General features: G+C 34.3%; 1 protein-coding gene and 1 long non-coding RNA gene across 2 annotated transcripts; one reads left to right on the top strand and one right to left on the bottom strand.

Moving 5' to 3' along the window:
- Positions 1-26,867: 26,867 nt before the first annotated feature.
- Positions 26,868-119,660, bottom strand: FSIP2 (fibrous sheath interacting protein 2). The gene is made up of 23 exons (XM_038001871.2): positions 119,490-119,660; positions 119,012-119,137; positions 115,191-115,352; positions 114,056-114,145; positions 112,903-113,042; positions 111,662-111,803; positions 111,052-111,162; positions 104,533-104,653; positions 102,120-102,200; positions 97,337-97,446; positions 96,429-96,474; positions 95,162-95,268; positions 93,826-93,889; positions 77,373-77,430; positions 73,843-73,879; positions 62,582-71,531; positions 50,674-60,110; positions 45,947-46,444; positions 44,517-44,617; positions 35,437-35,483; positions 31,725-31,768; positions 28,211-28,280; positions 26,868-27,004 (listed from the first exon to the last, which is right to left on the bottom strand). The coding sequence occupies exons 1-23, from the start codon at positions 119,586-119,588 to the stop codon at positions 26,868-26,870; spliced, it is 20,778 nt and encodes a 6,925-aa protein (XP_037857799.2). The 5' UTR covers positions 119,589-119,660.
- A 104-nt stretch (positions 119,661-119,764) lies between these two features.
- LOC119625327 (uncharacterized) lies at positions 119,765-138,707 on the top strand. The gene is made up of 4 exons (XR_005241503.2): positions 119,765-119,914; positions 122,345-122,415; positions 129,114-129,222; positions 137,862-138,707. It is a non-coding gene; the product is annotated as an uncharacterized lncRNA (long non-coding RNA).
- Positions 138,708-144,179: the final 5,472 nt, after the last annotated feature.

Below are 144,179 nucleotides of genomic sequence, written 5' to 3'. Positions count from 1 at the left end.
TTTTGTTGTTGGGAGGTCGTTAATTAATAATTAAAATTCAATTGTTATTGTCTGTTTTGGCTTTCTAGTTCATCTTAATTCAGTTTTGGTTGGTTGTATGCTTCTGGGAATTTATTCATTTTTTATAGGTTATCTAATTTGTTTGTATATGAGTGTTCCTAATAGTTCCTTATGATTATTTTTGTTTCTTTGGCATCTGTTGTAATGTTGCCTGTTTTGTCTCTGATTTTGTTTATTTGAATCCTCTCTCTGTTTTCTTAGTATAGGTAAGAATTTGTTGATTGTGTTCATTTTTTAAAAAACTCTTAGTTTTATAATGTTCTTCTAAAGTTTTTCTATTCTCTATTTGGTTTATTTCTACTCTGATCTTAATTATTTTATTCCTCCTGCTAACATTGGATTTATTTTTATTTTTTCTAATTTCTTGAGGTATAAGAAATTACAAGACCTTTCCTGGAGGGAAGAGGCTAAGGAAAAAAAAATACCTTTCTTCATTTTTAATGTAGGCATTTATGTCTATACACTTCCCTCCAAGTAATTAAGAGATACTTTTCCTACATTTCATTATTTCTGGGATATTGTGTTTGTTTTCATCTGTCTCAAGGTAATTTGAAATTCCCTTTTGACTTCTTCTTTGGACCTATTGATTGTTTTGCTTAGTTTCTATGTGTTTATGAATTTACCCAATTTCTTACTGTTGTTATCATTTTAGTTTTACTTCATTGTCATCAGCAAAGATGCTTGGAAATTACAGGCCAATATCGCTAATGAACATAGATGTAAAAATCCTCAATAAAATACTAGCAAACCAAATTCGGTAGGACATTGCTACATACTACAAACAAGTATTACATGCTACGAACAAGGGCAATTTATCCCTGATGTGTTAGGCTATTCTCGCACTGCTATGAAGAAATACCAGAGACTGGGTAATTTATAAAGAAAAGGGGTTTAATTGACTGATGATTCTGTAGGTGCCTACATTACTTGGCTTCTGGGGAGGTGTCAGGGATCTTTGACTCATGGTAGAAAGTGAAGTGGGAGCCTGTACGTCACGGTGAAATAAGGAGCAAGAGAGAGAAAGAGACAATGTTGGGGAGTTGGGGAAGTGCCACACACTTTTAAACAACTAGATATCATTGGAACATGGAGAAAGAGTTCACTTTCCAATATCTAGGATCTCCTTTTAAATTTGTGACTAGTCCAGATCTGTGCACCAATTATGACTGCAAACTAATCCTAGCAGAGTTGTAGGTTCTCACCTTTATCTCCTACTAAGTTTGCTATTATTGATTTAAAAAAAAAAAATAACTGTGGGTTTCTGCATTTTGCCCCAAATAAAGTGTGCCCTTTTTGACAGCAAAGCTTCTGGTTGTGGTGGTTAGCCATAACCTGGGAAAACTGTCCTTCCGCCTGACAAAGATCAAGAGAGAGAAGGAAGAAAGCAGCTTCACACAAAACAGATGTTATTCTTACCTGATGCTCTGGCAGTTATCATGAATAATCCCTTCTCACTTCCTTGTTTTCTCTTTGTCTATTTCTAGATCCTTGATAGGATTTGTTCTGATAATTTTGTTCAGTTTTATACTTGTTTGGGGGAAGAAGATTCATTAAACTCCTGCAAGCTCTAGTAAAGAATCTATCCACAGTCTTTGTAAATTTACTTAGACAGTACTCTGGCACTCACAGAGAAAACATTGGTCTCCTTGTCTTTCTTTACGTGTTCTAATATTTCCCTTGACCTCTCATGGGCTCTCACTCTGCTCATGGGAAAATAAATTTCTTAATTCACCACGTTTTAGGTTCTTCTTGTTTAAATAGTCTCTTTAGTTATATATTCACACAATTAAAAAACTCATCAGAACGCAAATCGTCTTTTGGAGACATTCCTATTGATTTAAATAAATATAAAGTCAATTGGGTGTCTTCCAAGATTATAGCTCCTAGATTGGTCTAGTTCTCACAATGGTGACCGCTGGGTTGTGTCTGGTAAATTTTAATAATTTTAGACACCCTAATGGTAACCACCAATGAAATCCTTCACCCAAATCTTTGGGTTTGGTCACAAAGCTTAAAGTTGTCTTATAGTCGTAATAGTGTTTATGTGTATATATTAATATTTGTGTAGGTGCATTTAAAAGAGTGCAGGTTTATCAAAATCCCTAGCATTACTAATTTGTAATTATTATGGGGTTTTTTTTGCTTTTTTTGAAACTTTATGCTATATGATTTTTAAAATTTAAGAGTCTCATATATTAGATTTAAGAATTTAGTAAATGTTAGGAAGCATATGCTGACTAGATTGAGACATAGATGTATTGAATTCTTGAGAAAAACAGACTAATTTTTTCATGTAGTCTGAAACATTTTAGGGAATTAATAACATTTTTAAACCATGGTAAATGTTTAAGGCAGTTTTCCATTGTCCAAATGATAAGGTAATTGAGCATTAAACAAAGAATACAAGTAAAGTAAGCACTTGTAACACAAATTAGTATATTTACAAGTGACCATACCAGATTGTAAATTATGTTTACAAGTTTGAGTGAACTAAGATATATAAAATGAATAAGTTGAATACTAAAGACAAAATATAAGCTATAAATCAGGGAATTTGGGGGCCAGTAGTGCAAGCACAGTAGTATTGTTGACTCAACCAACACTTGTCTCCCAATTAAAGAATCCAACACATTCACAGAAATTTGATGCATAGAGAAACAGGTATCAAGAAAATAAGTACAAATCAGGTAAACAGCAATGGGGAGGAGATGAAAAGGTGAGGTATAAGTAGTGACCATAGTAGGGAGTCAGGGAATGGAGAAATGGGAAAGTAGTCAGCAGAGATTGAGGTACTGAACACTGGTTTCCTAAAGGTGTAATCAAGACCTCTGTCTTGTCATATGTATAAGTTACATCTTAGATTTATATTTTTAAATTACTTTAACTGAATGTAACTAGCAGATCAAATCAGATCCTCATGGATAAATGAAGGTGAATTCACAATTCTGTGTATAAAGCAACGTGTTGGTTCAGTAATACGTCGTCGTCTTTTGGAAATAAATACAAGTCCAGTATTAGACAAAGTAGAATCTGGTATTATCTAGGGAAACAGCGTAGAATTTACTTGTATTTCTATATAACAGCATTTATGGCCATGTTGTAGGAAGAAACTGCACTTTGGAATTGGTCATGGAATCTGTGCTTTTCAAAAATTGAGTATGAGATAAACTTGTGCAAGAAATTGGCATTTGGATAGCTGAGTTTGGGGCAAGGTAATAGGGGAAAGAAATAGGGTACATAATGGGGATGTGAAAATGTAGGGCTTATATAATAAAAGCAAAATAAGATAGAGTGAAAGAAGTCTAAAGTTTAAAGTCTAATTAATGTTAAAATATGAACAATATTACTGTGGAACATTAACTTTGAGGATTTAAAACTACAGTAAATATTCATTTGTCTGATTTCTGATTACTGGCACCTTTGCACTCCTAGTGTGCTATAATAATAAATTTCATGACAAAGAGCTATAGAAACTAAGAGATCATATTTCTTCTAAACAGCCAATGAGGATTAAAATGTCAAACAGTCAGTTTTACTGTATTCCCATTACCAGAACCCAGTGTAAGGAAGGCAGTCGATAATGTCTCACTACATACTCATTTATTCTCATCACTACTTTTCTCATTTACCTCTAAGAATTTTACATCCAATTATCTAGATTACTCAATGAGATAGGTCTTTTGTTTTCTTTTCTTCTTAATTCATTCTAGGAGACCAGCATTACCCAGCCTAATAAGTAACTCTTTCCACTTATTGATGATCTTCTCAATTCAATTGTGTTATGTCCTGCTCTTAATAAATACAACTGTCTTCAGTTTCCCAAGAAGTTGAGGATTTAAAAAAAAAAATTTATTGTGGTAATACTTGCCATTTTAACCATTTTTAATTGTAAAATTGAGTAGCATTATGTTCATAGTGTTGTGCAGAATCAACACTTCCAAAACTTTTTCATCATTCCAAACAGAAACTCCATCTATCAAGCAGTAACTTTCTGTTCTTACCCTCAAACCTAGCCCCTGGTAACCTCTCATCAACTTTCTGTCTACAAGTTTGCTATTTTAGATATCTCATTTAAATGAAATTATATATTTATCATTTATATCTGGCTTTTACTTAGCATAATGTTCTGAAGATTCATCTATGTTGTAGTATGTATTAGGGCTTCATTGCTTTTGATGGCTAAATAATATTCCCTTGTATGTATATATGACCTTTTTTTGTCCATTCACTTGATGATAGATTTTTGGGTTGTTTTCACCTTTTGGCTATTGCAAATAGTACTCCAATGAGAATTAATGTATAAATACTTGATTGAGTTTATATTTTCACTTCTTTTTGGTATATGCCTAGAAGTGGAATTGCTAGGTCATGTAATAATTCTACATTTAGCAATGTATGTGTTCCAATCTCTCCACATGCTTGACAAAACTTACTTTCTGTTTTTATTTTTATTTTATTTATTTATTTATTCCTAGTAGTCATTCTAGTCTGTATGAAGTGGTAACTCATTGTGATTTTGATTTGAATTTCCCAATAGTGTTGAACATCATAGCATGTGCTTTTTCTCATTTGTATGTTTCCTCTGGAAAAATATCTATTCATCTCCTTTGCCCAGTTGTTTTTTTTCCTTTTTGTTGTTGAGTTGTAGGAGTTTTTACAATATATTTTAGATTTTATACTTTTATTAGATGTATCATTTGAAAATATTTTCACCCATTCTGTAAATTGTCTTTTCACTCTTTTGATATTGTTCTTTGATATACCATTACTATACAGTTTTGATTACTGTAGCTTTGTAAAAAGGTTTGAGATTGGGAAGTGTGATTCCTTTGACAATGCCCTTCTTTTTCAAGGTCTGGGCGTTTGGGACCCTGTATAGTTGCCTATGAATGTTAGCATTAGGTTTTTTATTTCTGCATTAAAAAGCTGTTGGAATTTTGCTAGGAATTATGTTGAACCTGTAGATCACTTTGAGTAATATTGACATCTTAGCAATATTGAATCTTCCTACCCATGAACTAAGGAGGTCTTTCCATTTATTTAGCTCTTCTTTAATTTCTTTCAGCAATGCTGTATTCTTTGTAGTGCTTTTCATCTCTTTAAATTTATTCCCATGTATTTTATTTTGTTAGATGCTATTTTAAATGGAATTACTTTCTAGTATAGTTTGGATGTTTGTCTCCTCCAAACCTCATATTGACATTTGATTTCCCATGTTGGATATAGTAGGGCCTGGTGGGAGGTGTTTGGGTTATGGAGGTGAATTCCTCACGAAGGCATGATGCCTTCCCCACAGTAATGAGTTTATGTGAGAATTTGTTGTTTATACGAGGCTGGCATGTCTCATTCCCTTTTATGCTGTGGGCACGCCTGCTCTCCCTTTGCCTTCTACTATGAGTAAAAACTTCCTGAGAACTCACCAGAAGCTGAGTAGATGCTGGTGCCATGCCTGTACAGCCTGCAGAACCTTGAGTCAAATAAACCTCTCTTCTTTATAAATTACCCAGTATCTTTTATAACAATGCAAAATGGACTATATGCTTTCTTACATTAAAATATATTTATTTCAGGTCCATAGAAACATAATTTGCATCTGTGTGTGTGTGTGTGTGTGTGTATCTTGCATAATGGACATTTGTTGAATTCATTTGTTAGCTCTTTTAGCCTTTTTGTGGATTCTTTTGGATTTGCTGTATACACAGAATTTTTCTTCTCATCTGTAAATAGACAGAGTTTGACTTCTTCCTCTCCAATTTTGATTCATTTCATTTTTGTATATGTCTAATTGTTCTGGTTGATATTTGTAATATGTTGTTGAATAGCTGTGGTGAAACATTAAAACTTTCCAACAAAGAAAAGTCCAGGAAGACATGGCTTCACTGGTGAACTATACCAAACATTTAAGAAAAAATTAACACCAATTCATCTCAAAATCTTAAGAAAATAAAAGAGGCAAGAACACTTCTTAACTCATTCTAGGAGGCCAGCATTACCTAGGTATTAAAGCCAAATAAAAACATTACAAGAAAACAAAATTAAACAGTGATATTTCCTGTGAATACAGATAGGAAGAAAACTAACAAAAATGCTATCAAACTAAATTTAACAGCATAATAAAAATATTTTAAACTATGACTTAGTGGGGTTTAATCCCAGAAATGCAAGGGTTGTTCACATTAAGAAAACCAATCAGTTTAAACACACCATGGTAGTGATTTAATAGCATTCCCTCAAAATAGTTAAAGTTTCAGTCCCCAGTAACTTAGAATGTGGCTTTATTTGGAAATAGAGTCCTTGTTGATGTAATTTCTAGTTAAGATGAAGTCACACTGGAATTGGTGGGTCCCTAAAACAATATAACTGATGTTCTTATTAAAAAGGAATGTCATGTGAAGAGAATAACACACACCCAGGGAAAACACCATGTGAATAGTTGTGCCAAGACAAGCAGCTACCATAAGCTTGGAGAGAAGCCTGGAACATATACTTTCCTAGTGCCTCCAGAGTGAGCACAATCATACCAGCACTTTGATCTCAGCATTCTTGTCTCTAGAACTGGGACATAAGAGATTTATATTATTTCACCCATTTAATTTATGGTACTTTGTTATAGTAGCCCTAGGAAACTAATACACGCCACATTAATACAATTAAGAGGAAAAACAACATGGTCATCTCAATTGAGGCAGAAAAGGCATTTGACAAGAACTACTACTCTTTCATGACAGGGACCATTAGGAGACTAGAAAAATAAAGAAACTTAATCACTATAATAAAGGAGATTTATAAAAATTCCAAAAAATGCCAGCATCATATTCTATAGTGATAAAGTTTTCTCAACATTTCATCAGTCTAGTTAAAGGTTTGTCAATTGTGTTGATCTTTTCAAGAACACAATTTTCTACTTCATTGATTTTATTATTTGTCTATTCTCTACTTTGTTTATCTATACTTTAATCCTATTATTTCATTCTTTTGAATAGCTTTGAATTTATTTTGCTCTTCTTTTTCTACCTCAACATGTAAAGTTAAGGTTATTCATTTTATATATATTATTAATTAATGTAGACGTTTACTGCTATAAATTTCCTAGTGAGCACTGCCTTTGCTGCATTCCACAATCTTTGTTATGTTTTGTTACTATTTATTATAATTTTGCTAAAAAATTATATGAATTTTCTGACTCCCATTGTGATTTCTTCTTTGACTCTGTTGATTAATAGTGTGTTGTTTAACTTCCAAATATTTGTTAAATTTTTCAGTTTTCCTATACTTATTGATAACTAACATCATTCCATTTTGTTTAGAAATGCTACTTTGTAAAATTCTACTTTTTAAAATGTATTGAGGTGTGTTTATGACCTAACGTATAGTCTATTCTGAAGAATGTTCTAGGTACACTTGCATATTCTGCTGTTGTTGAGTGAAATGTTCTATATATCTACTAGGTCTAATTGGTTTATAGTTTTGTTCAAGATCCTGTAATTACTTATTGGTCAGTCTAGATATTTTATTCATTATTGAAAGTGGTATACTGAACTTATTTAAGAACTATTTATCCACTGAATTCTGACCCTTTCATCAATATATAATGTCATTCTTTCATCTTGGAACAGTAGGTGACCAAAAATCTATTTTGTGTGATATTAATATAGCCACCCAAAGATTTTTTGGGGGTTAATTTTTCACAGAATGTGTTATTCCATTCTTTTTTGAAAAATTTGCTTATTTGGATCCAAAGTAAGGCAGCATATAGTTGGTCATGTTTTTTTTGTATGTGTCTTTTGTTATTCTGCTAATTTCTGTCTTTTGATTGAAGACTTTCATATATTTACATCTGAAGTAATTGCTAATAAGGAAGAACTTTTACCGTTTTACTATTTGTTTTCTGTATGTCTGATAGCTTCCCCCCTAATTTTTCCCATCACTGCTTGATATAATGTGGATGTTGTCATCTCCAAATCTCGTTGAAATGTAATTCCCAGTGTTGCAGTTGGGGCCTCGTGGGAAGTGTTTGGGTCATGGGGGTGGATCTGTCATGAATGGCTTAGTCTTATCCCTTTGGTGATCAATGAATTATCATTCTGGCAGTTACACGAGATCTAGTTATTCAAAAGAGTGTAGTATATTCCTTTTCTCTCTCTGTCTCTCTCGCTCGCTCCTGCTCTTGCTATGTGATATGCTGGCTCCCCTTTGCCTTTAGCCATGATTGTCAGCTTCCTGAGCCCTCACAAGGAGCTGAGCAGATGTTGGTGCTATACTTGTATAGCCTGCAGGAATGTATGACAAATTAAACCCTGAATCTCAGGCATCTTTTTATAGCAACTCAAAAATGGCCCAACTCACTGGTGATACTGTCTGAATATCTGTGTCCTTCCAAAATTCAGGGTGAAACTTAATCCCCATTTTGGTAGCATTAAGAACTGGGGCCTTTGGGAGAAAATTAAGTCATAAATGCTTTGCTCTCATAAATGAGTCTAGTGCCCTTATAAAAGAGGCTTGAGAGAGCCTTCTGACCTTTTAACCATGAGAGGACACTAACAAGGCACCATCTATGAAGCCCTCACCAGGCACTAAATCTTCTGGCACCTTTATCTTGGACTTCCAAGACTGCAGAACTATGAGCAATAAATTCTGTTTTTCATAAATTTTCTAGTCTAAGGTATTTTTTTACAGTAGCTAACACCTGAGACAAAAGTGGGTACCAAGAAGCAGGGTACTGCTGTAATAAATACCTAAACATATTCCAGCAGCCATAGAGCTGGATAATAAATAATTCTGGAAGAGTTATGTGGTACATTTGCAAAAATCAGAGTATTAAGGTTGATTCTGGTGAGGGTCCAGGAGAAGAGAGTTGTGAAGAATGTCAGAATCTTCTTAGAGACTACCTGAAAGGTCATGAAGAACATTTGATAGGAATATGGACAATGAAGGTAATGAGGTCTTGTATGGCAATGGGAAACATGTCATTGGAAACTAGAAGGACATCCTTGTTTTAACGTGGCAAAAACTTGACTAAATGTGTTTATGCCCTGGTGTTTTATGGAAAGCAGAACTTGTGAGTGATTAAATAGGATATTTGGTGAAAGATCCATCTAAACATAGTGTTGAGGGTATAGCATGACTTTTATTGATTTCTACAGGGTGTGACTGAACAAACATTTGATAACATTAGTATAAACAGAAGGAACCTGGTAGTTATTTATCAAGACAGTAAAAAAATGATCCTGGAGGCATTTTGCAGATAATTGATGCTGCCCCTCCCATCACAGGCTCAGAGTGCCAAGGCCTAGGGGCAAAACAATGACAAAAGGGGAGTCTTGGGTACTCCTGGTTCTTTACCTAAGTCTCTGCTCCCCGCATTCTGGTAGAGTGCTCCTTAGTTGTCCCAGATGTGGCTCAAGTAGACCAAGGAGCAGTGCAGGCCACAGCGGCTTTCCCTTTGGAAGGTACATTGTGGTAATCCTTGCTGGCGTCAGTGTAATGCTTATTCTGGAGATACACAGAGTCGAAGAGTTTTAGGGGTATGGCTACCTCCACCTAAATTTTAAAGGATGCCGGAGAGAGCAAAGTTTATGAATGAAGATTGTGCTGTTATAAAAGACATTTCATGGATTGCCTTGCTCGTTTTGCCATCTGAGGGCACAGCATATGGCCCTTCTGCCATGTGAAGATGCAAGAAGAAAATATCACTTTGAGGTACAGAACAAGCCCTCACCAGACACCTAATCTGCTGGTGCCTTGATCACAGACTTTCCACTTTCCAGAACTGTGGGAAAATCTTTTGTTTATACATTACCCCATCTAAAATATTTTTGTTATCGCAGCCCAAATGAACTAAGAACACTATCTTCTTCTGTGTTTAGTTGATTTTTTTGTAGTTTGATTCCTTTCTCATTTTCCTTCATATGTTTATTTTGAATATTGTCTTAATGTATACTATGGAGATTACATTTAATATTGTAATTTATAACATACAATTTAATTGCTTTCAATTTAACTTTAGTAGATGGGCAATCTCTGCTCCTATACAGCTTCATCTTCCCCATTTTCCTGTATATTGTCACAAATGGCTTTTGGATATATTGTGTGGACAACACCATAGATTTATAATTGTTTTCACAAGTTTGCCTTTTAAGTTCTGAAGAAAATGAAAAACGTAATTACAAATCAAAAAGATAATACTATTGTCTTTTATATTTACTTATGTATTTGCCTTTGCCAGAATTTTATTTATTCATGTGGTTTTGACTTACTGTTTAGTGACTTTCATTTTAACTTGCAGGACTCCCTTTATCATTTCTTACAGGAGAAGTCTAGTGCTAACAAGCTGCCTCAACTTTTAAGGATATCTTTTTTTTTTTTTTTTTTTTTTTTTTTTTACGAGATGGAGTCTCGCTCTGTCGCCCAGGCTGGAGTGTAGTGGCGCTATCTGGGCTCACTGCAAGCTCCGCCTCCTGAGCCTCCTGAGTAGCTGGGACTACAGGCGCCTGCCACCAAGTTCGGCTAATTTTTTGTATTTTTAGTACAGACGAGGTTTCACTGTGTTAGCCAGGATGGTCTCGATCTCCTGACCTCGTAATCCACCCACCTCGGCCTCCCAAAGTGCTGGGATTACAGGCATGAGCCACCACGCCCGGCCAAGAATATCTTATAAGAAATTATGGAGGCATATAATTCTTAGTTGACAATTTTTAATAACTTTAAATATTATTGAGAATCTTTGTACATGAACATTGAGGAGTCTCTTCTGACACTGCTTTTATTGTTTTTTTTCCAAATTTATAAAATTGTAGTAAAATACACATAAAATGTACAATTGGAATCATATTAAAATTTTATATGTCAGTGGTATTAAATGCATTCATAATATTGTGCAGCTGTCACCACTATAGTTTTTGAATAAATTTGTCCCCTCAGATTCATGTTAAAATTTTATCCCTAGTGTAGTAGTGTTGGGAAGTGAGGCCAAGTAAAAGGTGCTTGGGTCATAGGAGTGGATCTTTCATAAATGACTTGTTACTGTTTTCATGTGCATTCTTTTTTTTGTTTTGAGATGGAGTCTCGCTCTGTCACCCAGGCTGGAGTGGAGTGGTGCAATCTCAGCTCACTGCAACCTCTGCCTCCCAGGTTCAAGTAATTCTCCTGCTTCAGCCTCCTGAGTAGTTGGGATTATAGGTGCATGCCACCATGCCCTGCTGATTTTGTTTTATTTTGTATTTTTAGTAGAGATGGTGTTTCGCCATGTTGGCCAGGCTGGTCTCAAACTCCTGACCTCAAGTGATCTATCTGCCTCGACCTGGGATTATAGTGCTGGGATTACAGGCACAAACCACTGCACCTGGCTGGTAGTGCATTCTTACTCTGGCAAGACTAGATTCATTCTTGTAAAAATGGAGTAATTTCCTTGAGAGCAGGTTGTTATAAAGCCAGGACACTTTTTGTGTTTTGCTTCTTTGCATGTGTCCACTTCCCTTTTGATCTTGTCTGCCATGTTATGAGATGGCACAAAAGCTCTTACCGGACCAGGGCCATGTCTTTGAACTTCCCATCCTGCAGAACTGTGAGATAGATAGTTCTGTTTTCTTTGTAAATTATCCAGTTTTAAGGCATTCTCTTATAGCAACACAAAATGGCAAAAGTATAAAATTGGTGCCAAGGAGTGGGTATTGCTATACAAATAACATGAAAATGTGGAAATGTCTTAGGAACTGGGTAATGGGTAGAGGTTAGAAAAGTTTGGAGGATCAGGCCAGGAAAAAAAGACTGTATTGTTATGAATAAAGCATTAAGGGTGATGCTGGAGAGGGCTCAGAAGAAGGCAAATTTTGACCAGATGAGAAGTAGTTTTTCATAAACTGAGCAAAGGTTATCCTTGTTATACCATTATAAAAAACATGGTTGCATTGTGTTCATGACCTAGGGATTCGTAAAAGACCAAACTAGAATACCTGGTTGAAGAAATTTCTAAATATCAAAGTATTCAATAAGCAATATGGTTACGACTTTTAATAGCTTATGATCAGTTACAGCAGTAAAGGAATGACCTAAAGGTGGAATTTATAATTAAAAGGGAAGTAGAAAATAAAGATTTGGGAAATTCAGTCTGACCATATGGTAAAGAATAAGAGCATTTGCAGGGGAGAAATCAAAGGATATAACTGAGTAATCACTTTCTTAAGAGATTAGCATGAATAAAAGGGAGCAAGATGTTAATAGTCAAAGCAATGGATAAGAGGCAGTTAAGGCATTTCAAAAGCCTTTGAGATTACCCTCCCCATTATAGTGGTATGGGAAGATAAAATGACTTTGGCTACAGGCCCATGGTTCCACTACCCTATGTTGCCTAAAACACTGCTCCTTGCATCCTGGCCGTACTAACTGAAGCAGCTGTGGCTCAAATGGCCCCAAGTACAGCTCAGATCACTGCTCTGCAGGCCCAAATGGTAAGCCTTGGAGATTTCCACATGGTGCTGTCTGCAGACCTGCAACGTGAGGGTATTTTGTATGTGAGAAGAATATGAGTGGTGGGCAGCCAGGAGTAGAATGCTATGGTTCAAATGTGGTTTGTTGTCATCACAATTTTTGTTAAAATTTGATATCCAATGTGATAGTGTTGGGAGGTAGGGATGCTTGGGAGGTATTTTTGTTATGGGGGAAGATCCCTCATAAATGGCTTGGTGCTATTCCTACGGTAGTATGTTCACATTCTAGTGAGGCTGGACTAGTTTTTGCAATAATGGATTGGTTCTTGTGAGAATGGATTGTAATAAAGCCAGGATGCCCCTTGCATTTTACTTCTTTGCATGTGTCCACTTCCCAGGTGATCTTCTTTCTCATGTTATAATGCAGCAGAAAGACGCTTGCCAAAAGCCAGGACTATTCCCTTAAACTTCCCAACATGAAGAACCATGAGTGAAATAACCTTTTCTTTATAAATTTCCCAGCTTCAGGTTTTCTGTTATAGCAACACTAAATGGACTAAGACAACCACCATCCATCTCCTTAACACTTTTCATCTTGTAAAACTACAACTTAACCCATTAAACAATATCTTTTCATTCTAAGCCCTCCAGCCCTTGGCAACCACCATTCTACTTTCTGTCTCTATAATTTTAACTAAGACTCTAAGTGTCTCATTTATTTGAATTCATACAGTTTTTGTGTTTATGTGACTGGCTTACTTCACTTTGCATAATGCGCTCAAGCTTCATCCATGTTGTTGCCTGTGTTGCAACTTTCAATCTATTTGTGCCTTTGATGCTAAAGGGAGTCTCTTGTAGACAGTATAAAACTGAATCATGTTTGCTTAAATCTAGTCTGTCAATCTTTGTCTTTTAATTTGAAACAGTTTGATACATTTACACTTAAAGTAGTGACTCATAAGGAAAGACATACTTCTGTCATTTTGCTATTTGTTTTCTATATGATTTATCAGTTCTTTGTCCCTCATTTCCTGCATCACTGTTTTTTTGTGTTCAATTTTTTGTTATGAAATATTTAACTTTCTTTTTCATTTGCTTTTGTATTTTAAGGTATTTTCTTTCTAGTCACTATAAAGATTACATTTAACATTCTAAAGTTACAATAACTTAACTTGAATTATACTATTTTAACTTCAATGATTTACAAAATTTCTGCTCCTTTATTGCTTTATCCCTATCACTTTCAGTTATTGTCACAAAATTACATCTTTATGCATTGTGGGTCTAAAAGTATAAAGTGGTATTTTAAATGCATTCTTCTCTTAAAGTATAAATATGAAATTATAAACCAAAGTTACAATAGTACTAGCTTTTAGACAATTATTTTAAAAATACATTAGCACCTTAAATCGTATAGAAAACTGAGATGGTATTATAAATAATTGTTACATTAATACTAGTTTTTATAATTTCCAATGGATTTACATTTATTCACATTTTATTTCTTCGTATGGCTTTGAATTACTGTCTGTTGTCTTTTCATTTCATCCTGTAGGACTTCCTTGAGCATTTCTTGCAGAGTAGGTCTAATGGTAAGACAATTCTTTAGCTTTTGTTCGTCTGAATATGTCTTAATTTTCTTTATCACATTTAAAGGACAATTTTGCTGGGTATAGATTTTTGCTTGAATTTTTTTTTCTCCTTTAGCAGTTTCAGTATATTGATCCATTGCATTCTGATCTCCAAAGTTTTTATGAAAAATCTACTGATAATCTTAAGGAGATTTGGGGCTGAGATAATGGGGTTTTCTAAATAAACAATCATGTCATCCGCAAACAGAGACAATTTGATGTCCTCTTTTCCTAATTAAATGCTATTTATTTCTTTCTCTTGTCTGATTGCCCTGGCTGGAACTTCCAATACTATGCTGAATAGGAGTGGTGAGAGAGGGCATCCTTGTCTTGTGCCAGTTTTCAAAGGGAATGCTTCCAGTTTTTGCCCATTCAGTATGATACTGGCTGTGGGTTTGTCATTAAATAGTTCTTTATTATTTTGAGATACATTCCATCAATATCTAGTTTATTGAGAGTTTTTAACATGAAGGACTGTTGAATTTTATCGAAGGCCTTTTCTGCATCTATTGAGACAATCATGTGGTGTTTGTCATTGGTTCTGTTTATGTGATGGATTACATTTATTGATTTGGGCATGTTGAACAAGCCTTGCATCCCAAAGATGAAGCTAACTTGACCATGGTGGATAAGCTTTTTGATGTGCTGCTGGATTTGATTTGCCAGTATTTTATTGAGGATTTTTGCATTGATATTCATCAGGGATATTGGCCTGAAATTTTCTCTTTTTGTTATGTCTCTGCCAGGTTTTGGTATTTGGATGATGCTGGCCTCATAAAATGAGTTATGGAGGATTCCCTCTTTTTCTATTTTTTGGAATAGTTTCAGAAGGAATGGTACCAGCTCCACTTTGTACCTCTGGTAGAATTTGGCTGTGAATGTGTCTGGTCCTGGACTTTTTTTTTTTTTTTTTGGATGCTAGGCTATTAATTGCTGCCTCTGTTGGGAACAAGCCCCCCAAAATCTGGCCACAAACTGGTGCCAAAACTGGCAATAAACAAAATCTCTGCAGCACTGTGACATGTCCATGATGGTCATAATGTCCACACTGGAAGGTTGTGGGTTTACTGGAATGAGGGCAAGGAATACCTGGCCTGCCCAGGGCAGAAAACTGCTTAAAGGCATTCTTAAGCCACAGACAATACCATGAGCGATCTGTGCCTTAAGGACATGCTCCTGCTGCCGTTAACTAGCCCAGCCTATTCCTTTAATGTGGCCCATCCGTTCGTGATACTTTTAGTTAGTCAAATATCCTATAGAAACAATGCTAATGATTGGCTTGCCGTTAATAAATATGTGGGTAAATCTCTGTTCAGGGGTCTCAGCTCTGAAGGCTGTGAGACCCCTGATTTCCCACTTCACACCTCTATATTTCTGTGTGTGTGTCTTTAATTCCTCTGGTGCTGCTGGGTTAGGATCTCCCTGATTGAGCTGATCTCGGCAAGTGGAGCCCAACTTGGGGCCTCGAATCCAGGTCGAAGGGTCGCCGGAGCAATGGTTGGAGAAAGTGGAACTAGCTGGAGGACACCCGAGTACTCTTAAAGCAATCCCCATGGTGAGTAAGAAGGGGAGCTCAGAAGCATCAGGGTAACAATGGGACAAGTGTGGGCTCTGGTTCCTTCCACCTTGGAACTTTTTCACACTGATGATGAGGAGGAAGGAGAGTATAACAAAGTAACAGAAGAGGCTACAGAGCAGGTTTATTTGCCAGCTAAAGCTAAAGTGGCAAAGGAGGGAGAGGTTCATCCCTACCCTTCTGCACCCTCTCATTATTATTTTGAAGAAAAAGAGTGGCCTGACTCTCTAGATCTTTCTTTTCTGGAGGACACTGGGCAAAAGGTAGTTGCCCCAGTGACTGTTAGAGCAGTGCCTTGAGTAACCGCTCTTAGTTCTATTCCGGCAGGAATTCAGCAAGCTAGACAAGAGGGTGATTTAGAGGCCTGGCAGTTGCCTGTTAGAATACACCCCAACAGCGAGATATTATAGCTACATTTGTGCCTTTTCCTTTTAAATTACTCAAATAATTTAAACAAGCTATTAATCAGTCTGGACCAGGTTCTCCTTTTGTAAGGGGACTGTTAAAGAATGTTGCTGTTTCCAGTCAGATGATTCTTACTGACTGGGATGCTCTTACTCAAGCTTGTCTAACTCCTGCTCAGTTCTTTTAATTTAAAACTTGGTGGGCAGATGAAGCTTCGATTCAAGCTGCTCACAATTCCCAGGCCCAACCTCAAATTAATAACTGCAGACCAAGTTTTGGGGGTTGGCAGCTGGGCTGGTTTAGATGCACAACTGGTCATGCAGGATGATGCCATAGAACAGCTTAGAGGAGTGTGCATTACAGCTTAGGTAAAAATCACTTCAGGTGGAGAACAATACCCTTCCTTTAGTGCTATAAAGCAGGGATCCAAAGAAGCATACATTGATTTTATAGCTCGGTTATAGGAGTCTCTTAAAAAGATGATTGCAGATTGGGCTGCTCAGGATATAGTGTTGCAATTATTAGCTTTTGACAATGCTAATCCCGATTGCCAGGCAGCTCTGTGACCTATCAGAAGGAAAGCACATTTAGTTGATTATATCAAGGCCTGTGATGATATTGGAGGTAATCTGCATAAAGCTACTTTGTTGGCACAGGCAATGGCAGGACTGAGAGTGGATAAAGGAAATACTCCATTTCCTGGAGATTGTTTTAATTGTGGGAAGCATGGTCATACTAAAAAAGAATGTAGAAAAAAATCTGAGAGTTAGGCTGCCAGAGAGGCAAAAAAAAAAAAAAAGCTGCTGATCCTGAAATATGTCCAAAATGTAAAAAAGGAAAACATTGGGGTAATTGGTGTTACTCTAAGTTTGATAAAGATGGGAACCCAATTTTGGGAAATGCCATGAGGGATGGGTAGGCTATTAATCATTGCCTCAATTTCAGAACTTGTTATTGGTCTATTCAGGAATTCGACTTCTTCCTGGTTTAGTCTTGGGAGGGTGTATGTGTCCAGGAATTTATCCATTTCTTCTAGATTTTCCAGTTTATTTGCATAGAGTTGTTTATAGTATTCTCTGATGGCAGTATGTATTTCTGTGGGATCAGTGATGATATCCCCTTTATCATTTTTTACTGTATCTATTGATTATTCTCTCTTTTTTTCTCTATTAGTCTGGCTAGTGGTCTATCTATTTATTGATCTTTAAAAAAAAATCTCCTGGATTCATTGATTTTTTGAAGGGCTTTTTGTGTCTCTATCTCCCTCAGTTTTGCTCTGATGTTTGCTACAAAGACAAAAAATTACCTAGAGATAGAACTTACAAGGGATATGAAGGACTTCTTCAAGGAGAATTACAAACGACTGCTCAAGGAAATATGAGAGGACACAAACAAATGGAAAAACATTCCATGCTAATGGATAGGAAGAAGCAACATCATGAATGTCTATAAATTATTTTGGCCATACTGCCCTAAGTAATTTATAGACTAAATGTTATCCCCATCAAGCTACCACTGACTTTCTTCACAGAATTGGAAAAAAACACTTTAAATTTCATATGGAGCCAAAGAAGAGCCCACATAGTGAAGACAATCCTAAGCAAAAAGAACAAAGCTGGAGGCATCATGCTACCTGACTTCTAACCATACTACAAGGCTATAGTAACCAAAACAGCATGGTACTGGTACCAAAACAGAGATATAGACCAATGAAACAGAACAGAGACCTCAGAAATAACACCACACATCTACAACCATCTGATCGTTAACAAACCTGACAAACACAAGCAACGGGGAAAAGATTCCCTGTATAATAAGTGGTGTTGGGAAAACTGGTTAGCCATATGCAGAAAGGTGAAACTGGATCCCTTCCTTACACCTTACACAAAAATTAACTCAAGATGGATCAAAGACTTAAATGTAAGTCCTAAAACCATAAAAACCCTAGAAGAAAGGCAATACCATTCAGGACATAGGCACGGGCAAAGACTTCATGACTAAAACACTGAAAGCAATGGCAACAAATGCCAAAATAGATAAATGGGATCTAATTAAACTAAAGAGCTTCTGCACAACAAAAGAAACTATCATTGGAGTGAAGAGGCAGCCTACAGAATGGGAGAAATTTTTTGCAATCCATTCATCGAATAAAGGGCTAATATCTAGAATCTACAAAGAACTTAAACAAATTTACAAGAAAAAAACAAACACCCCCATCAAAAAGTGGGTGAAGGATATGAACAGACATTTCTCAAAAGAAGACTTAAAAGAACTTAAACAAATTTACAAGAAAAAAACAAACACCCCCATCAAAAAGTGGGTGAAGGATATGAACAGACATTTCTCAAAAGAAGACATTTATGCAGCCAACAGACATATGAAAAAAGGCTCATCATCACTGGCCATTAGAGAAATGCAAATCAAAACCACATCAAGATACCATGTCACACCTGTCATAATGGTGATCATTAAAAAGTCAGGAAATAACAGATGCTGGAGAGGATGTGGAGAAATGGGAACACTTTTACACTGTTGGTGGGAGTTAAAATTAGTTCAACCATTGTGGAAGACAGTGTGGAGATTCCTCAAGGATCTAGAACTAGAAATATCATTTGACCCAGCAATCTCCTCACTGAGTATATACCCAAAGGCTTATAAGTCACTCTAATATAAAGACACATACACCTGTTTGTTTACTGTAATACTGTTGACAATAGCAAAGACTTGGAACCAACCCAAATGCCTATTAATGATAGACTGGATAAAGAAAATGTGGCACATATATACTACGGAATACTAAGCAGCCATAAAGAAGGATGAGTTCATGTCCTTTGCAGGGACATGGATGAAACTGGAAACCATCATTCTCAGCCAACTAACACAAGAACACAAGGACATTTTTGAGCAATGTCCACTGCTTTTCCAGTCTGAGTTCCCAGATAGACAAACACCACATGTTCTCCCTCTTAAGTGGGAGTTGAACAATGAGAACACTTGGACACAGGGAAGGGAACATCACACACTAGGCCTGTCGGGGGGTGGGGGACTAGGGGAGGGATAGCATTAGGAGAAATACCTAATGTAGATGTTGCGTTGATGGGTGCAGAAAACCACCATGGCACATGCATATCTGTGTAACAAATGTGCACTTTATGCACATGTACCTCAGAACTTAAAGTATAATTTTTTTAAAAAAAGAGAAATATGCTGACAATTTTATTGAGAATTCCTATGACATGTCACTACTCTCTTACTGCTTTCAAAATTCTCATTATCTTTTGAAAATATAATTATAACATACCTCAGTGTGGTTCTCTTTGAGATCATCTTACTTAGAGTTTATTGACCTTGGATGTTTATATTCACATCCGTCATCATATGTGGGAAGTTTTCAGACATTGTTCAAATATTCCTTCTCCCCCTTTCCCTGTCTTTTCCATTTGGGACTCACAAAATGAATTGATCCACTTGGTGGTGACCTACAGGTTCCTTAGGTTCACTTCACTTTAATTTTTTAAATCTATTCCTCAGACTAATTAATTTTCATTGTTCCATCTTCAAGTTTGAGGTTTTTTTCTTCTGCCTACTCAAACCCATTTTTGAATCTCTCTAGTAAATGTCTTATTTAGGTTATTGTAATTTTTGCCTCTAGAATTTTTGTTTTCCGTTAAGCTTTCTATGTCTTTTATTCATATTTTGAATTTTTTCATATATCAGTTTTAACTGTATATCTTTGAGCATCTTTAATAATGTTGTTTTTAAGTGTTTTTCTAGTATATTTGCTGTCAGGCCTTTTTATATAACAATTTTTGTTTTTTTTTTTTCCTTTGAATGAGTCACACTTTCAAGTTTCTTTGTATACCTTGTGAATTTTCATTGGAACTGGACATTTGAATCTAAGAAATGTGGTAGTTCTGGAAATCACATTATCCCCTTCCTGGTTTGCTGTTTTTAGTTATTTTTTTAAATTGTGGCTTTTTGTATCCCAAGGATCTGCCTGAGATGTAAACTTAAGGTCTTCTCAGGTCTTTTCTGAGACTGCACCTTTTCCTGAGCGTGTGTGATCACTTTATTTTTTTTCTTTGTATATGCATTGCTTTCTAATGTCTAGTGTTTAATGTCTAGCTCCCAAAAAGGGAGAAAAATTTAAGGAGATGAAAGAGACATCAGTCCTTCAAATCTTGGAAATCACTTCAACTGGAAGTGAAGTCGTTTTCACAATGCAAGAAGCAGCAACAATTACCACCCACCTCTGTCTGTACCTCTTTAATGAGATTCAGCAATCAGTGATTAGAGATGACACTCACAAAACTTGGAGGAAATGGTCCTCCTTGTGAACCTGTGCTCCCACAAGTTGTGTGCAGACTCCTCCAAGAACATGAGCACAGCTTCCTGCCACCAGGATGGGAATTCAAATAGGTAGCTTCTACTGTGCTAAGAAATTGAAATTAACTGCAATTTAGCATCCATGCCTTATTCTAAAATATATCAGCTTTCAGTCAATGCCAGAGTTCCAAAATAGTTACATCAGCCATATTCTACCAGTAAAATTGTTGTTTAGGTGAGGTGAGAGACTTCTTGTGCTTTCTACTCTACCTATTTTCCAGAATCTTGTCTTTGGCTTTTGACATTCTGATTATAGTGTGTCTTGGTGTGAGTTTCTTTGAGTTTATTCTAGTTGAGTTCTGGGAGCTTTTTGGATTTACAGATTTATGTCTTTTGGCAAATTTATAAGTTTTTAAAATTATTTCTTCCTATATTATTTTTCCTCCTTACACACTTTGGTCTCTTGATGGTTTTTCTTAGGTCCTTTAGGCTCTGTTTACTTTTCTTCATTATTTTTTCTTTCTATTTCTCAGAATGAATAATTCCAATTGTTTTGTCTTCAAGTTCACTGATTATTTCTTCTGTGTGTTCAGACTCTGCTATTGGATCCCTCTAGTAATTCTCTCTTTTAGTTATGGTATATTTCAGCCTCAGAATTTCTATGTGATTTCCTTTCTACTACTGTGGTAACATATATATTACATAAAATTTTCCATTTTTATCATTTTAATGATTTTAAGTGTATAGTTCCCTAACATTAAGTACATCCACCTGTTTTGTGATTATCATTTCTATTGATTACCAGAACTTATCATTCCAAAGAGAAACACTGTGCTCATTACACAATAACTTCCCATTCCTCCCTCTCTCCAACTGTACTTTCTAGTTTTTCCTACTTTTTTCTATTCTACTTTTTATTTCTCCTTTCTTTTTCTATAAATTTGTCTACTCTATGTACTCCATGGAAGTGGAACAACATTTTCTCTTTTGTGTCTCCTTTTCACTTAGCATAATGTTTTCCAGCTTCTTCCTTTTTGTAAAATGTATCAGAATTTCATTGCTTTTTAAGACTGAATTTAAGACTCCATTGGGTTTCTCTCTCTCTCTCTCTCTCTCTCTCTCTCTCTACACACACACACACACACACACACACACACACACAAAACATATTTTATCTATTCATCTACTGATAAAAAATTTGGGTTTCTTTCACATTTAGCTTTATGAAAAATGTTACTATAAACATTGGTGTACTATTATACGTTTAAATCCCTGCATTTGATTATTTTGGGTGTATACTGAGAAGATAAAATAATAGATTATGTAGTCATTCCATGTTTATTTTTTTTGAGGAACCTCCAAACTTTTCCACAATGAATGTTTACTTTCTTTTTATCATTTTATCTGTTTATTAATATTTGTATTATTTTCTTGATTTATTTTATTCTTTGTCTATGTATTTTTTTTAGTTATTTTAGTATTTTTTAAATAGTTGTTTTATAGTCTTCATATAATTAATCCAAAGTATAAACTTCCTTAGGCATGGCTTCTAGTTATTTATTTTGTTCCTTTAAATGAGCTGTACTTTCCTGCTTCTTTGTATTTCTTGTGATTTTTGTAGTTGTTGTTGAAAACTGAGCATAATAATATTATGTGGTAACTATGGAAATCAGATAGTCCCCTTTTCCTGGAGTTGTTTTTCGACTGCTGAGGCTTTAGTGGTCTATTTGTTTAGTGTCTTGACAGCGTATTTGACAGTGTATTTTTGTAAAGACTCTTCCTTGTGTGATCACTGAAGTATCCATTCCTGGTATTCAGTTAGAGTTTTCACAGAGATTTCCTTGAACTCCAGTATTTAAAGAACAGAAACAAAACAAACAAGCAAACAAGGAAACAACTAAAAATACATCTCCCAGTCTGTGCTTATTGGATCTGTGCTAGGAAACTCCTTCAGTTCTTAGCTAGGTTTGTACAGAGCCAAAGGAAAAACCTGAGGTAAAAATCTTAGGTTATTTTTGTTCTTTTCTGAAGGTAGGTCTTCCCCTATACATGTGTATGGCTTTCTAAGTTCCCCCACATAGAAGATGTGGGCATCTTGATTTCTTAGAAGATTTTTCCCCAGGTTTTTTTTTTTTTTTTTCCCCCTGGTTCTTTGGTTATTTTATGCCTCAGGCATCTCCAGGTTGTTACTTGGTTTGCAGTGTTTTGCAGTGTTTTGAGCTTTTCCAGTCTGAGTTCCCAGTTAGACAAAACAGAAACAAGTACCTTGCTTCAGCTGTTCATGTGGCACACAGAAAGTTGAGAACAGACGTACACAGTAATTTTAGAATAAGATCTGCTATGCTCTCTCAAAAAGGCCCAGCACTGGAATGTAGACTCCTTTGTTCAAGACTGCTACTGGGTTGAGAAAAGGGTTTGGGCAAGGGCAAGTAAATATATCATAAATCTTTCCTATGTTTCTTGATTCAGTGTTTGATTAATTGCTGTAAACTTTTGACCATTTTCCAGAGTTCTGAAAAAGTTGCTTCTGACATTTTTTTTCTTATTTGTCAATATTTCTGTGGGATGATAAGAGCTTGGAGCTGCCTGCTCCGCCATTATGCAGCACTATTAACTGAGGTTTTAGTTTATTTCTTTTACAAAAATGACTACCAAGTCTTCTGATTTTATGTCTACATCCATTTTGATTGGCTACTCTCAAAGTAAGAAAGAATTTTGAACTAGAAATTTACCTACAAATTAAATCTTGATCTAACTCTTCTTTATCTTTTCTTTTTCTTTTTCTTTATTTTTTTTTTGAGATGGAGTCCCCAGGTTGGAGTGCAGTGGTGTGATCTCTGCCCTCTGCAACCTTTGCCTCCTGGGTTCAAGTGATTCTCCTGCCTCATCCTCCTGAGCAGCTAGGATTACAGGGACCCACCAACATATGCAGCTGATTTTTTTTTGTATTGTTAGTAGAGATGGAGTTTCACCATGTTGGCCAGGCTGGTCTTGATCTACTGACCTCAAGTGATCTGTCCTCCTTGGCTTCCCAAAGTGCTGGGATTACAGGCATGAGTCACCATGCCCAGCCCTAACTCTTCTTTTTCTAACTCTATTTTAGCAGAATGCTCATGTGGCTTTTCAACAATATATTCAATAAGTAAATCACTAAAGAAATCAACATTTGAACTACACAAACTAATTTTTGTAATGGAATTTTATCGGGGGAACTCGCTCCCAATATTTCAACGTAGGTTCTTTCTATTTTCCATAAATGTCGGCCAGCTGAGAAATAAAGATAAAGACTACAAAGAAAGGAATGTTACAGCTGGGCCACCGGGGGTGACATCACATATTGGTAGGCCCATGATGCCCGCCTGAGCCTGAAACCAGCAAGTTTTTTATTAAGGGTTTAGGGGGTGTAAGAACAGGGAGTAGATCACATGCTTCAAGGGCAAAAAGGAGAACTACTGATAAGGGTCTATGTTCAGCGGTGCATGTATTGTCTTGATAAACATCTTAAACTACAGAAAACAGGATTTGAGAGCAGAGAAGCAGTCTGACCATAAATTTACCAGGGTGGAGTTTTTCCCCATCCTAGTAAGCCTGAAGGTACTGCAGGAGACCAGGGCATATCTCAATCCTTATCTCAACTGCATCAGACAGACACTCCCAGAGCAACCATTTATAGACCTCCCCCCAAGAATGTATTCCTTTCCCAGGGTATTAATATTCATATTCCTTGCTAGAAAAAGAATTTAAAGATATCTCTCCTACTTGCACGTCTGTTTATAGCTCTCTGTAAGCAGAAAAATATGGTTCTTTTTGCCCAACCCCACAGGCAGTCAGACCTTATGGTTGTCTTCTCTTGTTCCCTAAAAATCGCTGTCATTCTGTTCTTTTTCAAGGTGCACTGATTTCATATTGTTCAAACACATATTTTACAATCAATTTGTACACTTAACACAATTATCACAGTGGTCCTGAGGTGATGTACATCCTCAGCTTACGAAGATAACAGGATTAAGAGATTAAAGTAAAGACAGGTGTAAGAAATTATAAAAGTATTATTTGGGAACTGATAAATGTCCATATTAAAATGAAATCTTCACAATTTATGTTCATCTGCCATGGCTCCAGCCAGTCCCTCCATTCAGGGTCCCTGAATTCCCGCAACAGAATTTGAACCTTCACTAGTATTATTTTAAGGCAATAATCTGTACCCTTCATATAATATTAAGCTTATTCATGGGTTCCAAATTATTATAGTACAGAAATCAGCACAGACTAAATCTGTCCTGTCACTTGTCTTTAATCAACCTAAGAATAATTTTTATATTTTTAAATTATTGAAAAAATCAAAATAAAAATACTATGTTATGACATGTAACATTAAATGAGATTCAAATTTCAGTGTTTATAAAGAAAGTTTTATTGAATCACATCCACATCTATTTGCTTATGTGTTGTATATGGTTGGTTTTATGCTACAATAGCATAATGGAGTAGATTTGACAGAGAATCTACAAACCTAAAATGTCTACTTTCTAGCCTTTCACACAAAATGTTTTCCAGTTCGTTTTAGTAAAACACATAATCAACAACCTAAGAAATAATTTCAATTTTATGAATCTTGAAAGCTTTCTTCTGCTTTAGCATTAGTCATTAGCTAGAAGACTAATGTTACTTTTAGAAATTTCAGCTACTACAGGTTTTATCAGGTAATAATATATTTTTTTTTCAATTCAGTGTTTGATACTTTTAGCACATTTACCCTACTAGTTCAGTTGAAAATAAAGACAATGTTTCTTATACATGTCTAACACAAAAGTATTTCTGGATGGTTTTTCCTAGGACTTAAATTTCTCAATAACATTAACCATTCCTTACTAAATTTTGTCAACTTCAAGGACTAATTCTGAACTTGACGTTCTTTCCTCTAATTGAGTCAGAGAAAACGGGAAATTTCCTTCACCATTAAAAACTCTCTTAAATCAGAGTATCTTACATTTATATATTATTCAATTGATAAGTATGTGAATCAGAGTACTTTAAATTTTTACAGTGAAATCTTATGTTGAAAGACAACTTATAAACACATAATATCTAAGTTTGGGAAACATCATTGGTTTGGATGACATCTGTAAGAATGCTTTCAACAACACTGTCAACTAATGCAAACTGATGTAGAGTGAGCTCTTTTGAAAACAATTCAGAAATGAATTTCCAGCTATTTCTCACCAACCATCATTTTTTTAGAAGGTCTGCATCTACAAGTTAGGCAATTTTGTATGATCTTTGGGATTAATCTATTTTTAAGAGATTATTATAAGTAGACTAAACCTCCAGTTAAATAATTTTATTATTTATATGTAAACATTTAACTAGATAATCACTTTTTTCTTTCCTGTCATTACTGCACCAGTCAACTTCATTAAAGGAAGTTTGGTGTTTTAAAACAAAACTTTTTCAGAAATTTCTGCTTTATTACTGGCAATTGTCAAGAAAATTTTAGATAAAATAGAATACACATTCTCTAAAAATTCATGAGTCACCATTTTGGGGTGACAATATTTGACATTCTTTCCTGGCTGCTTGGTCCATCTGTCGAATCTATAAAACCTCCTTGGATTCCAGAGGCAAACATGCTGACGTTGAAACTATATCACAAAGTTGCAAGTTCAGCTAATTTTGAAAAATTTATCACTGCACTAGCTAGCCACCTTATTAAATTTTTCCCATTACTTTTTGTTTTTACAAATGGATCTTGATCTCTATATTTGAGTATAATATTCCTGAAAATTATTTAATAACTTTATTGACCAATGATTTCTTGATTGATATTTTATCCATAAGAAGTACCTTACTCGTAAGGATTTTTTTTTTTTTTTAATCACAGGGGCCATTTTATGCATATATGGAATTTATACAGTTATCGCTTACTTTCAAATGATGCTTTATCTACAGTTGGATCATTTTGCCTGGGAGACATAAACTAAACTAACTTTACTTACAGGTGGGAAAAATTTATCTGGTATAAATCCTTTTATTTGAGTATCTAAATATGCCTTTAACAATAAACTTGTCCCTTACATAGTTTCATGTTCAGCTTGGTTTTCATCTCAATTTAATAACTATCCCAGTAACAACATCCTATAAAATTTAACAGGAGAAATCAATGTGCATTTCCTGGTGGGTACTGTGAGTTGTCTAGTTTAATAATTATATGTTTAGTCATTTAACTCTCATGGCACACAGGTAATACTAATTATTAACATTTCTTACATCAAAATGCTTATCTAAAGCATTTGTTAAACCCTTCTTTTACCTGGTCCCTTTTATACTTCCTTTTGCTTTTATTTTCAGTAGTATAGGAATCATCTTATAAGACACTATACTATGCTTTAAAAACCATTTTATTTTCTAAGAGAAGTAAGCATACTTATATCAGGTAGAAAAGCTTCAGTGTTCATCCTCGTGAGCTGGTGAGGAAGATGTGGAATTACTGGTGTTACATAGAGAAAACACCTTTGACAAAGCTGAAGACATTTTTGTCAGCATTTTAGATCCTTGTTTGGAGACATCAGACTTGGGAGTTTCTGTGGACAAAGTAAACAAGAAGAATGATATCTTTATTTTTGGATGCTGAGGTCAAATACCTTGCCTAAGGTCATATGAGTAAAAGGTGGCCCAGCTGGTAATAGAGTCCAGATTTCTGACTCTCATGACATCATTATGCCTACTGTACTATAAGGCTTCTTTAGTCAAGTATGCAAAAGTCCATTTTTCTTTTCTCAGCAGAACACTCTGAAAATGTCTAATGAGTTAAATGCGAAAGTAACTTTCAACTCTACGCAATGTGGACACCTATTTCAGAATGCTCAAGAGAAAGTAGAAGCACATTAAAAATACTATAAATTCTCACCTACTTTAAGTAAATTTTCCATTGACTGACCCCAAGTGATTATTTATGTCATGGAAAAAGGATTGTGTAGGTAATGAAAGAGTTCCTATTTGGATTTTTTTGCACCATTTATTCAGCATGAGGTTTTAAAGAATATAATCATCTCAGTTTAACAAAATTATTATTTTATACATAAAGAAATAATTTTATATGTAAATAAATAATCATTTATGTGCTTTTCTGATACTTCATAAGTTGTGATAGGGCTACTAAAATCCTGTATTTTCTTGATTGTAGTACATGACACTCAAAAGTTATAAATTTTAATATAAAACTTTAATTCCCAGCTTCTTTTGAAAAAATGGAAGAACTGGGAACAATCTAGCATGCCAATGATTGTAGCTGAGTAGCAGCTGCCTCCTTCAAAGGCAGCATGCCATCTCCCATGAGTCAGACACCCCTTCTCAACCTGCTGCTGTTGTTTATGGTACCTACCTTGCTCTTATAACCATTTGAGTGTGTAGACAGTGATGATGTCGCATGAGATTGGGATTTGAAACGTAGCTCTGCTGCTTGTTAGCTGTGGGATAACCTTGGATAATGTATTGTCATTTTTCTCTTTAATGATTCTCACTTTTTTTCTTTAAATAAAATGGGAATAGCTAGGGCCTGATATATTTTAGTTATATTATCTATTGTCCCTTTGGTGTAAAGATAGAGAACTACATAATTAACTGAAAATTGGTATTTATACAAACAGTAAGAATATTATTTCAATCCCATTTTGATAATATGCAAGGGGAGAGTCACTCATTTCCAGGACAGTAATAAAAAATTCTAAACTCAAAATGATGCAGTTGAGAGTTTATTACACCAGTTGTTAAAATAGTACATTTTGTACCTGAAATGACTTCCTTTGAGGGATTTGTGCTGCCAAGAACATCCTTGGATCTTTCAAAGATGGTGATAAACTGCCAAGGTAAATTGAAATACAAACTGAGTCTTTCACTGGACACTAAACACTAAATATACCCATAAATCCTCAAATCCACTAGATATACCTATAAATACCATTACAGTATCTTACATAAAATATATCTGTGCTCTGTAATCTCAAAGAATTGTTCAATAAGGCTGAGGCTCATAATTTTTGGAAAGTAAGATGCCTAAGATTGACACTGGTTATGAATGCACTCTTTGGCTAGCACTAAATGAGGGTCAATGGTTCAGCCATATTAACTCATGAAAAATCTCAGCTCTATCTGCCCCCTCTATCCTTTGACTGAATTGGAAAAAGTTAAAAATTCTTTTCTGAAAAAAGATGTAATAGTAAGGGGAGAAAAAAGGATGTTCACTTTGTAACCCCAAATTTTCTTTTATTGAAATCTTAGCCACTGCAGAGTCTGGAGCAATAAAGTGACTCTGTGGACCTGGTTGTGCTGGGATTGTGTCTCCAGTACTAGCTTTACTCTGTAGACCTTTATCAATTTTGAATGCAAGAGCAGCAATTGTCCCAGAGAGGCATAAAGTAGCCTGGGACGGGTGGTGGGGCTTCAGCTACTCTGAAACTATTCTTAAATGGTAGATTTGAAGGGTACCAGAATTCTGTAGCTATTCTAAAATGTCATCTGTTAAAAATCAATAAAACAAGGCTTAAATACATGTAACATAAGAGGAATGCGCAGCGTCTATATCAGGTAAAAAGCAACAGATACTATTACAAGAGTTTTACCATAGTTCCTCCAAGAAGACTTAAGGGTGCTCACATATTAAGCTATTGGAAACAAGATAACTGAGGAATAAAATGGGGCAGAGACAATGTAAAGTGCTGATTCTCAGATGTGTATCCATAAGTTTAACCAACTAAAGATAAAAAAAAAATGAAAAGTAATGGACAGCTGTATGTATACTGAATATGTATAGACTTATTGTTCTTGTCATTATTCCCTAAATAATACAGCATAAGAACTATTTACATAATATTTACATTGTGTCAGGTATGATAAGTAATCTAGAAATAATTTAGAATATATGGGAGGATGTGTGTAGGTTATATGCAAATATACCATTTTATATAAGGACCTTGAGTACCCCTGAATTTTGATATCTTTTGGGATTCCTGGAATCAATCCCCTACAGCTATGAGGGGATGACAGTACTTAAGTTACGCTGAAAACGTGTATCTGTTTGTTAGATACAAGAGTGCTTACCCTTACTTAATGGAGCATTGTTAAAATCATGACTTTAAAGTTTTTAATCTAAAAATTTCAAAACCTTGGCTATGTCGGAGTTGGCATCTTTTGACCTTTTCCTTGAAAGCTGTAGATATTGTCTTTGTTCTTTGTATGTTGAATCATCTTGGAATGTATCTTGCACATTATATGTAAGTAGTCAGATTTTTGGTTCTTTCAAAATCCTGTAGAGGATGTGTGTGTGTGTGCGTGTTTTTTTATTTTGGTAGGTAATTGACTCATTATGTTCAGATCACACATCCTACCCTGCCTCTCATGGCTGTGGTTTCAATTTAATTTCTGTTTTCAAAATTTTTGTAGCTTTGAGTATCCTTATGTATGCACTACTGTTAAGAATGCAGTTCAAGTTCTCGAAGACTTTTGTCTTTGTAACTTCAGGTAATTTCCAAATATGTACAATTCAGAGGGGGCATTATAAACAGATTTTTGAGGTTCCCCTTTCTGTGATTTTCCTCAATGCCTGAATCTCATTAGCCCCCTTTTCTAGTTCTATGGCTAAAATGCTGTGGCTTTAGCCTCTGTGTGTGTGCTGTTTCTAGTTTATATCTGCATCTACCACTAAGAGTAAAGTGACAAGAGAAAGCAGAGAAAAGCACAAAAGGCTCAATCATACTCCTTAGTCTACTGAGGACCCTTTCCCTATTGGTCAGAGAAGAATTTTCTTTCAGAGTTTTAAGTGGTACCTCAGCGGCCTCTGCTGCTACTGCCATGCAGCTTCACGAGGGAACCTTGCCTTGAGGCAGGGCCAAGGAGGGAGAAAAATTGGGGATTCTCCCCAGATTCTCTATGTCACGGGAATCTCCTAACCCGTAAGAAAACAATGGTTTCTCTAGGAGCTATATTCTATCCAGTTGATCTATGCAATTCCAGGATTTGAGTTTCCCTGAGTCTTAGAGGATATGCAAATAAAATAACAAAACCCAGGAAACTCACAATGGCATTGGCCATTCTTTGAGTTTTGATTCCCCTGCCTAACTCTTGTTATTTATTTTTCAGAATCCTCAGTAGTTACCTACAGTGTTTAGTTGTAATCACTGAGAGAGGTAAGATGGAGCCTGCCTACTCCACCTTACCCAGAACTGGATTAGATAACAACTTTACCCATAATTTTACCATGGAAAAGGTAGCAAAGAGGGAAGGAACAAAAGCAGAAGGAGTCCAGATTAGCCAGAAATTCCACTTGACACACTGAGTGTCAACAGGTTCTGAGATTAGAGCTTCAGCATTTCCCTTCTGTTGCCATATAATTTTACTGTAAATTATACTGTAAATTTACATATATGCAAATTATATGTAAAGTATGGCCAAAATGGAGCCTGAGGTAGTTAAATAAATACTTATATTCACAAATGAGGATTAGCTTCAGTGGGTGACAAATCCAGTATCTTTGAACATTTAAAAAATATAAAGTGTAAGTTATAAGATTTTAAAAGTTGGTTCTGAAAATTGTACTATATTGCGATATGAGAAGTAACTCCATAATTGATAGCTTATGTTGTATGTGGGGGTGGAAGGACCCACTTGAAGGGTGATTAAACTGAACCAAGAAAGAAACAATCTGATTAAAAAACACAGACGAAGATGTGTAGCTTCATTTCTCATTGGAAACTTTATAAGAAAGATTTATAAAGAGGAAATTTTCTTGGCTCACACTGGGGAGTAGGTGGGCTTTGTGGAAAGTTGCCGGTAAAGAAGTAATGTTTAGGAATACAGAAAAATAGAATTAGCACTCACTTCCTGCAAGCCATGCCCCTCCCATGTTTGAAGCTTCTGTTTTCTCCCCACCTCCCCAAGTTTCTCACTTGAGTCTACTCATCCTAGGTAGGGCCAAGTAATTCACTCCCTCTAGTGTTTTGCTAGAGACTGTAGTAACAGAGCTAATAAACAGAATTGTACTTAGATGCTAGGGAGAACCAGTATATTACTTTGTGCACCTAAACAAGAAATGATGACTTAACCCAAAGGATTTTGTCAACATATTTTAGTACACCAGGGACAGGCCTCAACTAGGAAGAGGGAGAGGGTGTAAGAAATTGTGAATAGGAGAATGCTTTCTGATATCCTTCAAATCATACCACACAGTCCCTGACTGAACTATGAAAACTGAGTTGTTCTTAACTAGATCCTAATATATACCAATTAAGGCTAATTAAAAATACTTACCTTAACACTGTTTGCATGCTCTGGCTTTTGTTCCTGAGAACTTTCTGTAGAGATTAAAAAAAAGTAAAATAGTCTCTTTCTGAGGCATATATATTTGTTGACACAAATCTGATCATATTACTTATTTTTCACCAAAGAATCATATAATTAAGCAGGTCGAAGAAGTTGTTATTTTAAATGTATAAGCAATTGGGAACAACACTGAAGTAAGTGAGAGCCCTAGAATGTTGGGACATGTCTTAGCCCTTCAGTTAGAAATTTAGAAATTATGAAAGATGAAATGTAACATAGTGGGAGAGGCAAGCTCTGTAACTTAGTAGCTATATATCTATGAGCAACTATTCAATCCCTATAAGCCTGTTTGTTTACCTGTAAAATGAGGGATTACTCTATAGATGATTCTTAAAAGCCCTCCCAGCTCTACCACTTTCTTTACATGCCTACTTAAAAGCAGCTTATTAGAATAAAGAGGAGAGTACGGGTATTATTAAATAGTAACTTCTGGGAGAATCAGGAGAGCTTCGAGGTAATGCTCAGAGGAAATTTGGTGGAGTCTATAGAACCAAAAGTTGTCTGAGTTCCAGGGGAGGTCAATATATTAGTGAAATAAATTCAGGCAAGGAGGTAGAAATGACACTGTGAGAGAAGCTTCTCAAGAACCCACTGCAAGGGAAGCAGCTAACCTGCTAAGAAGGCAGAAACCCTGTATTTAAATCTTAGCTTCATTGCTTAAAGCTGTGTGAACACTGAACATCTAACTTCTCTGACTCTGTTTTCTCATACATAGTACGTGAATGAGACTGTCTTCCTTGGCTATAGATATCATATAAGAAAAAATTACGTGTTTTATATAGCTACACTCATCAAGAGCCAACACAAGCAATAACTATCTAAAGTACCCTTTGGGCCAATATGGGTTCTAAAAAAAAGTAACAGTAAAATCTCAATCAGCTCAAATATGAGAAGTGATTAAAATATCTGACAAAATTGGTTAGATTTCATTGTTGGTTGATAATCTTCCTAAAAAGCACCTAAATATATATTGCACATAATTGAACAGATTTTATTTTAAATGAATGAGAACATTTGGGTTTACTACAAGGGCAATGATTCCAAACACAAGTTTTTAAGTTTCTAAGGCATATGGGCTTCCAACTCCCCAGAAAAACTAGGAAGTTGTTTTGATGAAGAGGCATAAAAAATTTCCTGATATTTATGGGGCCCCAATTTTTGGATTTAAGTTATTTGAGATTTTATTGTATATATGAATTAGGAATGAATATATCTGGCCTTGATCTGTCCACTTAATTTCAGACTTAAATATCCAATTGCTTATGTGACATCTCAACTTGAATGTCTAAAGGATACCTCAATCTTAACGTAACCAAAAAAAGAATTCTTGTACTCCTCCTTCACCTTTGGTTGATCCAATAGTCTCTCCTATCTCATTAAATCCCTATATCTACTATAAACAAAGTAGTGTTTTAGGCTCTTGGTGATACAGCTGTTAACAGACATAAATCTCCACCTTTATGAAGCTTACATTCTAGAGAGACAGTCAAAAAAAAACAATTAAAATACACACTATAACAGAAAGTGCTATCCAGTAAAGCAAAGAACTGGGATAGGTAGTGCCCTGATCAGAATTAAGTTGCAGTTTCAGAGTGTGGCCAGAGAAGACCTGAGAAAGTGACATTTGGGCCAAGATCTGAAAGTAAGGAATGAGCAATGCAGGTATAGGGGAAAGAGTACAGGAGGATCAGCAAATCCAAGGGCCATTAATGTATAAAGTGTTTGAGGAACAGCAAGGAGGTTAGTGTGATTGGAATGAATTGAGCCAGAAAGAAAAAGAGGAGTACCTTAGAGGGGGAATAGGATGTTAGGGTGATGCCCAGATGATGTAGGGGTTTGTAAGCCATTGTGATGACTTGAGATTTGGTTCTAAATGAGATGGGAAGTACAGTCATGCATTGCTTAACACGGTTACATTCTGAGAAATGCCTCATTAGGTGATTGCATCATTGTGTGAACATCATAGGATGTACTTACACAAACCTAGATGGTATAGCCTACTATACACCTAAGCTATATGGTGTGGTATATCTTCTAGGCTAAACCTGTACAGAATGTTATGACACTGTATACTGGAGGCAACTGTAACACAATGGTAAGTATTTGTGTATCTAAACATAGACAAAGTACAGTAGAAATACAGTATTATAATCATATGGGACCACTTTTTTATACTGGTCCATCATTGGCCAAAACATCATTATGTGACACATGACTTTACTTATTAATGTCTGGAATTATCTTGTTTAAGTCTTTACTCTTGGGATGGGACTTCCTACTCCGAGTTAAAGTGTAAATTCCATGAGAGCAAAACCTTTGTCAGTCTTGTTCAGACATGGAATCTCAGGATACAAAGAAAACACTCAGCAAATCTTTGGATGAATGAGTAAGTAAATGATTCAATTGAACATCTGTGATATTACTAAAGGATATAAGAACTAAGCAAGATCACCAAAATGAAGTTGGAAAAGGCATATTAAAACACTGAATTTAGAGGCAGGAGACGTGGGATGCAGATGGAACTTTTGTTTATATATAGATTCACCGGATACATGTGCAGGATTATTACTTGGATATATTGCATAATGGTGAGGTTGGGCTTTTAGCGACCTATCACCTGAATAGTGAATATTATACCCAATAGGTAATTTTTCAGCACTCACCCCCCTCCTCCCTTCTGGTGTCCCACATCTGTTACATTGGTCTGTTTTAGACTCTGTTTTTGACTCAGAGGAATGTTGGATGGGTCACTTCCTTACCCTCAGCTTGAGTTTCCTCATCTATGAAACGAGTATGGTTGTATGAAAGTTTCTGTTGGAATCTACCAAAGTATAATTCCACAATTCAGATATTATAGGAGTGGTTTTTGTGAAATCTATGATATGGTCACTGAATTCTGGCATACTTAATGCTATTTTATGGATTATCTTAATAAAAATGATTTTCACTTTCAAATTGGGAGAATATGTTGAATTGGTTGCATGTTTGAAATAGTAATGATAAACTTGTGGTTTGACTTTCAATGTGACTTTATAGCAAACATGACACTCTACCTCTTATATATGCTATTATTGTTAGAACCATATTGATCCTCCCTCTAAGGTCTTGACAATTAGAAAACCTAAAAGTCATTACAAATTTTCTAAGGAGCCAGTACTATTAAGGATTGAATAAAAAAAATAGAAAAATGAAAAAAAAGTGAGGTACATCCTAGCCAGATTTTAATATGAGGGAATAAATTTAGCTTTAAAAAGAGGCATAATCCTTCAAAGAAATAATTAAATTCTAGTAGCATGGATTCTGGCTCAGATATAAATTGCTGTTACAACACTCTCTATTTTGTAGATATTTCACAGGAGTATGGTAAATGTGAATTCATGTCACTCCGTATACTTGATACCACAATCAGTGATAAAATCTTAACGGTAATTTAGGCAAGGCAAAGTATTTAACTCATTTTAACACCTGAATGAGGTAATACTGGATCATTTTCTAAAGTAGATAAACTCATAGAAAAAATAAAGCCTGTATTAACTTCAAGTTTGATAACAAAAAACAAAACAACAACAAAAAAAACACGCATCAAAATAGTAGACATTTATCTTTGAACACTTCCTAATTTAAGTAAAAAGAGTCCAACCTTCTAATATTTTAGCAGTTGGGTCTGGGCAACAATCTTCATCCTCACTAAAACAAAAGAAAAAGAACATCATTTAGGGTGAATTTGATAAATGAAGAAGTTACTGATTAAGCAAAAGAACAGTTAGTCTTCATATGGAAAGAAAGCTGAAATAGTATACTATTCACTGAGATTCCAAATCAAATAAAACTGATTTCTGATTGACTTTTTCCCCTACTTTTAAAATTGTGGTTATACATACATTAAATTTACAATTTTAACCATTTTAAGTGTACAGTTCTATAGCATTAAGTACATTTGCAGTGTTGTGCAACCATCACAACCATCCAGCTCCAGAACTTTTTTCATCTTTCCCAACTGAAACTCTATACCAATTAAACATTAAAACCCAATTTCCGTCTCTCCCCATCCCCTGGGAACCACTATTCTACTTTCTGTCTCTATGATTTTGACTACACTAGGGACTTCATACGAGAATCATGAAATGTCCTTTTGTGCTGACCTATCCCAATTAGCAAAATATCTTTGAAAGTTCATACATCCAGCAGTATGTGCCATAATATCTTTCTTTTTTAAGGCTGAATAACATTCCATTGAATATTTATAACACATTTTGCTTGTTTATTCGTCTATCGATAGACATTGGGATTGCTTCCACCATTTGTCTATGGTGAATAATGGTGTAGAAATATCTGTTTCGGTCCCTGCTTTTAATTATTTTGAGTATGTACACAGAAGGAGAATTGCTTGATCGTAGGGTAAGTCTATATTTAATTTTTGAGAACCCCCCCAATACTGTTTTCCACAGTGTCTACACTATTGAAATTTCCACCATTGATGCATAAGGGTTTCAATTCTTGACATCCTTACCAGTACTTGTTTTCTTTGCCTTTACTTCTTTTTTCCCTCCCTCCTTCCGTCCCTCCCTCCCTTCTTTAGTTATCTTAATGTGTTGAAAGTGGAATCTTGTGATTGTGATTTGCATTTCCCTAATGATTAGGGAAATGATTGAAAATCATTTTATGTGCCTCTTAGCCATTTGTATATTTTCTTAGAGAACTGTCCAAGTCCTTTGCACATTTTTAATTGAGTTGTTTTATCATTGTTGAGTCACAGGAATTATTTATATATTCTGAATCTTAATTATTTACTATATGTATAATTTGCAAATATTTTCTCCCATTCCATGGGTTGACTTTTCACTTCATTGATGGTGTCCTTTGAAGCACAAAAGTTTTAATCATAATGAAGCACAATATACCTATTTTTCTTTTCTTTCCTGTGCTTTGATTTCATAACAACAACAACAACAACAAAAAAAAAACACTGTTAAATCCAATGTCATGAGGTCTTTCTCCCATGTCTTCTGACAAAAGTTTTTCTAGCTCTTATGTTTAGATCTCTGACTCATTTTGAGTTAATTTTTGTATGTGGCATAAGGTAAGGGTTCACCTTCATTTTTGTTTGTTTTTTGCATGTGAGTATCTATTCCCATCACCACCTGTGGAAAAGGCAATCCCTTCCCTCATTAAATTGTCTTCGTACCCTTGGTAAAAATCATTTGACTATATATGGAAGGGTTTATTTCTGGGTTCTTTATTCCATTTCTTTTCTTTATAAGTCTGTCTTTATGTCAGTATCACACTGTTTGATTACGGTAGCTTTGTAGTAAGATTTGAAATCAGTAAATAAGACATCTGCATCTTTGTTCTATATTAAGATTTTTTGCCTATTAAGGGTCTCTTGAGAAACCAATCAACTTTAGGATAAATTTTCTATTTCTGCAAAAAAAAATTATTGGTATTTTGATAAAGATTCCATTGATTCTATGGATTACTTTGAGTAGAATTAACATTTTAACAATATTGTCTTCTAATCTATAAACATGAGGTGTCTTTCTACTTATTTGCATTCTCTTTAATTTCTTATAGCAATATTTTGTAGTTGCCAAAGTACAAGTCTTTCAATTCCTTGGTTAAATGTATTCCTAAGTATTTTATTCTGTTTGTTATTAATATAAATGGATTTTCCCCTTAAATTGTTTTTAAATTTGTTTTCCCCTCAATTTAAATTGTTTTCCCCTTAATTATTTTTAGATTGCTCATTGTAATTATACAGAATGCAGCTATCTTTTCTGTGTTGATTTTATATCTGGTAACTTTGCTGAATTAATTCATTAATTACAACATTTTTTATGTGTTCTTCAGGGGTTTCTACATTATGACCATGTCATCTATAAACAATAATTTTTCTGCTCATCCAATTAGAATGCCTTTCCCCTTCTTCTTGCCTAATTTTTCTGACTAGCATTTTCAGTACTGTGTTAAATAGAAGTGGCAAAAGTAGTCATTGTTTTTTTGTTTGTCCCTGATCGCAGAGAAAATACTTCTTCACCACTGAGATAGATATTAGATACAGCTAATATCTATAATATTAGCTGTAGATGTTTCATATATGACCTGAACAATGTTGAAGTAATTTCCTTCTCTTCCTGCTGTGCTGAGTCCTTTTATCCATGTAAAATATTTAACTTTTGTCAAACAGTTTTCCTGCATCATTTGGGATGGACAGGTGTGTGTGTACGTGTGTGTTCCCTTTCATTCTGTTAATGTGATGTATTACATTGATTGTTGTTGTTGTTGTTGTTTTTGAGACAGGGTCTCATTCTGTCACCCAGGCTGGAGCGAAGTGGTGTGATCACAGCTCACTGCAGCCTACCTCAACTTCCTGTTCTCAATAAATCCACGTGCTTCAGCCTCCTTCGTAGCTGGGACCACAGGTGCACACCACCATGTCTGGCTATTTTTTGTAATTTTTTTGGAGAGATGGGGTTTCGCCATGTTGCCCAGGTTGGTCTCAAATTGTCGGGCTTGAGAAATCTGCCCATCTTAACCTCTCAAAGTGCTGGGATTACAGGCGTGAGTCACTGTGCCTGGCCTATTGATTGTTTTTTTTGTGTTGAAACTTGTTTGCATTCCCGGGATAAAACTGACTTGGTCATGATCTATAAACCTTTTAATATACTGATGAATTTGGTTAGCTAATATCATGTTGAAGATTTTTGCATCAATATTCATCAGTAATATTGTTCTGTAGTGTTTTCTTGCTGTCTTTGGTCTTGGCAATAATGTAATGCTGGCATCATGACTTTGGAAGTGTTTCCTCTTTTCAATTTTTTTGAAAAGTCTGAGGGGGGTTAGAGTTAATTCTTTGAAATTTGTGACATCCACCAATGAAAGTATCTATCTGGTCATGAGCTTTTCTTTCTTAGGAGTTTTTCCAGTTACTGATTCAATTTCTTTACTATTTCTAAATTTGTTCACTCTAATTTAGCATAATTCAGTCTTGACAAGCTATTTCTAGGAATTTATCCATTTCATCTAGATTATCCAATTTGTTGGCATACAATTATTCATAGTACCCTCTTTTAATCCTTTTTATTTCTATAAAATCAGTTGCTATTTTACCTCTTTCATTTATGATTTTAACTGAGTCTTCTCTTTCTTTCCTTAGGTAATCTAGCTGAAGACTTGTCAATTTCATTGATTTTTTTTTTTTTTTTTTTTAATGAACCAACTCTTAGTTTTCTTGATTTTCTCTACTTTTTTAATTGTCTATTTTATTCCTGGTCTAATCTTTATTATTTTCTTCCACTTAATACCTTTCAGTTTGTTCTTTCTCTAACTGCTTAAGGTATAAAGTTGTTGGTATAAGATCTTTCTTATTTGATTTATTTATGACTATAAATTTTCCTCTTGACATTGTTTTTGTTGTATTCCTTAAATTTTGGTGAGTTTGGTAAGTTCCCTTATTATTTCTTCTTTGACCCATAAGTTGATACTATATTGTTTAATTTTCACATATTTAAGGGTGTTTCGGTTTTTCCTTCTGCTATTGATTTCTAGCTTTATCCCACTGCAATTTGAAAACATATTTTGTATGTATTCAAACTTTTAAAATTTATTAAGACTCATTTTGTGGCCTAAGATATAATTTATCCTGGAGAGTATGCTATGTGCATTTGAGAAAACTGTGTATTTTGCTATTGTTTTATACATACATACAAACACACACACACACATATTTTTAACTATATATATATGACAGGTTGAAGAAATCTATAGTTTTATTCACATCTGTATTAGTCTGTTCTCATGTTGCTATAAAGGTCTGCCTGAGACTGGGTAATTTATAAAGGAAAAAGATTTAATTGACTCACAGTTCTGTATACCTAGGGAGACCTCAGGAAACTTACAATCATGGTGGAGGGAAAGCAAACATATCCTTCTTCCCCTGGTGGCAGGAAGGAGAAGTGCGAAGCAAAAGGGGGAAAAGCCCCTTATAGAACCATCAGATCTTATGAGAACTCACTCACTATCATGAGAAAAGCAGCATAGGAGTAATCACCTCAATGATTCAGTTACTTTCCACCTGGTCCTTCTCACAACATGTGGGGATTATGGGAACAACAATTCAAGATGAGATTTTGGTGGAGGCACAGCCCAAACGTATCAACATCCTCTATTTCCTTATTTTGTTTAGTTGTCTCTCCATGATTGAAAATGGAATATTCAAGTCCTTTACTATTGTAGAGCTGTTTATTTCCTCTTCAATTCTGTTAGTATTTGTTTAGTATATTTTAGAGCTCTGATGTTTGGTGCATACAGATGCTTCTCAACTTACAATGGGGTTATGTCTCAATGAACCCATTTTAAATGGAAAATATCATGCATTGAATATGTATTTAACACATCTAAGCTACCAAACATCATAACTTAGCCTAATCTACCTTAAATGTGCTCAGAACACATACATTAGCCTACAGTTTGGCAAGATCATCTAACACAAAGTATTAAAACTATCATATAATATATTGAATATGGTACTGAATATGTATTCCTTTCACACTGTCATAAAGTTAAAAAATTGTAAGTCAAATTTTCACTAAGCTGGAGACCATTTGTATATGTTTTTAATTATTATCTCTTCCTGGTAAATTGATGCTGTTATCATCATACAATGTCCTTTTTTTCCTTCTCTTTTGGTTTCTATTTGCATGGGGTATATTTTTCAATTCTTTCACTTTCAACCTACATGTATTCTTAGACCTAAAGTGAATATCTTATGAATAACATACAGTTGGATTCTGTTTTTAAAATCCATTTTGTCATTCTATCTCTTTTGATTAAAGTTTATACTTATACATTTATACTTTAAGTAATCAGTAATAGAGAATAACATTCTTTTGCCATTTTGTTGTTTTCTGCATCTTACAGTTGTTTTGTCCTTCATTTCTTCCATTACTGTCTTCCTTTGTATTTAGATGAACTTTTTAGTGACACATTTTAATTCAGTTCTCATTTTCTTTTATGTATATTTTAGGAATATTTTCTTTGTTGTTATTACAAGGATTATGTGTAACATCCTAAAATTATGATTCTAATTTTTAATTGATACAAAGTAAATTTAATTGCATACAAAAACTCTACTTTTTAACACATTTGCCCCCTACCCACTTTATGTTATTGAGGTCCCAAAATTATACCTTTTTATGTTCTGTACCCATTAGCATAAACTTATAATCCGTGTTATGCATTTGTCTTTTAAATTCTTTAGAAAATAAAAAGTGGATATATGAGCTAAATTATGATAATACTATTTTTATATTTGTTCATGTATTTACACTTGTTAAAAATTACATAGTTTCATATGACTCTGAGTTACTGTCTAGCATCATTTCATTTATCTTTTTAACTTGAAGAACTTTCTTTAGCATTTCCTGTCAGGTAGGTCTAGTGTTAATGAACTCCCTCCGCTTTTCCTTGTCTGGAATGTCTTAATTTCTCCTCATTTTCGAAGAACATTTTTTGCTGGATGTAGAATTCTTGTTTGACAGTATATTTTTTTTTTCATTCCTTTAAGTATATAATCTCACTGTCTCTTGGCTTGTAAGGTTACCAATGAGAAAATCACTAATAGTATTATGAGGGTTATTTGTACACGATGAATCACTTTCCTTTGTCTACTTTAAAGGTTGTCTTCTGACAGTTTATTATGTGTCTTAATATGATACTTTTGTGTTTATTCTGCTTGTAGTTTGTTAAGCTTCTTTTATTTGTGTATGTCTTTCTTTCTTCAAATTTAGGAAGTTTCAGCCCTTGTTTCCTCAAATTATCTCTCTGTTTCTTTATCAATGTCTTCTTCTGGAATTTACATAATGTGTATATTATTCTGCTTGATGGTGTTTCAAAAATCCTTAGGCATTGCTTATTTTTTTTTTCAATCATTTTTCCTTTTGGTCTTTAGACTTGGCAACTTCAAATGACTTGCATTCAAGTTCACTGATTGTCTCTTCTGTCTGTCCAAGTTTGCTGTTGAACTTCTCCAATGAATTTTTCAATTCAGTTATTATATTTTTCAGCTTCAGAATTAATTTTTAATTTTTATGAGTACATAATACTTGCACGTTTATGGGTTACATATGATGTTTTGATACAGGTATAGAATGTGCAATGATTAAGTCAGGGTAATTGGGGTATCCATCACCTCAAACATTTATTGTTTTTTGTATTGTGTGTTAAGAATAGTCCAATTCCTCTATTTTAGTTATTTTAGAATATACAATAAATTGTTGTTAACTGTAGTTACCCTAATGCACTACCAAAACCAGAATTACTGTCTGGTTCTTTTTTATAATTTTCCTATTAATATTTTAATTTTGTTCATACATATTTTTACTAATTTCCTTAGTTCTTTGTCTACCTACAATTCTTGAACAAATTTAGGATAGTTGTCTTGAAGTCTTTGCCATGTAGGTCCAACTGATATGCTTCTTCAGGAACATTTTCTGGGTATTTTATTCTTTCCATTTGAATTTCTCCATTTTTTGTATGCTTAGTAATCTTTTGTTCAAATATGAGTACTTGAAATAATAAAGAAGCCACCTCTTCTAGCTTTTGCTGATTGGATGTGGAAAATATTTACTAATTAATGAGACTTTGAGCCTTGGAAACAGTCCAAAGTAAAGATTTAGGTTTTTTTCAGATCTTTTCTGAGATTGTAGTTTTCAAGCCTATGTTTGTGCATCCCCAAACTCAGTTTTTCTGGGCCACTTGTAAATGATTTAATTTCCCAAAGAGTCACTTCCTGCTCCTTCTTAGGAACTTAGATGTTCTATTGTATCTCTCTCTTCCCATAATTTCTTGCCCAAGGTGTTTATGGTTCTGCAGTCCCTCTGTAGTTTTCATGCATTATGGCACCTATCCACTACTTTCTGTGGTTTCTGGGCTTAGAACCAAACTATGACACCATTGCCTATCTGAGTTCCTAGTCAAGTGAAACAAAAATAATTTCTTAAGAAAGCCCATAGATAGGTCAGAACAAGATCTATTCTGCTCTTTCCACCAAAAGGAGGAAACTGGAAATTGGGCTTCTTTCTCTTGACTGTGTTACACTATGCTGGGAGGAAGTTGGATCCAAGAGCAAGTTAAACTTCACAGATTTTTTTAAACTATTTTGAATGTGTTTTTTCCCTTTCGCTCTCCATTCCTCCTTCCCTTTCTTCACCCCTCTCTCCCTCCCTTCCTTCCCTTTCTTTCATTTTTTGCTTTCCTTCTTCCTTTTGTTTCTCTCTCCTCTCTCTCTTTCTTATACTCTTTTTCCTTTATCTCTCTTTTCTTTCTCTTTCTTTTGTCTTCTCTCTCTGTGTGTCAGAGTCTTGCTCTGTTGCCTAGGCTAAAGTGCAGTGGCAAAATCGTAGCTCACTGTAACTTTGAACTCATGAGCTCAAGCAATTCTATCACCTCAGCCTCCTGAGTAGCTAGGACTAGGTGCAAATGACCATGCCAGCTAATTTTTTATTATTTTATTTTATTTTAGTAGAGTTAGGGTCTTGCTATGTTGCCCAACCTGACTTCAAACTCCTGGCCTCAAGCAATCTTCATGCCTCGGCCTCCCAAAGTGGTGGGATTACAGGCATAAGCCACCATGAGCAGCCAGCTTTTTCTTGATTGAGTATTCATTTGGTTGCTGCAGACTGTTGTCCAAAGCTGTTATAAAGTTGTGTTAGTCAGATTGTAGTTGCTTATGTTTTGTTTCCATGGGGAAATCAGAACCTTGAGCTTCCTGGTATTATCTTGTTCTAAAATCATTTTTATTTAGTATTATTTATGCCTGTTTTTTACTTCACTAAAATAACCAATAGAGAGGTTCCAACATTTCTAGCTATGTATGTTAAAAATAACCTATTATGCAGGAGAAAAGAGACAATGGTGGGCCAAAAACAGATGTCCCAAAATAAGGCCATGTCAAAAAAAAAAAAAATACAATTCCAGCATGCAGAGTGAAAAAAAAGTCACTAGATTTTTCTGTGTATAACATGAGTACTTCTCCCCAGATTAAAAAAAAGGTTCTCTCTTCCAAGTTGTGTATAATTTTATAAATGCAAGCACAAATTTAGATATTTTCACTATTCTTGATGGAGTTGTGAGATTTCAAGTCTATAGTGCACTTTGTTCCTCTCTGTCCCTATCACTTTTACAGTCCATACTTTACCTTTAGTGTCATCCAAACTTGGATTGTCTTTCACTTGTGTAAATGCTATCCATTCTTAAAGAGCCATGTCAAACTCCAGTGCTTTCTACGATTTGTCTCTGAATGCTAAAACTTATATTTCTTTCTCATTCCTTTGGATTTTTCTTATAGGCAATGACAATAGCTTTCTTAAGAGAGCTAAGCATGAACACTTTTGTAGTCATACTGCATATTTCATTTCTGGGCCATTATCTGTCTCTCAGGTTAGAAAATACCCTAATACATTAGCAAATAGTTTATATAAGACACTGATATACTAGAAACTGGTTTCAAAACTAGGACATAGAGGCCAGGTATCTAAAAGTGGAGAAGCAGATAGCAAGAAGTGGCTTTGGAATTATTCACAGTAGGGTGCCAGGGAAGGGAAGCAGTGGGAGAAGGTCTGAAGCTAAATACTTGCTCAATTACAGTTTTGCCAGGGGCCCCATTCTAATCATAAGCTCTACTTTATCAGATTTCTATATTTGTACTGCTTTAATTTCATATACCCAGTAGATGAAATGAGATCTTCTTGGTTGTATGAAGATGAACTCATAATTCTGTGTATGAAGTAATGTGTTGGTTCAGTAACAAGATTCTTTTCTTCTTTCTGGAAAAGGACAAATCAACTATTACACTAAATGGAGTTTGAAATATACTTTCTTACCTTATGGTATTTTTTGCAGTATAATCTACATTTTAATGGAAAACAGTTCCAGAGATTAGTTAAAAGATGGGTGAGGCCTATAATTTTAATTAAAAAGTGTCTTCCAATATAATTAACTTGAAATAGTTCAGTGAAGATTACCTAAATTATGACATTAGATTTTGAACAAATTTTAAACATAAACCTATGTTTAAACAATGTTTAAAGAGTCAAATTTTCTTCTAAACTTTAAAAATATTTTAAGTCATATATTACTGAGTTCAAAAAGAGGAAGAACACAGATACAACTCTGGTCAATCAGGTACCTTGCCAGGTCAATCATCTTAGCACATACTTTGATCCATTTGTTGCAAAGTCATGTGTGCTTCTGAATGGAGCAGTTATATTTATGTTATTTTCTGTGGTTCATCTAAGCTTTTTTGTTAACCTTAGAATCACACCAAATGGATAATCAAGAGAATGGACTCATCAGAAAATCAAAAGTTGTACATTCTCCAAAAACATGTTATGGTATAGAATTTCATGTACCCAGGAGATAAAATTAATTAAACTTAATTCTAAAATTAATTTGAATTACAGGGCTCATCCATCTTTCAACTAATCTCTGAAACATTTTTCCATTAAAATGTAGATTATACTGCAGGACCAAACTTAAAAGGTCACTGAGACTCAGACCATCATTTGAGAGTTTGGAGCCAGCAACAAGAGATGTTCACCATGCTGATAGCAGAGTTTATGGGCTAAATATAAGGGTGATATTTAAAATACATGAATTAACTTGTTAAGGTTGGATAAATTGGTTATATAACTTACCAAAAGGTCACCTAGCTACTAAGAGTTGGGATTCAAACCCAAACAATCTGAATTTCCATGCATCTTATTTTCTTCCTCCTACCTCAGCCAGTCTTCTGGTGCTATTTTAGTAGCATTGGACTCTCCACACAAAATGTTCAATGAGTATTTACCAACCAAAATACAAAAGGGTGGAAATCAACTGTTTTTAATAATTAACTTACATTTTTCTTAACTGGTTTCCATTTTCTCTTTTCTTTGGGGTTCTAATTAATCTGGTTTTTCCCCTATTATCTGCTTTCCCACAGTTGAGTTTCATAGCTGCATCTGGTAATAATTTCCCTTATTTTGTAAATATCACCAGGCTTGAGATTGAATTCATTTTAGCATTCTTTTCTGACTAATCAAGGTACATTCTTGGACCAGATTTATGAAGCTGTCTCTCCTTTCTAGTCACTAACAGTCATGCTTCTCACTTACCTTACACTGGGGTTTTTCCTTCCAAGATGAAGAGGCTGTTTCAGGCATTGTCTTTGGTGTGGCCATGTCAAGCTCAGCAACAGCTCTTTTAACATGCATCTCCTTGGATTCTATTACCTGATTTGAGATTGCTTCAGTACTTTCAATATTTGCACTGGCTGTGGTCTGACAACATTTACTTAGTGACAAAAATTTTTTCAGGCTGCCCGTGCTTAGTGTTGACTTAGGAGAAACTTTGCTTTGTACTGGATTCTTGACTTCTTTCACTTGATCTTCAAATACTTCAATGCCTTCTTCTTTTGCAAAAGTCTCTCCTAAAACAACTTCCTCTTCATCAGAATCTGGTTCCTCTTTTATGTAATTTTCCAAATACATTTGATCAATATCATGAGCTACTAATCGAACAATAAGATCATTTTTACTTTGAACATCTCTTAAGAGCTCCACCTTTGTAATATCAGGCTTTCTTATATTCTGAAATGAATTTCTGGCAACGGCCTGAAATTAAAAGTATAGCAAATATTAAAAATAAATGCCTAAATCACTTTCCTGTAGTTCGATTATGATGTAGCTATTTTCTTATAATTTCTAGTTTCGATTTAAGTAATATCTTCAAATATCGCTTAATTATATATTAGCAATATTTTTAAAATAAAGACACATAACGAAACATATTTGTTGGCATGCCATTTTTTTAATTAAGGTATTTATTACATACCTTAATCTAATATAACTTTCCAAAAGTCAGAGCAAGGTCTAGCATAATTAATTTAATTACTTCCTCTTTATCATTTATCTTGAAAGTTTTGTGACAGAAGTAGACAGGATAACCTATTTTCCAAAATCCTAAGTAAGGAATTATAGAGAAATCTAAATATACATATTTTCAAGAAAAAAAAGGGCAACATATTCACTTATCTTGATTTTCAAAAGTAATGAATAACCCAAATAATGGTTTTAAAATTTTTACTCCCTATTCCTCCACTTTTTATCTTTTGGGCATATTTTCCAAAAGATTCTTCAAAATATAAATCTTCATTTCTTCTCACTTCCTCAGTTAAATCTCAGTTTCCACTGTCAATGTTAAAGACAGATCAAAGAAAAGACAATTATAATTAAATGACAGAATTTTCCCATTTCTCTAGCTTTTGACCACTCCACAGAATCTCAAAATTAAGTTAATAATATTAGCTCTCAACCTCCCTTTGTAATAGCATAAACCAGTTTTTCAGATAATGGTGCCTCAAAGGAATATCCATAGAAACAAAATACCAGAAGAACCTCTTTAAAACATTTTTAAAAATCAATTTTGATTATCTGTGTTATTGGAGGAAAACAGTGGTTTAGAAAATCCAAAATCATTTTATATGGCTTTGGGATACATTACTACAAATGGTTTTAGTATGCATATGTCTGGTGTGTGAAGAATCTATGGTACCTTAAAACAGAGAATTAAGTCTTGAGGCAGAACCAGCAAGAGTCTAGGGTTTCTAACCTATCTTTCTTTCTCTTCACTGCTGTGTCCTTTTGTTGAAGATAGATAACATTGGTACCCAGATTAGTGCCAATCACATGCCTTAACTGAGTTCCCCATGTCTTGTTCTTTATTGTTTTATTTTTAGGATGGCTTATTTTTAGGATACAATGGGGGTATAGGCATTGGGCAAACATTCACGTTTGAAAAGGGAGAAATTGGCCTGATAGAAGGGGCTACAGGCCTCATGCAAGTCCAAAACCCAGTAGTGCAATCATTCTATTTTAAAGCTCCAAAATAATTTCCTTAGACTGTATGTCCCACATCTAGGGCACCGTGATGGAAGAGGTAGGGCTCTCAAGGCCTTGGGCAGTCCTGCCCCTGTGGTTTTTGCAGCACTGGTGGATACTCTTAGAGGTTGCTGAGTGCCTGAGGCTTTTCCACGCTGAAGGTGCAAGATGCCAGTGGATCTACCACTCTGAGGTCTGCAGAATGCAGACTCACTTCCAACAACTGAACGAAGCAGTGCCCCAGTGGAGACTCTGTGTGGGATCTCCAACCTTAACATGCCCCCTCTGCACGCCCTGGTAGAAGTTCTCTGTAAGGGCTCCACTCCTGCAGCAGGCTTCTGCCTGGGCATGCAGGTTTTTCTGCACACCCTCTGAAATCTAGGCAGAGGCTGAGAAGCCTCATTTACTCTTGGATTCTGTGTGCCTATAGGCTTAACACCACATAGAAACCACCAAGGCTATGGCTTGCAGCCCAAGCTGTAACTGGGCCTCTTTGAGCCACAGCTAGAAAAGTAGCTGTGGGGATGTGAGGAATGTTGTTCTGAGGTTGCAGAGCCCATGAAACCATTCTTCCCGCCTAGGCCTCTGGAACTGAAATCAAACAGATTGCAGTGAGGATCTCTGAAATGCCTTTGAAGTCTTTTCTCCATTGTCTTGAATATTAGCACTTAGCTCTCTTTCAATTTTGGAAATTTCTCTAACAACTAGTAGTTTTACAGCCATCTTGAATTTCTCTCTCAAAAAACAAACAAACAAACAAAAAACCTTTTTTTTTCCTCTGCCACATGGCCTGGCTGATTTTTTTTTTTTTTTTTTTTTTGAGGTGGAGTCTTGCTGGAGTCCAGCAAGAGTGCAGTGGCATGATCTCGGCTCACTGCAACCTCTGCCTCCCAGGTTCAAGTGATTCTCATGCCTCAGCCTCTGAAGTAGCTGGGACTACAAGTGTGTGCCATTATGCACAGGTAATTTTTGTATTTTTAGTGGAGATGGAGTTGGAGATCATGTTGGCCAGACTCGTCTCAAACTCCTGACCTCAAGTGCCCCACCCACCTCGGCCTCCCAAAGTGCTGGGATTACACGTGTGAGCCACCACACTCAGCCAATTTTCCAAACTTTTATGCTCTGCTTCCCTTTTAAATATAAATTCCAAATTTAAGTCATTTCTTTCCTCCTGCATCTGAGAATAGGCTGTTAGAAGCAGCCAGATCACATCTTGAATGTTTCATTTATGAGAAATTTCTTCTGCCAGCTATCGTAGGTCATCACTCACATGTTCAAACTCCACAGAACTCTAGGGCATGGACACAATGCACCCAAGTTTTTTGCTAAGGCATAACAAAGGTGACCTTTGCTCTAGTTTCCAGTAAATTCCTCATTTCCATCTGAGACCTCATCAGCCTGGACTTCATTGTCCATTGTCTGTTAACCAGTTCCAAAGTTGCTTCCATATTTGCAGGTATTTTTTACAGTAAGGCCCCACTCCTTAGTACCAATTTTCTGTGTAAGGCCATTCTTCCACTGCTATAAAGAAATTCCTAAGAGTAGGTTATTTAAAAAAGAGGTTTAACTGGCTCATGGTTCTGTATGCTTTACAGGAAGCATAGTGGCATCTGTTTTTGGGAAGGCCTGAGGAAGCTTCCAATCATGATTGAAAGCAAAATAAGAGCAGACACATCACATGATGAAGGCAGGAGGAAAATAATGTGTATGTGTTGGGCAGGGTGCAGGGGGGTGCCACACACTTTTAAATGACCAGATCTTGCAAGAACTCACTGCTGCAAAGACAGCACCAAGCCATGAAGGGTCTGTCCCCATGACCCAGACACCTTCCACCAGGATCCATCTCCAGCATTGGAGATTACAATCCAACACGAGATTTGGGCAGGGATAAATATCAAACTATATCAGGGTGTGAAAACTTAAAGCATTAATTAACATATTTACTAGCCTTGAGATTCAGTTTAGTGGGTTGCAGAAGAGTGCTGAAAAAATTTACTCTAAGCTTATGCTCCAGGAAGCATGGTTCTATAAAACTTTGGTAATTTTCCAGGCTATGGACTACATGCCTAAGCATACTCAGCACTCTCACAAATGCATACCATCAGTTAAAGGGATTTTAATAAAAATCAAAATGTCTGATGGATCAGTGCAACCTTTCTGTTGGCGAGACAAATCTTTTGTCCTCAGTAGTAGTTTCCTTGTAATAAGGACATTATTTTTGGCATTTTAAATTCCCAGTTAAAATATTTGGGGACTGCGTATGGGGTGACAGGACAGAGTTAGGTCTAGAGCAATAGGAGAGAGGCTCATAAAAATAGCAGCAATACTACAGCTGGGTTTAGAAAATACAAGTGTGTAAGTGGAAAGAAAATGGATACATCTTGAGAGGCCAGGGCAAATGGGAAAGGCTAACATAATTGAAGTAAAACAGAACAAATGTAATCTAAGAGTCTGCAGTCTAATGTCTGCCGATGAATGTTACTAAAAGAAAATGAGTACTACTCTGGTGCTTTAAATTTGAAAATTAAAACTATTTTAGATTGTTCCATATATCCTGATATTCTTTTAACTGACCTGCTTGAACACCTTTAGATATCCATAACGAACTAAGGAACTACACAAGTTTGCTGCTTTTAAATATTTAAATGACAATTATAACTTCTTTCAGTCTGGTTTTACTGTGAAGGGTATGTGCTTATAATCTCATTCTTAAAAAGAAAAATTCAAAAGGATTGTCTTAGGAAAACTAGTTTGAGACTTTTAGAGTGAGCCACAGAACTAACATGACAAATCCTAGTGAATAATATGACTGTATGGATGAACTGATGCAACCAATTCTCCTATTGGGCTGAGCAACAGCAACAACAATGAATGCATTTTCATATACTTATTTGAGGAAAGAAATCACAGAAGAACCATGTCTCACTATTCACTCATTTTCATGCCATTGCTTTTGCACTTACCTCTAATGGTTTTACATCCAGTCTTCCAGTCTTATCCAATGATGGACGTCTTTCTCTCTTTCTCTTTTCTAAATTAGGTGCTTCTGAGGAGTAATTTCTCCCACTTATTGATGCTCTTCTCAGTTCTGCTATGCTACGTCCAGTTACTTGCAAACACTCCTGCTTAAGCTTCTCAAGAGGTTGAGTTTTTATAGAAATAACTGCTAAGTGTTCTGAAATAATTTTTGGATCTATTTTGACTGGTTTTTTTCCAACATGTGGAACTATTTTAATTGGAGATTCCTCTTCAGATAAATTTTGATCTAACTTTTCTTGCTCTAATTCAGGACTCACATTAAAAGCATGTTCTTGGGCCTTTTGAACAATTCTATTAATGTCTAGCTCTCCAGAGAGATCAGCATTTGAAATTGTTGAGCTAATTGTATCTAATGGAAAACTTGAAACTCCATCAATAATTAAACTAGCCACTTTTTTAGGAAAGGCTGTGTTTGTATCTTTTATATCATAATAAAGCTGTTTGTTGGTTCCTGATTGTTGCAGTATGTTGCTATAAACAGAATCAACAACCTGATAAATCATTTCTCTACTTTCTGGATTTAAACAGTGCTCTTCAGGATCAGAAGTTATTAGACTAATGCTATTTCTGGAAATTTCAGTTGTTACCGATTTTGATAGTTGAGATGCAATTTTATTTAACTCAGGCTTTGATAAGTTCTTTTCATCTTTGCTTGAGGAACCTGGCAACCTTACTAGTTTAGCCAAGAACAAGGCCAACACCTCTTCTAAAAGTTTGGTATCTAATGTCAAACCTTTTCTGGGTGAAGACTTTTCCTTATACTTAAGTTCATCAATAATTTTGATCACTTTTTCCATAATTTTGACAGCTTCCAGAACTAATTCTGAATTTGATACTTCTTCCTCTACTTGAGGTTGAAATTCAGAATTGGAAATTGCATTCACCATTAAAAAGCCTATTGTATCAGAGAGGACATTGCTTTTACCCATTAAATCTTTAAATATAGAAGTATAAGAGCCAGAGTGCTTTAAAACACTGGTATAAATATAATTAACTATGTTTTCAATAGTTGCATTATCAGCTACAGGCACAGTAGGTGATTTCTTGGTGGGTGGTACAAGTTTAATCTTACTTTTGGAGATAAATTCTTGGACTGAATTTAGTACTTTTGAAGTTATTTTTTGAATATCAGTTTCTAGAGATTTGGTTCTTTCTTTATGCACTTTTGGAAATATAGATAAAAGCTTTGATAAAAATTTCACAGCAATTTCTTCTATTATGTTGTAAGACAGCTTATGAGCATGTGATGGTTTAGGTAGGGGCACATCAGTAGTTTGGAAAACATCTTTAAGGATCTTTTCAACAATGTTTTCGACTTCCACACACTGATGTGGAGTTAGCTCTCCACAAAAATAGCTCTGCAACTGATTGCTAGCCACTTCTTGTAGAACCAAGTCAACTATGTTTTCTGAAAGGATTTTGCATCCACTGATTACACAATTTTGTATAATCTCTTGTGATCCAAACTGTGGCAAGAGATTATTATAAACAGACTGAACAACTAATTGAATAATTTCATCATCATCAGATTGTAAGGTTTCTACATATTGTATAGTCATATATTTATCTTGGGAGATCTCTGTTGCAACTGCACTTACTAACTTCACTTGAAGGAAATTTAGTTCTGTGAACAAATTGTCCTCAGGTTCTTTTGTTTTAGTGCTGGATATTGTTGAGAAAATTTTGGATAAAAGAGCAGAAATCACATTCTCTAAAAATTTATGAGGTAACATTATTGTATATGGTGATGAAGTTTGACATTCTTTGCTGGCTGTTTGGGCCAACTTTTGGACCTCTTTAACAACATCCTTAGATTCCAGAGGCAAACATGCTGAAACTGAAACCTCATCACAAAATATCAAGTTAACCTGATGCTGGAAAATTTCATTTATCACTGCACCAGTTAGTCTTCTTGCTAAATTTTCTCCATTACTGTTTATATTCTTACAAATAGAGTCTTGAGATCCACATTCATTTAAAATATTACAAACAGAAGAGTGAACAACTTTATTGACCAATGTTTTGTCAGTTGATGGTATCTTGTCTGAAGAAGGTTTTCTTGTCATTTTATGCATAGGTGGCATTTTATCGGCAGATTTTATCTTAATGCTGGATGGTGCTTCATCTGTAGTTGTCTCTTTATACCTGGGAGGTACTTGAGGAACTGAAGACACTTTACCCACAGGGAACTGATTTCCCTTATCTGGCCTGAAAACCTTAATTTGAGCATCTGAAAACTCCTTTAACAGCGAATTGATGAGTTTCATAGCGGTGTCATAGAGTTTAGCTTGATTTTGCTTATCACTAACTTTTTGACATCTATCTTGTATTTGTGTTTCTGGTATAGAAGAAAAGATCAATTTTTTAACCATCTCAGTAATAACATCTTCTAAAAACTTAGCGGGAAAAATTCCAGGTTTACTCTCTGGTTGGTTTTGAGAATTGTCTGGTTTACTGGGTTCACTTTTAATCTCCTCTCTTACTCTCTCTTTTTCTCTCTCTTCCTCTTCTTTTTCTTTGGCAGGGACATTTTCATTAGTTGAGGAGGATAATTCTTTTGTTGTAACAGACTGTGATAAATCCCTGCCAATCTCTTGAATTACATTTAATACATTATCACCTGGGGGCCTTCGGTCGTAACTGAGGTTTGAATAATATGCTGGTTCTGGAGAAGAAGATAGTTCTAAAACATCTTCATAAATATTTTCAATGACATTTTGAACATATTCATAATCTGAGTGGTGTTCCTCATCCCTACCTGTTTGTGTTGGAGAGTCTCTTCTCCCCTCACTGATTGATGTTTGAGTTCTTATTTCCCAAGTCTCTGTTTTAGTCCCTAGATTTCTCTTGGACTTCGAGGAGGGTAACTGAAAGAGCTTGTCATCTTTTTTGAATGATCTTTCTCTTGCATTGTCAATCTTCTTTTTATAGCCTATTTCAGAATCTGATTCAAGTACTTCCTTCTCATATTCTGTATCATCAATTATTAATGAAAAATGTGTGTGTACCTCATGATCTTTCCCTTTTTTATCTCTTGGAATTAAATTTATTTCCTTCTCAATTTCTTTATTAAATGTTTCACTCAAATTTAGCTCCTGAGTATCTTTACTTTTCACAGTGGTAGTTGAAGAAGTAACTTTTGATACATTCTCACTGTGTTTCTGAGTACAAATTCCCACTTTATTTTCATCCACTTTCTTTTCATTTGTCACACTTGTAGCCAACCCTGATGTCAGGTTAATTATGCTGCTTTTCATAATTGCATTTATAGAGCTAAGTACTGGATTTTGGATATCACCTTTTTTCATTGATGTGTCCTTGGTTTTAAAACTTTTCTTTCTACTCACTGTGCCTCTATTTATTTCCAAAGTGCTCATCGTGTTTCTGCAGTCTGAGGTGGAAGAAGTATCTTTATATGATTGATCTGGTAAAGAAAGTTCGTTCTCTTTTGCACATCTGCTTATTTGTGTAAAGGTGTTTTGTAGTAGGTGTTGAACCCTTTGGGTGATATTATCTGGATTTAGAAATGAAAAGAAGGTGGAAGACCAGTCTCCTGAAAAAAGTGGTTGAATCTTGAATGCAGACATTGCCTTCTGGGTTAGAGCAGCAATCATCCCTATAGCAATGTTACTTTCATCACCTTTTTGAATATCATTAGATGTGCATTTTTCTATGAACTGATCATATACAAAATTGGATATTTTATCAACTGTCTCTTTATCAATTGCTGGAAAAGAAAATATTTTTTCAGCATTTGGTAAAACTTTAATTTCATTTTTCATAAATTCCCTTATCAGAGAATGTGCAAGTTTTAGAGCCAAGCCCGTAATATCTAGCTCTGTTATTTCATTTTTCTTAGAATCTTCAGTAATAATGGGGAGAAAACAAAATTTATGAACAAGGTCAACGATTATGTCTTCCAAAAATGTAGCTGAATATAGAGAAGGCTGTGTCTTTTCTTTACCAGATTTAGCAAGTTTGGAGACATGGTCATAATCAGATAAGTCACTGAAAGATGATTCTTCACCATGTAAAAATGGATGTAAATGATGATACATGATTTCTTTCATAATAAAACCAGCTAATTTACTGAGGAATGAGCGTCCTTTTTTGTCTGCATCTTTTTGTACTTCAGCTTGGAATTCAGATGTTTTCAAAATATTATTACATATGGAGTCAACGAAATTTTCAGTAGGTTGTAACTTCATACTTTCTGCATTATCTTCTGCCATGGAAAGTCGAATCTCATGTTCAGAAATTTCTTTTATAATTTCATCAGTCAATTTTGAAGCTATGTTCACAAATTCATCATCTGGTGGAAGCTCTTTCTCTTTGAGTTCATTTTCAGTGTGAGTTGAAGGGTTGACTTGCGCTAGAAGCCTGTAAATCATATCTTCTAAAAGAGAATGAGGCAACACAGTAATATATGATGGCAAGGCATGGCTATCCTTTGTGATTATGTTAAGCACATTTCTGATGATATTATCAGCTTGGGGGTATGAATAAGAAGAAGACTCTAATTCTCCTGCAACTAATGACTGCACTTGATAATCATATATTTCTTCCAATAGCAAATAATATATTTTCCTACCAAAATATATTGTGTCACTTTGTATAACCCTATGTATTTGAATCAGAGACTTATATTGATCTAATACTTTTCCATATACAGAGTTGACTATTTTTTGAACCATTTCTCTATATCTTTCTGAGAAACACAAATTTTCATCAAAGTTATCTGCAACTAAAATCTCTGATGTGGTGAACTCCTGAACAATTGAATTTACTAATGTTGTAACAATCCTGGCAAGTTTTGGTTTTGCTCTATCTGGGTTTTCAGTAACCAACATATTACGTGAAAATGCATAAAGAATTTTGCATAAGAGCTCAGAAATTACTTCCTCCAAAAAGACAGATGAGTTGACAATAAAAGATAATTCTCTTTGTTTAGGATCTATTGCTTTCAATTTATAAGTTTGATCAACTGCAGCCAAAAGGAGAGTTTTATCTTCAGATAAAAATGATTGAATATGATGGTTAAAGATTTCTTTTATTATAAAACTTGCTATTTTTGGAACAGGTATGTCACTTAGGCTCTTCTTGTCTTTTGTAATGGACTGGTATATATTTGAACGAGAAAGATCAGCATAAATGGAATCCACCATAGACTGGATATCTTTTGCTGAAATCATACTCTGTTTTTTATTCCCATATTTAATAATACATATTTCATGTTTTGAAATTATTGACATAATTTCATTTATCAGTTTTATCACTGTATTGCTTAAGTCTGATTTAGTAGTATCTGACTGCTCTGCACTGGTGTTCAATGGACTGATCTGAGATGTAAGCTGAGTAACTATTTTTTCCAAATGACTATGTGATAACATAGTGGTATACATTGTTGAAGCTTGTCTTTTGAATCTTGATTTACTTATATCATACTGAACTCTTTTTATTAAAACATTTGCACTGAGTTTGGAATATGACTTAAAAGGTAGATTTGCTATAAGATCTGGGTGAATTTGGAAATCAAAAATTTCAGCCAGGATGACATTAGTTATTCTTGCAGCCAATGTCTTTGTGTCATTTAGAAAATCTTTATTGGGCACTACTTCCATTTCATATTCTTGCAAAACTTTGCTATATACCATGTCAACAATTGTTTTGACTACATCCCTCTCCACTGGAGGTAAACACAGTCTTTCCTCAGTATTATCTATAATGCTAACTTGGGCTTTTGAGAATTCCCCTATAATCAAATGTATGAGTTCTTCAGCTTTCTCAAACAGTTCATCTTCTGAATCTCTTATGGATTTTGTTTGTACAATGCCTACTAACCTGTGGAATATTTTTCTTAAAACCCCAGAGATTACATCTTCCAAGAATGTTGAAGAGTAAACACTGGTATAAAATAACTTCCTTCTCTCATCATCAAAATATGTGTCTGATGAAGATAATGATTTTCCATTCACAAATGGCTGAAGATGTTTTTGACAGATATGTTTAATGATGAAACCTGCTATTCTATCCATAAGAACATCATTACTGCTTACGATATTTTGCACAGCTGATTCTTGAGAACCAGAGGTTTGCACAACATTTTCAAATACTGAATCAACAAGGTGCTGAATATCATCTTCTGAATAAATAAACTTGGTTTCTTCTTCCTCTTTTGAAAATCGAATTTCATGTTGGGAAATTTTCATCCTAATATCACTAATTAGGTTTGAAGCAATGTCATTGAAATTCACTCTAGATATATCTTTTTGGGTTTCTCTGTTTAGAACCAGGCTAGATGCAGAAGAAAATAATTTAGATAATAGTACTCTGATCATATCTTCTAAAAATGTATAGGGCAGCAAGGTGTTATATAGAGGTACACTCTGGCTTGGCTCAGTAGATTTATTGATATTACTAAGGATGTCCTGAGCAATATTCTCAGCCACTGAATTAGAATAGGTAGAAGCTGACAAATCCCCAGAAAATAGTGGATGAAGAAGGTAATCTGAAATAGCTGCTACAATTAAATTGGTAATATTTTCCACAAAAGTGCCACTATCTTCAGACTCTTTAACAGCAAAGTCTAGCCCATGCTGCTTTAAAGCATTTCTATAAACTGTGGTGACAAGTTCATCCACAATATCTGTATTGAAAGAAGAGAAAGACTTTTCTTTGTCATCATAAAGAATGTGAATTTTAGCTTTATTGAAATGCTTATTTATGGAGTTTACTATTCTTTGGGTCATGTTTTTCAACTCACTTTCAGTGTTATGTTTTGGGCTGAAAATCTTTGACAAAAGTCTGGCAACAATCTCCCTTACAAATGAATCAGGGTGAATATCTAAGGGTGATTGCTTCTGAGGTCTGTGTGACTCTATCACTTCACTCAGAACCTGTTTAACAATAGTAGACACTGGATCCAGTGGAGTCCCTGGATGACATAAAACCTCTCCACTCAAAAATGGTTGAAGATGATTTTCGATAATCTCTTGGATGATACAGCTGGCTATTTGGTCAACCATAATTGGGCTTCGGCTTACTATATTTTTTTGTATTGAAACAAGAGAGTCAGACATTTGTAAAATATTACAATAAACAGAATCCACCATCTTTTGGAGGTTTTTTCCAGTATATAGATATTGATTATCATATATAGTGAAACAGATTTTATGTTTTGAAATGGCTGACATAACCTTATCTATTATACAAGTGGACATTTCATTAAAATCAGAACTCATTAAATATTTTTTTCCTAAAGAGGAACATGTAATGGGTGGAGGAATTAGCTGAGATAAAAGCCTTCTTATGACATCTTCTAAAAATGAATGTGATAACATGGTACTATAGTCTGATGAAGACCTGGGTAGAGAAGTAAATTCTGTTAGGTTACTTTGAAGCTTTTGCAATATAATTTCAGGTTTGAGAGGGTAATATGAATGGGGTATGAGATATTCCCTGAAGCAAGATGGCAGTTTGTAGTCTAAAATCTCTAACAATATGCCATTTGTTATTTGTTCTGCTACTGAGGCATTGTCATACACCAGATTATTACCACAGATCATTTTTAATTCATACTGCTGTAAAACATCATAATAAACTGAGTCAACAATTTTGCTAACTGTTTCTGTATGAACTGTTGGAAAACACAGTCTTTCTTCAGCATTCCGTAGAACGGTGACTTGAGCGTTATTAAATTCATTCACTACACTGTTGACAAGTAATGTATTCATCTCATTGAGCCAGGACACAGTGATGTTTTTATTTTTGCCCCACAATGACATAGAGAGATTAAAAAACAATTCTGAAATTATTCCTTCCAAAAATGTGGCTGAATAAGCACCAGCATATATACTTTCCTGATGTAGCTTATTATGAATGGCTACCTTATCCATTTCCTTTGTTCTCTGTTTTTCAAGAGGTGACACAGAAGAGGATTTTACTGCACAATGCTTGTCAAATGGTGCTTGTATTTTGGAGCTAACCACACTGGGATTATTCATGGATACTGTCAAAGAATTACTGTCATAGCTACCGAGTCCTAAAGAACTTTCATTTTGTCCTAATTCTATTAATTCTGGCTTTCTAGCTTTTGTGAAACTGGACTGTATTCCTCTTGTTCTATAGTTCAAATACTCATTTGCAAAAGGTAGACTTTCCGGAGCTTGTTGTATACTGTGAGATAACTTGTCCATCAATGATTTAACCAAGCTGTGGGAAATAACAGTAAGCATAGAGTCTGATGACAATAAGTCTTGATCAATTTCTGCCACATTCTCCAAAAGTTCTGACATGTAATCTACTTGAAGGCATTCATGGTCCATTCCTCCCTTATGATAATCAGATTTTCCATCTTCTACACTTTGAAGCATTTTTAAAAGTTGACATTCTTCTTCTGATGTTTCCTCTGAAACAGACCCTTTATCAAGAAAAGCAGTGCTTGTGCATTCTTCCAAAAGTATTCTGATAAGTTTCTCACATACAACATTGAGAAGAAAAACTGATTTTGAGGAGAGCTGCAGGTTATTGCTAAGTATGCTAGTAGGTTGTTCATTATTTGAGGAGTAGAAAAATGTTCTTTGTATTTTACCAGAATCCATACCCCTATCTAGGCATTCATCTGGTGAAAATAAATCTGAAACAATATTAAAAACTTTATTGACTACTTCTTTGGATTCACTTGTTTTTAGGTTACCAACCAGGCTGTTTAACTTATATGTAAGATAACTTAATTTATTTTTTTGAAAAGGTTGATCAATTTGTTGAGTAGAGAATTGCCAGTCTCTGGGGCCTTCCTGTCTATTGATTTTGTTGCAAACGGATACACTATTATTGCTATGCATAGAGAATGATTTGTTTCTTTCATTGCTTTCAAAGTGATAATCTATTTCTATTTCTTTGGACAGTACATGAATCACTCCTACTAAGAGATCCTGAAAGAGGTCATCAAAGCCACCAGAAACTATTCCTGGACAGTAAATGTATTTTGTTGGTATGGAAACCATTTTCTGTGCAATGTCAGCCTGTATAATTTTATTATTAAAAAGAATTTTAATAATGATTTCAGAAATACATAAAGCAAGTTCTCCAATGGAAATTGACCTGCTCTCAAATACTTGAGAATGAATTGAAATAATCTTGCTAAATGTTGCTTCTTGAATTTCCCATGCTTTCTCTTTTTCTCTACCCTTTTTGGTGCCATCAGAAATGCTTGAAGTTAAATGGTAAAGTACTGACTCAGTGAGATGTTCACAACATTGATAAATTGAAGAATCATTGTATATGTTTCTTAGGAGCTGTTTTGATTCATATTTTTTCCTTGACCATGTAGAAACAGCAGACATCTCTTCTTCACTAAAAACTTAAAAAAGAGAACATCATAATTTTAGCATGGATTAAAGACAGAAAATTTGATGTATCTGTAATTATTATTTACATATATATTTCACCCTTTGAGCAACTCACTAAAGAAAAATCTAGAAAAAAAAATGGAATTAGATTTTCCTCAAACATTTATTTCTCACCTGTAGAATCTTAATTTTAGCCAGTAAGTTAAGAAAATAGCACCCCAAAATTCAATCCTCTAAGTCAAATGCTGATGTCTGCCTTAGTTGGATGGTTATGAACTCTAAGAAGTTGGAAAGCTTGGGGCAGAGAAATAATTTCCAGGTTTAGCGATGCATCCTACCATGTCTCCAGTGATATCTAGAGGTGCCATATAATTATTTTAAAATATCTTTAGACAAAACATTTAATGTTATGCTATGTTTTACTTTTAGGACATTAAGGAGTTGTGTTGCAGTATCAAGTTGACTAAAATAAAAATGTGGCAACTCCAGAAAAGCTAGTAATAGATTGCAATAGCAGTAGCACTTTAACCCCTAGATTATAGTTTGTCACAAAGAAGGAAGGTTGGCCCAGCCAGGTGAAGAACTCTATATTTGTTATGTCCAAAATTGTATTTGTTACAAATCATTACCTACTTGCAATGGTCAAGTTCTGGGTGTGGCAGCTAAGAACAACACAGTTATTTTCCTCAGAACCTAATTACATATTACATATCTTCATGTGTTATCAGGCAAGACTCTATGCAGATAGAAGACTTTAGGCTGAGCTTTGACTACTACACAGGTTTTGGCCATGTCAAGATAAAGGGAATGAGGAAAAGGTATTCCTAGTGGAAGAAGGAAGATGAGCGAAGTCACTGGAAGACCTTGGAGATGTCTGAGAATAGGAATAGAATTGATAGAGCCAAGTATCAATGTGATGAAATCATGGATCTTCTCTTGCTTGTTTTGCTTTTGTTTATTTTTCTAAAATCAATTAAGTCATGCCTGGAGTAAGTCTAATTAAGAGTGTGTAGTTGTAGGCTGGGCGCGGTGGCTCAAGCCTGTCATCCCAGCACTTTGGGAGGCCAAGACAGGTGGATCACGAGGTCAGGAGATCGAGACCATTCTGGCTAACAAGGTGAAAACCCGTCTCTACTAAAAAATCCAGGCGAGGTGGTGGGCGTCTGTAGTCCCAGCTACTCAGGAGGCTGAGGCAGGAGAATGGCGTGAACCCGGGAGGCGGAGCTTGCAGTGAGCTGAGATCCGGCCACTGCACTCCAGCCTGGGTGACAGAGCGAGACTCCCTCCGTCTCAGAGGAAAAAAAAAAAAAATGTGTAGTTGTAGCTACATTACCGTCCACCTTGGGAGAATACTGGTTTTAACGGTGGAAAATAACCTCCTTGTGCAGGTGGGTAGGACTGCTAATATCTCCAATTAGAATGATGTGTGAGTGATGTATCTGGGCTGGTGATGTAGCAAGTAATTATTGGTAACTGAAACTACTGTCCTAGTTCTGGGGTATTATAGTAATATTAAACTGAATTTTATTAATTGTCAATAATCAACAGTTTTTGATATACAAAATGGCTATTACATGTTGCTTAACCTAATATATAAACATGAACATACTTAGAAAGGTAATGCAAATATAATCCCTGTAATGATACAGTTGGAGTATTATACCTAAAAGGAATTTAAGTCAGAATACTGGAATGCAAATAAAACAAGATATTTAATTCTACTGTTCTTTTAAACTTTGTATAATAGTAACAAAGCCTTCAAGAATACAAAAATTAAATGACTTTTAATCAGTTAACTGCACATCCCATATGATTATAAAGAAGTTATGCATAAGAATTTTTAAAACCCTTTCACATTTTCGCCTCATGCTCAATGAAAATCTCCTGCTTTAAAATGGTCTCATTTTCTCTCATTTATAGATAGAAAAAACTGAGCAACACACTCTTCAAATTCAAATCCTGCAAACAGTTATTTATTTATTTATTTTTGTATTATGATGAATTAGAAAGCAATTGAGGTTGAGCATGGTGGCTCATGCCAGTAATCCCAACACTTTGAGGGGTCAAGAAAGAAGGATCACATGAGGCCAGGAGTTTGAGACCAGCCTGCGCAACATAGCAAAATCCTGTCTCTACGAAAAGATTTTTAAAATTTAGAGTGCAGTGGCATGCCTGTGGTCCCAGCTATTTTGGGGGAAGGCTGAGATGGGAGGATCTCTTCAGTCCAGGAGTTCAAGGCTGCAGGAAGCAATGATCATGCCACTGTACTCTAGCCTCAGTGACAGAGACACTATTTCTAAATAAAATAAAATAATAAATGTAAAATAAAATTAAAATGTAACTCAGTAGTCATCTACTTCCCAGGCTATTTTCAGAAAAATAGTGAATACAGCTTTTTAGATAGGAGATCTTTTAAACATGTCTTTTACTGCTTTTCTTCCTAAATCATGCAAATTTTTAGTGTATGTTCTTTCTTGCTTACCTGTAGTTTCAAAGTTCTTCAAATATGCGACCACAGATGTGGTGACATGTCTTGCTATTAAATGAACTTCACTGGAACCCATTTCATGATCAGCAAAAGTAAAGGACTCAACTTCCTTCAGAGTCTCTATCTTTGGGTACTCCTTATTTTTTAATTTTTGCAATAAAGAAGAATCTTCCCTGCTGGCTTCAAGGTTTTTGTTTTCTTTCTCAGGTATATAGTTGGTTTTTTTATCCTGCATTCTAAGCAAACTTTTTTCCTTATCCTTTTGTCCTCCAGATACTTCAGATAAAGAACTTCGTGTTGATATGAAAAATGGCTTCATTATTTCCCTGTTCTCATTAGCATGTGGTTGACTCGGAAAGCCACAGCTGGATAGCACAGTATTGACAATATTTTCTGCAGCTAAACATATTTTGAGTGGAGAAATGGTTGTCTGAATTTGGTTTGGTTCAACAACTGGTTTTAGGTTCTCATAATGAAACACTCTTAGATTTTCACCTTTTCCCATTTCTATGAATGATAAGACTTGCTTTAATGCTGCTTCTGTGGAGTCACTTGCTTTCCTAAGCAGCTTTTGTAAGATACTGCCTTCAGGGAGGTAGCTATTTCCTTTCTTGGTCTCATCAAAATTACCAAAGTTAGATTCCCTTGGTCTGTGGTCTTGTACTTTGTTTCTAGAATAGGATGGCATAGTTTCTGAATCAGGCCTTTTCATTGGCTCTGAGTTTTTAACTGTGTCTTCTACAAAGGATCTAACAGAGGTGGGTAAATCTGATGAAATCCTGTACTTTTCTTTCATATCTTCATCTGAACAAAACGCAAATCCAGTTTTACTCACTTGTGAAGGATTAATCCCCAAACTACCTTCCTTTAACTTTGATGTAAACGTTTTCATATTAGTTGCTAATTCAACCTGATTAACAGTGTAGGCATTTTCAGCTCCTTGTAGCAAACTTTCCCTTGAAAGCTTTTGTATCAAAGACTCATTGAAATAAGTACACTGGTCCATTAGTGTGCCAATGATCTCACTTGCTACAATGTTCTCTTTCAATATGCTAATTGAAGATGGTTCCATTTGGCTTATTTCCTTGTCTAGCTTGTTCTTAATTACAGCAAGCATGTCACTAATGATATTAACAGCATATGTAAGTAATTGTGAATGGAATGAATGAACCCGTAGAAGGATGTTCTTTATGTTTTCCTTGAAATTAATAGTATTTGACTCGGATTCATCAGAAAACATTTTCAGTGGTTGTAATTTTGGCAACATTTTTTTGTTTAACAGTTTCTGTTGGACAGAAGAAAGGTTTTCTATAGGCATTTTCACAATTTCAGAAAACTCATATTTGGAGATATGTTTAAACTGCAAGTCCACAAATGACTCTAACATGTTTAAAACTGTTTCTACAATCTCTTGAACAATTTGGTTGCTAGAGCTCATAGAAATTTGGTCTTTCGTTTTTGTGTTATAGATTGGTAAACTGCTGAGGCTGTGCTTGTTTGGAAAACCATATTTACTTTTAGCAGTAATGTGTTCTTTACTGTTTGATAGAGTTTCTTCACTATCTGGAGTGGGAATTTGGGACAGAAAGCATAACTGTAATTTTTCAAATAGCATTTCAACAATTTCCCTTCCAAACTTATTAATTTGTGCTTTAGTATCCTCAGCTCTAGTAGAAGCTCCTTTAAAATGATTATAAAACCTGCTTTCACAGTTCTCAAGAGGTGGCAAATTTAAAAGTGAAAGAGAATATTCTAATTCTTTTGCTTTTATTGAAATTTCAGTCAAAACATTTTCAGTTATCATCAATAGCTTACATTTTTCATTTTCCTTGTCATTTGATTCTGTTTGCCACTTGTCAAACATTTTCTTAAATATACCTTCTCTAGGAAAAATGTGCTCTAGCTGTGAAGAAACATTCTCCAAGTAAAAACATGCTTGTTGTTTAGGAAGGGATCCTGTGCCTATATTCCCCTGTGAAAGTTTGAGATGTGAGGATTTGATCGGGTAAGACAAATTGCAGTTATTTGTAACATACAATTCTTGCAAAACTCTATCAACTATTTTACTTGCAGCTATGATTTTATCAGATGGTAAAGCTTTGGTTTGCTTTACCTTTCCAAATTCCTTCACAATTGTTTCAAGTATATTAATTATTATATCGTTGGCATATATTTTTAGTTCTGAAGTGGGCAATTTTGTGTCCAGTAAATTTTTGGCATCTCCAGCTGACATGATGTATGACAACCCAATGGCAGTCTTGGATCGGCTGTCTTTTGGGGTCTTCTCTCCAGGACCTAACTTGGTTTTGCTTTTGGCCTTAGCAGCACTCAGTCCTAAGTGTGGTTTTTTTGTAAATTTAGGCAAAGTAGTCATTTTTGACCTTTCTTTTAAATTTGCTTTAAAGCATGGCTTAGAGCTGTCCTTAGGGCTGACCCCCTTTAACGTGTGTGGCCTTAAAAGTTGCAACTTATCAGCACAATACTCAGGGGACAAACTCTCTTCTAGATGAAGTGAGACAAAATTTGTGATCTTATTGAGAACCATTTGAATTAAGTCTTTCTTCACTTGCAATGGTAAATATGGCAAAAAGGTGTTTTCCATCACAGAGATATTTTGACTGTCTACATAAGAATAAGCCTGTGGTATCACATATCTAGGGGAATTACTTATTTTTCCTGCTTGTTTAGTTTCTCTAAACCTTAATGGTTTCATTGGTAAGGAATCATTGTGGTCAGACATTTCAACTTCTCTCCTACTTTTATTATTTTCATATAATGATGTCACAACTACCAAGTACATTTTCCCCAAAACACTTTCAACTATGTCATTTGCTACACTGTTAATATGTGATAGAAAACTGTTTTTCTGTGTTGTGTCTGATGTTTTAATTTTAGAATTAGATATAAAGTTGGAAGTTTCATTAAGGGGAGGCAAATGGCCTATGACTTCCATTACTCTTTGATACAACTTATTCAAAAGTTCTTCCACTGCACTGAGCAGTTCACCTTTTTCTTTGTTTTTTGGTTCTCCATTTCTCATAAATATTTCTTCCAAAACAATTATCTGCCTTTTGTTTTCCAATATCATTTTGTTTTGTTCTAATGGATACTTTGTAAATAGAGATTGATTGGTACTTCTTTCCTTCTCTTTGTACCCCAACAATATTTCATTTGATAAAGCTAATTGTGAAAAGTTAGAATTCTCTTTTGAATTAAAACCAATTTCCTTTACAGATCTTTTATCATCTAACATCTTTAACATACTCTCAACAATTTCACTTACAATGATGTTTTCTTGGAACAAAATATTGTTTTGATATGGATATATCTTTTGGATTTCTACATCTAAGTCATTTTTAATAAGCTTCAAAATGGCACTGGCAATGATGTCAGCATATGTCTTAAGGCTAGCTTGTGATAGGTGAATTGTGGATCCAAGTTTTTTTCTGTGACTGACAAAAGTGAAATCTGTAAGCTCTTGGCTGAGAATGGTTTCAGTTGCTGATATTTTCAGGACATTTACATCTGATTCCATTTGGCTTGAATCATAAAGGATGCGGTCATTTTGTTTACAATTTTCCAATTCTGGGATAACAAATGACTTTTCTTTATGTTGGAAAGCAAGGGTAATTAATGAATCTATTCTTTCTGTGGCAAAAGATTCTAAACGATTAAGAATAGTTTTAGTAATGAAGTTAGTATTTTCCTCACATGAGTCAGTGGCAGATTCCTGGGTGTCTTCTTTCTCTACTACAGTTATCTGATTATTATCAGCATAAGCTGATTTCTGATTTTTTGAATATGAAAAACACTCTGTTTTCCTTTCAGTTTTTGACCCCTTAAGAGGCTGTTGACAGTCTGTTTTTGGAAACATATCACAGAATGTCAGGGGCAATCTTGCAGAAGTAGGATTCTTTGCATTTATGACAAGTGTGACAGCAGAACTGAGATTATGAAGAACAATATTCACTATATCATTAGATATCAAAATGACATCTGATTTAGGAACTGAAAGCTTAGGGATAATCTTATTTGCACCCTCCATGAACATTTCAGAATTTTCTTCTGAATGTTTATCAGCTATGCTACATTTCAGAGTGGGTGTGGCAAATGAGAGATTATTCTGATACAGGGTTTTTTCATAAATATCACATAGGATACCTTCAATGGTATCTTGTATTTGAAGTTGAAGTACTTTTTGATATTCGGTCTTATTGAGCAGCTTTTCAATTACACCTTTTTGCTTATCTAAATCCATCTCTTTGTCAGCACTGTTTTTGTCACATTTGCCTTTACGTGATATAATGTCTAACAATGCGTTAACAATTTGACTTGCAATACTTTCAGAAATCCCAATGTCATGAGTTAAAAAAGGATTTTCCCTTTCTTTATCTAATTCATGTTTGATTCCTTGCAAATTTTTTCTAGCCACTTGTAATGCATAAGTATTTAATTTAGAAAAAGACAGTTGGCACAAGTTGGTCTTTCCTGACTTAGTATGATCTACTGAGAAACAGGAAAATTGCTCATCAGAATATGAATCTTTGGCTGATAATGCTTTGCTCAAGGTACTGTGATCTTGCTGAATAGGTAAAGCCACTGGAATTGTAAAGCTGACTTGGGAATGAAAGAGAGATTTTACTTTGGAAGTAGCAAAAGTTTCTAAATTTGTTAATATTGCCTGTACAATATCTTCAGCTAGATTTACCTTTGCTTCTTTGTCAGCAACACTGAATCTAGACTGAAAAGTACATGGATTTTCATCCAACACAGTGACAGAGGACTTTCCTTCATAGGTGTGCTCATGAAGAGAAACATTTGCTGAAAAAGTGATAGTTTTATACCTATTTTCCCTTATATTTCTTTCTGTAATGGCAGCTGAATAAAGTTTGTGAAATACTGTCCTAACAATATTATCTGTTACTATGGTTATATCTTCTTCAGACAGTAAGGGATCCATCATTTTATCCATAAATTGAACAGATGTTTGGGGAGTTGTCTCATCAACATTGTGAGGCATGCCATTAAAATTAGAGTGGGAGAGAGAAAGGACATTTAATTGATTGATTAAAGTACTTTGAAAAATTTCATTCAAAATATTTCTTATAATGGGAGCAACTGGAGATATATGTGGTTCTTTGAGTTTTACTTCAATTTTGTTTAAGGTTTTTTCTAGAGCCCATTGTTTAAGAGAATGTGTTCTCATTTCTTCTCTTTGTGGTGATCTCTCATCAACAATTTTTTTATCTGTATATGTATCATCATCTAGAAATGAATTTGATTCAGCTCCTCCAGGAAGTTTTCCATATGTTGGCCTGTATCGATAAGTTTCAATGCCTCCCCCTTCAGATTCTGTTTCATTAAACATATCAGAAGATACTGCATCTAAAATTAATTTGACTACATCCTTAAGAATTTGAGTCTCAGGTGGCGGGTTTTTTTCATTACTCTTCAAATCTGATGAGGTCACATTTAATTCTGTTTGAATAGCCTTCAAAATAGCACTTGATACCTTCTTTGCATGCATATATAAAGCAGACAGAAATGATGCTTCATGTGTGTCTCTGGAAATATTGCTGCTTTCACATTCCCAGTCCATCATATTGCTTTTCTTATCTCCATCATTAATAGCACCCAAAATTTCTAAATGTCCATTGGCAAACCCTTCCAGTTTAGCAAAAACCATATTAAGAATATCTGAAGCTACAGCTTTCAGTTTATTTGGATGCATTTCTTTTGTGCTCGGTGTTTTGGAAGACACAGGAGCAACAGGCTTTGCCTCATTTTTAGTCCCTTCTTTATCATCCTCCTGAACCCTTCTGGAAACTATGCTGGAGATTATTTTGGTGGATTTGGCCATTTTCTCAATAATTGAAGCAAATGATGGGTTGTCAATGTCAAGAGACTCTGAGACAGCTTTTAATCCACAATTTGCAAAACTGGTATCCATGTCAACACCACATAATTTTGCAAGTATATAATCCAAAATGGCTTTAGAAATTAACTGAATATTAGACTGCAATGCAGCAACCATTTTCTGATTCGTATTGGTCATATCTCTGCTTTGTTGACTACAAGATGGCTGAGAATGAAGATGGGTCCCCAGGAGCTTCCTTAACATTTCATGTAGTGTTTCCCCAATTCTTTCTAACACTTGCAATTTTGCATTCTCTTTAATATTTTTTCCATCATTGACACTGTGGAGAGTACAAGGAGTAGCCAAATATTTGTGAAAAGACTTTTTATCCTGCCTATGTGGCAAAATGCTTTGTACATCAACACTGTCAGTTGCAGACTTTGGCTTATGAGAAGAGAATGAAATGCTTCTTTGATGTGCATTTTCACTTGATAATATATCATAAATACAGGTTAATAATGGACTTGCCAAAATGTTATCATCAATACTCGTGACAAGAGATTCTAATGTTTTATCAGTACTAGCAAAAAATCCTTTATCTGTAAGGGAGTTTGTATGGTCAATCTCCCTAAGATTTAGGTTTTCCTTGTGAAGTTCCAGTTCATTCTGGATAGCACATAAAACAATGTTTACTATTTTAGCTGTATACTTACTAAGTTGAGATTGTAATGAAGATTTGAAGCCCATATGCAATTTTGGGCAAATAAATGACTTCAATCTTTTAAAAATTGTACGAATGATCTTATCATTAATGTCATCTACAGGTTTAGGTTCACTTTTTCCAGATTTTAACCAGGAAGGCTTTTCAGGATCAATATCAAATAAAGATAAATATTTCATTTTCTTTTCACTGTCAAACCATGTCTTTAATGGGCATTTATTTGGTGCTTCTTTGACTACGTGTTCAGTGTCAGAATTATGTAAGGAAGTCTGATGAACTGATGATGAAATGAAACTTTTAGTGGTATTGGAAATGTAGTTTGATGCCTTATGAAGTATGTTTAACACAGAATCTGTTATTTCTTGAGCCACTGTACTGATTTCTGAAACAGAAAACATCTGATCTATCCATTCTTGATGTGACAGTCCTTGAGGCTTTTCTGAAACAAGAACTGAAGCTTCATTGCTAGTTTTGCTATCTAAGTGACCAAAAGGAACAGAAGATACGTCCTCGAGCATTTCTTTTAAAATACTTGTGACTATGTTTTCTGAAGCCTGTTGTATTTGATGCTTTTGATCTTGGCTGAAAGTTGAAATGTCTTTATTCAAACAAAGGTTTTTCTTTACAATATCTTCATGATTAGTAGATGGTAGCTCAGTCTTTAATTCCCAATCATGAAATGCAGCTTTGTTTCTAGAAACAGGCTTTGTAGGTAGTTTGATATTTCTTTTGTATTCAAAACAAGTGTTTCCCTTTGTAAACCAATGATTAGGTATCTCTTCTTGTGATTTTACTTTTTCGTCTTTGAAAGTTGAATCAAGCACATTTTTTACAATGTTTTCTATTTCCTCATTTTCATCATCAGAATAAAGAACCATGCCTGGAACATTTATAGGTGGAAATCGTCTTCCAGACCTAGGACTATTTGACAATCTAGTGCCAGTGAGTCTGTACTTTTCTTTGGTGTCAGAAGGACTACTTATTCTGGGTTGCCGTTGCTTACTTTTTTGAAAACTTTTATTTACTGGTTCCTGATGGAGCTGAACAAGGATGTCATCAAGTAGCTGAAGGAATACTACTGTTTCTTCAGATGCAATAATTCTCTCATTATTTAGTTCAGTTTGTATATAACCTAGTATAGCACTGATTGCTTCCTCTATATAACCAACCAAAGAGGACTGGGAAAAAATATTTGATATTAAATTTTGTACTTCTTCATTGACAATTAAACTAGCTTCATCAGATTCAAGACTAGATTTATTTTTGCCAGCTCTTTGAAGGAACATACATATTGAGTCTGTCTTATGTTGCTGGCAGGAAAGCTTAGTTGTGTCTTTAAGATGAAGAAATTCATTTTGCTTAGAAGATACAAGAGTCGTTAGTTTTTCTAAAATGGCATGCACCATGTCCTCTGCAATATCACACATTGGGTCCAAAGTATGAAGCTTTGAGTTTTTCAAAGGTTTTCCATTAGATGATGTGAGAAGTTCATCACTGGCTGCTAAACTTGGTTTAATGTCGACTGACAAATCTTGTGAAAACATCTCAACACATTTTTTCTCAACTGCAGACTCTAACTTCTCAAGCATATTTTCCACAATCTCAGAAGCAACTGAGGAAATACCAACATTGGAAAGCAAGACTTCTTTTACACATTCACACGGTTCAACAAAAACTTCAGCAGTAACAGAAGAGAGAGAGGGAATGGCCTGGGTTAAATCAGACATTATTTCTCGTAAAATGCTTTCTAAAATCACTTCAGTTTCCCCTTTCAAGTAACATTTAAAGTTAACAAAAACATTTTTTAAATTCTTCATTTCATCCATGGCTTTTGCTGTTTCATCACAACGCGATGAACTCTCTAAGCTATCTGTTTCAGTGGTAGCATCCTTAGATTTTTTTGTGCCTGTTTCAAATGATGCTAAAAGGTGACTATCTGATTTACAACTTCTGAGCTTAGGGTATGAATATAGCAAGTTGGTTTTATTATATTTAAGTTTAGAGGTTATAGATTGTCCTTTTACATGATATGTTTTCCCCACAACTGTTTTTTCCACATGTGCATGAGGAGGTTTTATAGGCGTGGTTGGTCTCCTTACTGACATGTCGACTACAAATGCACAGGGTTCTGCCTGAAATGTTTTCGTTGTTGCAGATGTGTAGCTTCTATATGTAAAGTCTTCACTGCATGTACTACAGAAACTTGAACTATCTGAAGAGAGGATGGAATCATCAGATACTGGGTATGTATTATTTTGCAATCTTTCTTCATACTTCGTGATGGCTGGGTACAATATACTGGTCACTGTAGCCACAACCCAGGTCATTATATTCTGAATTATAATATTCAGTTCTTCAGAAGTTACCTGGAAAGGAGGTAAGCAGAGATGAAAATAAAGTCATGTAACAACTTACATTTTAACAACACGTTTTGGAGATAGAAGGTAACATTTAATTTTTATATCAATGTATTGGAGGAATACCATTATGGTTTATGAAAGAAAATAGTAAAGAAATATCAGTTCAGAAATTTAGAATTTAAGATGAATTTCTAGTTGGTTTATTCTGCACTACCGTGAAGTACATTTTTGAGTAAGATTTATTTTATTCACCGTCTCTCCGAAGTTTCTTTTTCCCCTGGCATTTATTAAAAGGATAAATGATTTTTTTGTTTGAAAAATATCACTAAATTGCTGTCTAGGCACACAACATGCAAATATTTTGGAAAGAAAATATGTGATGTTTATGATCCAGCTAATTTTTAAAGATACATTAAATATTTGTAACAAAACATTTCTCAAAACAGATCATTTGGATGATTTCTCAAAACAAAAATATTTGTATGCTTTCAGAAACATCTGTCTAGCTGAGATTTGGGGAAGGAACATAAACAATTTTCTCTCCCAGTCCCTGCTGAAAGGGTGAGCCTGTGGTCTATAAATATAGGAATGACTAAAGTTAATTGTTAAGAATTATTTGATAGGCAAAAATAAAAGCTAATGCTTTATATAGATTGATGGGCTTTGTATCCAACAAAAAAGTATAAATACAAATTTTCCTAGATAGGAAAGCTGAGAACAGATACTAAAGTAAGGTAACAAATTAATTTAGAGAGAAAATAAAAGCCAAACTAGATTCATGAATCAAAGAGTAGGGAGGGCTGAACAAGGTTAAGAAAGTTAGACTATTAATTTGTTTGAGCTGGAACCAAGAACCAGATTTGAATAACCATTTCCTTAGTGACCAGTGTCGCTGTCATAGATTTGAACTGTACCATGGGTAGAAATAAATGCATCTGTAGAATTCTATAAACCTCTACTAAGTAACTGCAAATATATTTTGTGCTTACAAAACTCATCTTACATATAATAAAGTAGTACTATTTTTAAATTGTTAAAACTCTTAAAACATACAGCTTGTAAACACAAGTAATTGGCAGAAAAGCTTAGAAGACTGATATGTAGATCTCAGCGTAAATATGATTCCTGTAACTAGGCTTCTCACACCCAAAATATTGCCTAAATTAGTCTGAAATTATCCATATTTCAGATAAACATTCAAAGAAAAGTTAACATATATGCAGCACACTCTCTTCTGACTCACTTGAAAGCATTTGAGGAGCACCCCAGGAAAGGCCATTTTATTCAGCTGTAATCCTCAAATACACAAACATATTTTTAACTTATTGTATGAACAATGGGTTAGTGGTATTAAACACATATTTTGAGATGACAGTCTATGTTGTAAAATACGTGTCTTAAATAAATTTACTCTAAATCAAATATTTAAGAACAATACCTAAATGTTTATAGAGAAGATAATTATTCTAAATCAACTACAACATATACCAATTATAAACTAAGAATTCAATATACATCATTTTTCTTATTACTAGAGATGATAAATAATAACCTAAATTATTACTCTTAGGTTAGTTGTGGCAAAGAGATTCCAACCTCAATATACCAAAGAGGGATATATTTCTAACTTTTTCTTTGTAGTGAAATATGATAGATAGAATCCTAGTTTTTAATTGCTTTCTATTACAACATTAAACTGAAAAAAATTCCCTTGGGTCAAAGCTTTTGTATTTGCTGCATATTCTGTGAACTGAGCAAGTTTCCATGTTAAATAGTGTGTCAGAGTATGTGTTGTTCCTCAAATCCTTTCTCTTTCCTGACCGTTCAGTCTAGATCCAGAGTTAGGCCTCATAAAAACACACTATCTTATCTTTGCCTGTTCCAAGTCTCAGCTCACAGGTGACCAGGTCCCTTTTCACAAAACTGCTGAAGACAGATCCAAGCATCTCAACTCACCTACTACTGAGTTCTCCAGCAAGATCTGAAAGGCCTTATTGATTAATGGCTTACCATGATAGAATAGGCTTGTGGTATTTGATTCTCTTCCTATGATGGTTAGGTCCGTTAATATCTCACCATTCTGTACCCATGAGACCTTGTCTTGAAGGGTCAGTATTATCTTTTGATAACAATTTTGGACCACAGAAAAGTATAAGAATGAACTGAAAGTAAACTTCAAAGAAGAAAAAAAGGGCAAAAAGGAAGCCTAACAAATATCAATGGATGATTCTTATTAGTTAACAAAATATTTTCTATTATGACGCCTCAGAAACTATGACTAATATGTTGCTTTATCAATGGATTTTATGATACATACTTTTTCTTGCAAGCAATTTTTCAGGATGTTTTGTTGCCTGTAAAGAAAGGTTGATCATTTAGTTATTACACAGAGTCAAAAATTTATAAAACTTTTCCCAAAATTTCTAATTATAGAATTATTTTGTTGTTTCTAAGAGTTTTTCTATAGAAATTCAAAATGAAGAACACAGTATTTTTTCCAACCTCCCTATTTCACTTCCTCCTTAGACTGGCCTCTAGTTTCAGAAATGTGCTTTATTACTCAGGGGAACAGGAGTATGGCTGCTGCATAAACAGTGTCCCTCTCTGATCCTTACATTTCTAACACACCTTAGCCATGCCTACATTGTGTTTCTCTGAAAATGGATATAGGATTTGCAGGAAGGGGGCAGATGAGTCCCTTGTGACTGCTAAAAGGCCTGATGGAGTAGCAAGGCATCTGATCAGAACTTTCTGAAAATCCTTTATTTGTTCATTCAAATGCCACAGTTCCACTGTCCCCTCCCCATATTCCACAGTAGGAAGAAAACATGTGAATGATTATTCAGTAACTATGGGTTAAAATAATAAGTTTCTAGCTATATTTAATACCGATTTAGATGCATTCCTTTTCTGTGTATGACAATATTCTATCATGTGTTATTAGATTTACCATCACACACTAATGAAATAAAAACATAGTTTTCTGAATTACAAAAAAATAATAGCTCAATCATAAAAATAATAGAAAATAAATATTTATTAAAACAAGATCTACATCTGAAGTCTGATTTATTTTCTTATTTTTTTGCTGATTTGAACTGTTTCTTTTCTTCTTTCTACTTTCTTAAGAAAATTGGCACTCCTTTCTAGACCTGTACTCCACATGATCAAATTTACATTTCCCCCAAGGGATATAATTCAATTTTGAGAAACAGCCAGACTGAAAACTATATCCTATATTTTGGCAGAAAAAGAAAAAACAAACTTCACTGGGTTCAGTTCATAAAATGGGCTTCATGACAACAGTCTATCCTTAGACTAGTACCTTTTGGCAGTATGCAATTAGGATCATGAAAGCTGATGTCAGTGACACCATTATCATTTGTCCTTATTTGTTTTTCTAGGATCTGGTTTCTTAGGTCAACCCAAGTTTCCACAGGTTTTTCTCTTAGATATTCTGCAACCTAATGCATTCAGATTCACTTTTCTGTTTTCTTCATGTTATATCATTGGCACGAAACATAACTCAAGGAGTTCTATGTATTCATTGACAGCAGTTTCCAGCAGACTTTCTGCTCCAAAAGCATACACACAGAACCAAACAAAGTGCAACGGCCTACAGGTAAAATTAGTCAGGAAACTGAAAAAACTTCATTGATGACTATTAGAAAACAATTTTATTAACCAGATAAAGCATGGCATCAGCAGAAATGGCAGGGTATCTTCAGAAATTCATTCCTCCAAAAAAGTAACAAGTAAACTGGCAAAAGAACAATGATGAGAATTATAGTTTCTGGGGCTCTAGAAAATTAATCAAAGGCTTGCAGCATTCCAGAGAGCACTTATTTAGGAAAAACAGTGAATCTAGGTAATAGCAGTGAGTTTTGGTGTTTTAACTTGTCTTATTTTCATCCCCTCTCTCCAGCTTCGTAATATCCTTGAAAAATAATACCCTGAAATCATAGCAACATAGTTTTATTTTGGTATCTGCCCAAAATCTAGCATTATAGTTTGAACATAGGTTCTCCATAAATGTTTGATAAATAAATTCCGATTTAAAGTCTTTTGGATCTGTGCCTCCTTCTCTCTCATCCCAAATGAAGTCTTTGCAGACCACAGATAGCTTTTGGGAACTGGTTCTGAGTTTCTTTCTTTCAATTTTTCCTATATATTGGTGTCAAAGTTATTCATTGTGTATGCTAATTTGACCATTACACCCCTACTAAAAACCATCAGATTATTACACAATAAATAAACTACAAGTTTTAACCACAGTCTTCAGGGTAATAGATTTATGCCTTCTTCATTCTGTTACTCCTTATACCTTCCCTGTAATACAAAGTTATTTATCACCTAAGTGCAATGCTTAATTATTGCAACTTTACTCCCACTGCAGTCATATTTATTTTCATTCCCTTGGTACTGAATTTTCATCTCTATTTTATAAATCTTTTTTAACATTAAAAAACTGATCAGGAACAAGAAAACTAAGCAATAAGTGAGAAAAGAAATAATGGAATAGATGTGAGGCTTCCACAGCAAACTCCTATAAAACCTGGAGTTAAACCTGAACAAGAGGAGTGTGACATATGTGTCTTTGCTCTCTATTTGGATCTCTGTGTATGCTCTTGGGGCAGTGGTGAAGAAGCTCCAGGTAAGGTATAGAGTTCTTTATTTTTCACTAAGTTGGATTTTTAATGAAAGAATATCCAAAATGCTTGCTATGAAAGATTCAAGTGATTTTTGTAGTTCTACATTCTTGGATAGGAGAAGATAAAAAATGCAGTTATTACAACTATATTATGAGCCTTTTCTAACCTTTTCTTTAAAGAGATAGTAGGTATTTATATTTCCAATACATAAAAATGTTTGTATCCAATAAATAAAATAAACAATGTTATTTTACATATGGTCTTCACATGGTCATCAAGTTTTATTGCTTTGAACTAGACAAGTCAGTTTCCTTCCTTCTGCATCTTTTACAGTATTATGTATCATATGAATACTCAATAAGTCAAACAAACTGATATTTATCAGTCTTAAAATAAAAATTATTATTTCAGGAAACCTTGTCTGAACATGTCAATACCATTTGCCGTCACGCACCACTTATTTTACTCAATCATCTTCATAGGAATTTGGGGTTTGTAAAGTTTATCCTAGACTTCATTTGGTTTGTTGATTTTTTAAAAAGATTATGGCATTGGGTATAAAATAATACAAAGCTCACTGCCATTACTTAGATTCGTGTTTTCCTCTCTCTCTTTTCTTGAGTTGAGGAAAACAGATATAAACATCAACAAAATAGGTGGTCACTAAGGTTTGAAGAATGAAAAGTCCCTGGGCTTAACAACTATCTCTTGTAAGTGCCATAATTTCCACTATTAGAGATTATTTTTTTTTTATTCAACTGCAAAATAGCCTTTGGGGTGCGGGAATAACTGATTAAGTCATTTATACTATGAACTATTTTACCAGTCTTAGACAGCCAGTAATCTCAAAAAGCATAAGAAATGGTAGCTGTTTCAAAGAAGAGAAAAGGAAACAAATAAAGCCAGATCATGAGAAGCTACCAAAAGAAGGCTATGATGTGGATACACTTGAAAATGGCATGGAGGTCCTGACTATAGGTGGATTATAGGTAAGGAGAAGGAGAAAGGAAAGGACAATGATTCACTTTGTCTACAACTTAAGCTTAGTATTGAAAGTCTGCAAAAGACTAAGTTTCACTAAATCCAAGTAGAACTATAAAAATGGAGGATTCCATGGAATAATTTGCTTATGAGCAGCACTCTTATATAATTATTAAAATTATTTATGATTACATGTAATTCCTTAGGTACTTACATATTTGTGTAAACAGGAGAAGAAAATATACCCGGGTCTGTAGCATGAGCCTGAGGTCCTATTTATCAGAAAAATAAAATGACATAGTTTGTATGCATCCTCAGCAATTTGCTAAATGGTAATCCTCCAGTAGGAGGACCATTTATTCTCTGTCATCACTGCCTTGTTTACAGGTTTTCAGGGACTCTCCACAGTGAAGTCCAAAGTCCTTAGCAAGGACCTGTATTGTAAGATCTGATGTTCTTATCTACCTCTTCAGTGTCTTCTCTGACTAGTCTTTCATACTTAAGCTATGGTCCAGAGACAGAATATTTTGCAGTTCCCTAAATATATCATGTTTCTCATGCCTCTGTGGACTGTGGTTTTGCAGTTTCTTTTGTCTAAAACACCCTGTGCTGTATTTTAACTTCTCATCTTTTAGGGCTCATTCAGCTTATGTTAACTCCTGACAGCCTTCCTTGATACCTACCTGAATAAATACCCTTCCCAGTGCTCTCAAAACACTCTAAACATGTTTATATTATAAAACTCATCATGCCTACACAGTAATTATGTTTACTCTTGTGTACACCTGATTATGACTTCCCACATATATCCTCAGTACTTAACATGTTTTGGTATGTGATCAATTTTAGAAAGAAAGGAACTGACAATCCCAGCACTTTGGGAGGCCCAGGAGGGCGGATCATGAGGTCAGGAAATCAAGACCATCCTGGCCAACATGGTGAAACCCCGTCTCTACTAAAAATACAAAAAAAATTAGCCGAGCATGGCGGCGTGTGCCTGTAGTCCCAGCTGCTGGGAAGGCTGAGGCAGGAGAATGGTGTGAACCGGGGAGGCGGAGCCCATATCTGAAAATTAAATGTGAAGACAACACTATTTTTAATACAAAAAATCTCTTCTGTGGTTTCCCACAATATGCTAAATAAGTATCTTTAATTTTGCCTAGAATTCAGTATAGAGCATTAAAGCCATACTGTTAAAAATAGCTAAACTTTCAGAGAGATAGTAGAACTTTCTGAAGGTAAAACAAATGGGAGAATACAAATCTATAGAGGTAAACAAATGCTGAAGCTGATACCTGCCCTAGGGACAGTGGCCACATCTGGAAATTTAGTGTCTGGTCAGAGCATTTAAAACATGACATTGGGCCCCCCAAAAGATGGGGAATTAAAACTAAGAGCTCCTAAAAATATACAGATGCTCCTTGACTTAACAATGGGGTTGATATCACAATAAACCCATCATAAGTTGAAAATAAGTTGGAAATGCATTTAGTAGATCTAACCTGCTGAACATAATATAGCTTTACTTAGCCTACTTTAAATTTGGTCCGAACACTTACATGAGCTTACAGTTGGGCAAAATCAGCTAACACAAAGCCTACTTTATAATAAAGTGTTGAATATCTTATATAATTTATTGAATGCTATACTGAAAGTAAAAAACAGAATGGTTGTATAGGTACTTAAAATACAGTGTCTATTGAATGTTTATCGCTTTTACACAATCCTAAAGTTGAAAAATCTTAAGTCCAACCACTGTAAGTGGGGAGGTCATCTGTTTAGGATCCCAATGAGCTACATCTTCAATTAGTCATCTAAAAAAAAAAAAAAAAAAAAAAAAAAAATCATGCCACAGAGGAAGCAGACACATTACGTCTTGGCTTTTGGCTGTGGGTGGAGAAGGAGGAGGACAAGATAAAAGCATTTGCTAAGAATTCGTAATCACAGATTATGTTTTCTATGACCTTGAGTTTCAAATCCACAGAAACTGTATTGTCCCTAAAACTCCATGTGAGAATTTAATTTAAGATGAATCAGTGTTCACAGCTCTTACAGATAGCTGGCAGCAGCATACGTAAATTTCTTTTAGAGAATTATAGTCTATCCAAATATTATTGAATCCCCAATAATAAATTTCTGTCAAAACTGAGCTCACATATAACAATAACAACCTCCCACTCCCCACAGAAATATAAAAAAAGAAAAACAAGAAATCATGGCTTTTAACAGAAACAAAAACAATATATTAAAATTAGACCCCAAAGATTTAAAATATTTGAATTAGCAGATATAAAATATAAAATAAGAGGACTTTATATGTTTAAATATATTAAGAAGGGACATGGCACAAGTATACATATGTAGCAAACCTGCACGTTATGCACATGTACCCTACAACTTGAAGTTTAATAATAATAAATAAATTAAAAAAAAAAAAAAAGAAAGGGTAAGAATAGAAAAACAGCCTATAAGAAGTCCAGCCAAATTTAAAAATAACTATTTAGAAATTGTATTATATATATATCATAGTTCAATTTTACAAAGCAATTAATTTATGAAATAATAAATTATATAGAAAAACTAAATAAAGAGAGAATTAGTGAACTGGAGAACATATTTGAAGAAATTAACAGAAATGCAGTGAGAGAAATGGAAAATACAGTTGTTAAAGTACATGAGACAAGAAAGTAGTCTAATACTCAGAAGAAGATAGTAACGAAAATGAAGAGAGGCAATATAGATAGAGAAAATGGCTGAAACTTTTACAGAACTGCTCCTAATAATAATACTAAAGAAAAAACAAAGAAAACATCTTAAAAACAGCCTGACGTGGGGGACAGAAGAATCACTTACAAAGGAATAATTACACAGAATAAAAAGTAAAAGAATTACACAAAACAATTTTTTTTTTTTTTTTTTTTTTTTTGAGATAGAGTGTCGCTCTGTCACCCAGGCTGGAGTGCAGTGGCACGTTCTTGGCTCACTGCAACCTCTGCCTCCCAGGTTCAAGTTATTCTTGTGCCTAAGCCTAAAAATCCGTTATATTTAAAGTGCTAAGAAAAAAAAATAACCATCCCCTGAAACTTACTCATATCATTGGACATAATGATATTCTAATACAAGGATAAAGACACTTTTATCAAATAAAATCTGAGAATTTACTCCCAAAATACATTCACTAAAGACCTTTCTAAAGAATGCAGTACTTTAGGACAAATGGCAATAATCCCAAGAAGTATTAAATGCAAGAAGGAATGAGTGGAGAACAAAATAAGCTGGTAAACAGGTGGGCAAATATAAATAAAATCTGTATAAAACAGTAATAAGAAAGTAATTTGACTGATAAAACCTTTAAAATGTCAAAATTTAAACTATTGGACAATAATATGTATTGATACAAAGTGATGATTAGAAGTAAATTATCCAACTTTAACTTTTATTTTAAATATACTTCAACAGAACTAGAAGAGTAAATTTACAGTGTTCAACACAAAGAAATAACAAATGTTTGAGTGACAGATCTCCCAATTAACCAGACTTATCACTATATATTGTATGCTTATATCAAAATACTTATGTACCCCAAAAATATGTCTGACTTTTATGTATCCATAAAAATTTAAACAAAATGTTAGGGTAATTGCCAAAAGAAACATACATATGTTATGCAATTTGTAAAACAGAAAGAAAAAAACCTAGATTAAAAACTAAATTTAGCACTCTAAGAGAATGCAATAAAGAATAAATAAAAATATATTAAAAAGTAGAACAAAGAGAAACCACAAATAAGGCAGTAAAAAACTTCCAAAGATTTGTAATTTACATAAATACAAATTGATTGGGTTCAGTTAAAATTCAGAAATGCTAAGACATTAAAAATAAAGCAAAATCCAGCTGTAGATTGTCTACAAGAGGCATCTAAACAAATAAAGACACTAAGATTAGAAGCTGATGTCTCTATATTAATAATAGACACATTTAATTTAAGCCAAAAAACATAACTTATGGTAAAGGTCACTGCATGATGATAGGAATATTCAATTCACCTGGAAGATATGATGATTCTAAAATTTGGATATGTCTAATCACTAGATCAAAAATATTTTTTAAAATGGTCAGAGCTACATTAACGAGTTTTCAAACCCACTCTCATTATTTTCAATAATTTTTAGAACAAGGAGTAAAAAATAAGTATATATGTGTATTTGAATATGTAATAAGCTACATATTTGAAATACACAATTCACTATCTTGATTGAATGGACATATTTAGAACATTACATCCCAAATTGAACAATATTCATTGTTTTCAACCACACAGAACCTATTAAATATTAATCATGTTTGCTAAGCCAGAAAGCATGCTCTAGATTCCTCTTTATGGTTGGTATCATAAAGATCATACTCTCAGTCTACAATGGAATTAAATTATAAATGACCACCAACAAAAATAAAGTAAATTTAGAGTAACTAACCCAGGAGTACAAAATTTAATAACTAACTCATGAGTACAAACTAATAAACAAAATTGAATATTAAACATGATTTAGAAAAAAATGAAGTATTATAAGGCAAGTTTTTTGATACATTTTATATTTTCATAGTTACATATCACCAACTAAGTTTCACATACTATTCTAAAAAGTTTAAAATATAAACTCATTGAATTCCCATAACAATCGTATGTATTACTACTCTTATACTTATTTTATAGTTGGAAAATCTAAAGAACAGAGACATTAAATAACTTGGCCAAACTAACATGCATTTTAAGTACTGGAGTGTGGATTAAACCTATCTATCTGAGTACATTCTCTTAGTGACTATGCCATACTGCCTTTCAATAATCTCATCTAAATAAATACGATATTTTATAACTTTATGCAAGTATATCTGAAAATGTATAAGAATTAAATAAATTTAGAAAAAAAGTTACTTGCTGAAAACACTCAAAAAAAAGAAAAATAATTTTGAATCACTAAAGTAATTGATTTCATAATTTAGCTTTTTCTCACTAAAAGAACAAAGACTAGGTTATTTATTTTAACAGTGACTTCTACTAAACATTCAAAGAATATATAATTTCAACTTTGTAAACGTTTATAAAACAGTAAAAGCAGCCAACATAATTAACTCATGGAGCTAGTATAATCTTGACATGAAAACCGTATCAGGATACTATGAGAAAGGAAAATTAAAACCCAACCTCTCTTAAGAACCTAGATGCTAAAATCCTAAACAAATTACTAGTAAATTTAATCTACACATGTATAAGAAGAAAAACACATGATAGATAAAACTGATTTAATCAAGGGTGTGTGGCTGTTTTAACAATAAAATATGATAGCCTTAACAGACACATAAAATATATTTTAAAAAGTCAAAATTCACCACTAATAAGAAAGTTTTGCATATTAGAAGTAGAAAGATACTTTCTTAGCCTAACATTATTATCTACCAAAAGATCACAGTACATATTATACAAATGAGAAATTATTTAAACATTTTTTTTTTTTTTTTACTAAGAAAGAAGACAAGGAGCCCACTTTTACCACTTTATTAATCATTGCACTTCAGGTCTTAGGAAAGGGAAGAGTGCAAAGAAAACTACAATTATAAGAATTGCAAAGGAAGTAACTAAATTTTATTATTTGCAGAAGATATCATTTGATTTTTTTAAAAAACACAGTTATTTCTGTGTTAGAGGGACAGGGTTAATATATTAGTAAATATTAAGCTCTCTGCTGAGAAATAAAAGAGGGTCTCTCTACCCCTAACCTCCTCCAGCTGTACTTTACAGCACTCTGTTATTTTCAGGGAGGAGGTTATGGTCATCCTCGGAAGCAAAACTGATGGAAAATTTATAGCCATGCCTATTCATTATGTATTATCTCTGGCTGATTTCCTTAGGATAGAGTGAGTAGCTGCAACAGAAACCATATGCCTGGCCAACATGTGGATTAGAATCTTGCATCCCGGCCATGCGCGGTGGCTCACGCCTGTAATCACAGCACTTTGGGAGGCTGAGGTGAGCAGATCACCTGAGGTGAGGAGTCCAAGACCAGCCTGACCAACATAGCGAAACCTGGTCTCTACTAAAAATACAAAAATTAGTTGGGTATGGTGGTGGGTACATGCAATCCCAACTACTCGGGTGGCTGAGGCAGGGGAGTCACTTGAACCCGGGAGGCGGAGGTTGCGGTGAGCCGAGATTGCACCACTGCACTCCAGCCTGGGCAACAGAGTGGGACTCTGTCTCAAAATAATAATAATAATAATAATAATAATAATAATGATAATAACAACAATAATAAAAATATTGCAAACCTCAGATAGAAAATAGACTTATTTTGTATATTCATAAAACACTTAAAAATGTTATATCACATATTTAGCTATAAAGAAAATTTAACATCAATGAAAAGAGATTTAAAGCCTATGTTTTTTGATACTAATTCAAATAAATTAAAAAGAAATAATAGAAATGTTATCAAAATTAACAATGTCAACAGATTTAATTTTTTGATATCAATTCAAATGAATTAAAAATAAATAATAAGAATGTTATCAAAATTAGAAATGAAAGCAATATTCAGCCAGTTAACTGTTACACTGAAAGGGATTCTAAGAGGAAAAGTTAAAAATTACATATAAACCAATGAAAAGCAGGACAACTGACATCAAAATGTACAGTGTTGAGTTGTACATTCGTAGTAAAATATAGAGTATGAAAGCTATTATTATTATTATATAATTTCTATTTTTTCTTATTTTATTTAATTTTTGAGATTGTGTCTCACTCTGTCACCCAGGCTGGAGTGCCCTGGCATGATCGTGGCTCACTGCAACCTCTGCCTCCCAGGTCAAGTCATTATCCCACCTCAGCTTTCCAAGTAGCTGGGATCACAGATGTGTGCCAATATGCCTGGCTAAGTTTTTGTATTTTTGGTAGAGACAGGGTACCACCATTTTGCCCAGGCTGGTTTCAAACTGCTGAGCTCAAGCAATGAACCCATCTCAGCCTCCCAGAGTGCTGGGTTTACAGGCATGAACCACTGCACCCGGCACAATGTAATTTTTAAATAAAACAAAAACCCAGCCAGGTGAGGTGGCTCATGCCTGCAATCCCAACACTTTAGGAGGCAGAGGTGGGTGGATCACCTGAGGTCAGGAATTCAACACTAGCCTGGCCAACATGGAGAAACTCCATCTCTACTAAAAATACAAAAATTAGTGGAGTATGGTGGCACACACCTGTATCCCAGCTACTCGGGAGGCTGAGGCAGAAGAATCTCTTGAACCCAGGAGGCAGAGGTTGCAGCGAGCCGAGATTGCACCACTGTACTCCAGCCTGGGTGAGAGAATGAGGCTCCGCGAAAAAAAAAAAAACACACACAATTTTGGAAGATAGAGTTAACAGATGGTCTGGGAGTGTTCTGTCCTTAACTCTGTGGAAGTTTAGATAACTGATTTTTCATTTTTGCACAAGCTAGGACCATGCAATTTATGATTTGAAATTTAAGATCCCAAACGTCCCTGTAGAACTTCAGAGCAAGCTTTATTTACTAATGGTTTTCACTCAGATTAATCAAATACACAACATGGCTTGGCTATGTAACCAGAGGGGCAGAAAAACACCCTACTAAGAATGACTACATTGAGAGCTTTCCAGAAAACAATTTTTTTTTTTTCATATAGATCCACAAATGAAATGTGTCCATGTGTGAATAAAGGTTCTGAGGAGGTTGTGCCTGTATGATTCTTGGGCCCTTAATGCTTGCTTGTCCTCTCTTTCTCTAGTCACACAATATCTTTTGCTATATAGTTTATGTTGGTATGCTCAATATAGTCTTGTGAGTCCTTTCAAATACCCAAATTTGTGCAAACTTTTCAAGAGTGTATTCATTCAAAGAAATGTTAAAAGAACGAGAACATAATTTAAAAGGACTAAAATAGACATTAAAATTTTAAAAAAAGAAACCCAAGTAAATAGTGAATTAAAAATTTGAACTGAAAATGCTAAGGAAGAAGAAAGCTGCTTCTGAAACTGCTAATAAAGGAAATAAGAAAGAAAAGACTAGTCAGTGTTAGATAATGTAAATACAAAATTAGGAGAAATTAGAATTATTGAAATAATAACTACATGCATCTCTAGGCCAATGAGTCTAATTCATAATTTCCTAGCAAAATACAATCTAACAAAATTGACTAAGGAAAGATGGCAAACTTGAAAAGGTAATCACCATAAAAATGCAAAGGAGAAACAGTTAATAGGATGCAAATATTAACTGCTACATTTTACATAAACTTTAAAGAACAGATTATTAAATGTTACATTGAACATTCTGGGGAATAAAATGGTGGAAATTTTCTCATTCTCTTTACAAAATTAGTACAACTTTATTTTCAGACAGGAAAAAGAATGATAAAGAAGAGATCAAGCCTACTTATAAATAAAAACATCTTAAATGAGACAACTGTAGAAAAATTTGAACCATGTAGTTAAAAAATACATATATAATAGCTCCTTCAGTAGTTAAAAATCCTGCTTGATGGTTTGCAGTCATAATAGAATAACTGACACTTGACCAGCCTTCTTACCATAATCAATCAGAAAATTAGACTATATGAATAATCTTTTTACATATGGAGAACAGGAATCACAATAATGTACTCTCTGCACAAAGGGATAAAGTGAAGTTTTAAATTACCACATATTATTAACTAAAGACACTTTCCAAGCAATAACATACTATGGTGGCTTAACTAATTTGAGGAGTTAGAAATTATACAGAGATTTAAAAAAGCTAAGACAGCTACAAACTATGGAGAATAGTACCAGGAAAATATGGCATTATATACAGGAAGAAGTCCATGCTTCTAAAATGGCACCCTGTTGAGATTTTAGCTCTACATTAAGTTGCACAATCTAGTATGATACCCAGGCCAATGACAACTTCTTGTAGAAAAAAATATTACTGTGGAGGTGTGAAAAGAATAAGTCTCAATTTCACACAAAACTGGAAAATATTTCCTAACTGACTAGTAAGAGAGGAGGGACTTGGTAGAATGTCTAGCACATCTTATAGAGACTCCAGAAAATTAATCTCCATTTAGGAGAACTGAAGGATCCATAAAGTAAAATTGACATTATACGTCCCATAACAACATTTAAATATAAGCCTTAAAAAATCACAATCATACATAAACCTGTTAAAACAAAATTCTTCAATTTTTGAAAGCAGACAAAACTCGACAATAGCATAGCAATAAAACTGTCTGGTATGCAATAAAATATGTCAGCCATGGACAGAAACAAGAAAAGAAGAGACATAACTAGAAAAAATATTAGTCAACGGAAATAGATTGAGAAATAGTAGAGATGACAGAATTAATAGGATAGACCTTAGAAACATTTAATGAGGGGGAGAGATGTTAAGATATAAAAAGGGCCAATAGAACTTGTAAAATAACTCATTTTCTGAGATTAAAAACTTACTGGTGTGATTTGACACTACAGACAAATAAAATAATCTCAAAGACATAGCATTAGAAATTTTTTTTTTTTTTTTTTTTTTGAGATTGAGTCTTGCTCTGTCGACCAGGCTGGAGTGCAGTGGCCGGATCTCAGCTCACTGCAAGCTCCGCCTCCCGGGTTCATGCCATTCTCCTGCCTCAGCCTCCCGAGTAGCTGGGACTACAGGCGCCCGCCACCTCGCCCGGCTAGTTTTTTTGTAGTTTTAGTAGAGACGGGGTTTCACCGTGTTAGCCAGGATGGTCTCGATCTTCTGACCTCGTGATCCGCCCGTCTCGGCCTCCCAAAGTGCTGGGATTACAGGCTTGAGCCACCGCGCCCAGCCAGCATTAGAAATTATACAAACTGCAGCATGTGTATTTTTAAAAGATTTATAAGTAGTTAAGAGAGCCTCAGTAACCTGCAGGAAAGTATCAGGTGATCTAATATATGTTAAAATTGGGATCCCAGACTACAGTCAAAGTGAAAGAATAAATTATAAAATCAGCTAGAGAAAAGCATCTAGTCACTTACAAAGAAAATCTCATTAGAATAACAGCAGATTTCTCAGCAGAAACCTTATAGGCCAGAAAAGAATGACACAAAATATTCAAAGTTTTGAAAGAAAATACATACATACAATACATACATACATACATATATATATATATAGTGTGTACATATATATAATATAGAAATATAGAAATTCTACAGGCCAAAAATTCTATCTTTAACAAGATTAAGCTTCACAAATTAAGGAGAAATAAAGTTTTTCCCAAACAAGCAAATACCGAGGGAATTCATCACCACTAAACTGGTCCTATAAGAAATGCTCTGGGCCTGGCATGTTGGATCATGCTTGTAATCCCAGCACTTTGGGAGGTTGAGGCAGATGGATTGCTTTGAGCCCAGGAGTTTGAGAACAGCCTGGGCAACATGACAAAACCCCATCTGTATACCAAAAAAATACAAAACCTCGCTGGTGTGGTGGCATGTGTCTGTAGTCTCAGCTATTTCAGAAGCTGAGGTGGGAAGATGGCTTGAGTCAAGGATGTGGAGATTACAGTGAGCTGAGATCACGCCACTGCACTCTAGCCTGGGTGACAGAGCTGGATCTGAAAAAGAAAAGGAAAAAAACAAAAACAAAAGAAAAGAAAGGAAAAGAAAAAGAGAAGAGGAGAGGAGAGGAGGGAAGGGGAGGGAGGGGAGGGGAGGGGAAAAAAGAAAAGCTCAAAAAAATTCGAAACTCAAGTGATATTCACCATTATGAAAACACACAAAAGTACAAACTCACTGATATGGTTTGGATGTTTTATCCCTTCAAATATCAGTTTGAAATGTAATCCCCCAGTGTTGAAGGTGAGGCCTAGTGGGAAGTGTTTGGATCATGGGTGCAGATCCCTCATGAATGACTCGGTGCCCTCCTTACAGCAGTAATGAATGAGTTCTTGTGCTGAGTTCACATGAGAACTGGCTGTTTAAAAGAGTTCTGCTTTCTTACCAAATGATATGCCTGCTCCCCTACTTCACCTTCTGCCATGAATGGAAGCTTTCTGAAGCTCTCATCAGAAGCAATGCCTTAGCAAAGAGCTTGACTGCATTGTGTCCATGCCCTGGGCATTTATCGAAGGTTGAACTTAAAGAGTGATGTCTTAGAGTATTTGGCAGAACAAATTTCTAAGCAACAAAGCGTTCAAGAAATGATGTGGCTACTTCTAACAACCTATAATCAGATATTGGAGCAAAGAAATGAGTTAAAGGTGGAACTTATATTTAAAAAAGAAGCAAAGTGTAAAAATTTGTAAAGTTCACAAACTTTCTTTGTGATAGAAAAGGAAAGGGTGTTTTCAAGACAGAAATACAAGCAGGTTGTGGACCAATCACTTATAGAGAGATTAGCATGACTAAAAGGGGGCCAAGTGTTAACAACCAAGACAATGGAAAAAAGCCCTTGAAGGCATTTCAGAAATCTTTGGGAAAGACCCTCCCATCATAGGCCCAGAGGCCTAGGAGGAAAGAATGGTTTTAGAGGCCAGACCCAGGAACCTGCTCCTCTGCTCAGCCTCAAGACACTGCTGCTCACATCCTGGCCACTCCAGCTCCAGCCTCAGCTCAAAGGCCCCAGGTGCAGTTTGGGATGCCACTGTGGACATTGCAAGGCATAAGCCTTGCCAGGTTCTATGTGCTGTTTAGTCTGCAGGCTTACAGAATACAAGAGTGAAGGAGGCTTGGCAGCTCCACATAGATTTCAGAGTATGTATGAGAAAGGCAGGTTGCCCAGGCAGAAGCCTGCTGCAGGACTGAAGTCCCTGCAGAGAGACTCTAGTAGGGCAGTGCCAATGGGAAATATGGGATTGAAGCACTCACACTGAGTCCTCACTGGGCACTACCTAGTGGAACTGTGGGAATAGGACCACTGCACTCCAGATCCCAGCATGGTACAGCCACCAACAGCTTGACACCTCAGCATGGAAAAGAAGCAGGCATTAGACTCAAATCAGTGACAGAAGCCATGGGGGCTCCACCCTGAAAAGCCACAGTAGTGGGGATGACTAATGCCTTGGGAGCCCACACCCTTTTTTTAGTGTGCCCAGGATGAGAGAGATGGAATCAAGGAAGATTATTTTGGAGCTTTGAGATTTAATGTTGGCACTGCTAGGTTTTAGACTTGCATGGGGCACGTCACCCCTTTATTTTGGCTGTTTTCTCCCTCTTGGAATGGAAATGTCTCCCCAATGCCTGTACCACCGTAGTATCTTGAGAGTAATAACATGTTTTTGAACTCACAAGCTCATAAGTGAAGGCAACATACCTTAAGTCTCAAATTAAATTTTGGACCTTGGACTTTTTATTGAATTAATGCTGGAATAAGTTAAGATTTGGGGGGACTATTGGGAAGGGATGATTGTATTTTGCAGTATAAAACATACATGAGATTTGGTGGCCAGTGGCAGAATGATATGGTTTGGATGTTTTGTCTCCTCAATATTTCATGTTGAAGTATAATCCCTGATATTGGAGGTGGGGCCTGATGGGAGGTGTTTTGGTCATGGGAATGGATTCCCCATAAATGACTTTGTGCCCACTTCATAATAAACAGTGAGTTCTCATTCTGAGTTCAGATTAAAAGTGTGGCACCCACCCACTGCTGCTTTTTCAACATATGATAAGCCTGCTTCCCCTTCACCTTCTACCATGAGTGGAAGCTTCCTGAGGCCCTCAGCAGAAGCAATTCTGGTACCATGCATGTATAGCCTGTCAGAAGTCAAATCAGGAATGCAATGTCATTCACAACAGCCACAAAATGAATGAAATACTGAAGAAATACTACTAACCAGGGAGGTGCAAGATCTCTTAACTGAGAATTACAAAACACTGCTCAAAGAAACCAGAGATGATACAAATAGAAAAAGATGCTATGCTAATAGATAGGAAGAATTAATATTGTTAAAATGACCACGCTGCCCAAAGCAATTTACAGATTCAATGCCATTCCTATCAAACTACCAATGGCATTCTTCACAGAACAAGAAAACATTATTTTAAAATTTATATGGAACCAAAAAAAAAAAAAAAAAAAAAAAAAGAGCCTGAATAGCCAGGGCAATCCTAAACAAAAAGAACAAAGCAGGAGGCATCAAGCTACCTGACTTCAAACTATACTACAGGTCTACAGTAACCAAATCAGCATGGTATTGGTACAAAAATAGATACATAGGCCTGCAACCATCTGACCGTCAACAAAGCTGACAAAAACAAGCAATGGGGAAAGGATTCCCTATTCAATAAATGGTTCTGGAATAACTGGCTAGCCATATGCAGAAGATCGAAACTGGGCCCCTCCTATACAGAAATCAGCACAAGATGGATTAAAGACTGAAATGTAAAACCCGATTTATTAAAACCATGGAAGACAATGGAGGCAATACCATTCTGGACACAGGAACTGGCGAAGGTTTCATGAGGAAGATGCCAAAACCAATTGCAACAAAGGCAAAAATTGACAAATGGGGTCTACTGAAACTAAAGAGCTTCTGCACAGCAAAAGAAACTAGTAGCACAGTAAACAAACAACCTACAAAATGGGAAAAAATATTTGCAAACTATGCATGTGGCAAGAGTCTAATATTCAGCATTTGTAAGTAACTTAAACAAATTTACAAGAAAAAAAAAAAGATCCCATTAAAAAGAGGGCAAAGGATATGAACAGACACTTTTCAAAAGAAGATAAACATACAGTCAGCAGCATATTTTAAAAGCTCAATTTCACTGATCATTAGATAAATGCAAATCAAAATCACAATGAGATACCATCTTGCACCAGTCAGGATGGTTAGTATTAAAAAGAAAAAATAACAGATGCTGGCAAGGTTGCAGAGAAAAGGGAACATTTATACATTGTTGGTGGGATTGTAAATTAATTCAATCACTGTGGAAAGTAGTGTGATGATTCATCAAAGAGCTAAAAACAGAACTACTATTTGACCCTGCAATCCCATTACTGGCTATATATCCAAAGGAACATACACCATTCTATCATAAAGACACATGCGTGTGTATGTTCATTGCAGCACATTACTCACAATAGCAAAGGCACGGAATCAACCTAAATGTTCATTAATGGTAGACTAGATTTTTTAAAATATGGCACATATATACCATGGAATACTATGCAGCCACAGAAAAGAATTAGATCATGTCTTCTGCAGGAACATGGATGGAGCTGGAGGCCATTTTCCCTAGCAAACTAACACAGGAACAGAAAACAAAATCCACGTGTTATCACTTATAAGTGGAAACTAAATGATGAGAACACATGGACACAAAGAGGGGAACAAGGACACTGAGGCCACACTGTGGTAGAGGGTGGGAGGAGGGAGAGGATCAGAAAAAATAATGATTGAGTACTAGTACTAGGCTTAGTACCAGGGTGATGAAATGATCTGTACAACAAACCCTCATGACATAAGTTTACCTGTAAAACAAACTTGCACATGTACCACTCAGCCTAAAATAAAAGATTTTCTTAATAAAGAAAATAACTATTTGCCCATTAAAAATAAAATAAAACAACATAAACATAGAAAACAACTGTATGCCAATTAAAAATAACATAAAAAAGAAACAATAGGGAAAGATAATTATTTTCAATAAATATTGTTGAGAAAACGGTATGTTCACAGGCAGAAGAATTAAATTGGACCCTTACCTCACATCATATACAAAAAACAACAAAAAATGAATTAAAGATATAAACGTAAGGCCTTAAGGCATAAAACTGTAAGAGAAAACATACAAATCTTCTTGATGTTGATCTAGGCAATAAATGTTTGGATATGGCACTAAAAGCATAGGCAATAAAAGCAAAAATAGAAAAACGAGATTGCATCAAATGTAAAAGTTTTTGCATTGCTGTAAAACAATCAACAGAGTGAGAAAGCAACCTACAGAATTGTATAAAATATCTGTAAACCACATATCTGATAAGGTGTTGTTATCCCAAGTATATAAAAAACTGAAACAACTCAATAGTAAAATAATATATATTAAAAATAATGAGCAAAATACATGAACAGACTTAAATACATTTATCAAACAAAGGCATAGAAATAAACAAAAAGTATATGAAAGGATGCTCAACATGACTAATCTCAGGGAAATACAATCAAAACCACAATGATATACCACTTCACATCTCTTAGAATGCCTATTATCAAAAATGTAAAAGACAACAAGCGTTGGCAAGATTATGAAGAAAAACAAATCCTTGCATATTGTTGGTAGAAACGTAAATTTGTACAGACATTGTGGAAAACAGTATGAAGGTTCCTCAACAATTACCTTATGATCTAGCAATTCGACTTCTGGGTACATATCCAAAGGAAATGAAATCAGTATGTTGAAGAGATATCTGCACTCCCGTGTTTACTGCAGCATTATTCACAATAGCTAATATATAGAAACAAATGTATATCAACAGATGAGGGGATAAAGAAGATCTGATATATACCAAGAGACAGATCTATCTGTCTATCTAAGTAGATATATAAATAAACACAGATACACAGACAGACAGATAGAAAGATACAATACTATTTAGCCTTTCAGACAAAGGAAATCCTGCCATTTGTGACAACATCAAAGAACCTGGAGAACATCATGCTAAGTGAAATAAGCCAAATGCAGAAAGACAAAAACGGCATGATTTATATGTGTAATATAAAAATGTCAGGGTCATAGGAACAGGGAATAGAATGGTGGTTACCAGGAGTTATGGGGAGGAGGATACATGAGATAAATAAGTGTGGAAGATCTAATGTACAACAATGTGACTATAGTTAACAATATTGTGTCACTAAAAACTGCTAAGATAGTAGCTTTTAAGTGTTCTTCCACCACCACACACAAATAGTAACTATATGAAGTGAGGATATGTTAATTAGCTTGCTTGTGGTGAGTATTTCACTGTATATACACATGTCAAGTTGTATATGATTCTCTTTGTCTTAGGATGGTGTTACATCTTGATTAGCCAAGTGTGAGTCAAAAATATTGTAAGCTGAGAATGCATTTAATACCCCAATAAACAGACAGTAAAGTTGAAAAACCCTAAATTGAACCATTACAAGTTAGGGACCATCTGTACTGTCAATATATACAATTTTAAATTATCCACTATACCTTAATAAAGTAGTGATGTGGGAGAGAAGCTGCTGTAAAACCAGAAAACAGTAAGTATAAGGATATGAGTACAATGACTTCAATTTTTTTTTCAAATTTTGGTTGTTAACATTAGTACTAACAATAAAAATAACAAAAAGAAAATAGGAAATTCCTTCTGATCCTTCATGTCTCAACACAGTCTTTCTAAATTATAAAGGCTTCTGTGATTACCCTAGATAGGCCTATGCATTCTCTTTCCCATAACTTTCCCAGCTTATACACATACCCACTTCCTTTGTTGCTCTTATCACACTGGGCCATGACTATCTTTCTAAGTATACTGTAAGAGTCCTGAGCAAAAATTGTGCCATTTTTCCTTGAATGGTTAAAACTTAGCACCATATCTAACATGAAGCAAAAACTCAATAAATGTTAGTTGAAAGAATAAATAGAATGCAAGATTTACTCAATAATTACTGCTGATATTTACCTGATTCGCAGAGATAGCTTGATCTCTTGGTTGGTCTTCCATCCCAATCAGCATTTGTCTCCTTCTACATAATTCAAAAACAGCAAAACAAATAGATCCATAAAAAAAATTTTTAGGACTCAAACATCAACTATTATTTCTATATTTATAGTACAGAAATTTAAGATTTTGAGAATTTCTCTTTAATGTCAATTTATAAGAAATGCACACGTTTTTATTATGTTATTAATAGGTATTAATATATACTATATGTATAATATGTATTCATATGTTATTAACATGTATTATATTACAGGTATTATTTATAGAATTCAAAGCTCATAGTTGTATCAAAAGTTGTACTTAAAACCACCTACACATTTGGTAATTTGCTGAGACTTTGGGATTTAGCATATAGTTGTACTTTCATCTAACACATCTAAGATTTAATATGGATGGTAATCTAAGATTTAATATGGATGGCAATGTCATTAGTGCACACGTTACCCTAAAAAGGCCAGTAATAAAATTTAGATACTGTTTTTAAAGGAGTTTTTTTTTACGTTAAGGGCATAGTCTTTATAATATTTTGGCCAATATGATGCCCAATGTCAAAGCTGTTAAAAGTTTTGTGACTCTTAGCGCATTTAATGTGGCTATTGATATAGTATAACAGTGAACTAAGCCTGATGTACATTTGTCAAATGTTTATTATAAAACTGCACTACAGAAAAGCCCATTGTGGTAAACATACTACATTTTAGGAGTTACACATAATTTAGTGTCCCAATTATTATGCATTCTAGGAGATGGAAAATGATGTCACTTTCTACCCTAGTTATGAAGAATTCTTTTAAAAATAATTTAGTAAATTTCTAGTTTATTGAAATCTATTTCAAACCACATTAACTCCCTAGGGCAGTTGAGCTAGTTAATACTATACTAATAATGAAACAAAGGATACATATTTGATTCCTATAACAAGTTGGCAACCCACAGAGAAAATCTATTTCATGTACAAAACCTATACCCAGAATCTTTGCTGGTATCTCTCAAACAGCAGGTAACTGATCTCTGGTCAAAAAGTACTAAATCATTACTGTACAAGCCTAGTCAATGAAGTTCAACTTTATACCTCCTCTAAAAGCTGCAGATATGTACCATGAACTAACATCTTGTAGCTTACATTTAAGCAGACTGTTCAGGGCTATTAAAATGTTATTACTGTATGACTAATTTCAGGGAATAAAGTTGTTTTGTATGGTTACATAAATCATGACATTTTATACCAATTATGACCATAAGATCATATCCCTTTTATTGTGTTTGTATTCGAGGTAAAAGAACTGTTACATACCTCTTCTTTTGAAGGATCCAAAAATGCCTGTGAAACTCTGGAAAAATTTCTTGTGGGTGATATCTGAGCTGAAATAATTGAACCTTGGCCTGAAATATTTATACCTCCTAGAGAAAGAAGAGATAACTTTAAATATGAGAAGCTGATACTGCTGGGACAAGGGTTAATATTAATTACGGCATTACTCCAACATTCTCCCTGCTCAGCTGCCACAGTGGCTAGAATTGACACAATCAGGGATTTATTTGAGTCAAGGAAATTCTCCAAAAATAACATGACTTTTTTGATGTTTACTGCCTACAAATTTCCAGTGGTTCCCATTGCCTTCAAAGACAAGCCTGAAATCCTTATGTAATGCTTTATGCCAGCTTAATCTTCTGCTATAACCACAGCCCACTGCTAGAATTAACTGTTTGCATTTCAGTAATTAGGCAATGAAAAATCATTTGGATAGTGAAATAAACAAAGCTGTGATTTAGGAAGACTGTTTCACAGAAAAATGTATAGTGGGTTAACAAGAGTAAGATAAAATTGGAGGAAGGTTACTGCAATAGTGAAGAATAGAGAAAACAAGGGTAGGAGCAACGGAAATGGAAAAAAGTGAAGATCAAAATAAATTAAGGAAGTAGAGTAGACAGAAAGTGTGAACTTTCAGGTGCAAAATGTAAGAGGAAGAGTCCAAGGCAACTTAGATTTTGTGCCTGGGTGAAATAAAAGGGTCGGGAAAAGGATGATTATTGAGCTTCGTATTAAATTTGAGGTGATCCTTAGCCACTGGAGGAAGATGTCTCATGTTTTCCGTATGCATATGTCAGATATGCATGTGAGTATATTTAGTGACTTGCATAAACATAACAAGGCACACAGATATTGGGTAATGAATATTTCATTTAAAGAGAAATGAGAAACAAAATGTATCATTTGTTAGAAATTAACGACAGTGAAATATGGAAACAATCTTGGGGACAGTTCTCTGTATTCCAATCTCCTGAAGCCAATATGCCAGCATCTTTATCTGTAAGTACAAACAGTCACAGCAGGGACCCTATCTTTTCCACACTTTGCAAATTCCAAAAGGCACACTCATCCAGCAATCACTCAAATATATGGGCTAATTACAATATCTATATTCATAAAAATTTATAGCAGCCTTAATTTTTTAGAATAAGCATATTTTATAGTCAGATAAAACAACTTAAAATATATAATAAAACTGTAACTGCATACTTAATAACAGAAAAATTATAACTATTGTGTATTTTCTTACCTTTATCATCGAAAATAATTGAGTTTTTAGATACCATCCCATCTCTCTACATGGTACCACATTAAAGAGAAAAAATTACATTAGTAACTGTACTTCCAAAAAAGACTCTGCCTTCTATCAATTAACCAATGAATACAGATATTTTCCCTCTTTTATCTTGTAACTCATAAAAACTGTTTAGGTACAATACATATCATCAACCTCCTAGGATACCTTTCATATAATCTCAAATTTAACTAGTCCAAAATTCAGTTCAATATGTAGTAATGTATAAACCTACTTCCCCAATCTTCCCTATTTTGCCTAAAGGCATGGTAATACATGTATGGTTGGTTCTAAAAACTTTAGACTCATTCAGTTTGTCTCAGAAAAATCCAATCTAATCCATTCACACCCAGTCCAAACCAGTGTAATGCTTATTAAAAACACTGTTTAGAATCAAACTAAAATTCATCATTCCAGGATAATTTTATTGGAATAGTATTTTTCTGTGTCTGCTGCCTCACTAGACAATGAGTCTTTTAGAGGAGCAATTATGTCTTATTCTTCTTTTTATCTTGTATTACCCAACTTCTTATATTTATCTTACGTTACCCAATTATTGTTTTCCTTCATTCTAGCTTAGTACAACACCTGGTCAATAGTATATGATCAATAAATGCAAGCTGTCATTATTAATATTACTGCCAAATATTTGTTTGGGTTATTTTCTGCTAAAATCCATAGTGCGTTTAGCACGAAGCTAACTCAACACTTTAAAGCCAGGAAAATGGATCAGTTTTCATGAATAAAACTCAATATCCCTAAACAATCAGTACTATGCTGCTGAAGGAGAGAGTTCATAGAAATAAAAGTTAAGTAGATAAATTAATAAATACAACACCAAACTGTAAAGCATAATTGTATACCTTTTGATTTATACCATTATCCCGTACATCTGCCTGATAAACAACAGAAGTTGAGTTTTTTTTCGTAAAATTATTTGAACTATTTTGATGAGCAGCATTTGCTGTATGTCCTAAAAGTAAACAAAAGAAAGAGAAACTCTATAGTTTTTTTTTTTTTTTAAACAACTTTAGGGAAGTACAATCAAAGTACAATAAATTGTACCTATTTAATTATTTAATTGCCTTTGAAACATGTATCCAACCGTGAAACCATCACTGCATTCAAGATAGCATTTCTATTATCCATAGAAGTTTTCTCATGAAACTTTGTAATCTATCCATCTCTCTGTTCTCATACTCCAATAACACTGATATATACCACTAACTCTAGATTAGTTTGCACTTTCTAGAATTTCATATTTCCCTGGCTTCTTTCACTTATCACAACATTGTTGCATATATCAGCAGTATTGTTTTTCTTTTTTATTTCTGAGAAGAATTCTATTGTATGGCTATGCTATAATTTTTTATCCATTTACCTGTTGATGGACATTTGGATTGTTTCCAGTTTTTATAAATAAATAAAATATTTATTTATTTTACTTGTTTGTATTATTTTATTATAAATAAATATAAATTTTATTTTATTATAAATAAAATTTATAAATAATAAATTTCTATGAACTTTCACGTACAGATGTGTGTGAACACATTTTTTTCATTTTTACTGGGTAAATACCTAGTAGCTGAATGACTGGTCACATGGTAAAAACAGGTTTAACTTAAATAAAAAGCCAAACCAGTTTTTCAAAGTGGTTGTACCATTTTACATATCAATCAGCAGTGCATCACAGTTTCAGTTCTTTCACATCCTTGCCAAAACTTAGTAAGCAGAAAAATAAAGATCAAAGTAAAATTTTTAAAAAACATAAAAAAAGAGAGAAAGAATGAAATAAAAAACTGGTTCATTTAGATATTTAGTAAATAATAAGCTGAAAACAAATAAGGCCACAAATCAGCAAAATAGAATCTAAAGATAATTAGTAAATGAAATAATAAAGAACTACATGAAAAATGTATGCCAATAAATTTGAAAATATATACAAGGAACAAATTATCTGAAAAATCCAAATGATCATGTCTCATCACAAATAAATAGATAATATGAAGAGTCCCGTAGCAAAGGAATTGAATACGAGGTTTAAACTTTTCCACAAAAAAGCTCCAGACTCAAGAGACTTCACCTGTGAATTGTGCTAAATATTTAAGCAAGAAATTATGCTAATTCTACACAAACTCCCCCAGGAAATTGAAGAAGAGTGAACATTTTCTATCTTATACTTTGACATCAGAATCACTTTGACACAAAATATCATTACAAGGCATTATAATAAATTAAAAATTTGTTCAACTCCCCCATGAGCAAACATGCAAAAATTACAAACAAAACAAATAATAAATATTGTGAATAATATATAACAATATTATTAATAATATACTGACCATTAGGTTAATATTATAGTAATCATAATTATATAATATAGTAAATTATAATTTTTATAACTATAATTATAAATATCTTATATATCATATACTATAAATAATGTAATATAAATATATGTGAATATATATGCATAATATAATTTTAATAAATATAAGTATGTTAAAATATTATGTTAATAATATTACATATTATAATATGTAATAAAGATAATGCATTATGAATAAGTAGGGTTTATCCAAGGAATGAAGAAAATCAAAAGTAATTTGATTCATTCAAAAATCAAAATAATATATAATATAAACAGAAAAAAGGAGCAGATTCATGTGATTACGTCAAAGACGCAGAAAAAATATGATACAATTCAACACCCATTCATGATAAAACTTCTTAGTGAACTAAGAAAAAAGGGGATGTCTTTTTCTAACAAAGGCTATGTTTAAATATCTACAGCTAATATCCTAATTCATATGTATCACCTTCCCTTATGTTTTAGAACAATATTAAGATATACACAATCACCATTGCTGTTCAACCTTGTACTGGACAGAGAGAAATAAAGGAAAAGTGAATCCCAACAAAATCACAGCAAAGTATTTTGTAAAAGTTGGCAAGCTGTTTTTAAAATCTGTATAGAAATGCAACGGCTCTAGAATAACCAAGTCAACCTAGTATAACAACTAACATTGGATAACTCAAACTACTGAATTTCAAAACTCATTATAAAGCCACAATAATGAAGAAAATTGAGGTATTTGCATAAAGACAGATAAATACATCAATAGAATGGAAGAGAATGTTTACAAATAGGCCCAGCTATCGATGATCACTTTATATTTCCAAAGTTGCCAAAGCAACTAGATTTGTACAAGATAAGCTAGGATCTTCCTGTTTTCTCAGGTAGCAAGGAAACTATCAACAACCACTAGGGTTACGCCAAAAATACCTCTAGAGTTATAACAAAGGCACTTCCACGGGCCAGAGGTGTTACAACATGAAGACAATGAAGATGAACACCTAAACCATGATCCATTTTCACTTAATAAATAGTAAATACATTACATTTTCTCTTCCTATGACTTTTTCAATTTAATAACACTAGTTTATTGTAAGATTACAGTATATAATACAGATAACATACATAATATGTGTTACTCGACAGTTTATGTTTTCAGTAAGGTCAACGGTGGGCTGTTAGTAAGTTTCTGGGGAGCCAAAAGTTAAATGTAATTTTTTTTACTGTGCAGTGGGTCCGTGCTTCAACTCTCACCCCTTGATGTTCAAACATCAACTGTACTTCTAGTCATTCTATACATAATCATCCAAACATGGAAACAATCCAAAATTTCAAATTTCTTTCAATTGAAGAATGAAAAAAACAAACTCTGGTGCATCCATACAATGGAAAGGAACAAACCATTGACACATGCTATAACTTGAATGAATTTCAGAGGTATTATGTTGAGTAAAAGAAGATATTTTTATAAAGTTACAAAATGTATGATTCCATTTATATGACATTTTCCAACAGAAAATGAACTACAGTCAGGAGAACATATTACTATTTGATAATAATCCCAGAGGCAACATAACTAATAATACCAGAGGTAATTTGGGAGTATTAGTTGGAGGAAGGAGGGTGTGACTGCAAATAAACAGCATGAGGGAGATTTTTGGAATGCTGGACTGTTCTACATGTGATTGTGACAGTGGTTACACAAATCTGTACATGTGTTTATACATGTAATTGTAAAAATGTTCCATTTTGCTTTAGGGTAATTTAAAAACCAAAATAAATGCCTTGAGATCTTTTCTAGGAATGAAAAAAATACACAGACAAGCTAAGAAGCTGGAGCAGGAAATTCACTTTGAACTCTACTTGGAGAATCACCAGCTCCAAAACCGCGTGGGGCAAATTTCTCATAAGAGTATAAAGGATGTGACACTGCACAGAGTTTACACTCATGACTCAATGATGAAATGGAAACCAGGAAGACCTGATTATGGTGAATGGGAAAAAGGAGCACCTCTAAAAACATATGATGACCTGTGATGGCACTACTGTGTATTTTTAAAATTCACAAAAAGACTACAATGACTCACATACCCTTCACTGAGACTGGAGAGGAGATATACATAACCTGCTCCACACAATTCTGATATGAATCACATTACTTTACATTTCATCTTTTAATAGGATATTTCTCCCAACCATGCTTAATTAAATTTACAGGTCTGTTCTCCAGACAACTGTCATAATAAACTGGTATCACAGTGAGGCTAAAAACAGTATTTTCCATTGACCATCCTTTCCTGAAATGTCACTGAGATTCTTTGACAACAGTAAGATAAGTCTGGGATGCATTCAACACTAGATTTTTACAGGATCAGTTTGCTTGAGATAACTGCTTTAGAAATTAATAATTCAGTTTGTTGTCTACATGCAGTATAAGATGTAGAGCTGGTATTGCCATAAATTTGCCAGTTGTAAATAATCCTTTGGTATGTTGTAAAAGCTGAACTTTAAAAATGGTACCCATGGACTTTGGAGTAAAATTAACTGAACCTCAGTGATTCTGAGGCAGAAAGACATCCTAGGCTAAGGCAACCCTATCTATTCCAACATTTCTGATTCTTGATGAAAACTAAGCAAATTGCATACTTGGGAAGAAAAGATTTTAAACAGTATTTCTTTTATTTTTTAACCAATAAGGCCAAGAAATTTAACATTTATATGTTAATTTTTCTTTGAAATTTAATAATGGGAAATTAGTTATACTGTTCAACTTTTGAACAGTCATACTCTGGTAATATATTTTTGGAGGATTTTTATATTGTAATTGGGCTTATAGTCTTTCAGTGAGCTCTAATGAACAACATGAAGTGACATAAGTTAAAAGATAATAAGGTGATGTTACAGTAAAAGCCACAGTGAATCTGGAGTAAACGTACTTAATTTCTGACATATTTCAGCGTTTTCTGAGATTATTTTGAGCAAAAATATTTTCTATAAGTTGGTAGGCATGCTGTATTATATATTTAATAGTAACAGAACCTTCATTTAATTTTCTAAAATAATAATATAATGTCAGGTTCAAAACAGTAAATCAATTATCTAGTTATCAAATTCTAAAACTAATAAAGGCCACATAGCTCTTGATAAGCATCACTCAAAATCAGTCATTTGACAAAAAGAAAACAGAGGATTTGTCTGCATTTAAGTGAAAGAAGTTGTTAAAAAAAACTGTCTTTCCCCAAATTATTGTTTAGTATCTAGTGTTTCTTGTCACAATATTCACTTACCACGTGTTTCTCTATTCTGGTCTCCAGCAGGATAAACTAACATTATATCTTCAGAAGTCTTCTTTTTATTCTTTGGAGAAGCTTAAAGAAACATAATAAAACATTTATTTTTACTTATGATGATGACAGAATTACCCAAGATAGACTACTTATCTTTTTATGTCCAAGAGGAGCTGAACTATATGCTAGTCTGTATGTGGGATTGTGAGAGAAATTGGAGAAGATAGAGAGATATGAAATGGGAGAAAAGACAATTCTTGACATATTATCCCTTAATATTAAAAGATACACTTGGAAGGATAGAATGTTTTTCTAGCAGAAAAGGAAATCTGCACCTGGCTCAATTGAAACATGTCAATATCCATCTGGGTGCATAACAACATAGTGGCTGGGCTGAAGACTCAGTAGTCCACAGTGATTGTTGTAATTCTTGGATATGCCTTGCTGCCTGGCATAAGCAAATGCACATATATATTCCCTTCTTTGTGATAAATATAATTATAGTTTTGCTTTCCTAACTATTGGGGTGGCAAAAGTTACTCACTGCATGTGTGCTCAAGGGGCTGTTATTAGAGATGTAAACCATGAGAGTGATCTGTTTCCCCATTCACTGATCACTGAGCAAATTATTCTGATATTTCCTTTCTTTTACTTTGTCCCACTAAAAGTTGTCTACTTGTTGGAAGATAACAACATTACAATAGTGGTATAATTCAATTTAATTTGTGCCATGGATATTCTTTCTATTCTGTCACTTTGATAATATAAACTAAACTCATTTACATATGACTTCTTCAACACTGTATTTAAATAACAAATGTTTAAGCTACTTAAATTCTTCCTACCATATGAGAAAGTTAATGAAGAGGTAGGAATTTTTATAGTTACTGAAGTGATTTCATATATGAGGCATGATATTGCTGTTATTGCCTCAATGAACTAAGTAGATCGAATTAATCAATTTAGCAAACATGTACTTAGTGTATATGCTTTGAATGGTGTTCTATTGAATACAAAGGTGGGAGTTTACTATTATAAACGATTAAGACAGCGGTAAGTATGTAATAAATGAATTAAAAGTGGTGCAAATTACTTGAGAGATTCACAGAAGAGGGGCCTTCCAGTTAGGGTTATCAACAATGACTTTTTGGCATGTAATTTACAGTGCGGCTTAAGTAACTGTAGGATTTTGATAAATGGAGATAGTAATCAGATCACTCTAAATTGAGAAAAATTGGATACAGAGAGGCAGAGAAGTCGGAAAAGTAATATGTGTTTTAGGAATGATCAGTAGTCTAATTTGACTAAACAACAAAATAAATTAAGTTCTTACTATATACTAGAATTTTTACACTCTTTATAGGAATTATCTAGGAGTATTATCTTTGTTTTCAGATAACAAAACTGGCTTAGGGAAGTTAAGTAATTTACAAGCCATAACATTGCTAGAAAATGATAAAACAGGATTGGACTTCTACAATCCAGTTTCAGAGCCTGTGCATATCACCACTAGATCATAGCTGCCATCTTCAAGGATGTAGTGTAAAATAGTTAAAAAATTAGGTAAAGACTGAACTCTAGATGCTGATAAATGCTTGCTGAAGCAGTCTGAGCTTCATTTAATCAATAATAGTTTTAAGGGTGGAGGAAGAAACCACCAGAACAGAGTTTTAAATGTAACAAGCAAGGGTACATGGATTTGAGGCAGCTAAAAAGAAGACTTAACAGAGGCTAGTTGGTAATCTACTGGAGTGATACAGGAAAGCTCTGACCTAGAAATGGGATTGATGAGATACTATGATGATAGCTGCATGGAAAATAATCAGTTTCTTTCCTGATACTACACAGTCAAAGATAGTTAAAACAAGTCTACATTTTGCATTCTGGCCATGAAATTTTATCTAGTATCAGAAAACAAAAACCCATTGTAATTTTATAATGTTATAAATAAAGGAAGCTGGTAGAGGCTGGGCGAAACAAAGCCATTCCCCCTTTTAAACTTTCTTCATTTTTCTTTCTTCATTTATTTCTTCCTTCTTTTTTTCCTAATTCTGTATCTCTTCCCATTCTTACTGGTTGGCAACATAATAGAACACCATGTTGGTATATAATAGCAGTATCTTAGATACAAGTTTGTATCATTTTAGTAGTTATTTTAAATATAGGGAGGTTAGTTACAAATGCAGTATAGGCAAGCCTGTCTCCTCAGCCAATTGATGAGATTGTTACAATTTGTTATCATTGTTACATATATGCCTACTTTTTAACTTGAACTGTAACACAGAAATACCTAGAACAGTGTCTGGCACAAAAGGAGTAGCAAGTGTAAGTACACAGAGTATTACACAAGGATTTTTACATAGATAAGCATTTCCTACTTAGCTACATTATCTTTTAATGTTCTCACATTCACCACGTGTTCCATCTCGACCTCTGTATTTAAATGTATTTTTTCCCATATCTTCTCCTTTAAAGCCAGTATCTTGCATTTTTTGTAAATGATAAGCCATTTTTTTCTCTAGAAGATCTTGTTTCTACAATATTAAAGAAAATATACTGGTTAATATTAACTTGCTATCTAGAAATGTAAAACAAATTATTTAAAATGTGACAATATATTGAAAATGGATAATCAGTTCTGTCTTGATTTGTAATGTTACAAAAATAAGAGAGTAGTAAGGGGCAAATTTTCTTTTGTGATCAAACACAAAGAATATATTTAACATGTATGCAATTTACCTCTCTACATACCATCAGAGAACTAATCCAGTTTCTGATCAGACAGGGTATCTTATCCATAGCTGTCCTGGTGAGTTTAAGTAATTTCTCAATCATCTTCAATTGGAAGATTACTGAGGGTTTAACCAAATATCACTCAGGTCTACCAGAGATAAACATAATATAGTACATAAAATGTGACTTGCCTTTGTGAATTTCTGGGCCTGTAATGAATGTACTAGAAAGAAGATAAATCCATACAGAAAGAACCCCAGAGATTTTTAGAGGGTTATTGCAGTATTTAGCAAGAAAATGGATTAGCTTATGTAAAAAAAAAAAAAACTACAGGAAAGATCTTCCTAAAGGATTGGAGAAAACAGCCACTGGAAGCTATCTAGGGATAGAAAACATGCCTATTCCCCCTAGAAATATTTCACTGGAAAGCTATACTGAAAAAAACCTCATGAGTCATAGGGCATTGAGTAGAGTACTAAGATGGATCTTAACTCAGTAGTAGGAAATAACTACTAGGAAAGTAGTAGGAAAAGCCAGATAAAGCATGACTCTCACCCTACCAGCAAATCATAAAAGGCAAGACCTGTACAATCAAATTGTTTCCAAATAAATTATCTACATCAAAAAAGCTAAAGAATATTTATAAGAACATAAAAATATTCAGTATACAAACTAAAATTCATGTCTGGCATCCAATCAAAGAATACTAGGCACATAAAGAAGCAGGGGAATATAACTTATAAAAGAAGTAGATTGATCAATTGAAATTGACTCAAAAATGACACAAATGTTGGAATTAAAGACAGAAACAATACAGTAGCATAATTGTAATATGTATATAAACAAAGTGAAGAAGAGATATGGAAGATATAACAAGGTCTGAAAGCAATTTCCAAATATGTAAGATGAGTAATACCATGGATGTATTAATGGCAGCATAGACATTGCAGAAGATTAGATAATGGGAATTCAGCAAGAGAAACCATCCAAAAGAAAACACAGACAGGTGAATAAATGAAAGTATTTCAGTGAGATATGGGACAACTTCAAGCAGCCTAATATGCCTGAAGAGAGGAGAGAAAAGATAAAATAAATATTAGATAATAATATCCTAAAATGTTTTAAATTTGATGAAAACCATAAACCCACAGGTCCAAGAAGCCCAAAATACTAATGCATAGAAAACAAGAAAAATTTCACCAAGTCATAATAATCAAATTTCTCAAAACTAGGGATAAAAAAATTTTTTTAAGTTACCAGAAAAACAAATTATGTTACATAGAGAAAAATAAAGTTTAAAAACAGCAGATTTCCTCTTGAAATCAATGTAGAGAAGAAAGTGAAAGAGCATCTTTAAAGTACTAAAATAGAATAAAAAGTAGTCAATGGTGAATTCTATACCCAGTTGATGTTAACCAATATACACTCAAAAAAAAAAGTTTTCAAAAATAAAGGTATAAGTATTTTGCAGACATAGAAAATTAAGTTGTACTAGGATCAATGTTAAAGAAAGTCCTTCAGACAGAAAAAAAAATGATAGCAGATGAAAATATGGGTATACAAAAAAAGAAGAATGAAGAACATAAAAAATTTTAAGTATATGGCCAAATATATGACTTATTTACATCATGATAAAAGATAAATGATTGTTTAGACAAACTCAGCAATGTTGTATCGTCAGATTTATTACGTATATGTATATAAATAAAATGAATGACCAAAATAGCATAAAGGCCACAGGGAGAAAAATAAAGCATAATATTGTAAGGGTCTTATACTATATTTGAAATAGTATAATATAGTATAATAGCACTTTAAGATCTACCCTAATAAGTTAAAGACATATACTATAATCCTTAAAGCAACTGGTAAATTTCAAACGAAGAAACAATATACAAAACAGATACAAAGGGATCATTAAAAATCCAAAGAAAAAGGCAGAAAATGAAGAAATGAACATAGATGAGACAAATTAAAAACAAATAATGATATGACAGACATAAAACTAATCATGTTAATAATCACACTAAATGTAAATGCTACAAACACCTTAATTATAGGCAGTCATCAGATTTGATATGAAACCAAAGCCCATCTATATGAATAGTAGCCACACAGACACACACACACACAGAAAAATAAAGACTCAAATTTGGTCTTAAAAGTAAAACACAAGAAAATAATATGCCATGCTAACAGTAATCAGAATAAAGCTGCAGTGGCAATGTTAATATTACCTGTAATACTAGAGCAAAGAATAATAACAGAGGAAAATAAAATGTTTTCATAACAATAAAAAAAATCAAATCACCAACAGACATAACAATTCTAGCCATTTTTAAACCTAATACTGAGCTTCAAATAAAACAAAAACTGAGATACTAGACAAATCCAAAAATATAGTCAGAGATTTAATAACTCTGTCAATAATTGAGAGAACAAGTAGACAGAAATTCAGCTAGGATTTAGATTTCAACAATTCTATCAATGAACTTGATATCTAGAGAACACTTATAAAATACCTCACCCAACAACAGTAGAAAGAAGTTTTTTTTCAGGTATACATTTGTAATTTACCCAAAATGACCAGAGTTTGGGAAGATAAAATAAGTATCAATGTATTTAAAAAGATTTGGGAAATAAAAGTTTTCTCTGACCAAAATAAAAGTAAATTTGAAATCAATAACAGAAAGATCTTAGACACACTCCAAATATTTAGAAGCTAAATGACACACTTTTAAAAAACCAATGAATCAAACATAAAATTAAAAGGGAAATTAAACTATTTTGAATTGAATAAATATAAAAACACTGTATATAAAAAAAAATATGGAGACTCTTGATAGACCAGTGTTAGGGAAGAACTTAGAGTACTAAATTTCTGTATTAGAAAAGAGGAAAGGTCTTGAATTAATGACTTCCACCTAAAGAGAGAAAGGTATTTAACAAAAATATCAGAATAGAAATAAACAAAATAGAAAAAAAAAAAAACAGAGAAATTCATTAAAACTAAAAACTAGCAGTTTGAGAAAATCAGAAAAAGAGAAATAAGAAGAAAAAGAAAAAGCAACTCTAGCCAGGACTGATAAGGAAAAAAAGAAGTTACAAATTACCATATAAGCAAGGAGAGTGGGTGACATCACCAGGGTCTAGAAATATGTAAAGGATAACAAAGGGATGTTATAAACAACTTTGTAAATAAATCCCACAATTCAAATGAAATGAAAAAATTACTAGAATACACTATCAAAACTTTAAAAAATAATGTTTTGAATAGGTATGTAGTTACGTATCTTCCCACAAATAAGCCTCATACCCAAATGTCTTCACTGATAAATTCCATAAAATACATAAAAAATAAACAATACCAATTCTAAAATAATGTTTTCAAAAATCTGAAGATGGAATACATAGAGATTTATGGTATGAGGCCAGCATTACCCTGATACCAAAATCAGAGAAGAGTAGTGCAAGAAAACTACATTTTGCACTAACATCTCTAGGGCAAAATTCTAAACAAAATGTTGGCAAACTTAATATAACAATATGTAAATCAGATCAAGTATGTTGCTTTAAGGATCTTTTGTTCAGGATTCATTCAACATTCAAAAATCAATTTATGTTATCTACTATGCAATGAACCACAAAAGAAAACCTACATATGAATTCAATAAAACCACAGAAGAAAATGTTTGACAGAATCTTACATCCCTTTCTGATAGAAATGTTCAGCAAACTAGAAATATAAGAAAATTTCCTCAACCTAATGCATGACACCTGTAAAAAAACCCACAGCTAACCCTATAATTAATGGTGACAGACTTAATCTTTTCCCTTTGAGATCACTAGCAAAGAGAGTCACTAACAAGCAAATCACCAGTCAAAAATAGCTAGTATGTCTGCTCCTATTCAACATTATACTGAAGGTTTCAGGCAGTGTGATCAAGCAAAAAAAAAAAAAAAAAAAAAATTAAAGGAACTCATTAGAAGAAATAACACTCCTTTTATTCACAGAAATGATCATCTATGTAGACTATTAATTGGCATCTAGAAAAAACTACTAGAACTGATTATTGATTTGTAACAATGCAAGATACAAGATGAATATAAATAAATCAGATGTTTTTCTAAATGCTAGCATTAAGTATTCAAAGTTTGAAATTTAAGAAATATAAATTATAATAGCATAAAATATATGAAATACCTAGGGATGAATCTATGAAAAGATACATAAGAACAGTACACTGCAAGCTACATAGCACTGTTAGGAGAAATTAAGAAGACTTAAATAAATGGAGCGACATATGTCGTTCATGAGTTGAAAGACTCAATATTATCAAGAGGTAAATTGTGCCCAAAGTGACCTATAGAGTTAACGCAAATCGAATTTAAAAACTCAGCAAGACGTTTTGGTAGAAATTAATAAGCTGATGTTATAATTTATATGGAAATACAAAGGGCTTGGGATTAACTAAAACAACTGAAATAGAAAAATAAACGTGTAAGACTGGCATGACAGATTCAAAGAATTATTAAAGGTACAATAATCAAACAAATAGGTCAAAGAATAGAAGAGAGTCCAAAAATAGACCCACACAAATAATTTTTGACAAAGATATTAAGAGCAAAATCTAAACTATAATATAACAAGATAATTTGCAGTGAAAAATTATGTCAAATCTGAAAATCATGACATAAAAATATTATGAAACACAAAGGAATTCAAAATTTCTTATAGTAAAACAAGATTCACAAAAGACAATTGTAAAATAACTCCATTGGAAATATCAATGTTCAAATGGCTCTACCATTAGCACAGTTTAGGCAGCCTGTGGTGTTATCATGCTTACAGTCAGTGACTACGTCTAATGGTCACTCCTCCCAGGCTGATTTTGATCAGTTGTGTTAGTCTTCACTAAAACTGACCAACATTCTTTGGGTAGTAATTGACATTAGGCAAAAGGAGAAGAATCTAGTGCATTCAATTGCTTCTGGAAAACAAAGATACTTTCAGAGATGTGCAGTTTTAGAGCAAAACGAAGAGGACAACTTGGTGAGACTTCTCATTGAAAAACAGTGAAAAACTGAATATTAGATTATATTATTACTAATTGTGACTGGGTGTGGTGGCTGACACCTGTAATCCTAGCCCTTCAGGAGGCCAAGGTGGGAGAATCGTTTGAGCTCAGGAGTTCGAGAGCAGCCTGGGCAACATAGCAAAAACCCATCTCTACAATAAATAAATAAATAAATAAATAAATAAATAAATAAATAAAAATAAAAAAGAAAGAAAAACAAAAAAGAAAGAAGAAAAATAATCATGGTAAATTGGAATAAGTTGAACCTGCAAAATGAGCAGTGAGTCTCTGATGGTACTGAAAGATACAGGTAACAAACAGAATGAAAGTTAAGCATACATATTTAAACGTTCAATATTTTTACAAAATTGCTGTGTAACAGTATATATCAATACAAACCAAATTGTGTAAATCTTACACTCACACCTAGGTTTGTTAACAATAGCCTACCTAAAACTGCTATTTAGAATTTTAGATCAACATTTATCAACATGCTAAGTTGACAATGACATTTTGTTAAATGAAAAAAACAGTCTACAGAATGGCTTGTGAGGTATAATAACATGTTTTTAATTATTAATTGGAATAAATAAATATTATTGGAAACATTGTGGGGGGGGGTGTATGTGTATATGTGTGAAACTAAAATGTTGATAGGGTGGTGGTGGTAGGTTTTTCTCTTTGTATTAATTTACACTCTAAATCACAAAATCTTATATATTATTAAAGATAAAAAGTTAAGCTAAATAAAATTAACCAGTGAGGAAAAATTGAGAAATCCTACAAAGAATTGCTGGTTCTAAAAAAAGTTAGTCAGTCATTTAATTTTTTCATAGTAATTACAAGTACAGTTTATGGTGTAAAAATAAAGCCAAAAATAGTTATATCACATAATAGAGCAGTAGTTTTTATACTATAGTATAAAATGTCCATAGCTACTAAATATAATACTAAATGTATTATAATAATACTAAAAATGTCCATAGCTTTCAGTTTTATATCATGCATATCATTTGGAGTAACTGGGCAACAGTCATCTCACAAAGTGATTTGTACTTCAAAAAACCAAAACAAAATCTTCTCTTCGAACAGCTCAAGTTAGAGGTTAAAGCTCACACTACCTTCCTGTCACTCTCTTCTCTGTTTCTATGCCGTTGTTCTTCTATCTTCTCTTCTCTTTTAACATCTTCTGCCATCCTTGTCAGAAGTAACATCTCTTTTGTCTTCCATTCCTAGAAATCACATTGTTACTGCACTTGGTGTGTGTTCCTTTCACAACAATATCTTTGTATTTTGTCCCACCAAAAAGTATATTAAACAAGTCAGAGCCTAATAGAAATCAGGTTAAGCATAATGAAAGGCATACATTGGGTTTAGAATATACTTTTCTTACTGCACTCTTATTAGGAATGCAAATATGATAATTTTTTACTAAAGCTAAATTTAAAAAAAAATTTGTCTCCACAATAAGGGCATTAAGAGAGTAAAATAGTGTCTAGTTAACTTTCTAACTGTTCTTTAAGAGCAGAAATTGGCTCATATACATACTTTGTGGTATCCACCTCATTATTTTATGTAACAATTGTATATTATAGCTATGAAGGAAATTTAATGGTAACAAATTATTTTGAACTGAAATGACTTCAAGCAGTACAATGTACAGTTAAAATTATTTACAAATGCAACAACTGTACACAATTTTTCTCTTAATGTTTTAAAGTTATGTCTCACCTCTTCTATTTTTCTACGAAGAGTAAGTTTTCTTCTTGTATGCTCTCGCTGTCGTCTTTCTTCTCTATCCATCAGGAATAGGCGTTGTTCTTCTGCTGTGCGTTCAAGTTGTTCTAGTTTTCTACTTATCATATCCAAATATCTGAATAAGGCCGTAAATATTACTAAAGGTGAATTGGCTGTTTCTTTCACGATGGCATCATCTGCTATGCCATTCCCAAACCACTTCCTTGCTTGCCTTTCATTTCTTGAATTACAGGAATTTTACTGTTTTCCTATCAGTACTGTTTATAAACTTTTAAAACAGTCAAACCCACCATCTCACCATGTTTTACTTATTATAAGGTCTCTCCACTACACAATTATCTGATATAATGGCAAAGATAATGGTAAAAAGCAGAGCAAAGTTACTCAAGACATTCTGCAAAGTGAGCCTTCATAACTCAGTAGATTTAAGAGTATGACCTTGCAAAAAAGGCTGAAATAACTGAAACAGTAACTTCAAATGTGGGGAAAAAAAAAAGTACATTTGAATTCTCTAAGAAAAAGCGGGCACTGGGTTCCTTGTAATTTACAAGTCCTTGAACAAATCTCTCATCTGTAGTCTGGATCTCTGGTACATCAATATGTAATATGGCAACAATACCACATAATGAAACTGTGGAATGAATATAAAAGTCAGGTAATAAAAGCCCAATTCCTTACCCCATCCCTAGTGCAGGAAAAAGAACTATAACATCCTTTACTTCCTAAGAAATGGGCTTGTCCGTGGAATGGCCATGATTGAATATGACTGAGTCATATCTAAATGAGCTTACAATCCTTTTTATAGACAACACATATTTGTATATTGGCATCAGTTATTCCAAACTTACTTTTTTTGACTTTGCACTAACTTCCTCAAAAAATGCTGTCAGTTCTTAAAGGTGAATCTTAAAAAACTGTTATTGTTTGAGGCATGTGTTAAAGATCCTTTCTCTTCCTCTTCTAATATAGAAAGATTTTGAATCTAATTTTTCTTTCAATAACCAGTTTGGCTTATCCCTTGGGCTTCCAGCAACCCTAACTCCTCTGGTAGAAAAGTCTTCCACCTCTTGGTTTCACTTACTTCCTCTCCACTCTGAGGGATCCAGGAGAGTGGTGTCTAGTACTTAAAAAATTGTCTTCAATTCCTTCTAGCATTTTCCAGCTTATTTGGTTCTACAACATACACATAAAATGTGCATCAACTTTAATCTTACCTATGCCTCATTAGCCGCTCCTGGTCCTTAATAGATTCACTGCCCTCCTTTAACAACCAGTTTTGGACTTGTGCAACATCACAATGTTGAGGGATTTGATTGTTTTCCGGTACATGATGTAGCTGTTTTGCAAGTATTCTCTATTTAAGAAATGTGTGTATTACATATATATAATTTTTTTTTTACATTTCCCCGAAATAAAACCATTTAAATTCCTATATTTTATAAATGCTTATTTCTGTTTAATTGTATTTACATCTATTTCGAATCCATTAAAGACACAGACAAGTTAACCAAAATTAAGATTTATCTCTCTGAAAATAAAAGGTAAACATTTCAGTTTATTTGTCCACCTATTCTAAATAAGGTAAATAAAAATATGCAGGAAGCAGAGAAGAAACACTGGGTACAGAATGAAGTGGGGAAAATACAGAATACTTAGAAATATAGCGAAGTCTTTCTTGTTTGTATTTAACTCTTTTATCTTTAGGACATACATTTGCAAACACTCATATAAATACACTTTTCTCATTTCGATGCAAACCTCTTGACCCTAAAATCTGAATTCACACAAGCGCGCGCGCGCGCACACACACACACACACACACACACATCTTTGAGTCAAAAATCTAAAGGAAGTCACTATCCATAACCATTCACTCTACACCCAGTCATTCTATTTCACATTCAAGAACAACATTTTTACTGAATGAATACAGGTGCTCATGTATGAGTACAAACACAGAGTGTACATATTCTTGAATCACTGTAGAACACTACAGGTATTTATTGTTCTTTTCCTATAGCTCAAACTGTTTTAGCTTTCAACTTAAGAATCTTTCTGCCACAAGAGATGTTTATTATTGGCCTTAGCTCTGGGGGAAACAATATATCTGACTAGCAATTTAATTATTGAATTATGCCAGCTACCACTGGTGTGTTGATAGATGACCCAGTCCCTTTCCCATTCTTGGCCAAATAGAGCAAAATTCAAATATTGTTTATTCCTACTCTAAATTTTCACTTGGAAAAAATACTTAATTATTTTGTCAATAATAAAGGGTCAAAATATGATTAAAAGAACACTCTACATATAAACAAGAATTTCTTCCAAACTCTGTGTAAATAAACCAAATTTAAGTATTGAACTTACTTGTTCTCTTAGATAGTTTCTCTCAAAGTCTAATTTTAAACTGGTAAGATATTGCCTGTACTTATTCAATTCTCTCAAGGTACATACAACCTACAAACAAAAATGAAAACATATGGATATTTAAAAAAATGTTAAGTATGTTAATAATATATAAATATTTTAAATATATTCTTTAAATCATTAAATTGATTTAAAAATCACTTTAATAGCAGTGACATAAAATTCGATGACATTTTGGCATAAAGAGTAATAAACTGCTAACAATCTTGTAAGTAGTATCTCTCAGCATTTGTTAATCAGCAAGAAATTTCTATCCAAAAACATTACTTAGGTTGAGGCAGGAGTATCTCTTAAGTTCAGGAGTTTGAGATGAGCCTGGGCAACATAGCAAGACCCCATCTCTAAAAAAAAAAAAACATTAACCAGCTCGGACGGCCTGTGTCTGTAGTCCCAGCTACTCAGGATGCTGATGCAGGAACACAGCTTTCGCCCAGGAGGTCCAGGCACCAGTGAGCCATGATTGCACCATTGCACTCCTGTGTAGGCAACGAAGTGAGAACCTGTCTCTAAAAAAATATGTACATATTGCTTTATTAACATTACTTATATTGTAAAAGGAGTTTAGTCCATACAATTAGAGTTATCACAGTAATAATTTCAATTAGCTGTAACTGGATTATAATTTTAAGTGTAATAACATTGTTCAACTCCAATAAGGATATATTCTATGAAGGTTCTAACAGACTGAATTTTGCTAAGTTTCTATTTCATCTCAAGATTTTAAAAATATATGGAACATAATTCTTGACAAGTATACAGTGCCATTAAAGTCAGAGAAAGGCGGCTATTATACATATGGGAAAATTAATATATCTTTGTGTTCTCAAGTTATTTGTCAATAATCTTTTGGTATTACAAAGAAAAAACGTGAAAGAAGAAGTACTTTCATTTAGCAACAACTGTTGTCTGATTTCTCTTGATTCAAATACTGAGAAATTGATAGAACTGCCTGTTAAATATTGTCTCATGACCAAGTTAAAAGTGACACAGGCCCCCCAAGTGAGGTATAGAAACAAGTTTATATGATGTTTTAAAGTGTTTAATTGATTAAAAAAAGAAGTGATTTTCAACCCACTTTATTATTGCTGGTGATGTAGCCACCTTTCTTTAATCTCTTCAAAATATCTTTGCGCCTATAGTATGCTTTTAAATGTGGATCATGGAGGCTTTTATACTGGGTTTCCAAAAGTCGACAATAGGGATCAGTCAGGTTAAAACCATAAGAAGGTCGAAAAAGCTGCAAACACAGATTCAAAAATACGTAAAATTAATGCATTTTCACTTTAAAAATCTATCAAAATGATTAGAACATTCATCGAAAATAAAATGTGTCAGAAGAATCTGAAGTGGGGAAAAACAGCCACAGAAAAATTGGAGTTGGGCATGTTTTCCTGCCTTTCCCTTCCTCTCTCCTTACCTGCATAAATTATCCCAAAGACTCACCTTCACCCAATCAGTTCCTCCTCTAATCCTCTTCAGCCCCTGACTCTCAGCCAAATAAGAAAAGAGCAGAGGAAAAGAAAGGGAATATATTTCTTTTCATACAGTTTGTTTTAAGGTACAAAGCCAACACTAGGATTCTCTTCTCCTCCTCCCTCTCTCAAATCAAAATATTCTATTCAAAACATAAAAGGATTAATAGTAAGTATGATTATATTTCAATCACCTTAAAATGAACAAAAAAACAGAAAATGTTTCATCAAAATTTATGACAATAACTTTAACAAATAGGAGAAGCAAAATTTAGATGCTAACAATTTTGAGTTAAAGAGTCATTGCATCTTGGGGCTTTTAATGCAAGAAACCAACAATCTCTGAGTGCTAGAGTAAGAAGAATACCTAAGGTCTATATTATGCAGTTCACCATATTAAATAACCAATTTTAAAGAATATTGATAGAAATTGAAGTTATTCTATTTGTGTGAAGACCAGATACACCTTTAGGCACTAGTCATTAACATATAAAAGGAGGAAAAGATAGTCAGTTACTAGTCATGTTTTTACATCTGCTGCATTAGAGAAAACAGCTAAGTTATTCAATCTCACCATGAATTAGCAAAGTGAGTTTCTGGTTTGAGTTCTGTTAGTTTTTCAATAGCAGGATGGTGATAATGGCTTATTGGGGGACCTCTGAAATAGAAAAAGTAGAGAATGAGAGTAGGAAATTGTGTTAATGTTTTTACATCCCTTTCTGTTTTAAGTTTGCTGGGCCAGAAAAACGTAAGTTTTATAATAGTTCAAAATAACGTTAAATCAGGAATTGGCTCAGGAGACAGATAATTGGAGTATGTGAGTAATATGGGAAACCAGAGAGCATCTGCCCTGTTTTCCTGTATGAAATTCAATTTATACTACCACTACAACACTAAGCACCAATCCTGACATGTCTGGAGGCACCAATTTGTGACCTCTGTTTCCAGTCTAGCTGTAACCACAGTTGCAGTCCAACTCCTGAACACTATGGCATCTGGCTGGGTTGGACCCTAATAAGAACTCTCGAAAGGTAGGTAGGAGAATGCTTTGCATATGGGTAAAAGGTAGATGAGAGGAACAAAATAAGATACTAGCTCTTCCTTTGCATTTAAAAGTTTCTTTAAGTTTCTGACCTCTTGTTTAACATTAAACTTTATTTCCTTCCAAGGAGCCTAATCAGAAAACTAGATTACCTGATTACCAATGCTCTACTGAGAAGGCAAAGAAAGAACTCATAAAGGGGAAAGTCTTGAATTAAGTGACTCCACATACAAAGCCCAGATCTTTCCTGGAAGGGAAATAATCAATAATAATAAGTCAAGGAGTGGATTGAATATTTCTTTCAGATGTTGACATTTAGCTGTAAACTTTTTAAAAATGTTAACTTTTAGCTGTGACTTTTAGCATATGTTTCTCAAGACCAAACCTGAGCTACTGACCTGTAAACTAAGAACGCCTTTAAACAAATCCACTCATTTGAGCCAGAGTAACCTTTCTATTGACAATTAAAATAACTGGTTGCTCTTAAAATGTCAGTATTAACCATTAACTCATGAAGGAGAGTACACTGAAAGAGAAAATTCTTCAGAGAAACTAGTATGGTGCCTAATTATCATTAAATGAATAAATTTAGGGAGATTAATGTAATAAACAATAGAGAGAACATCTTTTGGAAAAGCAGTAGACAAGTGAATTAATGGTTGACAGAAAAAATGGCAATAGAGTAAAAAGAATATATTTGAGGGAGGAGACAAAAGTCGCAGTTCTAAGTTTATACACTAAAGAGGAATTATATCACCTGTAATGGAATAAATTTCAAGCACGTTTTTGCAAAGTTAGTTTGTGTTTGTGACTCAAATTGTGTGAAGTTGGTATATTTGTAGTTCACTTGCTCTAATCTAGTAGAATAGATTAGGGTTTTTTTAAGGGCAATTATACTTTTTTCAGAAACAAAACTTGTTTTAAGAAATCATGTTTATTTAGTGTGTTAGATTGACAGTATGCCCCCAAAATTCATATATAATCTTAACCTTCAATGTGATGGCCTTAGGAGCTGGGGCCTTGGGGGATAATTAAGTCATGAGGGTGGAGTCCACATCAAGAGAGATAATGTTCCTATAAAAGACCACAGGAAACTCTCCATCCTTCTTTCTACCATGCAGGGAGGTAATAATGAAAGGACTACAAAGGGCCCCCACCAGAATCTGACCATGTTGGTGTTCTGATCTTGGACTTCCAGCTCCAGAACAATGATAAATAAGTTATTTCTAAGCCAACCAGTCTATGGTACATTGTTATAACAGCCTGAACTGAATAAGACATTATGCAAGTATCAAATACCAAGGGGTTCTACTTATTTCTGATGACATCATAGACATTATAAGGGTAAGTGGGCCACTTAGAATTCTTTCCTGTAGAACTTTTTGCAAAACTGATAAAAGCAACCAGTCAACAAGAATGTACTAAACCTCCTTCAGCATTGACTACTTAGTCAAAGGCTGGGGAGGTTTGGGGGTAGGTGTGGTGTTGAGGACTAAAAACATGAAAAGGCTTAAGGGAAGTATACACTATAATCCAGTATGATTAAGTATGGTTTGTATAAGTGAGATCATACAAATCAAGGGCAATGTGAACTCTAAACAAAAATAAGTTAATGGCAGGCTATCACAGTTCAGAGAGTCTTGATAGCTCAGATTCATAGACTGGGGAGAAGAAGACAAGCTATGCCAGGTTTGGGGGCAAAGTTGACAAAATACATAAGTATTAGCACGGTATTTATGGGTAGGTGTGAAAGACTCAACTTGAAGAAGCTGAGCCTCTCTAGTTGGAAACAATACTGTATGGAAAGGCTGGGGCAAATTGTGGAGTCTCTTCCTCATTGAGGCAGGGCTTTCTTTCATTAAAGTAAGGTTAAAGTACTAAACACATTAACTCATTTTAAGTCCCACTGTTTCGGTTCTTTTTTATTTTTCTCTATGTGTAAAATAGAATTCAACTCAAAACAAAATAATGTTTCCCGTAAAGGGAGTTTGGTCCAAGATACTGTCAGTTAAAATCGTAACACCTAATTAAATGGCAGCTAGCACTAATAACCTTTCACCTTCTAAACATGTTTCTAAGTACATCAAAACTTACTATATAGGTATATATGAAGTTTTATTATAAGGAATATTAATATCATACCGTGAATTATAAATTAAGGACTAAGAATCTAAACTTTCTGGAATATTATTATCTCCAAACCATATTAGATGAAAGTGCTTCATATGCATTCTAAACAATACCTTCGGTCAGATGTGGGATTTGTTTTTTCCTGTAAATGTTGATGCAAATTCCTTTAATGGATTTTGTATGATGCAGCCTCTGAATTGAACAGCAAGTAGTAAAGGGTAAAGGAAAGAAAGATGATAAAAACTTGTTCACCTTTTCACCGAAATTCGTAGTATAGAATACAGCATGGCTTCCTGGGATCACAGGCAGCTTGACCCCGAGAGGTAGGTCCAGTAGCTGAGCCGGTCCCACCCCTGCAAAGTGGGTTTTGTGCACGCCCTGTCAGACACAATTGGAGAGTTTTGTCTTTCCTTTTAGACAGTATTCGTTTAGTTTAGACCAATCTACTTCCACTGCAACCAAAGACTCCGAAGAATTACACAATCAGGGTTCGGGGCATCCTGAAGTCCTCCCATTTTCCCTGGTCACCAGCTCTCCTGGCGTCCCGCGCCTGCCAGTTGCGGCCAGTACAGCCCGAGCCACCACCACCGCCCCCGGGCGCCGCAAGAGGGCAGTCTCCTGAAGGGGGACAGTTGGGAACCTCGCGACCCGCGTGTGGCGACCCCTGCCCCGCTCCCCAGCAGGCCTGCGGCCGCCAGAGGGCGACGCCGCCCAGCTTGCGGCCACTCACGTCTCCGCACTGCTGGGTGTCCGCAGCCAGGACGCTGGCGACCGTCTTGGTGACGGCGATATTGGCAGGCTTGGAGCAGGCGCCGAGGTACAGTTCCATGGCCAGCACAGGCCCCCTCAGCCTCTTCTTCACCCGCCCCGCTCTCCTTCTCTCGCACCCCGTTGTCCCTCTGTCCGGACCTGACCAAGAATGGCCAGAACCCAACGACCGCAGCCCCGCCCCCCGCGTTCCAGGCTTCCAATGGTAGCGGCCCCAGAAGGGCGGTGGCCTCCTGAGGGGCGGCTCGCGCTAGTGCCTAGAGCGCCCTCTGAGCTGGGAAAGTCCGTCCTAGAGGCCTGATCTGAGAGGAGCACAGTTGAAACTTCATCTTTCTCTGAAACCATCACCCCGTAGCCAATCCTAACGAAAAAGTATAAGTTTTGTTGGTGGGTAACTGGTTCATTTCCTCCGGCCTCCGAGGAGCCCTGTTCTGTTCAATAAAAATTCCCGAGTGATTGTTTTTGCCCTTTCTACGACTTCCCCCATATGGGCCACACCCCAACCCCAGGCTCCCACAACTTCTTCCCACACCAGGCCCACACGGCAGGCGCGTTGGCTTCAGGGGTTCATTGCCTTCCTCCTGCCTCCTCTGTCCCCTAGGTTTCCTTCTCCTTTCTAGCGCTCTTTACCACTCTCCCACTGCCTCCTCTCTGCTCCTGCCGCTTGATCCTATTTAACTCTTTCTCCTCAACCATCCAGCCGAAATTTATAAAGTGCTTGACCCTTCTGGGCCAGTCATTGAGCTAGGCACTGGGTGGGACACAGCCGTGAGTAAAATATGGCCCCTGCCTGTAAGAAGCTAACTAGACTGGGAGTATTCTGAGGGCAGAGACAGTATGTGTCTAACCCACCTGTTGTTTAGACTTAGCTTCATACTTTCTTTGGTCCACTGCTGTTCTCTTTTATTTCTGGCCCGACTAGTAATAACAGTTACCATTTCTTGAGAATCTATTAGCTTACATATACTGTGCTAAATACCCTTTTAAACATTTATTTATTGTAATAGCCTTATCAATAATTACCCTTTATTTTTCAAAGATTGAGGAAGACTGACAATTGCTTTCAAATGGTGGCTCCTGAGACTGTTTTCTTCATCAGTGCACTCTGCTCTCTTTGTTGTAATTTCACACATGTGCTTAGGACTCTTAAATTTGAAATCTAAGCTTGGGATATAGTCTATTGCCAGCTTCCATATGGATATCCCACAGTCATCTTAAATTCAATCTACTCAAATCTCAACACACACACACCCTTCACCAAACCAGGAAAAAAGCAAAGGCTTCTTCCTGCATTTCCCATCTCAGTGACAATACCAAAGTCTACCCAAGCCAAACTAAGGAATGCTTCCACATACTTCTTTTTCCCCTTATCTACCATGTTTAGTTGGTCCCTAAGTCCCACTAATTTTATCACTAAAATTAATTTGCCTCATTCTATCTACTCCTACTTTACTCTCCTGGTTAAGCTGCTAATCATTCTTTGTTTATTTGCACCATTGCCACAGCCTTATAACATCTCCCTGCCACCCTCTATCCCAGCAATCCATCTTGTATCAATTTGATTTTTGATGGCAAACTGACCATTTCTCTTCCTCACTTTAAACTCCCAACTGCCCTCAGCACAAAGTGTGTAATAGCCTCTGTTACTTGGTGTCTGTATCAGTTTCTTATTGCTAGCAAATCACCACAAACTTAGTGGCTTAAATTACCACAAATATATTATCTTACAGTGATGGAGGTTAGTAGTCCAAAGTGAATCTCACTGGGCTGAAACCAGTGTATTGGAAGTGCTGTGTTTTTTTCTGGAAGCTGTAGATCACAGCCTATGTTCTTGACCTTTCCAGCTTCTAGAAGCTGCCTCTTCTTCACAGGTTAAATCTGGCAATGTAGCATCTTCAAATCTCTCTCTGACTCAGACCTCTGCCTCCTTCTCTTCTATACAATTAAAGAATCTTTGTGATTACATAGGGTCCATCTAGGTTATCCATGCTAATTTATCTATCTTAATATCAGCTGATCAGCAACCTTAATTCCATTAGCAATCTTAATTCCTCCTTGCTATGAAATAGTCACATACTCAGTCTTGGAAATGAAGACATAGACATCTTTGGGGTACTATTATACTACCTTGCACAGCCCTGTTTTTGTCCGTTTCTGAGACATAACTCCCCTATACTACCTCTCAGAATTGAACCTCAAAAGACACCAAACTGTTTGTGGTTAGTTCTCTACATGGGGCCTGCTTATTCATGCATGATTCTGCGTCTTTCTTTATGCTGTCCCCTCTGTCTGACAGCCCCTTTCAATTCGCTGCTTGGCTAATTTCAATCAGCCTTTAAAACAACTCAAGTGTTACACCTCCAGGAAGTTTTTCTGACTTTCTAAGCTTTTGACAAATTCTCTCTCTCTGTGCTTTCTTCCATCTTAACATTTTCACATTACAGCAAGAATATCTGTTTACCTGTCAGTCTCCCTTTACTAGAATATAAATTCCTTTAGGGCAGGGGTTGGCTTATTCGACTTGTATGCACAGCACCTAGCATAGTGCTGAGCAAGCACTTAGTGAGCACTAAGTAAAATTTTGTTTCCTGACCTAGTCAGACATGAATGAGAACCCACTGAAAACTTTTAAGCTAATTATTGTTCTAGAAGAACACCCTGGCAACAATTTTGAAGGTGGATTTATGGGGATGAGAATAAAGAGCTGGGAGACTTCATGATTTGTAGACATGCAGAGAATGGATTTGAGAAAAATTTAAGAAGAAAACTTTCAAAACTTTGAGCTCTTCCTCATCTCACCTACTTTTAAAGGAACAGAGTTGGTGGGAATCATTGCTGTGAGAAGCTGACGGTGGTGGATGACAAGCTTGAATTTCCAGAGGAAATAGGTAAGCCAGAAAAAATGAATTCTCAAAAAAATGAAAGAAAAATCCACATCAAATAGGTGAGTTCTATTTATAAGGAAAGCAAATGGAAAAGAAGAAGTCTATAGTGTAGATAAAATATCTATGACATTTATATGTAAAGGAGAATTTGTTGTATTCTTGGAAAAGTTAGAGGAGTATTATGAACATTGTTCATTATGAACTCAGTTCATAAAACTGAGGTTTTATGAACATTGGGGTATTTTCGGAGACTTTATTGTCCTTTTCTACATAACAAACTGTTTCCAAAATTTAGTAACTTTAAACAATGATTTATTACTTCTCACAGTTCTCTGGGTTTGCTGGTGTTGTTTGGGTTTGCTGGTGCTGTTTGGGTTTGCATTTGCTTAGCTAGGGCTGGATCATCTAGGATGGCTTCACTCACATGTTTGGGCTCTCAGACGAAAACAAACAGGCTGAAATGATTGAGATGGCTGGATCACTGTCTACATGTATTCTTTTCATTCTCCAGGAAGTTAGGCAATATGGCTTTACATTTTAGTTTCAAGACTTCCAGCATCAAGACTGAGTAAACATTAATGTGCTTATGTGCTTCTGAAGTATTTACTCACATCACGTTTGTTATTGTCTGACATAGAAGCAAACTAGCTACATAAAGACATGGATACACTAAGGCTCCCATTCATAGGGCTCATTGCCTCAGAAATCTACCAAAGATCACTCTCTGATCAAATGATTCACATTCCTTCTATATTCAAAACACACTTACCTCTCCTAAGACTACCAAGAGTTTCATTCAGTAATGTGATTAGGCTTAAAAATTTAGTGTTTTGTAATCTACAATTATGTCCATGGACAGCTATTTGAATACTGCCTATATGAATTCAAAGACCTATGAACTAAAAAAAAGTTGGGTTAATAATCTATATGTGAAAAACCAATTTCTCCAAAACCTTAGGCTTAAAGCAACATTAATTACTTATTGTGTCTAGTGGTTTCTCTTTGGGTTTGGAGATTCAAGTGAGGCACAGAGGAGACAGTTGCTCTCTGTTCTATGATGTTTGGAACTTCAGCTGACAGACTTGAAGACTAATAGCTGGAATCAGCTCCTTCAAAGTTATAGGAGAAAATTTTCTCCTTTTGGGTCTTACTTTTGAGAACTGTTAGAGAAGACCAGAAGAGACCTCAGTTTAGGATTAATTATTGCTTTATTCTCCACACTCCACCCAATGACTCATCCCATCAGAAGCTTTTCCAGCCTAGTTGGTGGGAACAGGTAATGTTTACAGCTGTTTGTGAAAGCCCAGTACTATCTCTCTTGAGTGATTATTTTCCATGGCATATGGTAGTTTTCTCACAGTGTTCTGGCAAATAGGCAGGAAATACTCAATGACAATTCTCCGCACATCTTGAAAGTTCTTGTTCCATGCAGCTGTCCTCTCTCTACTTTGCTTTTGCATACTCTAATTATATCTGCCTTCCTGGGCTCTGGGTTCTGTCTCCTGAACTCAGGGAGTCAGATGAGCTCCATCTGGATTCTCCCTCCCTATGCTGTGGTTTGAAAGTTCTCCCAAGTTTTATCAATATGCCTCGCCTCTTTTGTTTATTGTTTTTCAGAGATCATTGACCATTCCCTGATCTAGTGTCTTGAAAATTGTTGCTTCATATATTTTGTTTGTTTTTTAGATGTTTCAGGGCATATCTTCTCCATGGTACTCTGTCTTGAGAGGAAATACAACTCAATTTTGCTTGTGATAATCAGTGTAGAGTTTTTAATTCTTTAGCTAATAATTATTTTTTTTGGAGAAAATCCTGCATATATGAATATTAGTAGATGTTCAATCCACTTTTTACTGAAATTAAGATGGGGCACATATTTTCATTTGGCATGCCTTGGAGGAGGGTCAAGGGCATGTGACTTTGTCTGAAAAGGAATTAATTCAAAGACTCTTGTACAGCTAAGGACCATGAAGTCAGGATTAATGTCTGGTTACAGCACAAGCAAAAACATTTTAATCCAACTACATCTGTGGCTTTATGTTGTGTTTCCATTTTCCTCAACTTGGATTATTTCAGACCTTCTTAAATATTCTCTGAGCTTTCTCAAATATTTTCTCTCTAGGTTAGCCAGGCTGGTTTTCTATTACTTTCAACCCAAAGTCCTAGCTTATATAATAATCACTATACTCCCAGGTTTTCCTCATTTTTATTTATCATTTCTTAATGTAACTATATAAGCAGAATATTTAAATGTTTGGGTTTTACCACCTCCTTATGTCTAACTGAGAAATAAAATACGAGATCTTTAGGATCCTCTGTTGGTCAGGATTTTCAAGAAAAACAGAACCAACAGGGGATATGTGTTTATGTGTCTGTGTGTGTGTATATTCCTCTCTATATATACTGAGAGCTGTCTACATATGCTAGGAGCCCAGCAAGCTGAGAAAGAATTGCTGTTTGAACCCAAAGGCAGTCTGTTGGCAGAATTTCTTCTTGGTTGGGGGAAATTAGTACTTGTTATGTTAAGCCCTGCAACTGATTGGATGAGACCCACTCATATTGTGGAGGGCAATCTACTTGACTCAGTGTCCACTGTTTTAAATGTTAGTGTCATCCAGAACACACCCTCATAGAAATATTCCAAATGTTAGACCAAATATCTGGGTGCTGGATCTCAGCCACAATGATATGTAGAATTAAACCTCACAGATCCCCATTTTTTTGTCTATTTCATTAACCTGAGCTAATTTCTGAATCCAAAAAATAGAAGTGATCATTTTAATTTAGAAAAAGCATTCCAATTTAAGTTATACTCTTTAAAACACAGTATTTAATTAATGAACTCTTTTGTTGATTCAATCTAGCCATAAACTTTTCCATTTATTTTAATTTGTATGTAGTTATATATACTATATGTAGTTACATATACTTTCTTAATTTCTTGAATGCTTAAGGGTCCATTTGATTATTTTTGCTTTCATCTAATATTTGACATATATTCTTAATAATGCCACCTTTTAATTAATATTTGGTTGACTGATATCTCACAGTAACTTATCTCTTTTTTCTAAGCAAGGTATTTTTAAATTAAAAATAAAAAGTAAACTTTTGTTTAAAATTACTGGTCTACTTTATCTTATATTGTCCAGGTTCAATAATTTAACCTGACAGTTTAAAATAATTAATATTAATACATTCATCAGAAAGTAGACATAATAAAATGTTTTTGATATTACCTTGCAGTGATCATAATTCATTTAACAGTTAAAAAGGCAGTCTGCACATAAAGCATATCTAAAATTGCTAGTAAAAGTAGCTAGTATATTGTAATGTAATAGAGTTACTTGTAATAGAATAGACTGAAACTAAGAAACTTGAGGAATTGACATTAACATTCTAAAATGACAGAAAGTTTCAAAGGTTTTAAAGGATTTTTTCCAGAAATGTACAGTAATAATTACAATGTAAAATCTCAAAAAAAAGCCTGAGAAATAAATAGGAAAAGAATAGATATATAAATCTATAGTAATTAAGGCTGAACATTAACTAGATTAAGGTTCAATGCTATAAAGTTGGTATATGCAGATACAGTAAAGGGCATAGTAATATAAATTCCATCACAGAAATGTAAATACCACATTAGAAGAGTGTATTAGTTTCTTAGAGCTCCTGTAACAAAGTATCACAAGCTGGTATCTGAAAATAACTGAAATTTATTCCCTCACAGTTCTGGAGATTAGAAGTCCAAAAATCCAGGTGTTGACAAGGCCATGGTCTCTCTGAAGGCTCTCTTGAAGAATCTTTTCTTATTTCTTCCCTGCTTTTGGTGATTGCTGGCAATCCTTGGCATTTCTTATATCACTCCAATCTCTGCTTCTGTCTTCACATGGCTGCTTCTGTCTGTGTGTGTCCATGTGTCCACATTTATCTTCTCTTACAGGGATACCAATCATAGGATTAGAGCCCACATTAATCCTGTATGGCCTTATTTTGGCCAGATTACATATCTAAATATTCTATTTCCAAATAACTTCACATTTTGAGGTTCTGAGTGTACATGAATTTTATGAGGACCCATTTAAGGACAAAGGGTGAGAGAACATCTTGCTGATGAGGTAAGATTGGTATATTGGCATGTCATTAAAGACTTTGTTAAGGATATTGATTTGACAGAGGACTCAAGAGTCTGTCTAGTAATAACAAAAATATAGATATCAGAATCTTCATGATGTATGTGAGTTTCTAAAGGATTCCAGAATCTGCAGAAGAGCAGATGGAACGAAACCACCAAGCCTCGTTTAATTGATTCATTAAGAGTACCTATTTTTTTGTATTTTTGGAAAATAACTCCTTTGATGATGTTTTATGTAGTTTTCAAATAATTATCATTGTTAAGAAAGAGAAAATGGAAACTTATATTAAAAATATAGTTAGGAACCACACAGTACCCTTTGATAATATGAGGTATATATCTTTGCCAGCATCTCACTCTTTAAAGTACATTGCATTGTACTTTGCATTGCTTTGTAATATATTTATCTTAGTGGTGTAGAAAAACTGATACTTAACAGAGATTTCTGACCTGTTAAGTAGTTCACACCTTAAATAAAGGGCCCAAATTAAATATTGTTTGGAAAATTTATTCATCTATTCTCCGTCTCTTCTGTCTCTCTATCCGTGCGTGCGCGCGCACACACACACACACACACGAAATATAAAATAAAAAGTAATGCTAAATACATTTTCAGTTCAAGCTTAAAATGTCAGGTAGTGAGACATATACCACATCATAAATGGAGAAAATTTCTTGGTAGTAAGAGACATTAAGAAAATATAGTGCAATTTTAATAGCACAGACTCAGGTGTAAGATTGCCTGTGTTTAAACCCTATTTATTTCAACTCTTGACTTGTTTCCTCATCTCTAAAATATCAAATCTTATGATATCATTGATTGGGTAGCATCAATAGGGACAATGATTTATAGTGATCAGTCTGCCCCATCTCTGTGTAGTCCTGATCATTGTACCATGTTATGTTATCTAGCTTAAAATCATAGAAAGACGTTGAGGAGCTGGACTTTCTGTTTTCTATAGCTTTTTTTCTTTATAATTATTGGAATAAATTGCTCTTACAATCTCAGTCACTGTTATACATGGTTAGGTGTTTGGGAGAAAAAAGTTTGAAAAATAGCTAGAAAATATCATCCAGCAAAATGAGTATTTTTGTTTTATTAATCAAATGGCTGCAGTTTGTTTTTACAATTTGTCGTATTTCCAAAAATATTATAAAACAAAATTCTTTCTGCTTATTAACTTTATATATAAGTGAAGAGTAAGCAATTTACTGTTATATAATCAATTTCCAGTAAAACTATATTAATACAAATAATAACATCTCCCATTTATTCCTCAATAAGTCTACTGTAGTTAGGAAGCCTTTAAAATGGTTCCAAATTATCCCTGCCTTTTGATATTTATACGCTTATGTAACCTCGAACACTTAAAAGTGAACTGTACCTAGTGACTAGCTTCTAACAAATATAATGTGGTGATGATTTCGAAATGTTTGAAAAGGTGACGACTTTCCCCTTGAAATCTTGCCCACCTTATTCTACTCTCTCATTCACTTACTATGAATGAAGCCAGCTGCCAGGTTGTAAACTATCTAAGGAGGAGACCATATGGCAAGGAACTGGGAAAGGCCTCTAGCCTACAACCAGGGATGACCATGAGCCCTTTGTCCAGCAGTCTTTGAGGAAGTGAATTCTGCCTACATTCAGGTGATGGGACTAGGAATCCAATCCTCTCGTAGTTCAGCCTCCAGACGAGACCTCAGCCCTGGCCAACAGTTTGTTCACAGCCTTGTAAAACATTTTGAGCCAGATGCACACAGCTAGGCTATGCCCAGGCTCCTGAGATGCAAAAACTGTGGGATACTAAATGTTTGCTGTTTTGAGTGGTTAGGTTTTAGAACAATTCATTTTATAGAAGTGGATAACTATCTTTACAATTTATTATTCATTGTTATAGTCAGCTGACAAAGTATGTGATCCTTTCATTAACCCTGTGAGACAGTTATTACAATCTCTATTTTTCAAAGAGGAACTTTGGATTGGAAGAAACTAAATAATGTGCCTGTCATCATAAAACTTTGAAATGGGCTGTGTTACAAGGGATCATTCTTAACCAACAAACAGTTCTCCTTTTTCCTCATCATTTTTTAAAGTAAAATTATTTCTTACACCTTAAATCTTGAAAACTATGTATATATTTGCTTCTCATGTTGGATTTCATCAGTATATAATTAGAAAAAAAGAATGGAAAACCAACATTAAAACCACCACATGGGCAGAGCTTCATCATCCACACTCTGCACCATAACCCTGATAAAGCCTGGCAGAGGCATGAGGGGCAAGTTATGAAAGGGTTGAGATAACAATTTCTTTTCTTGATTCTATATCACATGTTAAAAATACAATCATTAAACTATTTTATGCACTTCAATAATCCACTGATTCCATTTGCGAATTTATTATCAAAATTTATCATTATTTTCATCTATTTTAGCAATCTTCTGTGATGAACAAAGAATAATATAAATTAACAACGTTGTGCATGAAATACTAATTACTAATTTCTTATTCTTGTATAAATTCTAGTGTAAATATATTTGATTATATCTTGTAATTATATTTGATCAGCATGTCTGTGAAACTCATCCATGCCATCTGGAAAGGAAAAAGTTAAGTTGCATTTCTGCAATACATTCTCTCCCTTCCCTGAGGTGCTCCTGGAATATAAAGAAAGCAAGTGACTTGAACTAATCCTCTTATAAACATACTAATGATAAATCTCCCAGTAAAACAACAACAATAACAATAAAGGTCTTCTGTTAACAAAAGAATCTTTTCCTATGTGAAGCTTTTAGTAGAATGTTCTTAATTGTCTAGAATTATTTATAGTAAGCAAACAGAAGTATATGGACTTATGCATAATGACTCCTTGGAAAATGTTTTATAATATATGTAACTTTTTCTGTAGAAAATATAAATGTTTTATAATCTGTCTCCTTTCATGAAAGTGAGGTGCCTGCATACCTCATAGAAAACTCATCTGTTCACTTGGGCCAGAAATGTCTTTGATATTGTGTGACAGGACTCAGTCAACTGAAATAAACACAGACATCCTGACCTCACTTTCCCTTACCTGTGCCTCGTGATTTCATGTGACCTTGAAATTGTTAGAAAAACTTGATACTGGATAAGATCTCTGAGTCCTTGAGTCTGAATTATCAATGTGATCCTTTCTGTTATTTTAAATTCCAAGACGTGTTGATTTATATGATAGCTTTTCTTAAACTTTATCCTTCTAGCAGTTGGTTTAATCATTTTGGTAGCCCTTAGGGGCACAAAAGGCACATTCTATATTGGTAAAATAATACACATGTGAGAAAAAATCTACACAGTAAAAAGGAAAATAACTCACTCTTTAAATCTAGATTCTGATACTCTCAACCCAGAAGCAAACAGCAGTAGTTTGTATATTATTATACACATGCAAAAATATCTTATAAAATATTAAGTCTTCAGAGTTCCACTTGGTACATTTTTAACTGAGCAATATATTTTGAAGATCATTCCATATAAGCACACTAGGATTTAATTTAGTTTTTAACCATATGGATGTGCTATTTAATGCTGTGATTACCATAATTTATTCAGCTAGTCTTCTATTTATGAATGTTCAATTTTTTACATTACAAATATTCTACAGTAAGCATCCTTTTAGATAGATTGCTGAATTAAAAGATACCCCCATTTCTATGGGGTTTTTTCCTTAGAGGTATTGCCATGCTTTCCTCAAAGCGGTTACAATAATTTATCCTCCCGGAAATGAACATCTGAGAAGCTATGTGCCTGCAATTAGTGTTCTCTTTCTGTACTGGATAGACCATCTTCTTAGATTGTGGTTTCACCTAATAGCTAAAACGATTTTTTTCTCTGTATAATTTTCTTTTGTTTCAGAGATAACAGAGAGTCCTCTCTCCTTTCCCCCAATTTTTACTCTCCATTTTTTGTTAAAGAAACTTGTAGTTTGTCAACAAAGTCCATAGATAGTTTTCAGGTGTTTTGTTTGTTTGTTTGTTTGTTTGTTTTGAGACAGAATCTCGCTCTGTTGCCCAGGCTACAGTGCAATGGTGTGATCTCGGCTCACTGCAACCTCTGCCTTCTGGGTTCAAGCAATTCTCCTGCCTCAGTCTCCCGAGTAGCTGGGATTACAGACCCCTGCCACTGCACCCAGCTAATTTTTGTATTTTTAGTAGAGACGGGGTTTCACCGTGTTAGCCAGGATGGTCTCGATCTCTTGACCTCATGATCTGCCCGCCTTGGCCTCCCAAAATACTGGGATTACGGACGTGAGCCACTGTGCTCCGGCCTGTTATTTTTAAAAATATAAGTTTAGGTGATGTGTAAAAAGACTAAAAGTAGTGAGTAAAATGGACCACGTTACTTATTATGGACTCAACTGTAAAATTTTATAGTTTTCGTATCTTTTACAAATCAAAACAAAGTTTAAAAATCACAACACACATTATATATGTTATATATAATATTTGGTATAAAAATGTACCACAAATTGAAAACAAGTTTCTACTTGTCAGCTTAAGTATGCACAAAAGATTTAACCCAGTAGACCTGACACCACTGTTTTTCAGAAAAACCTACTTGCTTCATCCGTGTCCCTACAAAGGACATGAAATCATTTTTTCTATGGATGCAAAGCATTCTATGGTGTATATGTGCCACATTTTCCTTATCTAGTCTATCATTGATGGGAATTTGGGTTAGTTCCAAGTCCTTGCTACTGTAAATAGTGCTGCAACAAACATACCTGTATATGTGTCTCAGCAAACTAGCACAGTAACAGAAAACCAAACACCACATGTTCTCACTCATAAGTGGGAGTTGAACAATGAGAACACATGGACACAGGGAGGGGAACATCACACAATGGGGCTTGTCAGAAGTGGGAGGCAAAGGGAGGGAGGGCGTTAGGACAAATACCTAATGCATGCAAGGCTTAAAACCTAGATGATAGGTTGATGCGTGCAGCAAACCACCATGGCACATATATACCTATGTAACAAATCTGCACGTTCTGCACATATATCCCAGAACTTAATGTATAATAATAATAATAATTAAAAAAAGAAAAACCTATTTTCAAGGTTCACACTTAGCTGGCACCTGGGAATTTGGCAATCAAACCATTCACAAACTGATAACAGTAGTTCATTGTTCCTGCATGGTGTGCAAAAACAATGCAGTTTATGCTGAATGCCTGCCTTGTTTCTAGGAGTTTGGAATTTTTATACGTGCTAGAAGCAGGTGCTTACATGATCAGCCCCCATAAAAACCCTGGACTCTGTTATGGGATTAATTATGTCTCCCAAACTTTATATGTTGAAATTGTAATGTCAAGTACCTCAGAATGTGACAGTGTTTGTAGACAGGGACTTCTAAATGGCAATTAAGTTAAAATGAGGTCATAAGGGTGGGCTCTAATCCAATATGACTGGTGGTGTTACAACAAGGGGAGATTGGAACAGATGTACACATAGGGAAAACTTACTAACACCTTAATCTCAAATTGATAGATTCCAGAATTGTGAGAAAATCAATGTTTGATATGTAAACCATCCGCCCTGCTGCAGTTTGTTATGGCAACCCTAGCAAACTAATACAGGCTCTGAGTGTCTAATGGGCTTTGTGGCAGACACATTGCATACACTTTACTGCGCTTTTCACTGCCAATGAAAGGAGCATGCTAGGTGGTCATGTAAGAGGAAGGGGAGAACATCCTAAAACTGTGTATGGATTTCTGCAGACTCCTTCCTTTGCTGATCCTGTTGTGTATTCTTATGCTGTAATAAATCTTAGAAGTGAACATAACTTTATATGGAGTTCCATGTGTCTGAGGAATCACCAGAGGTGTAGGTGGTCTTGGGGATTCCAGAAACACTGATTCAGCCAATATAATATTTTGATAAATAGTTTTGAAACTTAGAGACTTTTATTATTTGGCTAACAAATCCTCGATTTAGGTGAAATTCTGCATATATGAATTGTCGGTAGGCATTCAGTCCCCCTTTTAACTGAAAGTGAAATTTGGTGTATTATTGTACTTCTCTGTCTTGTTTTATCTGGCTCATCACAACAATATGAAAAATCTTTAAAGAAGATTTTCATCTTTCTTGTTCAGTGCACTCTTCAATAACTAGAACAGTGCCCACTAATTACTATTAAGTAGACAGGACTCATTAGTAGATATACAATAAATGCCACTTCAGCAAATGAGTAAGCACATTATTTATTTATTTTGGGGTCACTGTTTAAATGGACATTGCCAATGTGTTTACAGTAGGGTATCTCCAGTTTTCTTTTCTTCCTTTATTCCTTTTTTTTGGGGGGGGGGTGGAGAAGGAGGGCATTCATTTCTGAGCATTGGTTCTTCTAATTGACACTGCCCTCTTTTAGATAGCATCCCACATTTTTAACTTCTAAATTGCTGTTTTCATGTTCAATGTTAAGAACATGAGCTATAGAATAGTAAAAATGTGGTAAGGCTTGCTATTGATCTATTTCTCTCATTCATTTATCTACTTAATGGTATGTAAATCATAAATTCGTAGTAATAACTTTGTTACAAACTTTACAGAAGAAGATTTTGTGATTGTTCAGCCTTCATGCACAGATGCTTATAAAACCTGCCAGTATCCACAAATTAATCATAGTATAGAGATTACAGATCTGCATGAAGATAATCTTGTTAAATGGAGAATCTCAAACTGTTAGTAACTTGTGATATTAACTGAGTGATTCAAGTGTAATTTATTTTTTTTTTAGATAAAGAAAGACTAGAGAAGTTTGTGAGATTTACTAGAGAAAGTTGTGAGGAAGCAATGGGCAGGTTCAGCAGAAGAGAAGCTGATGCCAAGGGTAATATTTTTTAAAGTAAAGCAAATGAGAAAAGAACAGAATAGTGTCTTTCAGATTTAGTAAGAGTATTAACTTATGCAAATTTATTTTCAGTATAGATGTATAATTTATATACTTATATAAATATGTGATGTGTGTATTATGATTTTAAGGAGGGAAAGTTTGAACGTGACGCAAGATGATTGATTATGAGTATTTATATTTCAATAAAATATTCTAAAATGTGAAAACCCTTCAAAATGTTAGAACAGAAATTACTATTGAACATCATTTAATTGAACATTTTAATTTTATAAACAATAATACAGGGGCTCAGTAAAATGAAATCTTCTAAAATTATAAATTAGATTAGTGGGAGATTTAGTATTAAAACTCAAGTCTTCTATCAGTTTTCCATCAAATCATACATCTAACAAAATATAATGCTAACTGTTCAAGCATGTAACTTTGGATCAATTCTATTTATTAAACTGAAACTGGCACTGAGTTAAGATTGTTTTTTAAGCAAACACATTTGTTACTTTAAATGCAATAACTACAAAAAAATGTAACTGTTCTCCAATTTTAAAGAACAAATATTCATTTAAATAGGATGCCTCTAATTGTGGTTATATAATTTCTTTACTTTTTATTCTTATTATAATGAATTAAGAGAAATTTGTTTTTTGTTAACATTAGAATTGTTCATGTAGTTGGTATTATAACTATTCTAATATGTATCCAGAACAAGCACCAATTAAAAATATTACTGCATCCTTATCATCTTCTGCCAGCTGGTTGTTCATATTAACATTGCAGGGGATCACAACGTTATTTTAGGAAGCTGCTTATCAAGTTATGGGGTTTTGTTAGTGTTGTTTGGTTGAATTTTTTCACCTAATTAGTGAACAGCCTGAGAAATGCTTTATCTTTAGTATGGTTTCAAAAGTAATGAAGGTGGGAATAATAAAGACCTTTGGAGACATTCTACAGAAAAAAAATTATAAACAAACAAAACGCTCCATTCTTCCCTCCCTTATTTGTGGCTTTTCTTTCTGAATTTTCTCTTGTCTGATATCAGTAACAGACTTCTATTACATTAATATTTGCATATGTTTGTCATATTATTCCCTATTTCTCTATTTTAAAACCTTCTTAATCATTTTGTTTTACATGCATTTCCTACATACAGAAAACTGTTGGATTTTGTTTTGTGGGCGATTTGAAATTTTGGTTTTTAAAATGTAATAAATTAACCCATTTTCACTTAACATAAATATGTTGTATGTTACTTAGTGTAATTATTTTATGTCATATTTACTAAGTTTCAGTAGGTGTCTGTCTCCTTCTCTTGGTTAACAGTGTCAAGGGTTTTAGTTGACTTATAAATATTTCTTCTAAATGTATTTTAGTTCTTTATACAAAAAGTAGTGAACTTATTTTCAACTACTGACTCATAGAAGGTGCTCCTAATATTTTCATTTTGGCTCAGGAATTCCATACTGAAAACAGTAATTTCTCAAAATTCTAGCCAAATTTAAAAGACCATTAGAACTATTGTTTCTTGCTGTGATTTTTAAGATACAAAAAATATACTTTTTTTTTAAGTGAGAAAATTCAGATAATGTTTGTAATTCATGGATTATTATTCCATGTGTCCTGATTTACATAGGTGCTTCATTTCAAATATGATCTTATTATCTTCTAATAGATCTAAATATTGTGAACATGTTTTAGATTTGCTTTCATTTTTAATTTATCATGTTTTATTTTGCATAACCTTGATAATCACTGTAACCATTATTTTTGCAGGTACTTAATTATGTGAAAATAATTACATCCTTCTTTAAGGGATCTAGCATCTTCTTCATTAAATTATGTCCTTCTTCAATGCAACTTAAAACCACAATGAGATACCACCTTAACACAGCCAAAATGGCCATGATTAAAAAGTAAAAAAAAAAAAAAAAAAAAAATAGATGTTGGCATGGATGTGGTGAAAAGGGACTGCTTATACAATGCTGGGAATGTAAAGTAGTAAAACTTCTATGAAAAACAGTATGAAGATTTATAAAGAAATAAAGTAGGTCTACCATTCAATCCAGCAGTTCTACTACTGGGTATCTACCCAAAGGAAAAGTCATCATTATATCGGAAAGATGCCTGCACGCATATATTTATTACAACCCAATTCACAATTGCAAACATATGGGACCAACCTAAGTGCCCAACAGCTGATAAGTGGATAAAGAAGATGTGAGATATATATATAAAATATTATATTATATATTGCATATATATTACATATATATGTAATACGGGATACTACTCAACCATAAAATGAATAAAATAATATCTATTGCATGATTTGTATAGAGCTGGAGGCCATTATCCTAAGTGGAGTAACTTGGGAATGGAAAATCAAATATTATATGTTCTCACTTATAAGTGAGAGCTAAGCTTTGGGTATGCAAAGGCATGTGGAGTGGTACAATGGCTATTGGAGACTTAGAAGTAGGGAGGGTGGGAGTTTTGGAAAAACCTACATTAAAACTGCACTAAAATCTTAGACTTCATCACTATACAATTCATCCCTGTAACCAAGACCCACTTGTACCTCAAAAGCTTTTGAAATAAAAATATATATGTTAAAATTATGTCCTTCCTCAATATGACCCAGCTGTAAGGGAATCCAGCCTTCTTTTCAAACAAGAGATTCTTGGTATGTAAACTGTTCAAGAATGGAAACAATTAAGGGGCCATGAGTCCGTTTTGGTGACAAGTTACATTTCTGTTTGGTAGATCCAGAACTCCTCATTTACACAGATCAAAAAAGAATTTAAGAGACTGCCATCTACATTTTTTTCTAGGGAAGCCATGGTCAACTAGCCAACATCATAGATCTCTGTGAGTCAATCTATTGATCACAGCTTTGCATCTCCTGTCTGTTACAGTAATCATGCTTGCCTTGTGTTTAGTAATTAAGTGCCACCACTTCCACCATGCCACTTAGGATCCTATTATCCCCATTGCATTTAGAGATTCCTGTTTTATTGCAGCAGTTACCATTGTAATTTCTGACCTACAGTAAAGAGTGACTACAGAGCTCTTCAATAATGCTGGGATTCCCCTCACAAATTTGAGAGGATGAGAAGACATGAGCAATAGTGAGGAAATAATTTAATATTTTTATTAAAACTTATAGTCTGTGAGGGTTTTTATAACACATCTGTATTTTATAATATCTAAATTTAAACATCACAGCACTTTCAAACACAAGCAAACCATATACACTTAGCACTAAATAAATTTATAATTCAGAATTTAATGTGCTATTTTTACATATTCTAGAGAATCAACAAGGTTTTTGTGTGGATGGAAAAGCATAGCTCTCCATATATATATTATATATAATTATGTTTGAATGGGAAACAAAGAAGAGCAGAAGTCATTGTTCTTTATATCATATAAAACAAATTTTAAATCACTGAAAATTTTTTTAACTTCTTGACTTTTTTATAATAACACAGTTTAAAACCCAAACACATTGTACAGCTGTACCAAAACATTTGCTTTATGTCCTTACACTATAAGGTTTTTTCTATATTTAGCATTTTAATGTTTTTCTTGTAAAACTTTTGTGTTAAAAACAAAGGCATAAACATGCATGTTAGCCTAGGACTGCCCAGGATCAGGATCATCAATATCACTGTCTTCAACCTCCATATCTTGTCCCACTGAAAGGTCTTTAAGGGCAATCACTCACATGAAACTGTCATCTCCTAGTATAATAATGCCTTCTTCTAGAACACCTCATGAAAGAACTGTCGAAGATTGTTTTGCAATTAATGCATTTATTTTATAAGTTCAAGGTGTACACTTTTAAATAATGATGAAATTATAGTATAGTAAATACAGAAACCAGTAACATAGTTATTAATTTTCATTGACAAGTATTATGTACTGTACATAATTGTATGTACTATACTTTGACTGGCAGTACAATAGGTTCATTTACACTGACATTACCAAAAACATGTGAGTAATGAGCTGCGATATGACTTACGATTGTTACAACATCACTAGGTGATAGGAGATTTTTAGCTTCATTATAATCTTAAAGGGCTACCATCATATATGTAGTTTATTATTGGTCAAAATGTCATTATGTGGTGGATGATTATATATAATTTTATGTACCTCTTGCTGTGAATTATCATTAATTTTTGTGATAAGCACCGAAGCAGGAAATAAAAATTGAGTTAGGGTGAGCATGGTGGCATGTGCCTATAGTCCCAGCTATCCAGGAGGCTGAGACAGGAGGATCCCTTGAGCCCAGGAGTTCTAGTCCAGCCTCAGCAACACGGCAAGACCCCATTTGAAATAATAATAATAACAATAATAATTGAGGTTGTAAGAAATTCAAAAGGCAATAGCCTTAAAATCACCTTATACTCTGTTCTTATTTAGGGTAACATTTACTGGGCCTTCAGCTTTCTGTAATACTTTGGAACAGCACTAGCATCTATCTCAGGTTTAAAATATGGAAGTTCTTTCCTTCCTTGAATCTTTTCTCCCAGAACTAACATATTGACTGTCTTCCCTGTGACATGCCTAATCTGACATTGACTGGCTTTCATAGCAAATCTTTGTTTTAGCCTCCTATCAATTCAGCTTTTACATTGACAAAACATAACTTTTGGTTGTCAGTGTAAAAGCTGACATTTTTACATTCAACTTTATTTAATTTTAACGCTGAATTTAAATTAAGTGCTGAAAATTTATTTAAGCACTTAAAATGATATTAGAAGAGGTATCTTATGTTTTTAAACAAAGATATATTTCATTTTTATACACAGTCAACAGACCACATGTGTATGTCTCTTATGTGCTCCTGCGTGGGAATAGCTTGAATTACTACATAAGCTCTCTGAGAATATTAAGTTCATTTAGGGGAACAGGACATATCTATATGAAAAACAGAAATAATACTACAAATAAAAGAGAGATCACAAGATAACATATAATTAATTCTCAGTGAATGACATGTCATGAAATCATCAGATGAAGTGAGGATATGGGAAAAGCTTTATGAAATTAGTCAGAACCATAAGGAAGATGCAGTTTTGCTAAACAGAAAGACCCTTTTCCACTTGGTGTTAAGTTTAATATGATTTTCATTGTATTAAAATACTCATGGAGAAAGTTGAAAATATAATTGCATTGTTTTCATTTAATCTATTGTAAAATATATAATCTAAATGATATACTTGTAAAATAATTACATATATAATAAAAGCAGTATACCTGTAAAAGGATCACAGTTTAAGATTTATTTATTATTTAAGTTAAATAATGTATATTATTTCTAAAACTTAGATTAGCTGTGCCAACATTAATATATAAGATATAATACATAAGAGATAAAGTCCATTTTATATGAAAATGGAAACAAGAAATATGATTTTGAAATTGATTTTAATCATAGGCTAAACAGATTCATAGGCTAAACAAAGATTCATAAAATATTAATTTGAATAAAAATTTAAGACATATTTATTCTTGTTGCCATATACGTACAAATGTAAAATATTGTATCTCCTCAAATCTTTTCTTTTTTGCAGTTGGAAATCATTTTGCATATTGTACTTATTTTATGTGCACCCATTTTGTTCCCCATTCTCTCTCCAGAATTAAATTCGGAATTTTAAAATTAAATTGAAATTAAAATTTCCACTTCCTTTGATGTAAAATATTAAATTATCATGTACATTTAAAAATTTTCTAAACATATAGTAAATATTTTTCATTTTTTACTTATACTAGTTTAAGTTATATTTAAGCATTAAAAATACAAGATTTCACTAATCCTACCCATGTGGAAGGATTCAGTAGCTGTGGTAAGCTTAGGCAAAACCAATGTTCGGAGTTCATTTCTCCAACAAACATTTAGTACATTGTAAACATAATACTGTTTTCTACAGTTCCCCGACCTGAGTCAGTTGTCCTCCTTTAAAATTTCTTACTTGACTGAGAGGCAAAAGAGTTGCAGAAATGAACGGGATTGCTAGACTAGTTGGACTGATGGAATAGTTGCCTATAGCAGATACAAGAGAAATGCCCCAATACATTTGATACTGGCTCAGAGAAAATATGAAAGAAATTTTAATGGAAATGTTAGATTAAAAAATACAGGGATGAGCAGCTCTGAATTCTATGTATAAATTCCGATAAAATCTCTAGCTGACTCTGCAGCCATGTGAGGTCAAGTCTAGGCAGCACAGATCAACCTTATTAGTCATCAGGGAAACACAAATTAAAACTACAATAAATTACTACTACACATCCATCGGAATGGCTGCAGCAAAAAAGACTGTCAACTTCAAATGTTGACAGAAACATTGAATAACATATCTTATCATAAAGCAAGTCTCAATCAATTAATACAAATTGAAATTATACCAAGCACACTCTTGGACAACAGTGCAATAAAAATAGAAACCAATATGAAGAAGATCTCTCAGAACTACAGAACTTCATGAAAATTAAACAACTTGCTGCTGAATAACTCCTGAACATCAAAACTAAGGGAGAAATTTAAAAATTCTTTGTAATTAATTTAATGAAAGTTGGTTCACAACCTACCAAAACCTCTGGGATGCAGTTAAAGCAGCGCTAGGAGGAGAGTTTATAGAACCAAATACCTTTATCAAGAAGTTAGATTTCAAATTAGCAATCTAACTTTGCACCTAAATAAACTAGAAATAAAAAACAAATCATTCCCAAAGCTAGCAGAAGAAAAGAAATAACTAAAAGTAGAGAGGAACTTAATAAAGTTGAGATCCAAAAACCATACAAAAAATCAGGCTGGGCACGGTGACTCACACCTGTAATTTTAAAATCAATGAAACTGGGTTGATTCTTCAAAAAATATATAAAAAAGATTGATAGACCACCAGCTAGATTAACAGAGAAAAAAACAAGAAGATCCAAATAAGTATAGTCAGAAATGTTAAAGATGACTTTACAACTGATCCCACAAAAATAGAAAATATCCTCAGAGAATACTATGAACAATTCTATGTACAGAAATTAGAAAATCTAGAGGAAATGAATAAATTCCTGGAAATGCACAATCTACTGAGATTGAATCAGGAAGAGATTGAAAACCTGAATAGACCAATAAAATTCATATGGAACCAAAAAAGAGTCCAAATAGCCACAGCAATCCTAAGCAAGAAGAATAAAGCCAGAGGCATCACACTAACCAACTTCAAGCTATACTATAAAGCAACCATAACCAAAAAAACTTGATACTGGTACGAAAACAGACACATAGACCAATGGAAAGGAATAGAAAACTGAGAAATAAAGCTACACATTTACAACCATATGATTTTCAACAAGATCAACAAAAAACAAGCAATGGGTAAAGGAATCTCTATTCAATAAATGGTGTGGTGATAACTGGCTAACCATATGTAGAGAATGAAACTTTACTCCTATCTTTCACTATACACAGAAACTAACTCAAGAAGGATTCAAGACTTAAATGTAAACACTAAAGCTATAAAAACTCTAGAAGAAAACCCAAGAAATACCTCTCTTGATATCAGCCCTGGCAAAGATTTCAAGACAAAGACACCAAAGACAACTGTAACAAAACCAAAAATTGACAAGTGAGACCTAATTAAGCTACAGAGCTTCTGCACAGCAAAAGAAACAATCAATAAACAAACAACTTACAAAATGGGAGAAAATATTTGCAAACTGCATCTAAGAGAAATCTAATATCTATAAGAAATTTAAACAAATCAACAAACAGACAACAAATAACCCCATTAAAAATGGGCAAAAGACATAAACAGACACTTCTGAAAAGAAGACATACAAGGCCAGGTGTGGTGGCACATGTCTGTAATCCCAGCACTTTAGGAAGTCAAGAGGGATAGATCACTTGAGGCCAGGAGTTTGAGACCAGCCTGGCCAATATGATGAAACTCTGTCTCTGCTAAAAATGCAAAAACTAGCCTGGTGGGGTGACACATGCCTGTGATGTCAGCTACTCAGCAAGCTAGGCATGAGAGTCGCTGGAACCCAGGAGGCAGAGGAGCCAAGATCATGCCACTGCACTCCAGCCTGGATGACAGAGGGAAGAAAAGGAAGAAGAGGAAGAGGAAGAGGAAGAGGAGGAGGAAGAAGAAGGAGAAGAAGAAGAAGAAGAAGAAGAAGAAGAGGAAGAGGAAGAGGAAGGGGAAGGGGAAGGGGAAGGGGAAGGGGAAGGGGAAGGGGAAGGGGAAGGGGAAGGAGACAGACAAGTAGCCAACAAGCATATGGAAAAATGTTCAACATCACTAACTATCAGAGAAATGCAAATCAAAACCACAATGACATACTATATCACACCAGTCAGAATGGCTATTATTAACAAGTCACAAACAACAGATCCCTCAAGGCTACAGAGCAGAGGGAATGCTTGCACATTGTTGATGGGAGTGTAAATTAGTCCAGCAACTGTAGAAAGAAGTTTGGAGATTTCTCAAAGAACATAAAACAGAGCTATCATTCAACCCAGCAATCCCATCGCTGGGTATATACCTTAAGGAAAATAGGTCATTATGACAAAAAGACACATGCACTTGAATGTTAATTACAACACTATTTACAATAACAAAGACAGAGAATCAACTGAAGAGTCTATCAATCGTGGATTGGATAAAGACAATGTGGTATATATACACCATGGAATACTACCCGGCCATGAAAAAAATGAAATCATGTCCGTTGCAACAACATGGATATAACTGGAGGCCATTATGCTAAGCAAATTAACGCAGGAAAAGAAAACCACATATCACAATTCCTCATTTATATATGGGATCTAAACATGGAGTACACATGGCGATAACATGGGAATAATAGAAACTGTTGGTTATTACATTAATTAATTAAATGTTGAAAATTAGGAGAATTAAGGACTCAAAAATAGTTTCCGTATTTCTGGCTTACGCAGTTGATTAGTAGGTGAGATCATGAAAGAGTTGACAGGAGAGGAAGAGTATTTGTGATAAAGAATTTGTTAGAAGTTAATGAGGGAAAAAAGAGTGAAGAATATATAAATGATGTACTTTGACAACAGTTGAAGGAAAACAAAGATTTAAATGTCTCTGCAACTGTAGATTATCAATGGCAAGCAAAAGAAGCTATTGTTTTTGATAAAGAAAATTCACTGTGTAAGCTAAAGTATATTACTGTTATTCCTTAGTAATGAGTATTTCAGATTAAATAATAAAACTCCAGAAAGCAGTAGGGGATTTTTTGCATGACTGGTCAATACATTTTGTTTTATTTATAATATCACTTATTAGTATAATTTAGTTTTAAAATAGGCTTAAATAATCTAAAGTCTTTTTTTAAATTTGGTAAAGTTTTAGAGACAACCTGTGTTTTGCAAAAATGATACGTAGTTTATAAATAGAAACATATAAAGACAGGAAGAATGAAAGAGTCCAAAAACAGTAACAATGAATCAAGATGTCAATTCTAAATATAGCACTCATTATATATGTAACTGATTGAAGATTCCCTGGTGAGAAAGGATAAGAATTCTTAGAGAGGCTTTACAAAAATTACTACAACATGCAATTTTTATGTGTCATACATAGACAAAGTTAAACTATACATTTACTTTTCAAAACTAGACTTATGGAAGGACGATTTAAAGGAGTCACAATATTGGACAAATAAAAATTCATATTGCAAAGACATTTAAATGAACATATTTAATATATTTCCACAAAAATATTAAACAGAGTCCCAGACTCCAGAGTCAGAATGTAAGGCATAAATCCTATATATCGTATTTAGTAATTATCCTTTGGAATTTATTTGATCTATTTTGGTAAAAATCAGAAAATGGAAGATGTTAGCAAGATGATAATAGCCCAAGCTGGAGCACAGATGAAGTCAGAAAATAAGCACCATTCATGTTTTTTTCGGGAAACAGTTCTCTCAAATACAGTATGTTAAACATAGATTTTAACATATTCAATTTGTTTACACTGATTATAATGCATGCCAGTTGGGAGAACAATGGGGTTCTAATGTCTCATAAATAATTTAATTGCATTCCCCTTATAGTATCTATTTCAAACCCAAGTCCACAATATCTTGGTTCATCTTTTGTTAATTTACACAATATCCTCCAGAACTCCACCCTAATTCTTCCTCCAAGTGGAGCCAATGAAATGACAAGTTGTTGCCCATAATTATTGTGTATGTCTTTTGCCCATTGTGTTTCTCATTGTCATGTAGGAAGGCAAAAATTTGATAAAACCTTGGAATAACTAAAATTAATAACAAAACAGCACTGTATGGCTTTAGAGAGGTTAAAATATTCCTAATAATATAAACACAGAAACTAAAACAAATGATGGTTGCAGATTTACATACTTTTTACAAATGTGTGGTCAAAACAAACAATGAAAAATAACTGTAAAAAGCAAATAAGCATCTGTTTCAAGATGGCAGATAAATTTACCTTACTCCTTCACAAAATAGAACTGAAGAGAAAGTTAATATATGCAAAATATATTAAAATATTAATAACAAAATAATAAGTCCATAATAAGAAGTAGTGCTATCAGCAGAATAGAAACATTGACAAATTTCTGGAGGAGAAAGAGCAGATGATGTACTAACTTAGATACCTAAGAAGAAGAATATGTAACTCTCATTTTGCACAGAAGAAATTGCAATAAAGATACTGAGTTCAGTGACAGGCTGTTA

Source organism: Chlorocebus sabaeus, chromosome 10 (genome assembly GCF_047675955.1).
Source record: "Chlorocebus sabaeus isolate Y175 chromosome 10, mChlSab1.0.hap1, whole genome shotgun sequence".
NCBI classification, from domain to species: Eukaryota; Metazoa; Chordata; class Mammalia; order Primates; family Cercopithecidae; genus Chlorocebus; species Chlorocebus sabaeus.
Note: the sequence above shows the minus strand (reverse complement) of the source record. Positions and strands in the feature narration are given on the sequence as shown.

Coding starts and splice junctions, on each gene's coding strand:
- FSIP2 (XM_038001871.2), bottom strand. CDS start 119,588: ATGGAACTGTACCTCGGCGCCTGCTCCAAGCCTGCCAATATCGCCGTC. Junction 60,111..62,581: donor GAAGAACTTTGAAACTACAG/GTAAGCAAGAAA, acceptor CTCTTTTTTAAG/TTTTTAGTGAAGAAGAGATG. Junction 31,769..35,436: donor AACTGCTAAAATATTAGAAG/GTTGGACTCTTT, acceptor TAATCTCTACAG/AAAGTTCTCAGGAACAAAAG.